The sequence below is a fragment of the Pipra filicauda genome, unplaced genomic scaffold, assembly GCF_003945595.2.
Source record: "Pipra filicauda isolate LSUMZ 115617 unplaced genomic scaffold, ASM394559v2 scaffold781_size139286_pilon, whole genome shotgun sequence".
In the NCBI taxonomy this organism is placed as follows: domain Eukaryota; kingdom Metazoa; phylum Chordata; class Aves; order Passeriformes; family Pipridae; genus Pipra; species Pipra filicauda.
Genome location: NW_024104955.1, coordinates 1 through 127,426, shown reverse-complemented (window position 1 = coordinate 127,426; position 127,426 = coordinate 1). Strand labels below are relative to the sequence as shown.

General features: G+C 66.0%; 18 protein-coding genes across 28 annotated transcripts in view; 8 read left to right on the top strand and 10 right to left on the bottom strand.

The window, feature by feature from the left end:
• KCNN1 (potassium calcium-activated channel subfamily N member 1) overlaps positions 1–1,047 on the top strand; it is a 7,284-nt gene extending 6,237 nt beyond the window's left edge. For all 5 annotated transcript variants that reach the window (XM_039389885.1, XM_027730991.2, XM_027730992.2 and 2 more), the window contains 2 exons: positions 175–244; positions 344–1,047. In XM_039389885.1, the coding sequence (XP_039245819.1) occupies positions 175–244; positions 344–613 (340 nt within the window). In that variant the 3' untranslated portion in view covers positions 614–1,047. The remainder of the gene's footprint in view (positions 1–174; positions 245–343) is intronic.
• Positions 1,048–2,314: 1,267 nt separating this feature from the next.
• On the top strand, positions 2,315–4,291 carry OCEL1 (occludin/ELL domain containing 1). The gene is made up of 5 exons (XM_039389874.1): positions 2,315–2,327; positions 2,682–2,803; positions 3,257–3,420; positions 3,542–3,668; positions 4,157–4,291. The coding sequence occupies exons 1-5, from the start codon at positions 2,315–2,317 to the stop codon at positions 4,289–4,291; spliced, it is 561 nt and encodes a 186-aa protein (XP_039245808.1).
• Positions 4,292–4,934: 643 nt separating this feature from the next.
• OCLN (occludin) lies at positions 4,935–14,377 on the top strand. Its single transcript, XM_027730994.2, has 9 exons — positions 4,935–4,981; positions 6,055–6,096; positions 6,444–7,171; positions 8,623–8,781; positions 11,238–11,398; positions 12,022–12,210; positions 12,291–12,462; positions 13,638–13,679; positions 13,791–14,377. The coding sequence occupies exons 3-9, from the start codon at positions 6,455–6,457 to the stop codon at positions 13,890–13,892; spliced, it is 1,542 nt and encodes a 513-aa protein (XP_027586795.2). The 5' UTR covers positions 4,935–4,981; positions 6,055–6,096; positions 6,444–6,454; the 3' UTR covers positions 13,893–14,377.
• A 404-nt stretch (positions 14,378–14,781) lies between these two features.
• On the bottom strand, positions 14,782–23,837 carry NR2F6 (nuclear receptor subfamily 2 group F member 6). The gene is made up of 4 exons (XM_027730999.2): positions 23,469–23,837; positions 19,153–19,247; positions 17,035–17,559; positions 14,782–16,242 (listed from the first exon to the last, which is right to left on the bottom strand). The coding sequence occupies exons 1-4, from the start codon at positions 23,714–23,716 to the stop codon at positions 15,968–15,970; spliced, it is 1,143 nt and encodes a 380-aa protein (XP_027586800.1). The 5' UTR covers positions 23,717–23,837; the 3' UTR covers positions 14,782–15,967.
• A 5,129-nt stretch (positions 23,838–28,966) lies between these two features.
• Positions 28,967–33,728, bottom strand: USHBP1 (USH1 protein network component harmonin binding protein 1). Its single transcript, XM_027730971.2, has 15 exons — positions 33,441–33,728; positions 32,892–33,266; positions 32,805–32,847; positions 32,594–32,721; positions 32,303–32,521; positions 32,137–32,232; positions 31,852–32,048; positions 31,620–31,760; positions 31,452–31,531; positions 30,827–30,962; positions 30,501–30,741; positions 30,221–30,412; positions 30,054–30,145; positions 29,775–29,897; positions 28,967–29,203 (listed from the first exon to the last, which is right to left on the bottom strand). The coding sequence occupies exons 1-15, from the start codon at positions 33,447–33,449 to the stop codon at positions 29,032–29,034; spliced, it is 2,244 nt and encodes a 747-aa protein (XP_027586772.2). The 5' UTR covers positions 33,450–33,728; the 3' UTR covers positions 28,967–29,031.
• Positions 33,729–34,710: 982 nt separating this feature from the next.
• On the top strand, positions 34,711–38,382 carry BABAM1 (BRISC and BRCA1 A complex member 1). Of its 2 annotated transcripts, none has more exons than XM_039389875.1 (9): positions 34,711–34,738; positions 35,154–35,461; positions 35,849–35,907; positions 35,985–36,105; positions 36,188–36,266; positions 36,654–36,678; positions 36,914–37,043; positions 37,414–37,500; positions 38,037–38,238. In XM_039389875.1, exons 2-9 carry the CDS (start codon positions 35,186–35,188, stop codon positions 38,148–38,150), a joined length of 891 nt encoding a protein of 296 aa, XP_039245809.1. In that variant the 5' UTR covers positions 34,711–34,738; positions 35,154–35,185; the 3' UTR covers positions 38,151–38,238. The 2 variants fall into 2 exon arrangements, with proteins under 2 accessions (XP_039245809.1, XP_027586801.1); XM_027731000.2 differs by having other exon boundaries at positions 34,716–34,738; positions 38,084–38,382.
• A 523-nt stretch (positions 38,383–38,905) lies between these two features.
• On the top strand, positions 38,906–43,461 carry ANKLE1 (ankyrin repeat and LEM domain containing 1). The gene is made up of 9 exons (XM_039389873.1): positions 38,906–38,916; positions 39,577–39,676; positions 39,808–39,862; positions 39,956–40,519; positions 40,889–41,866; positions 42,042–42,204; positions 42,317–42,476; positions 42,840–42,969; positions 43,292–43,461. The coding sequence occupies exons 1-9, from the start codon at positions 38,906–38,908 to the stop codon at positions 43,459–43,461; spliced, it is 2,331 nt and encodes a 776-aa protein (XP_039245807.1).
• Positions 43,462–43,693: 232 nt separating this feature from the next.
• ABHD8 (abhydrolase domain containing 8) lies at positions 43,694–54,454 on the bottom strand. Its single transcript, XM_027730995.2, has 5 exons — positions 54,113–54,454; positions 46,909–47,653; positions 46,042–46,212; positions 45,725–45,941; positions 43,694–45,590 (listed from the first exon to the last, which is right to left on the bottom strand). Exons 2-5 carry the CDS (start codon positions 47,643–47,645, stop codon positions 45,441–45,443), a joined length of 1,275 nt encoding a protein of 424 aa, XP_027586796.1. The 5' UTR covers positions 47,646–47,653; positions 54,113–54,454; the 3' UTR covers positions 43,694–45,440.
• Positions 54,455–55,608: 1,154 nt separating this feature from the next.
• MRPL34 (mitochondrial ribosomal protein L34) lies at positions 55,609–56,676 on the top strand. Its single transcript, XM_027731019.2, has 2 exons — positions 55,609–55,656; positions 56,250–56,676. The coding sequence occupies exons 1-2, from the start codon at positions 55,625–55,627 to the stop codon at positions 56,521–56,523; spliced, it is 306 nt and encodes a 101-aa protein (XP_027586820.2). The 5' UTR covers positions 55,609–55,624; the 3' UTR covers positions 56,524–56,676.
• A 782-nt stretch (positions 56,677–57,458) lies between these two features.
• On the top strand, positions 57,459–63,404 carry DDA1 (DET1 and DDB1 associated 1). Its single transcript, XM_039389872.1, has 5 exons — positions 57,459–57,486; positions 61,220–61,300; positions 61,726–61,777; positions 62,317–62,378; positions 63,294–63,404. The coding sequence occupies exons 1-5, from the start codon at positions 57,484–57,486 to the stop codon at positions 63,402–63,404; spliced, it is 309 nt and encodes a 102-aa protein (XP_039245806.1). The 5' UTR covers positions 57,459–57,483.
• Positions 63,405–70,552: 7,148 nt separating this feature from the next.
• Positions 70,553–83,579, bottom strand: ANO8 (anoctamin 8). 5 transcript variants are annotated; one of them, XM_027730980.2, is made up of 18 exons: positions 83,398–83,579; positions 80,687–80,797; positions 79,911–80,043; positions 79,075–79,213; positions 78,537–78,633; positions 77,975–78,091; positions 77,759–77,886; positions 77,169–77,351; positions 76,905–77,057; positions 76,101–76,227; positions 75,948–76,003; positions 75,498–75,572; positions 75,127–75,270; positions 73,927–74,580; positions 73,082–73,273; positions 72,853–72,984; positions 72,284–72,394; positions 70,553–71,805 (listed from the first exon to the last, which is right to left on the bottom strand). In XM_027730980.2, the coding sequence occupies exons 1-18, from the start codon at positions 83,495–83,497 to the stop codon at positions 71,131–71,133; spliced, it is 3,327 nt and encodes a 1,108-aa protein (XP_027586781.2). In that variant the 5' UTR covers positions 83,498–83,579; the 3' UTR covers positions 70,553–71,130. The 5 variants fall into 5 exon arrangements, with proteins under 5 accessions (XP_027586781.2, XP_039245812.1, XP_039245813.1 ...); XM_039389878.1 differs by lacking the exon at positions 83,398–83,579 and adding an exon at positions 81,162–83,083; XM_039389879.1 differs by lacking the exon at positions 83,398–83,579 and adding an exon at positions 81,162–83,082 and having other exon boundaries at positions 77,169–77,330.
• Positions 83,580–86,128: 2,549 nt separating this feature from the next.
• GTPBP3 (GTP binding protein 3, mitochondrial) lies at positions 86,129–89,381 on the top strand. Its single transcript, XM_027730973.2, has 9 exons — positions 86,129–86,166; positions 86,604–86,845; positions 87,121–87,207; positions 87,438–87,640; positions 87,738–87,810; positions 88,171–88,314; positions 88,430–88,595; positions 88,696–88,974; positions 89,062–89,381. The coding sequence occupies exons 1-9, from the start codon at positions 86,129–86,131 to the stop codon at positions 89,291–89,293; spliced, it is 1,464 nt and encodes a 487-aa protein (XP_027586774.1). The 3' UTR covers positions 89,294–89,381.
• Positions 89,382–90,506: 1,125 nt separating this feature from the next.
• On the bottom strand, positions 90,507–93,376 carry LOC113993114 (plasmalemma vesicle associated protein). Its single transcript, XM_027730998.2, has 5 exons — positions 92,999–93,376; positions 92,357–92,435; positions 91,582–92,174; positions 90,960–91,083; positions 90,507–90,870 (listed from the first exon to the last, which is right to left on the bottom strand). The coding sequence occupies exons 1-5, from the start codon at positions 93,374–93,376 to the stop codon at positions 90,791–90,793; spliced, it is 1,254 nt and encodes a 417-aa protein (XP_027586799.1). The 3' UTR covers positions 90,507–90,790.
• Positions 93,377–96,129: 2,753 nt separating this feature from the next.
• On the bottom strand, positions 96,130–98,543 carry LOC120324946 (coiled-coil domain-containing protein 177-like). The gene is made up of 5 exons (XM_039389886.1): positions 98,235–98,543; positions 97,020–97,116; positions 96,742–96,874; positions 96,481–96,561; positions 96,130–96,166 (listed from the first exon to the last, which is right to left on the bottom strand). The coding sequence occupies exons 1-5, from the start codon at positions 98,541–98,543 to the stop codon at positions 96,157–96,159; spliced, it is 630 nt and encodes a 209-aa protein (XP_039245820.1). The 3' UTR covers positions 96,130–96,156.
• Positions 98,544–98,851: 308 nt separating this feature from the next.
• Positions 98,852–100,374, bottom strand: LOC113993138 (myosin-2 heavy chain, non muscle-like). The gene is made up of 4 exons (XM_027731046.2): positions 100,051–100,374; positions 99,876–99,939; positions 99,472–99,541; positions 98,852–99,402 (listed from the first exon to the last, which is right to left on the bottom strand). Exons 1-4 carry the CDS (start codon positions 100,300–100,302, stop codon positions 99,255–99,257), a joined length of 534 nt encoding a protein of 177 aa, XP_027586847.1. The 5' UTR covers positions 100,303–100,374; the 3' UTR covers positions 98,852–99,254.
• A 5,903-nt stretch (positions 100,375–106,277) lies between these two features.
• On the bottom strand, positions 106,278–111,920 carry CILP2 (cartilage intermediate layer protein 2). The gene is made up of 9 exons (XM_027730974.2): positions 111,860–111,920; positions 110,849–110,947; positions 110,362–110,634; positions 109,932–110,114; positions 109,558–109,716; positions 109,219–109,479; positions 108,998–109,106; positions 108,764–108,921; positions 106,278–108,670 (listed from the first exon to the last, which is right to left on the bottom strand). The coding sequence occupies exons 1-9, from the start codon at positions 111,918–111,920 to the stop codon at positions 106,278–106,280; spliced, it is 3,696 nt and encodes a 1,231-aa protein (XP_027586775.2).
• Positions 111,921–112,898: 978 nt separating this feature from the next.
• On the bottom strand, positions 112,899–119,779 carry YJEFN3 (YjeF N-terminal domain containing 3). 2 transcript variants are annotated; one of them, XM_027730975.2, is made up of 6 exons: positions 119,479–119,779; positions 116,897–117,005; positions 115,027–115,137; positions 114,824–114,937; positions 114,199–114,349; positions 112,899–113,133 (listed from the first exon to the last, which is right to left on the bottom strand). In XM_027730975.2, the coding sequence occupies exons 1-6, from the start codon at positions 119,523–119,525 to the stop codon at positions 112,934–112,936; spliced, it is 732 nt and encodes a 243-aa protein (XP_027586776.1). In that variant the 5' UTR covers positions 119,526–119,779; the 3' UTR covers positions 112,899–112,933. The 2 variants fall into 2 exon arrangements, with proteins under 2 accessions (XP_027586776.1, XP_039245810.1); XM_039389876.1 differs by lacking the exon at positions 119,479–119,779 and adding an exon at positions 117,549–117,659.
• Positions 119,780–120,371: 592 nt separating this feature from the next.
• Positions 120,372–122,125, bottom strand: NDUFA13 (NADH:ubiquinone oxidoreductase subunit A13). The gene is made up of 5 exons (XM_039389877.1): positions 122,004–122,125; positions 121,827–121,905; positions 121,088–121,159; positions 120,923–120,992; positions 120,372–120,683 (listed from the first exon to the last, which is right to left on the bottom strand). The coding sequence occupies exons 1-5, from the start codon at positions 122,095–122,097 to the stop codon at positions 120,564–120,566; spliced, it is 435 nt and encodes a 144-aa protein (XP_039245811.1). The 5' UTR covers positions 122,098–122,125; the 3' UTR covers positions 120,372–120,563.
• Positions 122,126–127,426: the final 5,301 nt, after the last annotated feature.

Genomic DNA, 127,426 nt, shown 5'->3' with positions numbered 1-127,426 from the left:
GTCTGGGCCGCAGGGATGGAGGGGCAGGGGCTGTGCTCAGGGGGTTGGGATGGGGGGGGGCTGCATGCTGGGCAGTGGGGGGGCTGCATGGGGGTCTAAAGGGGCTCACGGGGGTCTGAGGAGGCTCATGGGGGGAGTCACCGAGCCTGAACAACCCCCCCTGTGTCTCCCCAGGCTGAGGAGTGTGAAGATGGAGCAGCGGAAGCTCAACGACCAGGCCAACACTCTGGTGGACCTGGCCAAGGTGAGTGATGCCAGGGGGGGTCTGGGGGGATTTGGGGGGACCCCACTGTGGGGGGATCCAGCACTGAGCCCCCCCCCGTGCCGTTGTGGTTCCCCCCAGACCCAGAACATCATGTACGACATGGTCTCGGAGCTGCAGGAGCGCCACGAGGACCTGGAGAAGCGACTGGGAGCCCTGGAGAGCAAACTGGAGGCGCTGGGGCTGAGCCTGCTGGCCCTGCCCGGGCTGGTGAGCCAGGCCCTGGGCCAGCAGCAGAGGGAGCTCCTGGGGGCTTGGCCCCCCCGGCTCTGCTCGGCCACGGCCCCCTGCACCCCCACCCGTGCCCCCCGCGCCCCTGCCGGTGCCCCCCCCGCCTCTGACAGCGGGTGAGGGGGTGGGGGGTGCTGGGGGCACCCCCGGGTGCCCTTTTACAACCCCCTCCACCCCCTTGGACGGCGGGTGATGGGGAGGGGGCTGTGGGGGCACCCCCGGGTCCTCCTCTGTCACCTCCTCCCTCTTCGGACAGCGGGTGATGGGGGGGCACCCCCAAAGTCCCTTTGCACCCCCACCATGGACAGCGGGTGACGGGGTGGGGGGGTTATGGGGGCACCCCCAAAGTCCCTTTGTCACCCCCCCACCTCCTCAGACAGTAGTTGGTAGGGAGGGGGGTGCGTGAGGGGGGGGCACAGGTCCCCCTCTGTCACCCCCCCCACCTCCTCGGACAGCGGGTGATGGGGAGGGGGGGTCTGGGGGGGCCCCTCTTATGTCTGGCCATCGTGTGGCTGATTTCAGTAGCTTTGTTCTGTAAAGCCCTGTATAAATTTCCTGCGTTCACTGTGCTGGCTTGAGGCTGGAGCCCCCCCCAGAGCCCCCCCCGCCCCCCCCGGCCGGGTGGGAGCTGAGCCCCAGCCTCCAGGAGGGCTTTTTGGGGGGGTGGGATGCAGCAACCGCTGCACTGGGGGGGCTGGAGCAGCCCTGGGAGGGGGGGCAGGGGGAGAGGGGGAGAAGCCAGGAGCCCTGAGTGTTGTGAGGGGGGGTTTGGGGGCTGACCCCCGGGTGTGGAGGGGGTGGAGGTTTGGGGACAGGGTGGGGGGACGCCTGGGGGGTCTTGCCTGGAGGGTGCGGAGCGGGGAGAGACCCCCGTGGTGAGAGCAGGGCTGAGCCCCAGCGTGGAGGATTTTGGGGGTGGGGGGGTGTCTCTGTTCCCGGCTCTGCCACGAAGTGACCTTGGCGAAGTCACGTCACCTCTCTGTGCCTCAGTTTGCCCCGTCTGTAAAATGGGGGGGGGGTGGGAGGTGGGGGGGACGCGGCACCGACCGTCGCAGAGCGCTGGGAGACTCCTGGATGCAATACCGAGCCCGGCCCCCCCCGCGGGGTGGGCGAGGACCCTCTGCCGGGACCCCCACAGCCCTGCACCCCCCCGGGGCCGGTCCTGCTCCCCCCCGCCGGGGGAGGGGGGTCGGGGGGGGCTGAGGCGCAAATTAAAGGAGCCTGAACTGGATGTATCACTCTCTGCTCGCGGCAGCGGGACCCCCCCGGCGGGGGGCGGGATGGGGTCCCGGGGGGGTGAAAGGGGGTGAAAAAGGGTGTTTTGGGGGGTCTTTGTCACTCCCCCACCCTGGGAACCTTGTGGGGGTGAATGGGGCTGGTGTGGGGCTCCAAACCCCTCGGGGGGCGGGGGGGGGCACTGAGAGGGCCGGGGGCTTGCAGCCCCCCACTAGGGCAGGTTTGGGGGGGCTCATAGCAGCAGATTGGGGTGGGTGATGGAGCATCTCGAGCCATCCGGGGGTACCCCGGCTCCCCCTCTGCAGCCCCGGGATGTGGGTGTTGGGGTCCTGCAGAAGGCGGGGGCAGGAGGGGGGGGGGCACTTTGGGGGGGGGGGGCAGGGGCCCCAGGCTGCCCACGCGGGGCCCCGTGCCACGGTTTGGGGTGGCACGAGGCTGTTAATGATTAACCAGCGGTGCCGGGCGGTGGTGGCGGTGACTGGTGGCGGTGACTGGTGGCACTGGTGGTGGCACTGGTGGTGGCAGCGGTGCCGGTGGGCGGCGGCCAAGGGACATCGCGGGGGGTCCCGGGGCCGTGTCCCCCCCATGAGACGGGCAGGTAACGTTGGTGGCGGGGGTCAGGGGCCGGACGCTGCCCTGCAGGGGCTGGCACGGGGACAGGAGGGGACACGGAGCGTCTGGGAGTGACCCAGCGGCTGCTGGACTCGAGGGGGCCCAGAGGGGTCCCTGCTCCTGGGTGCTGGGAGCACCAGTGGGTGCTTTCCATCCCAGTCCAGGCTGGGGGGGACTGGGACGGCGGTTCATGCCCCAGAGGTGACACCCCCGGACACGGTTGTGTCCCCCGTGGGAGCGACGGGGACTGCGGGGGAAGCTGAGACGCGGAGGAGGGGCCGGGGACACCGGGACCGGGGGGCTCCCTCCCGTCCCCCTCATCCCGGGGCTTCTCCTCCAGCGGGACCCAGCCCGGAGCTGCGGGAGCGAAGCCGGATGCACCCGGGGCACCCCCGTCACCCCAAAACCGCCGGGAGCCGCTGGCCGAGCCCCCCCGCCCCGCCGGGACACCGGGACCACCCGGTACGGAGCGGGGGCGGGGGGCTGAGCCCCCGGGCTGGGCTGGGGGCGTTGGACCCCCTCTAAGTCCTGCCCTGGGGGCGTTGGGGCGGCTGGGGCTGACGACCACCCCTCGGTGACCGCAGCATCCTCCTGCCCCCCCGCCCCCTCGGGTCTCATGTCCCTCGTGTCGCTGGCAGTGGGGGGGGGACTGCCAGTCTTGGGGGGCTGTGTCACGGCCCCCCCTCGCTGCTGTCTCTGCTCTCACCCTCCTCTTCCTCCCGGCGCTGCTCCACCCGGCCCGCAGCCTCCCGTCCCTCCACGTGTGGCGGGGCGAGGTGACCTGGAAGCCCCGGGAGGTCCCCGGGGGTCCCGCGGTCACCGGGAGCGGGGGCAGCCCCGGGTGGTCCCCGCCCTGCCCCCCGGCTCGGCGGCGCTGCCACCTCACCCCTCACACCCTCCCCTTGCGTCCCGAAGCCGCCGCCAGCCCGTGCCAGGTGTGTCACCTTCGAGGACGAGGTGGTGCCACCGCGGGGACCCCCGGGGAGGGCCCGTCCTGCCGGGGAGCAGGAGAAGCGGGGGGACAGGTCTGTCGCCCCCCGACTGTCACCCCGACCGCGTGCCGTCCCCGACTACGTGGTGTAAGTGGCCCGTTGGCGACGGGGGTGGTCACGGGGGTGTCACGGACCCCCCCCCGGTACCCAACCACGAGAGTTCTGGTGGTGAGGGCAGCACCTGAGCCCCGTGGTTTTGGGGGGGCAGGAGGTACCCGGCGATCCTGAGCCCCCGGCAGCGGGAGGGCTACAAGGGCGTCTTCCAGGACCAGCTGGCGGAATACGTGGATCTGCACCGGGAGCTCCGCGCCACACGTCACCCCCCGGGCGGGACGGTGGGTCCCTGGGTGGGCACGGGGCACCGTCCTGTGATGGTGCTGAGGATGGGATGTGATGGGGATGAGCTGGGCGTTCTCTGCAGGGATTAGGGGTGAGCCGGGGGGGGGCTGCAGAGGGTGTTGGGAGGACGGGAGGAGACACGTGGACCCCCAGGCTCCGCTGGCACCAGCAGCGCCCGAAGGCAGCTCCTGGAAAATTAATGAGCGTTGGAATTTCTTGGCTGCGCCCTGGGGGAGGGTTTTGCCGCAGGTCTTGGAAGCGCTGGAGGTGCCGGAGGAATTCTGGGTGCCCCCGAGCCCTCCGGATTTGTCACCTCCAGCCACCTCATTAGGGCTGAACCCCCCGCGGGGCTCCGGGACGTGACCCACAACCGCTGTGAGTTTGTGAGGAGGAGGGGGGTGAGCAGCGGGAGGGCTCAGGATTTGTTCTGGGGAGCGGGGGGGGGGTGTGCCCTGGGCATCACAAGACCCCGGTGCCTTGGCAGGGCTATTCCCGGCAGGATTCAGCCTGGCTGGAGAAGCAGCGGCGCTGTGAGTACCTGAGGAAGAAGCTGACGCACCTCAAGGCGCGGATCCAGGAGTACAATCGTGTCACCCACCCCAGCGCCGGTGGCTCCTGAGCCTGTGCCCGGGCCTGGGCACCTCCCCCCCCCCCGAGGCACCCCAGGGGATGGGGAGGGGGTGGCGATGCCGCGGGGATCACCCAGTACCCACCAGGGATCACCCGGTACCCACCGACCCATCGCACCCACGCGAAAGGGGAGGAAACCCACCGGCTCCTCATTCTGGAGGTCCTCGTGGAGCCTCGTGGCCCCGGGACCCCCGAGCGCTGGGTGGGTCCTGCCCGTCCCCAGGCCCCGGCTGTGCCCCCACCTCATCCCTGGGAATCGGGGAGCTCCTCACTCCCCTCCCCGGGCAGGGGATGCAGCTGCTGAAGTGGCTTTAATTCAGTAACCGGGTTTAAGAAACGTGGTGGTGTTTTGGTTTTGGGTTTTTTTTAGGAACGGGGGGTGTCTCAAGGTTTTTTTGCGGGCGTCTTAACGCGCATCCCGGGGCACCCACCGTGTCCGGGGGCAGCGGGTGCCCCCGTCCCACCGCAGCGCCCTCGGGACCCTCAGCACGGGGCACAATTTCGCCGCCCCCCGATTTCACCCCCAATTTCACCGCCCCCCCCAAGGCGGATCCCGGTGCTCCCATCCCACCCCTCCCGGGGGCGGGACCCGGGGCCGGTCCCGCAGCGCTGCCGCCGCCGCCTCCCGCCGCTCCCGGCTGCCATTTTAAGGTGAACAAAGCGGAGGAGGCGGCGGCAGGTGAGTGGCTCCGCGGCCACGGGACTCCCCCCTCGGTACCGGCCCCGGTACCGGCCGCGGCCCCGCGGGGCGAGCGGGCTCCCGGGGCGGGAGGGCGCACGGGGGGTCCCCGCGCCCCGCCGCGCACGGGGGGGTTCGTCCTTCCCCGCCGCCCCACCTGCACCGGGGTCCCCGCCGGGCTTCCCTCCGGTACGGGCGTCCCCACCGGCACCGAAATCCCCTCCGGTGCCACCGGGTTCCCCACCGGGGCTCGCGCCGGTACCGACCACCGAACTCCACGCCGGTACCGGGGTCTCACCGGGGACCCCCGCGGGACCGGCCGCCGAGGTCCCCACCGGCACCGGGCTCCCCACCGGGGTCCCCACCGGGTTCCCCACCGGTACCGGGGCTCCCAAAGCCGAGAGGCCGCTGCTCCTCCCGGGGGGTCGCGCTGCCCGCCCGGTGCCCCCTCAGCGGGGAAGGGACCCCCGGACCCCCCTCCCGTGTCCTCCCCGCCGGCCCCGGGGGGCGTCGCGCTCCGGTTCCCGCTCCGGGAGCCGGAGACCCCCCGGTCCAGCTCGAGGGGGGGGTCCCCGCAGCTGCCGGGTCCCGGTGGCCGCTCGGACCCTCAGGAGGGTGGGGGGATCAGCTCGGGGGTGAATCCGACCGCGATCGGGAGGTTCGGGGGTTTGTGGGACGGGGGGTGTTGGGACACTCGAAGTGGGGAGGGGTTGGCTCGGGCAGCCCCAAATCCCCGGGGGCACCACTGGGGCCCAGTGCTCACCCTTGCCGCTGGTCAGGGGTCCTCCCAACCCCCCCACCCACCACGGGGGTCTGATCCTGCCGCTGAGCTCCGCCAGAATGGGGGCCCGGGTTGGATTTCCCACAGGGCTTCAGGTTTCCCCTGATTCAGGTGCTGCTCCCTGCTCCGGGCTGGGGTCTCTGCACCGCGTGGGGGGGTCCCCACATCGATTTCGAGAACCCCCCCCAAATTTTTACGCACCGATTCGCCACTTTCCTGGGGGCTGTCGCTCACGTGCCCCGCGTTGTTATTATTATTATTATTATTATTATTTTCCTCTTTAATCCTTCAGATCTGCTTACGGCGGCACCCTCGGGGCGGGGGCGGGCCCCGGGTAAGCGCTTTGCTGCTTTCAGGAGAATTTAAACAATCCCCGGTTCCTCGGGCCGCGGTGGGGGGGGGTCTGGGAGGCCGGGGGGGGGTTTTGGGGTCCCCGGCGTGGGCCGGGGCGTGACGGGCCGGGCGCCGCCGGTGACTCACTGTGCCCGTGCCTCAGTTTCCCCGCGCTGACTCTGGTGCCGCGGCGTTGGGCGGGTGTTGACGGTGCTGGTGACGGGACTGGGGGGGGGACGGGACCAAAGTCCCCACGGGGCGGTGGAAACGCGGCGGTTCCGCCTCGCGCCGATGCCGGCACCTCCTGGCGCTCGACCGGCTCCGACTCTCCGTCCGTGTCCCCCCCAGGCTCCGCCACCATGTTCAGCAAGAAGTCCTACGACAGCCCCACGATGGGTTACGGCCCCCCCACAGGCTACGGCCCCCCCACGGGCTACGGGGCCCCCACGGGCGATTACGGCTACGACTACGGGGCCCGCTCGCCGCCGCCGGGCTCCTACTACATCGAGGACGTGCCGCAGCACTTCTACAAGTGGTCGTCGCCGCCGGGCGTGGTGAGGATCCTGGAGGCCGCGGTCATCCTGCTCTGCATCGCCATCTTCGCCTGCGTGGCCTCCACCCTGGCCTGGGAGTACGGCTACGGCTTCGGGGGGCTCTACGGCAACGGCCTGGGGGGTTACTACGGCTCCGGCTACTACGGCAGCGGGCTGAGCTACGGGTACGGCTACGGGGGGTACTACGGCGGCGTCACCAACCCGCGGGCGGCCAACGGCTTCATGATCGCCATGGCCGTGCTCTGCTTCCTGGCCCAGCTGGGGCTCTTCGTGGCCGGCGTCAGCAAGTCCAGCAGCACCCGCTCGCGCCGCTTCTACCTGGTGGTGCTGGTGGTGAGCGCGGTGCTGGCCCTGGCCATGCTCATCGCCTCCATCGTCTACGTCGTGGGCGTCAACCCCCAGGCGCAGATGACGGGCAGCTACTACTACAACCCCCTGCTGACCATGTGCAGCCAGATCTACAGCGGCAGCACCTACCTCAACCAGTACCTGTACCACTACTGCACCGTGGACCCCCAGGAGGTGAGGGCAGGGACCCCTTCGGGCTGCGTCCCACGGGGTGTGGAGCTGGGGAGGGTGAGGGTGGGTGACCACGTGTCCTGCCCTCAGTCCCCGTCCTGCCCTCGGCGTTTTCCCTCTGTCTTTAATGAGTTTGGGGTGATCCGGGGCTGCGGGAGGAACTGGGATGATCTGGGGGTGTAGCGGCAACCGGGGCAAGTGATCCAGGGCTGCAGGAGGAGTTGGGATGAGCTGAGGATGTGGGGGGGAACCAGGATGAGCTGGGACTCTGGGAGGAATTGGGGTGATCCAGGGCTGTGGGAGAAATCAGGGTGATCCCGGGCTTTGGGAGGAATCGGGGTGTCCTGGGGTTGTGGGAGGGACTGGGGTGATCCAGGGCTGTGGAAAGAACCAGGATTATCTGGGACTGTGGGAGGAATGGGGTGATCCAGGGCTGTGGGAAGAAACAGGATGAGCTGGGACTGCAGGAGGAGTCGGGGTGATCCAGGGATGTGGGAGGAATTGGGCTGAGCAGGGGCTGTGGGAAGAACCAGGATTATCTGGGGCTGTGGGAGGAATTGGGATGATCCAGGGCTGTGAGAGGATCCAGGATGAACTGGGACTGTAGGGGTGATCCAGGGCTGTGGGAAGGGCTGGGGCACCCCAGGGGTGCGGGAGGACGCGGGGTGATCCATCTGCCTGCGCCGGGAGTTTCGGGGAGGGGACGGGACGGGCTCTCGGCCCGACACAGACCCAGTTTCTGGACCTTTGTTCTCCCCGGCTGTAAAAGTGTTGGAGCAGGGCCGGGACTCTGCGGGGCTGGGAAGGGTCAGGGTGCCAGCTGGGCACTGCTGGTGCCACCAGCCCGGCTCGGGACCCCGAGGGGTCCGTGGGGCAGCCAGAGCCCTCAGCCCCCGTGCCCAGCCCCGTCCCCAGCCCCGGGGCTCCAGCTGGTGGCCCATGTGCTGGACCGGTGCTGCCGGTTCCCATCCGGCCGTGCCGGCCGTGCCACATTCCTGAGCCCGGCCCCGGCTGCTCCTGCTCCCTGCCAAGGCCAAGCAGGGCCTGCTCCATCCCGGTTTCCGTGTGGCTGCAGGGCTCTGGCTCACGGCAGCCCTTTGGGATGCCTGGTGTGGGAGCTGGCGCGTGGCTGAGCCGGCGCTGGGGTCGGGGTGCTGCAGGGAGGTGCTGGAGGCTGCCAGCTCCACGCTGCTTCCCAAATCCCAAACTTGTCCTGTCCCCGTGGGAAAACAAACCACCCTCCATTGCTTACCCTGGCCCCTAAATCTCTGGAACCCCTGAAGGGCTCCATCCCGGGCTGGGGGGACCCTGCCCCTCTCCCCCCGCCCTGGTGGGAGTCCAACATCAGGAGGATTTGGGGATGAAGGGAGCAATTCCCGCTCGTCCCAGGGAGGTGCAGGGTACCCAGCCCCTGTGACCCCTGCCCTGAGAGCCCCCTCCCTCCTCCCCTCCAGGCTGTGGCCATCGTCTGCGGGTTCCTCATCGTCATCCTCCTCTGCCTCATCTGCTTCTTCGCTCACAAGACGAGGAGCAAGATCTGGAAATACGGAAAACCAAACATCTACTGGGACAAGGTGCCGGTGGCCCAGGAGGGTCCCAACGTGGAGGAGTGGGTGAGTCTGAGGTGGGCTGGGGGTCCTGAGGGGGGGGGGAATCCCTGTGAGCTTCCTCCCTGCCTGCCCTGTGCCGGACATTCCCAAGGCAGGGGTGGGTCGGGATGTGCCGGGGTGAGCGCAGGGAGGGTGTGGGGACCCCAGGTCTGTTTGGGGACCCCTCCCCTTGCCCAGCCTGGCACCCCAGAGCCCAGTCCCGGTGTGTTTGCACACCCCGTTGTCACACCCGCCGTGTCCCTCCCTGTCACCCCGTGTTTTCCCAGCCTTTGCCATTCCCTGACACCACCGAGCTTTTCCCGGCGTGCAAAAACTGGGCGGGCTGGTCTGGAGCTCGCTGAAAGGCAAACAGGGCGGGACCTGACGGGCTGGGGGCCAGGGGCTCCCTGCTGGAGTGTTGGCCGGGTCCTGGCCCCTTCGCTGGCCACGGGACAGTGCCCAAAACAGCAGCCAGGGGACACTGCCAGGGGACACTGCCCGGGGACCTGCCTGGCCACACCGCGCGGTTTCGGTCTGGGCAATGATTAACTCGGCTCTGCGGGGATGTGCCAGCAGGAAGCCGAGGGATTTACAGCTCCCCTGAGCCTCGTCCCCGCGAGGGGGATGGTGGGGACCCCCCCCGGTGCTGGTCCCAGCCTGGCCCGGGGATGTGCCACGTCCTGCCCCGGCTCTGCAGCTCCCTGAGCCTGGGCAGGGTTCAGGAATGCCCGCAGCATCCCGCAGGGAAGGAGGATTGGGAATGTGCAGAGCATGGCTTTGGGGGTGCTGCTGTGCTCTGGGTGAGGAGGGGCTGCCCAGGTTCCCCCCGGGGGTTCCCTCCCTGTCCCTGTCCCCATCCTGTCCTCATCCCCATCCTTCAGTGCAGACCTGGAGTTCTCCAGCCCTGGAAATCTGGGCTGTGCTCTGTGTGTCCCTCCACCTCACTCCATGTGTCCCCCCACACCTTGTTCCATGTGTCCCCTTGTGTCCCCCCGTGTCCCCACACCTTGCTTCTCGTGTGCCCCCATGTTGTGCTCCATGTCTGGGTCCCCCCATGTCTTTCTCTCCGTCCCTCATGTCCCCACTCCTCTCTCCTGTCCCCACTCCTCTCTCCCATGTCCCCACTCCTCTCTCCCATGTCCCCACTCCTCTCTCCCATGTCCCCACTCCTCTCTCCCATGTCCCCACTCCTCTCTCCCTGTCCCCACTCCTCTCTCCCATGTTCCCAAGCCTCACCCTCGCCTGCAAGTCCAATATTTATTTTTCATTTCGCAGCAATCCCTTTGTTGGGGTTTTATTTATTTGGTTAAAGTCCCTCCCTTGCAAAGCATTTCCTGCCCCTCTGGGACACAGGGCCCCACTCCCCGGGGTCCCCTGGGGGGGTCCTTCTTGGCTTGGTGACGCCGTGGGGTCACCCTCAGGTGACACCCCCCCTCGGCTGGGGAGGTTTCAGGGTGTGATTCCCTCCTGGGACGTCCTGTTCCCGTTTTATGGGACCGAGATAACGGGGTGACCTTCGAGCGGGCGGGAGCCACCGCGGCCACCCCGCTGCCGTCCCGGCGTGGCCCGGGGACACGGCTGTCCCCACGCCGCTGGCCCTGTCACCTGGCGGCCCCCAATTAGCCGTGGCTTCGTTAGTGGGGGGGAAGGTGCCGTCGGAAGCGGCGTGACCGGCCGGATGTCCCCAGGGCCCCCCTCCCGGCAGGGACCGGCTTCCGGCACAAACAGCCCACAAAGGCCAGGAAGGAAGCAGGAGGGGGGACAGACGGACACCCCGCGTCCTCCTGGAGGAGCCCCGGCCGTGCCAGGGGGGCGATGGGGGTCCAGGGTGGGGAAGTGCTGGATGAGGGGCCAGGAACGCCCCCAAAGCCCGGGAGGTGTCACCCTGGGGGTGTCAGAGCCCCCCGAGCTGTGTCCGTCTGTTCTTGTCCCCCAGTGGGACCCCCCTCTGCCCTACGGGGGCTCTGGGGTCTGTGGGTCCTTGTCCAGCCTCCCCCTCCCCAGATGCTGTGTTGCCCACCCAGGGGGCCTCCCCTCGTTCCTTTTTCCCCCATAGCCACGTGGGACACCCCAGTGCAGCTCTGCCGGGGCTCATTCCTGGATTCTGGGGGGGGTTTGGGGTTCTGACTGCCCTGTGTCCCCACTGGTCCCGGGACTGCCCCCTGACAAGGTCCTGCAACCATTGGTGGGGTTTGGGGGGTCCCTGGGAGTTTGGGGGTTCCCAGGGAATGTCAGTCCTTTGTCACCCTGGGTCTGCCCCTCAAAAAGCTCCTGCAGCAGCTGGTGGGGTTTTAGGGGTCCCTGGGGAGTTTGGGGGCCCTGAGGGGACCAACAACCCCTCACCATCATTGACCTGCCGCAGGATTTGCTGCACAGGACAGACACTGGTGTCCCCTTTGTCCCCACCGTGCCCTGCTGGGGGGGCTGGGCAGTGTCCCCCCCTCGAGCCCGGACCCCCCTGACCCCCGTCCCCGCTGCAGGTGAAGAACGTGACGGACGGGGCCAGTGCCCAGGACGAGACGGCCACTCTGGCCTACTCGGAGAAGCCCACGAGCCCCATCACCGCCCCCCCCTACAGCCCCCCCTCCTACAGCCCCCCCCCGAACGGCTTCTACCCCTCGGGCACCTACAGCACCCGCGGGTGAGTGTGGGCAGGGCCGGGGGGGGCGGGTGTTTGTCCCCTCTGTGACACCCCTGGGACCCCGCAGGGACCCCCAGAGATCAGGGAGGGGGGTCTGGGGGGTACTTCCCCTCTGTGACACCCCCGTGTGTCCTGCAGGGACCCCCCTAGAGTGGGAGACAAGGGAGGGGGGGGTCTGGGGGGTACATCCCCTCGGTGACACCCCCGTGTGTCCTGCAGGGACCCCCCCAGAGCGGGAGCCCATGGAGGGTGCAGGGAGGGGGTCTGGGCATCCACCCCCTCGGTGACACCCCCGTGTCCCTGCAGGGACCCCCCGGAGCGGGAGCTGAGGGAGGGTGTGGGAGGGGGGTCTGAGTGTTTGTCCCCTCAAGTGTTTGTCCCCCCGCTCCCCCAGAGCGGGAGCCAAGGGAGGGGGGTCTAGGGGGTACATCCCCTCTGTGACACCCCTGAGCCCCTACAGTGAGCCCCTGGAGCAGGAGCCAAGGGAGGGTGCAGGGAGGGGGTCTGGGTGTTTGTCCCCTCTGTGACACCCCCATGTCCCTGCAGTGACCCCCTGGAGCAGGAGCCAAGGGAAGGGGGTCTGGGTGTCCATCCCCTCCATGACCCCGCTGTGTCCCCCGCAGGGACCCCCCGGAGCAGGAGCCGAGCCCCGCGGAGGGGAAGGGGCGGGAGCAGCCCCCCAACCCCAAGCCCCCCACGCGCCGCGGGCGCCGGCGCCGCCGGAACCCGGAGCTGGACGAGTCCCAGTACGAGACCGATTACACCACGGCCGTGGAGTCCGGGGACGAGCGGGACCCCGACCAGTGGGCCAGGTGAGCTGGGGACCCCCCGGAGCACCCCCCGGAGCTGGAGCCGCCCCTGGGGGACTCACTGTGCCCCCCACCCCCCCCAGCCTGTACCCCCCCATCTCCTCGGACGCCACGCGGCAGAGGTACAAGCAGGAGTTCGACTCGGACCTGAGGCGCTACAAGGAGCTCTGTGCCCACATGGACGCCGTCAACGACCGCCTGGGCCAGCTCGGGAAGCAGCTGGACAGTGTCCCCGAGGACAGCCCCCAGTACCAGGTGGGAGCCGTGGCAGCGCTGGCACACGGTGGGGGGTGGGAAGGGGTGGGGGGGGAGCCTTGGGAATGGTGCAGGGCAGCAGGGGTGGGTGTTGGGGGGGGTATGGGATGCTGGAGGGTGTTGGGGATGGATGTTGAGGAGCTGGGATGGGTGTGTGGGGGGGTATGGGATGCTAGAGGGTGTTGGGGATGGATGCTGAGGAGCTGGGATGGGTGTGTGGGGGGTGTGGGATGCTGGAAAGCATTGGGGATGGATGCTGGGTATCTGGGATGGGTGTTGTGGAGGGTATGGGATGCTGGAGGGTGTTGGGGATGATGTTGAGGAGCTGGGATGGGTGTGGGGGGGTATGGAATGCTGGAGGGTGTTGGGGATGGATGTTGAGGAGCTGGGATGGGTGTGTGGGGGGTGTGAAATGCTGGAGGGTGTTGGGGATGATGTTGAGGAGCTGGGATGGGTGTTGTGGAGGGTATGGGATGCTGGAGAGCGTTGGGGATGATGTTGAGGAGCTGGGATGGGTGCTCAGGAGGTCCCGGGATGCTGCAGGGCGCTGGGGATGGGTTTTTGTGGAGCTTCTGGGACGCTGTGTGGCATCAGAGAATGGATGTCATGGGGAATTCGGGAGGCTTCAGGATGCTGGGGATGGATGTTGTGGGGCCTTGGGAGGCCACGGGGCACAGGGATGGGTGTGGGGGATCCAGAGCATTGCAGGGCAGGGGGGATGATTTTTGCAGAGGATCTGGGATGCTGCAGGATACTGGGATGGGTGCTGAGGAGCTGGGATGCTGCAGGGTACTGGGATGGGTGCTGAGGCTCTGGGATGCTGCAGGGTACTGGGATGGGTGCTGAGGAGCTGGGATGCTGCAGGGTGCTGGGATGGGTGCTGAGGAGCTGGGATGCTGCAGGGTACTGGGATGGGTGCTGAGGAGCTGGGATGGATGCTTTGGAGCTCTGGGATGCTGCAGGGCACCAGGGGTGGATGTCAGGGAGCCTTGGGATGCCTCCGGGCGCTGGGGGCGGATGCTGGGGAGGATCTGGGATGGATGCTGTGGAACCTCAGGGTGCTGCAGGACACCAGGGACAGCACATGGCAGCACTTCTACCCCCCTGGGGTGCTCCCCAAGCTGTGCCCCCCCTGTGCCCCCCCTGTGACCCCCCTCCTGCCCTTCCCTCCGCAGGACCTGGCCGAGGAGTACAACAGGCTCAAGGACCAGAAGAGGGTGAGTCGGGGAGGTGGGGGGTGACACGGCTGTGTGGGGGGGGTTTACCTGCCTCCCTGTGCGCCCCCCCGTGCCCCCCACCCCCGATGCCAGCGCCCTGCTGCCTTTCAGAGCCCCGACTACCAGAGCAAGAAGCTGGAGACCAAAACCCTGCGCAACAAACTCTTCCACATCAAGCGGATGGTGAGCGACTACGACAAGGTCCGGGGGTGACCTGAGCCCCCCCCACGGAAAGAGGGGCACGGGGGGTCGGCCCTCTGCTCCCCCCCACCCCCTCTGCAAAGACTTTGGGGCATTTTGTGCCTTTTGTTGTACTAAAATCCCCCCAAAACCGCCCCGGTGCCAAGGCTGGGGGGCTGGAGGCAGCTGCTGGTGTGACCCCCCCCCCAGTGTCCCCCCCACCCTGTGAGTGCCCCCCCCAGTGCCTTCCCATCCTGTGGGGCCCCTCCCACTCCTGTAAGTATGTTTTTTTGGGGGGGTCTGCACCCCCCTGGGTGCCTTCACAGGGGTTGGGGTACCAACCCATGGTGGGGGGCAGAGAACGCCTTGGTCTCGGGCCCCCCAGGGGTTTGGGGGGGGGGAAGAACCCCTTTGGGGACCCCCCCCCGGTGATATTTTATAAGGAACTCTTTGAAACTGTGTAATATTTCAATTATTTTTTTTTTTTAAATAAATGAAGTGTATCTATTGATTTTAAATTGGGGTCAGTGTGAAAGGGGCTTGGGGGGGCACAGGGGGAGAGTGACGGGGGGGGGGAGTCCCCCAAACCACCCCCCCACCTTGAAAGGGGGACCCCAATCCCCTCCCAAAAGCCCCAATCCCAACCCCTGTGCTGACTCCTCCCCTCCCTCCTGCTGATCCAGCTCTGCCTCACCAGGATTTATTCCCAAGGGATCCTCCCCCCCCCCCCATGTTAAATACCATCACCCAGGAACCCCCCCCAAATCCCCAGATTACCCATAAAACATCCAATTTTAGGGATTTTATAGGGGTTCCATATTTTTGGGGGGCAGGGATCACATCCCCCCACTTGGCTCCATCCCCCCGGGGTGGGTGATGAGCCCCCCCCCCCAAATCCCTGCTCACACCAGACCCCCAGGGCTGTAAGAAACATCTTTTATTGACTTAACTCATTTGTTTAGTATCATTGAACAAGGATTATATTTTCAGTGAATCAACCTAAATGCCAAATCCCGGCTAATCCTGACGCCGTCTGTCACACCGAGGGGGGGGACCCCTCTCTGATCCCTCCTGGCTGGCTCTGCCCACCCCCCCCTGCTTCCATGTGCCCCCTCCAGCCCTGGGGACCCCCCCCCCCCCAGCATCACCCCTTTCCAGCCTGATTTTGGTCCCCCAAAATCTCCTTTCTCGCCCAAATGTGGCTTAAAAAAACCCCCAGGGAGGCACAGGACCGTGGGGAGGGGGCTGCTGGCACCCCCGCTGTGGGGAGGGGGGGGGGTGCTGGGTTTGGCCTGAGGGGGGGAAAAGCAGGAATGAGCCCAGGGGGAAGGGCTGGGTGCTGTTCACACCCCAAAAAACCCCCCCAGCCCCTCCTGCGCCCCCCATTCTGTCCCCGTGTCCTCCCGGTGCCCCCTCATGCCGGAGATGCTTCAGTGGGAGGTGGGACCAGCCCCAAAACGGGGCTGCTCCAAGCTCAGCACATCAGTCCTCGAGGCTGGATCCGGCCTGCTGGGCACAAAGGGGCTCTAAAATGACCCTTTTTTCCACGATTCCCAGGATTGGAGCGGGGGGGGGGACAGAGCCAGGGGTCCCAGCCTGGCTGGTCCCATCTCCCACCTCCTTCCTGCCTGAGCCTTCCGACACCTGAAATCCGGATTTGGAGGAGCGAAGGGGGTGGGATCCCCCTTCCCTGGGGCTCCACCACAGAGGCAGAGGGAGGGACCAGCCCCGGGGGTGCTCCGAGGTCCCTTGGGATGCTCCGAGTTCCACAGGGGGGAGAGGAACCAGCCCTGGGGATGCTCCAAAGTCCCTGGGGGGGGGGAACCGGGGGGGGGCCGGGAAGCTCCGCGGGGTCCAGAACAGTCCGGTGTCCAACGGCGGCGACACGGAGAGTACCTTCGGATTCAGGGGGACAACGCCACGCCCCCGCTGCTTTTTGGGGACACCACCGTGACCCCACAGCTCCTGCGGGGAGCAGGGCCCCCTCCTGTGGCAGACAGAGCTCTGGGGCCGAGGGCCAGCACAGTTCCACCCCAGGGACGCCGCGGGAACGAATCCGCGTCCGGCTGCCGGGGGCGATCCCGGGACGTCCCCCCCGCGCTCCGTCCCTACTGCCCCGTCCCGTAGGGCCAGTTGAAGGTGCTCCCGGACAGCAGCATGTCCCTGATTAGCGTCTCGATGGGCGTCTTGCCCACGAGCCTCATGAAGAAGAGCTGGGAGATGAGGGCGGCGGGCACGGCCCGGAGCGCCGGCAGCCGCAGGAGCAGCCGCCCGAAGCGCTGCGGCTGCGACGGGTACTGGGAGCGCACGTACTCGGTCAGGGCCACCTGCGCCTTCTCCTGCAGCCCCTCCACGTGCGCCGGGTCCGACAGCCCGCAGGCGTCTGCAAGACAACGGGGGAGCACCGGTCGGACACACCCCCGGACACCCCCGGGGAGCCCCCAGCCCCGAATTCCCGCCTCGTGGACGCGCCCACCAGCAAGGACTGGGAAAGTCCTGGGAAGGACAAGGGAAAACCCTCACGGTTTTCCAGGGGGTATTCGCATTCCTGCAGGGAACGCTCGTCCCTGCACCCACATGGGCACGCCGGGATGACCAAAACCACGGCGGTGAAGTGCCAGGGAACGAGGACCCTCTGCCACCTCCGGATGCTCCCCGGACCCCAACGCCGCTGCTGCAGCGTGGGATGGGCACGGAGGGACCGAGGGATGGGGCTCCCCAAGGTCCCCCTCCATTTCCCTGAGGGTATCTGTGTTCCTACAGATCTGTTCTGTTCCCACCACCCCGGGGAGGCTCATCCCTGTATCCAGAGAAACCCAGGATGCAACACACCACAGGGGGAAAGTACCAGGGAACAGGACCCGGGTGCTCCCTGGACCCCAAAACCACCTCTGTGGCACGGGAAGAGCATGGATGGACCAAGGGACGAGGCTCCCACCTCCCTGTTTTCCAGGGGGTATTTGCACTCCTGCAGATCCCACTCCCATCACCCTGGGAAGCTCATCCCTGCATCCCGACGGACACGCTGGGACGCTACAATGCCAGGTGAGGAGGGCCCTCTGCCCTCTCCAGACACTCCCCAGACCCCAAACCCCCAGGAAAACAGCAGACACCCCCTCCCTGGTCGCTCCCACCCCCGGCCCGGCCCAAACCCCCCCCGGCACCGCCGCCGTACCGGGCGTGAAGAGCGCGATGGCTTTGAGGCAGCTGTACTCGGCCGAGTCCACCTGGAGCCGGTTGAGCTTCTCCACCTGGTCCTGGAAGATGCGGATCTGGTCCATGAAGGAGACGACGCGGTCGGCGGACATGGGCGAGGCGTGGAAGCCGGCGGCCGCCAGCAGCGGGGCCATGTGGAGCGGCAGCGCCGACTGCGCCGCGTTCAGCACGAACAGCTCGCTCCAGCTGAGCCGCAGCAGCGCCACTTGGTCGGACACGGGCAGCTCCGGGAAGAAGGGGATGTTGCGGGCCCACTCCACGGTGCTGAAGAGCAGGCGGGCGGCCAGCTCGCAGATGTTGTCGATGCCCATCACGCTGCCCTGCTGCGCGTACTGGGAGCCGTAGCGGGCGGCCGGGTAGGGCTCAGCCCGCAGCAGCTGCGAGATGAGCTCCGACACCGGCTGCCCGTTGAAGTATTCCCCGCTGGGGATGGTGTTGGGGCTGGTGCTGGAGTGGCTCGGGGGGATCCGGCCCCGCTGCACGGCTGCGGGACGAGAGGAGCCGTGGGGGGGTCCTGCCGGATAAACTCATCCCGCTCCCGGCGTTCCCGGTGCCCACGGGAAGGGTGGGGAAGGATGGGGGTGCTCCCACCGCCCACCCACCACCCCCACAGCCTGCCACGGGGATGTCCCCACCATTCACCCCGACATCCCTGGCATCCCCATATCCTGCCACAAGGATGCTCCCACCATCCTGACATCCCCAGCATTCCCATATCCTACCACAAGGATGCTCCCACCATCCTGACACCCCAGCATTCCCATATCCTACCACAAGGATGCTCCCACCACCTGCCCAGCATTCCCAGCATCCTCACCATTCCCATATCCTACCACAAGGATGCTCCCACCACCTGTCCAGCATCCCCAGCATCCCCAGCAGAGCCTTATCCTGCCACAAGGATGCTCCCACCATCCTCACATCCCCAGCAGGGCCATATCCTACCACAAGGATGCTCCTGCCAGCCATCCAGCATTCCCAGCATCCCCAGCATTCCCACATCCTACCACAAGGATGCTCCCATCGCCTGCCCAGCGTTCCCAGCACAGCCCTATCCTGCCACAAGGACGCTCCCACCATCCTGACATCCCCAGCAGGGCCATATCCTGCCACGGGGATGCTCCCACCGCCCCCCCAGCATCCCACCCCCCCCCAGCAGAGCCACGTCCTGCCATCCCAAGGGACGAGGAGCAGCTCTGAGGCGCCCGAGGGGAGGGAGGTGGCGCGAGCCACGCTCGTCCATTTAATATCCCGGCGATCCATCAGCTCCCACCAGCACCCACGGCCCCGGCCACGCCAGGCTGGGTGCCCAGCTGGCACCACAGCCCCCCCACGCCGGCTGCAGTCGCTGCCCGGGGTCATGGCATGGCAGGAATCATTTATTCCCACACAAAACGTCCCCCCTGGAAGCGCCGTTGCCCCGGAGCTCCCGCTCCTAATTGCAGGCAGGAAGAGCCATTTTTCGGCTCCCCCCACCCCCATTAGTGCCCAGTATTTGCTCAATCCCTGGTAATTAATTTATGGGCTGTTCGTGAGGCACTTAAATGAGAGCTCTAAATCATGCTAAGTGGCAATAATGCCATCCCAACTCCTCTGGAAAAGAGGGAATTACTGTCCTGCTTCCAGCATCCGTCCCCTCTTCCTCCCTGTGTCAATGCCACCTGCCACGGAGCAGCCACAGCACCTCCATCCCCATCCTGGCACAGCCCCAGCCCCAGGGATTGGGGATTCTGGGGGGATAAACCGGAGTTTTTTTGGGATCATCCTGGATGCAGAAGCATTTGGGGTTCTCACCCCCCCCCCCAGGTGAGGGGGAGCGGGAGGAAAGCAGGCTGTGGGATTTGCTGGGATCCAGGAGCCCATCCCAGCAGGTGATCCCTGCTCCAGGCGTGTCCCCTTGTCAGCCCGAGGCTTTTCCAAACAAACACACGGGGGAGGGGGGAGTGAGGAGAGGAGGGAAAACCAAAAACCACCAAAAAAAGGGGCCGATGGGGTGGGGGGGGTTTGTTGGAAACAGGGATATCCCAGGGAGTCCCAGGCCACGCTGGGAAGTGCCCCCACCCCTCGTCCCCATTACCTTCCTTCCTCATTCCCACTCGGAAGCACTTCTTGAGGCGGCAGTACTGGCATTGGTTGCGGTGGTGCTGGTCGATCTGGCAGTCCCGGTTGGATCTGCGGGAAGCATCAGGAGCAGGTGAGGGGCCAGGAAGGGGTGAGCCCCCCCAAGGGGTCCCTGAGCCCCCCCCCGAGCTCTTTCACCACCCCCTTCCCACTGGCCTCGGTCACAGCCCTTCCCTCCGTGCTCTGATCCTATGGGAACAACCATTTCCTACATTCTCCTCCAGATCCTGCTGCCGGCGCTGCCCGGGGCTCTTGGGAGGCTGGGAAGACCCCCCCGGGCTCCAGTCCCTGGGGACACGTAGGGCCGGGGAGGGTGTCCCATGGCAGCAGCTCCCTGCCTGCCCACCAGACACGCCAGGAATTTCAAGGAATTCCAACTATTTCCTACGGGGCTGGGGCGGTGCTGAGCCCACGAGCCCCCAGAGGAGGGGGACAGAGGGATGTTCCCCCTCCCCAAATCCCCTGGGAGCCTGGAAGGGGGTCATGCCCACCCCTGGCACAGGGATCCATCCCCGAGCACGGCATTCCAGGCAACAGCAGCCATCCCCCGGAGCAACTGCTGAGCTCTGCTCCTGCAGGGAATAATTCCATGCCCAACGGAATAATTCCATCCCCAAACGGAATTATTATCAGCATCCAACCCCCCCCCAGCCCCCATTCCAAGGGGAGACGCCGATTCTCACATCCCAGCCCAGCAGCGAACAGAGAGGAGGGGGGGGAGAGGGGTGGGAGCAGGGAATCTGGGATAAATTAAAGCGGATAAAGCAGGAGGCAGGGCCGGGAATCGCTCGGCCCTGCCCGGGAATCCTGACACGAATCTCCTCAATCCCTACACGGCTCCAGAGGCGAGGCAGGCAGGGATTCCCACGGCGCTCCAACCGGAATTAATTCATCCCGAACATCACCGCTGCGCTCCGGAACGTGCTCCCGATGAAAACTTGTGCCGGCGGAGGAGCGATAACTAATCAAGGCGGCGGGTGACAACTTCATCTCCGGCTGCCGGGATCCAGCGCCGGGAGGATCCGCCCGCCCGCCCCCCTCCCCGGCCCCAGGGCGCCGGGAAAACCTCCCAGAAGCCACCTCAGCGCCTTCCCAGAGGACAAACCCGCCGGGATGACCCTCTGCTGAGGCCTGGGGGGGCCACCGGGAAAAGCCCCCCCACCCCCCAAAAAAAAAAAATCATTTTGGCTCCCCTCCAAGTGAATTAATCACCACGGCCTCGGGGCGCCTGGAAAACCCTGCCAGGAATCATCCCAGTCCCTTTCCAGAGGGCGAACCCGCCCGGCTGACCCTCATCGTGGCCTCGGGGCACCGGGAAAACCCCCCCCAAAAATAACGTTGGCTGCCTTCAAATGAATCAAGTCGGTCGGTTGACCCTCACCGTGACCTCGAGGCACCAGGAAAACCCCCCCAGAATCATTTCAGGTCCTTTCCAAGGGACAAAACCACCCGGCTGACCATCCCCACGGCCTTGGGGCACCGGGAAAGGCCCCAAAAATCATCTCAGGTCCTTTCCAGTGGACAAAACTGCCTGTCTGACCCTCACTGCGGCCTCAGGGCACCAGGAAAAGCCCCCCCAAAACCATTTTGGCTCCCTTCAAATGAATAAACTCGCCTGGTTGACCCTCACCACGGCCTTGGGGTGCCAGGAAAACCCCCCCAGAAATCATCTCAGCTCCCTTGAAGTGAATAAACTCATCTGGTTGACCCTCACTGCGGCCTTGGGGAATGAGGAAAACCCCCCCAAAATCATCTCAGATCCTTTCCAACGGACAAATCCACCTGGCTGCCCCTCACCACGGCCTCAAGGCGCCGGGAAAACCTCCCAAAAATCATCTCAGCTCCTGCCAGCAGCCCCTAACAAGGTTTTCAGTGGACAAACTGGCCTGGCTGCCCCTCACTGCGGCCTCGGGGCACCAGGAAAACCCCCCAAAATCACCTCGGCTCCTTTCCAATGGACAAACCCACCCGGCTGGAACCCTGACACGAGTCTCCCCGATTCCCACACGGCTCCAGGGGCGAGACAGTCAGGGATTTCCACTGGGAAACCCCCCTAAAAACCGTCTTGGCTCCCTCCCAGTGCAGAAACCCACCTGGCTGCCCCTCACCGCGCCCTCGGGGCACCGGGAAAACCTCCCCAAAACCACCTCAGCAGCTCCTAACGAGTTTTCCAATGGAAAAGGCAGCAGCGACCTGGGAAACTTCGAGGCTACAAAAGGCGTCGACTGTGCTAATTATGTAATTAGAGCGGGTAATTATTTAGTGCAAGAACTAAACTGAATCCAACTCACTTTTAATATTCAAATTAGCGCCATCGGGGCTCGGTGCCGCTTTTGACTCCGGAACAAAGCGGATGCCGGGGCTGCCGGGGGAGCTTTGTTCCCGGCCCCTCCGACACTTCACTCCCCACTTGGAAAACCAACAGTTCCTCTGTTGCTCCAAATCACTTCCCAGCACAAAAAGAGGAAAAAAAAAAAAACAACAAACCCCAAACATCACAAGTGGGAGCCCAGACCCCGGGCGGGGACGAGGGCGGGATAAAATCCCGGGGGATCCGAGCCCCGTCACCCCGGCAATCTGGGATGCAGCGTCCGTCCGTCTCCCAGGGAGCCGCTTCGGCCTTCCCTTTGTTCCAGGAAGCTGGAATTTCTCAAAAGCCATCTGTATTCCCCATCTTCAAATCATTAATCCCGAGCCGAGCGGATCCCGCCGCTCCGGAGGGGAAACTGAGGCAGGGCCGGGGCGACGCCTCCGCGCGCGGCGCGGCCACGGGGCGGGAGACGGGACACGCTCGGGGCCGTGGGGACACGGGAAGCGGCCCCTGCCCCACGCTGCCAGCCCGGGGGGCCCCACGCCACGGCCACGAGCTGCCTGGCTGACGTCAGCCGGGACCGGAGCCGGGAGCTGCCGGGAGCTGCCGGGAGCGGAGCCGCCGCGCACGGGGGAGGACGAATCTAGGCCGCCCAAACGGGAGCAAAGCGGCTCCCAGACAATTCCCTTCCCTTCCCTCGAAGCATCCGACCCCTTCCCTGGGCATGCAGAGAGCGGGGTGTGGAGATGGGGTGCCCCACGGATGAGGGATGCCCATGGATGGGGTGTCAGTGCCATCCTCGCAGCGCTCCCACTGGTTTGGAAAACGCCGCTGGAAGCGCTCGGATCCAGCCCCTATGGAGGTATTTCCCTCCCTGGGAGCAGCCTGACATGGGGGGTCTCCCCTCCAAGCACCAGCCAAGCCCCATCCTTGTTCCGAGCCCGAGAAACTCCGGAGTTATTGGCAGCTCCCAACTTGCCAGGGGTCATCTCCCGGTCCTGCTGGTGGGCCTGGATCCACGGCAGCGCTCGGGGGGCTGGCAGAGCCCCTCACCCGGGTATCCCAGCGGGTCCCTATTCCCGGCCCCCCAGCGGATCCGTGCCCGGGCTCCCGGCACCTCCGGCCGGCTCGGTCCTGCCGCGCTGCGCGGGGGCAGCGGCCGTGACCGGAGTGACTCACGGGCACAATTAATGCCGGAGCAGCGGCGGGTGAGGATGACGAGGATCCGGACACCGGCTGTGCCCGAGGGCCCCGGGAACAGGGAACGCAGCACACGCATCCCGGGGGCCGGGGGGCTGCTGGGGTGGGGTGCAGGGCATGGAGGGATCCCAGTGCTGTACTGGGGGGACACTGAGATGTACTGGGGGGGATCTCTGTGCTGTACTGGGGGATCCCTGTCTGTACTGGAAGGGACCCCTGTGCTGCTCTGGTGGATCCCTCTGCCATACTGGGGGACACTGTGCCGTACTGGAGGGGATCCCTGTGCTACACCAGAGACCCCCGTGCTACACCGGGGGGCCACTGTGCTGTACTGGGGGGGCCATCTGTGCTTTCCTGGGAGAACCCTCGTGCTGCACCAGGAGACGCCTGTGCTCTGCCGGGAGACGCCAGGGCTGTACCGAGGGGGAACCTCTGTGCTGCTCCGGGGACCCCCGAGCCGTGCCGGGCACCCTGTGCTGCACCGTGGGCCACCGATCGTGCCGGAGGACCCCCTACCCGGTACCGGGGCCCCCCGTCCGGCCACACCGGTGCCCCCGTTCCTGCTGCAGCGAGGCCACCACGCAGCCACAGCAGGGCCAGCGCAGAGGCCACTGCAGAGCCACACCAGTGACCCGCACCGGTGCCACCGGGGACCACCCTCCGACCCGCCACCGCGCCGCTGCCCTACCCCAGGAAGGGGGGTGGTGGTGGTGGGGACACCCCCCCCCCCAGGCGCCCCCCAAGACCCCCCCCCCCGGTACCTGCAGGTGTAGCTGAGGTTCCTGCGGATGCTGCGCTTGAAGAAGCTCTTGCAGCCCTCGCAGGTGAAGACCCCGTAGTGCTTCCCGCTGGACTTGTCCCCGCACACCACGCAGTCCACGGCGGCCCCGGCCCGCTCCTCCTCGCCGTGCTCCGCGTCGCTGCCGCCGCCCGCGGGGGACGCCGCCTCCTCCCCGCCGCCGCCGCCGCCGCCGTTGGGCTCTCCCCATCCGCCGGCCACCATGGCCATGGCTCCGCGGGGCTCGGCACCGGCCGCGGGGCTCAGCGCCGGCCCCGCCGCCGCATCGAGCGGAGCCGCCCCGGTGGTGCCTCCCGCAAACGAGTTCGGCAAGTTTTTTTTTTTTTTTTCGGCCGAGCGGCGGCCGGTTTGGGATTTTCACGGCTGTGAAATTTTTTTTTTTTGCTTTTTTTTTTTTTTTTTTTTTTTTTTTTTTGTTTTGTCCTTGGTTGGTTTTTAAAACCCGCCCCCTCCCCCCCCCTCCCCTCCCCGTTTAGCCCTCCCCTATCGCCGGGATCCCTTTCGCCCAGGGATTCGTTTTTCCCAGCGATTCCTCCCCCTCCTCCTCCCCGCCCCGGTTAACGGGGGGGCCCCGCGGAAACTTTGCGGCGGCGGGCGCGGGGCGCGGCGCATCCCCCCGCGGGGACCGGCCGCATGCGGGGGCCGCTCCCGCCCCCGGTGGCTCCTCCGCTCCGCGGCACCGGCTGGAAGGAGGAGGAGGAGAGGAGGAGGCGAGGAGAGGAGGAGGAGGGAGGGGGCGGCGCTGCCCCGGCCCGCCCTCGCCCCCCCGGGCCCCGCCGCCGCACGCAGCCCGGTCCCGGTGCGGGTGCGGGTGCGGCGGGACCGGCTCCGCCGAGCCCCGGGGCTCTCCCCGCCTCCCGTGAAAGAGCAAAGTTCAGCCGCTGCCGCGGTGGCCGCCCTGGATGCTCCTCCCCGTCCTCCTCCCCTTCCGCTCCCGGGTCCTGCCCCGGTCCCGGCCCCGCCGCCGCACCGGGCCGCCCCCGCCGCCCCCCGCACCCCGCGGGGCCCCGCAGCCCCGGGCGGGGCGGCGACCGGCGCCCCGGGCCCGTGGTACCGGCGGTACCGGCGGTGGCAGAGCCGGGCACGGCCCCGGTGCGGGGCCGTGGTGATGGAGCGGGAGGTTTAGCCACCGGAGGTGGCGGGATGTGGCCCCTCCCGGTCCCCCGCTGCATTTTGGGGACCAGAGCCCTCGGCTGGCACCGGGAGAGCTCGGCACCTCCCGCTGCACCGAGAGCCCGGAATTGTGGTGGGAGGCTGGCATTGGAACAGGAGCCCAGCATGGCACCAGGATCCCAGCATCAAACTGGGAGCCTGGTGTTGTACTGGGAGCCTGGCACTGTCACAGGAGCCCGGTGTGGCACCGGGATCCCAGCACAGAACTGGGAGTCCGGCATCGCTCTGGGAGCCCCACGTTGGACCAGGAGCCCAGCACGGCACTGGGAGCTCCACATCCTACTGGGAGCCCAGTGTGACACTGGGAGCTCCACATGTTACTGGGAGCCCAGCGTGGCACTGGGATTCCAGCGTGGCACCGAGAGCCCGGCATGCAGGGCCACCTGGGCTGCGGCGTCGTGGCACAGTGCGATGCCGTCGGGGGCCGCCGGGATGCTGGGAAGCTGGGAAGCAATTCCCCACTACTCCTGGCTGGGAAGCAATTCCCCACTACTCCTGGCTGGGAAGCAATTCCCCACTACTCCTGGCTGGGAAGCAATTCCCCACTACTCCTGGCCCGTGGCCAAGCCGTCGGCATCGTCAATCCCCTCCTCTCGCCGACAGCCCCAGCGGGACCTTTAATTACCGAGGCTGCGGCTCGAGTGGGGCCTCGGGGTGATCCCGGGGGTCCCTCAGGAGCCACCAGCCCTGGGAGGGAGCAAAAGGGTCGGACGTGGCCGGGGCCCGACTCCCGCGGCCCCATAAAGCCCGTCTGCAATGTGGTTAATCCAGTCGGACCCGTAGGAGCCGGCCAGGGGCGGGCGGTGGGTGCTGGGTGCTCCTCGCCCGCCTGCTGCCGCCCTGGAAATCATTAACCGGGGGATAAACCCTGTGGAAAGGTGCCTGACCCCGGAGCAGCCCCCGCCACCGCCCTGCCGCCGCCTTTCACCCGGGGCCAAACTCCCCTCCCGGCCGTGCCACGGCGGCCCCGGTGAATCCCGGCACCTGCTCGCCTTGACTTCCAGGGGCAAAGTCCGGCGGGCAGGGCGCGGGGATGGGGTGGGGTGGACCGGGTGCCCCCTCGCACCTCTGACCCCCCGGTGTCCCCACGGGGCGCTCCACCTCACGGTGAGGATGCTGGTGCCGTGTGGCGTGGCTGGGAATGCCCACACCGCCTGGAACCGGCGCTGCCAGGACCTTCCTGCCAGTGTCCTTGGCATTCCCAACCCACGTGCCAGGGCTGAGGTTAAGGGAAGGGCAAAGCAAGGCCCTGAGCCTGGAGCTGGGGTGCAGCGGGGGGGTGTGTGTGACATGGCCATAAACAAAACAACCCCCCCTGTTTCTCCTGCCTTTAGGGGTCTCTGCTCACCAGGTACCCACTGATATGGTGCCCTGAAAGGCCCCGATGCCCCAGGGCTGCCGTGGCCATGGAATAACACCCAACAGAGCCAGCTGGGAACGGGGCCTGGCTGGGGGGGGGGGTCTGAGGGCGGGCAGGGGGGTCACCCCCACCTGCAGCCAGCCCCGCTTCTCCTTTCTCTTCTGTCAGGCCGTGATTTATGGCCCTTTCCCTGCCGCTCCCCCGCCCCCTCCTCGCCCCCTGCAAAAAATAATAATCCAGGAACAAAGGAGGAAATTGGATCTTGTCCCCCGCGCGGCTCCCGGCCCCGCGCTGGGAGCCGGTTTGTTTTGACGTCGGTGTCCAGTTGGCGAAGGCGTTTGATCTCCGGAGGAATTCCTCCTTCCTCGCGCTGCTCCGCTGCCTCCGCCGCACAAAAGGGCCCCCGGGAGCCGCCGGCGCGTTTCGTGCCGCCCCGGCGCCCCCGGGAAGGGTCCGGCACCGGCGGAGGCCTCGCCGAGGTTTCCGGAGTCGCGGCGGTTGGACCCGGCTCCGGCGTGGGCACGGGGGGCAGCGCTGACCCCCCCTGCTCCCCACGGCCCGTGGGCAGGGGGATGGCAGAGGAGTTCTTGCCAAAATGTGCGGGGCAGGGCTGGGTTTGCGGCTGTGCCGACGGAGAGCCGGGTGCCGGTGGCACTGGGGAGCCGGGTGCCAGCACCGAGGGAGAGGTGGGAACCAGCAGCACCGGAGAGCCTGGTGCCATCCCTGATGGAGAGGTGGGAACCAGCAGCACTGGAGAGCCTGGTGCCATCCCGGATGGAGAGGTGGGAACCAGCAGGACCAGAGATTCTGGTGCCATCCCGGATGGAGAGGTGGGAACCAGCAGCACTGCGGAGCCGGATGCCAACACCAGCACCAGCTTGGCCCCAAATCCCCTCATGCCAGTTATGCCCACTCTGGGCTGTGGGGTGGCCATTCCCTCTCCCAGGCCCATGTGGGGGCTGCCAGCGGCGGTGCTTCCCGGGGGCTTGGATAGATACCACCCCGTCCCTCTGTCTGTCCCCCCCCGAGCCCCAGCATAGCCCCACATGGGGATTTGGGGTCAATTCCCTGATTTTCAGCCCTTGTTCAGGCCCTGCTCTGCTCCCACCCCCGTGAGGGTGCAAACCTTGGGTGGGGATCACTGCACACAGGGGCTCTCACCCCCCCATGCCCCCCATGTCACCCCATGGAGAGGAGGTTGCACCCCCCCCCAATGCCATGGATTTGCCCCCAGCCCTGTGGAGAGGTTGGGGGTGACCCGACCCCCCTCCTGCTCCACAGAGGGGAAACTGAGGCAGGGAGTGGGACAGAACATCAGCGGGCATGTGGAACCCCGGCCTGGCCCCAGGGTCAGCAGGACGTGGCAGGGGGGACCCTCTGGGCAGGGTGGGGGCGGTGGCAGGTCCCACCTGCCCTCCCCCTCCTGCCGGCACCCAGGGTCGAGGCCGCCCCGGCTGCCCCGGCCTTTCATGCGGCTCTCGGTGGAGCCTGACCCCGCACAAAGCCCCCGGGAGCCCATTTGAATCTGAAAAGGGGTCTGAGCGCGGAGCCCTGACCTTCAACCTGCGGGTCAGCCCCTCCACACCACCGGCCCCGGCCCACGGGACCCCCCCACCAGCCACAGTCCCCCCCGGGGCCGTGCCCAGGGCAGGCAGGGGCTGGGAGCGGGGGGCACAGGCAGGGGCTGGGAGCGGGGGGCACAGGCAGGGACTGGGAGCGGGGGGCACAGGCAGGGACTGGGAGCAGGGGGCACAGGCAGGGACTGGGAGCGGGGGGCACAGGCAGCCCCTGGCTCCGGTATCCGGGTCTGGGCACCCACCCCCTGTGCTGGGCACCAATCAGGGCTCTGCTGCTCCCATTTTGTGCCGGGGCAGCTCCCTGGGGAAGGTGTCCTTTGATCCAGCCCTGCTGCCTCTGGGGACAAGGAGGTGACCCCATTTCAGAGAGCGGAGACGTGGCGGGGGTGGAGGGCACAGGCAGCTCGGGGGCATGAACTGCATCCCTGCTCCCTGAGTCCCTGCAGCCCTGAATCCCTAAATCCCTCCCTCATTGCATCCCCACATCCCTGCATCCCCATATCCCTGCATCCCTGAATCCCTGCATCCCCACAGTTCTGCAACCCTGAATCCCTGCATCCCTGAATCCCTACATCCCCTGAATCCCTATATCCCCTGCATCCCTGAATCCCTACATCCCCTGCATCCCTGCATCCCCACAGCTCTGCATCCCTGAATCCCTACATCCCCTGCATCCCTGCATCCCCACAGCTCTGCATCCCTGCATAATTGCACCGCTGTGTCCCTGCGTCCCCGAATCCCTGCATCCCTCTCCCAGCGCTCTCCATCACCACAGCTCCAGATGTTGATCCACGGAGCCTTGAACTCCGCTGCAGGATCTCTCCAGGGCGATCCAGGCCTCACTGGAGCCCATTCCAGCTCCGTGCCTCAGTTTCCCTCCACCCCTCAGTGCATCCAAGCCCTGCCCTGTCCCCACTCATCCCCCCCCAAGCCCCACGCTCAGCCCTGCTCCCACCATCCATGTGCTCCCACCATCCATGTGCTCCCACCATCCATGCGCTCCCTCGTGCGGGGATGGGGGGGCTCAGGATGGTGGGCTGAGCCCCCCCCCAGTCCCCTCGGCAGCCCCCCGGCCCAGCCCGCTCCCGGAGCCCCCCGTGCAGGGCCGGGCTGCCCCCGGCGCGGGGTCAGCGCTCCTCTTCCTCCTGAATATGGATGGGCCCCGCGCCACGGCCACTGCCGTCACCTTTGATCCCGCGCCAGGGACAACCAAATGGCTTCATCTGCGCCGGGAGACAGCGGGGGGGGCGCGGGGGGGACGCCCTTTGTTCCCGGCCCCCCTGGGACGAGCCGAGCCGGGGGTCCCCCAGCTGAGCCCCGCCCGAGCTCAAAACCCCCCCAACGCCAAACCACGAGCGTCCACCGTTTATTACGGCGGGGGTACAGCGGGGAGGGGGCTCCGGGGGGGGGGGTCTCTAGATGCAGGTCTCGCTGCCGGCCGGGCCCTGCTCCAGGGAGTGCAGCCTGCGGGCCAGCGCCTGCTCCCGCCGGGAATGTTGCCTGCGCAGGGCTCCTGCCTGCGCCTCCAGGCGCCGCGCCTGGGCCGCCTGCTTGCGCCGGGCACCGCGGTACGCCAGGGCCAGGGCGCTGAGGGGCACGCTCAGCACCCGCCCGGGCACTGGGCATATGGGGGGCACGGGGGACAGGGGGGGCAGGGGAGATATGGGGGACAGAGGGGACACCGGGCACGTGAAGGACACAGGGGGGCATGAGGGATATGGGGGACATGGGGGATGTGGGGACCCAGGGGATTTAGGACAACCAGGGATCATGGGGACCGAGGGGAACCAGGGGACACATGTGATGCCAGGGACCCAGGGCACTCAGGGGATCCAGGGGACACAGGGTGTCCGGGGGATTGAGAAGATCCAGGGGATTCAGGGGACCCAAGGGACACGGGGGATCCAGGACAGCCAGAGTGTCCAGGGGACACAGGGCACCCAGGGGATGAAGGGATGGAGGGAACACAGGGCACCCAGGAGACCAAGGGGATCCAGGGGCCGTAGGGGACACAAGGGACTGAGGGGACAGAAGACACCCAGGGGATCCAGAGGACCAAGGGGACTCAGGGAATCCGGGGCACCCAAGGGACACAGGGCACCCAGGAGATGCTGCACCCCACGCCCACCCAGCAGAGACGTGGGTGCCCCCTGCCCACCTGTGCGCCTGGAACAGATCCGAGGTGACGGTGACACTCTGTGCCTGCTGCGCTCGGCTGGCAGCACTGCCCTGCTCCAGGGACAGCACCAGCTCCTGTGCCCGGGCACGCAGCTCCTCCGTCCTGGGGACACGCGCGTGGCAGCCGGTCCTGCACCGAGCCTGGTGCCCACGCAGTGCCCATCCCGGCACAATTCCCAGCGCGATTCCCAGTGTGGCCCCATGCCCAGCCCCTCACAGTGGCCACCCCGGCACCGCTCACACCATCGAGGTCTCTCACCTGGCCGAGGTGCGGAGCAGCTCTTCCCTCATCCTCTCCGGATCCGGAGGGTTCCGCGGAGCCGCCGCTCCGCCCCGGCCAATCTGGGCATCCTGCAGAGGTCGGGTGTGGGTCCCATCCCTGGGGAGACCCCCAGCCCCGGGGAGGGAGCTCCGAGCCATCCTTACCCCCTCGCTGCTGCTGGAGCTGCTGGAGCTGCTGGGGGGGCGGCGGGTGCCCCCCTCCCGCTCCCACTGCAGGTGCTGGAGCACGAGGCGCAGGGCAGCCTCCCGTGGGCCCTGCCCGGCCAGCAGCACCTCCAGGCCCCGCTTCTCCCTCTCCGCCAGCTGCAGCCGCGTCCTCAGCTCAGCCATGGCCTCCTGGCACGGCAGCGGCGTCACCACCCTCTGGCTCCACTCCCACGTGGAGGGATCCGGGCGTCGGGCCCCTCAACCCCAAATCCCTCACCTTGAGCATGGCCAGGTCCTGCAGCAGCTCCGCCTTCTCGGGCCGCCTCCAGCCCGGCAGCAGCATCCTGGCGTCCTGCAGTGCCCTCTCGGCCCGGGCCCGGGCGTCCTGGCCGTGCCGGGTCACCCCGGGGGGGGCCGGGGCGTCCAGCAGGGACCCCTCCACGGCCGCCTGCTCGGCGCGCAGCCGGCGGATGTGCTCCCGCAGGGCCCCCTCCTCCATCCCCCGGGGCGCCGCAGTGCTGTGGGATAGGGATGTGCCTGGGGTGGGCACGGGGGTACCCCGGGGACGGCCGAACACCGTGCCCCCCGCCCTCCTCCGGGTACCTCTGTGCCCCGGGGGAGCTGCTGGCCCCGCTCTCCTCCTGCCCGTCCGGCTCCGCTGGGCCCGGGAGCTGCGGCCCCTCCGTGGCCGTGGGGCTGGACCCCTGTGCGTGCCCTGGGCTCGGCTCGCTCGCGGCTCCTGGGCACGGGACAGGCAGTGTGCGGGCAGGTGCCCCTCTGCAGGGCATCCTCCCTCCCCAGCATCCTCCCTGCAGCCCCCCAGCATCCTCCCTGCACCCCTCCAGTGCCCCTCCTTGGAGCAGTGTTCCCACCCAGCCCTCCTGCATGGTCCCAAATCCCCACACACGCCTCGTGCATCCCTTCAGCCTCCTCGCTGGTCACTCCCCAGTGTCCCCTCAGAATCCTCCCCAGGACCACCAGCATCGTCCTGGTAACTCCCCAGTATCCTCCCCAGCATCCTCCCCAGCAGCACCAGTATCCTCCCAGCATCCCTCCCGATAACTCCCCAGTATCCCCTTAACATCCTCCCCGCATCCCCTCTGGCACTCCCAGTATCCCCTCAGTGTCTTCCCCAGCACACCCAATATCCCCCCATCATCCTCCCTGACAACTCCCCAGCACCCCCCAGCACCTCCAACCCCCCGGAGCCCCCCGAGCTGTCACTCACCCCCACGGGCACCGTCCTCCCGTCCCACCTTTGCCTGCAGCAGGTCCAGGAGGGCGGCATAAGCGCCCCCGCAGCGCTCGCTGCGGGACGAGGGGCTCAGTGTGGCTGTCCCCATCCTGCCACCCATGCTGGTGCCATCCCCTCCCCTCCCGTGCCCTCCCATGCCACCTGCAGCGCAGGGCCAGGCGCAGGGCGGTGCTGCGGGACTCGTGCTGTCCCAGCTCCATGCTCAGCCTTTCTGCCTCGCTCTTGCACTCCTGCAGCGCGGCCGCCAGCTCCCGGTTCACCTCCTGCAGCCGCCCCAGGCACCTGGGCACGGCCGGCACCATGGTCAGGCCGTGCCAGACCTCGGCTGCCCCACTGGGGAGGGCCCGGCAGCCCCGGGGATGGGGGGTCTCACCCCTGCAGCTGCTGCAGCCGCTCCTCCTGCTCCCGGCTGGCACCCGCCGAGGGCTGGGGGGACAGGGGGCTGTGGGGCTGAGAACTGAGGGGCTGCATCCCGTGGGGCTGGATCCTGAGGGGCTGCACCCCGTGGGGCTGGATCCCTTGGGGCTGCACCCCGTGGGGCTGAGCACTGTCCCCGCACTGGGGCAGATCCTGTGGAGGGAACAGGCAGAGCCCAGCACCGGGGCAGGATCCCACCCACCAACCCCCCCCCACCATGGCCCGGCCCCCCCGCACTCACCTGGTGCAGCCTCAGGGGGCTGCTGACCCCGGGGGCGTCACTTCCAGAGCCCCCCAGCTCCTCCAGGCTGGACAGAGCATCCTGCAGGTCCCTCACCTGTGCCAGGCACCGGGCTGAGCCCTGGGGTCGCACCCGGTGCCCCCCGCGCGGTGCCCCCCGCACCCACCTTGCCCTGCAGGCGGTCCCGCTCCCCCCGCAGCGCCCGCAGCGCGGCCGTGGCCTGTCCCAGCTCCTCGTCCCGGCGCCCCACGGCCGCCCGGAGCGCCGCGTTCCTCGCCAGCGCCGCCGCCACCTCCGCCGGCACCTCCTCGCCCGCCGCCACCGCCGGGCACCGCCGGGTCACCCGCCCGGCCCAGCCCGGAGCCCGGCTCAGCTCCTCCAGGCTCTGGGGGTGCAGAGACGGTCAGTGGGTGCCCACCCCCTCGGCATCGGGGCCGGGGGTGCCGGCGAGCCCCACCTTGGCCGCTCGCGCCCACTCCTCGCCGGGCAGGGGCTGTGCCGGCGGCCGCCGGTGCCGGGAGAAGACGGCGCGTTCCAGGGAGCTCACGGCGTGCTGGAGGTCGGCGAAGAGGTCGGGGCTGTGGGCTGGGGGCGGGGGGCACAGCGGGGGTCAGGGGTGGCACGGCGTGGGGTGAGGTGGCACAGCGCGCACGGCACTGAGCACTCACCTTCCTGCCCGGTGCCGGTGCCGTCGAGGTGCCGCGGCGTGGGGCTGGCAGAGGGCGGGCTGGCGGTGCCCTCCCAGCCCTCCTCGCCCTCCCTGCGGGGCAATGAAGGGCAGAGATGAAGGGGGGCCATGTGGTGGCAGCCCCCGGTGCCCCCCGGTGCCAATGCCGGTGCCGGTACCTGCCGGGGCGGCGCTGGAGCCGCTCTGCCCGTTGGTGCAGCCGGGCCACGGTGGCCAGGAGCCCGGCGATGCGCTCCTCGTAGCACAGGATGTCCTCGGCGTCACCCACCATGTCCTCCTCATCGCCAGCCTCAGCCTCCTCTTCCTCATCATCCTCACCCCCTTCTTCATCCTCCTCCTCCTCCTCGCCGGGTGGGAGCTGGGGGGGCCGCAGGGACCAGGGGGGTGTGTCCGTCCCCCGGCCAGCACCGGGGCCGGAGGGGGTGGCACCCACCGGGGTTTCCTGGGATGGGGATGAGTTTTGGCCACCAGCCCATTGGTCTCCGGGCCTGGAGTTCCACCCCAGAGCCCGGCACCAGGCCTGTGGCCGGGGGGTGCCCGAGGGCGGCACGAGGAGCCCCCCGGCCCTGTGGGATCAACCCCGGGAAGTGCCCAGCACACCCCACAGCCCACTTGCCTTCTCCATCCTGGGCACTTCCTGCCCCGCGTCTGCCAGTGCTCCCAGTGCGTCCCAGTTCCACACCAGTGCTCCCAGTACGTCCCAGTTCCACACCAGGGGTCCCAGTGCGTCCCAGTTCCCCTCCGAGGGTCTCAGCACATCCTGATTCCACACCCAGGATCCTGGTACGTCCCAGTCCCACCCTGGGGCTCCGTCACGTCCCAGTTCCACACCGGTGCTCCCAGTACGTCCCAGTTCCACCCTGGGGTTCCAGCACGTCCCGATCCCACGGCCAAGGCTCCGACACCTTCCGGCACGTTCCGGCTGCGCCTCCGGCCGCTGCCCTTGGCCTTCCCCTGTCCTTGTTCCTGCCGAGATTTCCTCTTCCCTGCAGCCTCCTCCACTTAACCCCCGCGCTGCCCCGTGCGGGGGTGAGGGCAGAGCTGGTTCAGGGTGCTCTGCCCCCCAACACTGCCCCCTCCCCACTCTGCCCCCCACCAGCCCCTCCCGGTCCCCCGTGCGCTCCCAGGCAGGAGGATGCTCCCAGCTTCATGCCCTGGAGCATCCCTGGAATTTGGGGGGGGCACCCTGAAACTTTGGGGGTGTGCAGGAGAATTTGGGGTGCTGGGAGGCACTGGGGGGGGGGCTGGGGGTGTAGGGCCAAGAGGGAGCCAGGCCAGGGGTGTTGTGGGCAGTGGGAGGGGTGGAGGATGGTTTTGGGGTGCAAAGAGGGGCTGTGGGGGTGTTTGGGGTGCAGGGGGGGAGGATGGGGATTTGGGGTGCAGAGGGAGGGTGTGGGGGTGCAGGAGGGTGTGCATGAGGCTTTGGGGTGCAGGGCGTGGCTCGTGGGGGCGCACATGGATATTTGGGGTGCACAGGCGTGCACAGGGACATTTGGGGTGCAGGGAGTGGTGCAGAGGGGCGCACAGGATATGTGGGGTGCAGGAGGCAGTTGATGGAGATGCACAGGATATCTGGGGTGCAGAGGAGTGCACGTGGATATTTGGGGTGCAGGGGGCAGTCGAGGGGGGTGCAGATGGATTTTGGGGTGTGCGTGGGTGCTCATGGTCATTCGTGGAGCGGGGCGCACACGGCTGCCTGGGATGCAGGGGGGTGCACGTGGGTATTTGAGGTTCAGGGGGTCGGGACGGTGCGGGGGGTCGCGGGGGTCCCGTCCCTGGGCCCCCCCCGGTGCCCTTCGGACCTATCGGAACTACAACTCCCGGCAGCCCCCGCGCGGCGCCGCTTCCGCCGGGACGGGGCGGGGCCGGAGCGCGTGAGCGCGGGGAGGGGGCGCGGGGGGCGCGGGAGCGACGGTGCGGGGGCAGGGGGGGCACCGGGGGGGCGAGGGGCCACGATGGGGGGGTACATGGGCGGGGGGGGCGTGGGCAAGGGGTTCTCAGAGCGGGGGGGGGCGTGGGAAGGGAGCACACGGAAGGGGGGTGCGTGGGGCAGGGGGTGCGTGGATAAGGGGGGCGTGGGGCGGGGGGCGCGCGGAGCGGGGGTGCGCGGGGAAGGGGTTACACGGGGCGAGGGGTGTGCGGGGCAGGGGGCGGGTGGGCAGAGGGGCACGGGATGGGGCGTGCGTGGGGCAGGGGGCGTGGGGGGGTGCCGGGGCAGGGGGTCCGCGGGGTTGGGGGGTGCGTGGGCAGGGGGTGCGTGGGCAGGGGGTGCCCAGGACCGGGGGCCGGGGCGTTGCGGGGTCCCAGCCGCACCGTGACCCCCCTCCAGCCCCCCGTGATCGCCGTCGGATCCCCGCGGGGATGGACACGTCGGAGCCGGGCAGCGCGGCCGAGGAGGATGAGGAGAAGGCGCCCGAGCCGCGGCCCCGGACCCGCTCGAACCCCGAGGGCGCCGAGGACCGGGCGCTGAGCGCCCAGGCCAGCGTGGGCAACCGCAGCGAGGGCGAGGGCGAGGCCGCCAGCGCCGACCACAGCCCGCAGGGCACCGCCGGCCCCGACGGCACCGCCTGGCCCGGCCCCGCCGCGCCCACCGAGGTGCAGGTGAAGACCCCCCGCGTGAACTGCCCCGAGAAGGTGGTGAGTGGCTGCCGGGGGGGTGCTGGGGGAATACTGGGGGATTATCGGGTAAGATGCTGGGGGGATGCTGGGGAGTTGTCAGGGAGGGTGCTGGGGGGATAGTGGGGAGTTATCAGAGGATCTTGGGGGATACCGAGGATGTTGTGGGGATACTGGGAAGATGCTGGAGGGATACTGGTGATGCTGGGGGGATACTGGGGAATTAACAGGGAGGATGCTGGGGATCCCCCCAGCATTCCACTGAGGAATTACCAGGGCAGATGCTGAAGGGATGCATCAGGTGGGTGTGGGGATAGGGGGGGATGCAGGAGGGCTGAGCAGGGGTCAGCCCTGACCCCGGGGTGAGGGGCTGGGGGGGGGGCTCAGCTGTGTCTCCCTCTCCCACAGATCATCTGCCTGGACCTGGCCGAGGAGATGGCAGTGCCCAAACTGGAGTCCTTCAACGGGTGAGTGGTGGGGGCTGCTCGGAGGGCGCCGGGGGGGGGCTGCTGGGCCCCGCTGAGCCCCTCTCCCCCCGTGGCAGGTCCAAGACCAACGCGCTGAACATCTCCCAGAAGATGATCGAGATGTTCGTGAGGACCAAGCACAAGATCGACAAGTGCCACGAGTTCGCGCTGGTGGTGGTGAACAACGACGCCACGTGGGTGAGAGGGGGACAGGGACGGGGAAAGGGACGGGGCTGGGGACAGGCACAGCTCCGTGCACCCCTCACCCGGCTCCTCTCAGCTCTCGGGGTTCACCTCGGACCCCCGCGAGGTTTGCAGCTGCCTCTACGACCTGGAGACCGTCGTCTGCAAGTCCTTCAGTATCCGCCCGCCTGTGGGGCTGGGACGGGGGTCCCTTGGGTGCTAGTGGGGTCCCTTGGGTGCAAACAGGGTCCTTTGAGCATCTGCAGGGACCCTCGAGGCTCCTCCCTGGCATCCCGAGCATCTGGAGGCTGGAGGGGGTCAAATGGAGCTGTTGAGGCCCCCCAAGGCAGAGGGGTAACACCAGACCCTCCCCACCCACCAGACCCTCATTTAGTGATGTTTTCTCCCCATTTCCAGTGCCCAGTGACATCACCTCCCTCTGAGGGGGCTGCCTGGGTGTCCTGGTGCCAGCCTGGGGTTGGGATGTCCCTGGGGCCTGGGATGTGCCCAGGGGTGGGCAGGGGGGGTCCCTGTGCCAAGCTTGGTCCTTAACTGGGGTGCAGATCTGGAAGGACTCTTCAACCTGATGTGAGTACGTCTGGGGGGGCTCGGGGGTGTGGGAGGGGGGGTCAGTGGGTGCTGGGGCAGTCTGGGGGTGCTGGGTGGGGGGCTCAGAGCTCCCACCTGGCTGCAGATTTCCCACTTTACACCCCGAGCCTTTAACCCGAAGGGCTCCTGGGGGTGGGCGCTGCTCCCCTGGGACGGACCCTGAGCTGGGGGTGCCGTGGGGGTCCCTGATCCACCTCCCCCTCCCCTGGCACAGCCAGCAGAAGATCGAGCTGCCGGTGACAGAGAACGTGCAGACCATCCCCCCGCCCTACGTGGTCCGGACCATCCTGGTGTTCGGGCGCCCCGGGTGCCAGCCCCAGTTCTCCATGTCCGAGCACATGAAGGTGAGTCCTGCGGCACCACCTGGGGACAGGGAGGGACTGGGGAGTGACCGGAAGCTGAACATGGGCCAGGAAAGCCAGTGGCATCCTGGCCTGGATCAGGAACAGTGTGGCAGCAGGAGCAGGGCAGTGATTCTGCCCCTGGACTGGGCACTGGCGAGGCCACACCTCGAGTGCTGTGCCCAGTTCTGGCCCCTCAGTTCAGGAAGGACATTGAGGGGCTGGAGAGTGTCCAAAGAAGGGCAACGAGGTTGGGGAAGGCACTGGAGCACTTTTCCAACCTCGTTGATCCTCTGAGTGCCCCCTGTGTCCCCTCTGGGGACCTCGGTGGCTCCAGGGTTGTCCCTGGAAAAGCTCCCTGGTTCCCTTGCAGAAGATGCTGCAGTGCCCCTACTTCTTCTTCGACGTGGTTTACATCCACAACGGCCTGGAGGAGAAGGAGGAGGAGACGAGCTGGAAGGTACAGCGGGCAGGGGGGATTTCCTGGGAGACCCTGGGCTCAGCAGGAGCTCTGTGCTCTTGGGAGGGATTGCTCCCTCACCCTGAGTAAGGAATTCTCCGTGTCAGAAAGGTGCCAGCCAGAACTGGGTCACACCGGGGAGGGGGGAGCCCAGCCTACCCCCCACCCTTTCCTTGGGGCTGGTAATGCTGAAAAACGAGGAGGCAGGGAGGGAAGAACGACCCTGAATTCCTGAGGGAGCTCTTTGAGGCCAGTCCATGGCCTGGGGAGGGGTTTGAGGGGGCTCTTTGGGGCCAGTCCCTGGGCCTGGGGAGGGGTTTGAGGGGGCTCTTTGGGGCCAGTCCCTGGGCCTGGGGAGGGGTTTGAGGGGGCTCTTTGAGGCCACCCCCAGGCCTGGTGGTGCTTCAGAGGAGACTACCCTGTAAAAAGTAGGATAAAACTCAGGACAGTGCAGAACAAGCCCATTCCCGGGGGGATCCCAGCGGGGTTCCCTGACCCTTGTTGGAGGGGAAACCGCCAAGGTCTCCCCGTGGCAGGGCCGCCCCCTGCCCGCCCTTCCAGCCCCTCCCGTGGCCTCCCCCAGGAGATGTACGGCTTCTTCAGCAGCCTGGACACCAAGGGCACCAACTACAAGTACGAGGTGCCGCTGACGGGGCCGGCGGTGGAGCTGCACAACTGCATGGCCAAGCTGCTGGCACACCCCCTGCAGCGCCCCTTCCAGAGCCACGCGGCCTACGGGCTGCTCGAGGAGGACGAGCCCCCCGAGGTCGAGGCCACCGTCTGAGCCCCCCGGGGGGGAGGGTGGGGGTGGCTGGGGAGGGGGTGTCGTGGCGGCTCCTGCGGGGGTTTTGTTGGGACGGGGAAAGAGAGGTGTTGGCCTGACTGGTGGTGTCGTGGTGCTGCTGCGGGGTCTGGGCTCGGGGTGGGGGTTGGGGGACCGGGGTCACCCCTCCCGGCCCTGTGTGGGCGCTGCTGGGGAAGGGTTTGGGGAGGTGCTGGGTAGAGTTGGTGAGGAGTTCTGGGAGGCACTGGGCGGTGCTCGTTCAGGGCACTGGGAGCACTGGTGCAGGCACTGGGAGCACTGGGAAGCACTGAGAGGCACTGGTGCAGTCACTGGGAGGCACTGGGAGCACTGGTGCAGTCACTGGGAGCACTGGGAGCACTGGTGCAGTCACTGGGAGCACTGGGAGCACTGGTGCAGTCACTGGGAGCACTGGGAGATACCGGCGCCGGCCACTGGGGGGCGCTGAGGTTCAGGGGGCGGGGGCACGGAGCGCTTTGGCTCCGCCTCCCTGGTTATACGTCACTGGTAGGAGGTGGGTGTGGCCGCCCTCGGCCGGCTCCCATTGGCTCCTCGCCAGCCAATGAGCGGCGGCGCGGGGGGTTTGAACGTGCGCGGGGCGGGATGAGCGGAACGTAAGGGGGGGACACCGGGGGGGCACTGGGGAATACCGGGATACCGGGATACCGGGAGGGGGACACGGATCCAGGGGGGACACCGGGGAATACCGGGATACGGGGGGGGACACCGTGGAATACCGGGATACCGGGGGGACACTGGGATCCAGAGGGAATACCGGGACGGGGGGGACACGGGGGGATACCGGGACCGATACTGGGATCGGGGGTGGCACGGGGGGCCACCGGGACCGGAGTGGGAACACCGGGACCAAGGTGCACACACTGGGGCCGGGAGGGGACACCGGGACCGGGGGGTGACACCTGGACAAGGGGAACGCACCGGGACAGGGGGGATACCGGGACAGGGGGGATACCGAGACAGGGGGGATACCGGGACGGGGGGGATACCGGGACGGGGGGGACACCGGGACGGGGGGGACACCGGGACGGGGGGGATACCGGGACGGGGGGGATACCGGGACAGGGGGGAGTGCTGCACCACGGGGGGGACCCCAACACCGGGGACCTGCCGGCGCCACGCAGGGTCCCCCCCCCGATGGTGCTGGAGCCCCGCTGCGGGGTGGTGGCACTTGTGTGACCCCCGGGGGGGGCCGTGACCTTCCTTGACCTGCGGCCCGGGCTGGGGGTGACCCCGCTCCCGATCCCACACTCCAGGCGTTCCCGGGAGCTGACGCCGCTCCACGAGGCCGCGGCCCGGGGGTGCCGCCGGTGCCTCGGGCTCCTCCTGCGGGAACGGGGGCACCTGCGGGACCAGGTGAGCGGGGACAGGGACAGCCCCGGGCACGGGGACAGCACCCACGGGACCCTCCTCGTCGGTGGGGTGGGGGAGCTGTGTCACCCCGTGGTGGCCCTGGCGGCAGTGACAGCGATGGCCCCTCCCCGCAGGATGGAAAACAGGCCGTGGATGTGGTGCTGGAGCAGGGCTGGCCCCTCGTGGAGGGTGAGGTCCCCTGGGTGCCCCCTTGGCTGGGCTTGGGGGTCCCACCCAGCCCCCCAGTTTGGGCTGGGCACTGATTCCCGTCCCTGTCCCCAGCCCCGGGGGGGTGCAGGAGGGCCCTGTCCTTCCTGACCGAGGATGACTCCGATGGCAGCGTCTCCCCTGGGTTCCCTGAGGACAATTCCGAGGCCGGACCCCTCAGCAGCACCCGCAGGTCCCTCCTGGAGGAGCAGGAGCTGGGGGGCCACTGTGTCCCCTCGCTGTGGCAGGGCCGTGCCCCAGAGCCCCCGGCCCTCCCCCCATGGCTCCAGGGGGACCCCAGGGGCTCTGCTGTCCCCCCCCAGCCCCTGGCCTCCAGCACACTGCTCTGGGACAGGGACGAGCTCCAGGAGGGACCCCCGAGCTGGCCTGGGGGGGGAAGGACGGGACCTCCCCCCTGGGCTCCCCCCCAGCCCAGTGTTGGGGACATCCGTGTCCCCTGCCCCCAGTTTGGCCCCGGTGGGTCCCTGAGGGACCCTCAGTGCTGCAGCAGGACCCTGGGGGGACACAGAGCCCCCCTGCCCTGCCGTGGCCTGAGCAGCTGCTCCGAGTTGTCCCCGAGCCCTGGTGACAGTGACATCCCTCAGCATCGCCCCGGTGTCCCCTGGGGAGGGGTGGGGGGTGCTGCCCCCAAAGTGGGGGGGGTGGTGCCCAAGGTGGGAGTTGGGGGGTGGGACCCCGGCAGCCCTGGGGACCCTGACAGCCCTGGGGACAGCAGCAGCCCTGGGGACAGCAGCAGTGCCACCGAGTGCTTTGTCACTGCCCTGGGGACCCTGGAGCCCAGCGAGGCCGGGGGGGGCCGGGGGGCTCAGCCCCGCTGTTCCCCCCCGCCCCGGGCAGCCGGGGGGCTGGGAGGGGGTGCAGCCCCCTCCCCAACGGGAGCTGCCCCCCGGGAGCTGCCCCCTGCCAGCCCCCCCCGCGCGGAGCGGGCTCAGGGTGGGGGTTTCTGGGGGGGCTCCGGGGCAGCCCCTCGCTCTGGGGGGGGCCCAGGCGCGGGTGATGTGGGGGAACTGCTTGCCCGGCTCCAGGGCTGCAGCCTCCGGGGGTCCCCGCCCTGCACCCCGCGGTCCCCTCACAGCCCGGCGGGTGTCACCGCTGGGGATGTCACCCCCCGGGACCAGGAGCCCCCCGGGCACCGCCACATCACCCCCAGGACCAGGAGCCGCCTCCGGGCGGTGGCAGAGCGGCTCAACTCCTCCTCCTCCTCCTCTTCCTCCTCCCTCTTCAACGGGACGCTGCCGATGCCCCGGAGACCCCCCAGGATCAGATCCCCCCGGGGGGTCCCCAGGGACCCTGCCACCCCCCCGGGACACTGTGTCACCCCGCGGGACGAGGATGTGTCCGGGGAGGGCGGAGAGGGGACAGACTCTTTGGAAGACACTCAGATCCTGCCCGGAGCCCTCAGTTCACCCCCGGGGGGGTTCGGCAGCTCCCCCGGCTCCAGCCCCACGGTCCTACTGTGCCCTGGGGACCCCGCCACCCCCCCGCATCCCCCATCAGGCCCTCGGGGCTCCCCCCACCCCGGGGTGCTGGAGGGTGGCTCTGGGTGGCACTGCCACTCGCCCTCGGGGACGCCCCAGTTCCAGTGGCCCCACGGGAGCTCCAGGCGCCTTCTGGCCCCACAAGCATCCAGCAGTGCCGGGGGGGACCTGGGCACCCCATCTGTGCCACTGTCACCCCCCGGCTGTGGCCCCCACTGCTCCGGGGGGCGTCGAGAGGATGAGGGGCAGGGACTGTCACCCCCCGAGTGTCACAGTCCCGGCACAGGGGCCACCCCCAGCCCCGAGGACGCCCCGGGCCGGGATGGCCGAGTGTCCCCGGTGTCCCCGGGGCCCCTCTCGGACCAAAGTCTGCGGCGGCGGCTGCGGGAGCTGGGGGAGGACGCGGGACCCGTCACCGACCTCACCCGGGGGCTCTACCGGCGGCGGCTGCGGGAGCTGGGCACGGGGCACGGCAGGGAGCCGGGGGGTGAGTCTGGGCATCCCATCCTGGGGGACCCACCCCGGGGTTCCCATCCGGCCTGGCAGCTCCCCGTGGGGGTGGGGGTTGGGGGCTGTGGTGATGGGCACGGGGGGCTGCGCTGAGCCCATGGTTACAGCCACGAGGCTCACGGTGGTCCCCAATGCTGGCACGGCCCCCCCAGGGCACAGCCCGGAGCTGGTGGCTGCGCTGAGGACCGGCCACATCCCCGACTGTGCCCAGGACGAGCTGGCGCTGGCGCGGCAGTTCGAGCGTCCCGACCGCGGCCGGCGCTGGCGGGAAGGGCTGCTCAAGTCCAGCTTCAACTACCTCCTCCTCGACCCCAGGTAGGGCCAGGGCGCCGTGCCCGCCGTTCCCTGTGCCAGCAGGGCCCGAGGGAGGACTGGCTGTGTTGCCCTGCGAGGCATCGAGGCTCTGAGGTGGGGTTTGCACCCCCAGGACCACCCGGGACCTGCCCCAGCGCTGCCCCCACCTGAGCCCCGCCCAGCGCTTCCAGACCTTCGTCAGCGCCGTGTTCTACGTGGGCAAGGGCACCCGGGCCAGGCCCTACTGCCACCTGGCCGAGGCTCTGGGCCAGCACCGGGCAGGGACACGGCGGGTGGGGAGGGCTGGGGGTCGGGGGAGGTGGGCGTGGGGGGCTGGGGGCTGTGGGGATGGGCATGGGGGGCACAAGGCTGTGGGGAGGGGTGTGAGGGCTGCACTGGGGGGGCTGAGTGCTGTGGGCATGGCCACGGGGCTTCCATGGGGGCTTGAGGCTGTGAGGATGGGCACAGGGGGCTGGGGACCACGGTGAGGGATGTGGGGGGGCTGCACTGGGGGCTTGAGGCATGGCTGTGGTGATGGGCATAAAGGGGGGCCTTGGGGCCACGGTGATGGGCACAGGGGGCTGGGGACCATGGGTGTGGACACGAGGGCTGTGCTGGGCACTGGTGGCCCCGCTGACGGTCCCCGCTGTCCCCAGGGCTGCCCCAAGGTGCGGCGCATCCTGGAGATCTGGGAGAGCGGACACGGCGTCGTCTCCGTGCTCTGCTTCCAGAACAGGGTCCCGGCAGAGGCCTACACGAGGGAGGGCTGCATGGTGGAGGCGCTGGGTGAGCGGGGGGGGGATCCTGGGGCTGCCCCGACCCCCAGCACAGCCCCTCTGCCACCCCTGCAGGAGCCGGGGGCTGCAGGGGGGTCATGGAGGGGGTGCAGCCCACCCTGGGGACTTTGGGATTCCCAGTTCCCAGGGCAGGGTCTGGCACAGCCCCCAGCCCCCCATTTCCAGTGGGAGAAGCTGCCTGGGGGTGGGTGATGGTGGGGGGGTGCGGGGCTACCTCTGTCCTCACAGGGCTGTGGGTGCTGGTGGGGAGCAGGGGGCCGGGTCCGTGGGTGCTGACCCTGCCCCCGTGGGTGCTGTCCCCCTCCCCACAGGCCTGCAGACCCTCACCAACCAGCGCAAGGGGCACTGCTACGGCGTGGCCGCGGGCTGGGCGCCCGAGCGGCGCCGGCGCCTGGGGGTGCACATGTTGTACCGGGCCATGAGCATCTTCCTGGCCGAGGGCGAGCGGCAGCTCCGGCCCGGGGACATCCCGGGGAGGTGACAGTGCTCGGGGGGGAGGGGAGGGGGGCAGCTTTTATGTCGTGACTGCTGCGAAGGTTTGTTTCTGTTTTTCTATTTCCCCGGCCGGGTGATCAATAAATCGCTGCGGGGCTGGGTTTGCCTGAAGAATTCCCAGTTGTGGGAGACTCCTGGCTTCGCATCCCTGCTCCGCCGTGCACGGGGACAAGGAGAAGGACCCCCCGCCCCGTCCCCAGCAGGCAGTCGGACACGGCTGGGCTGTAGCACGGCTTTACTGGGTGGAATGGCACTAACGCGGCGGCGGCGGCGGGTTCCGTGTGCGTTTGCCTCGGCTTTAGCACAAGCGATGTGGGGACAGAGCCCGTGGGGGACAGAGCTGGCAGAGCTGCGACCCCCGGCTGGCCGGGGAGGGGGGGCACGGCGGGGGCAGAGCCGTGTCTGGGGGGACGTTTGGTGGCGTTTCTGGGCACCCTCTGCAGCCCCGGGGTGTGCTGGGGGGTCTCTCCCTGGGCAGGATGGGGTGGGAGGGGGCAGAGGGAGATGATCTGAACCCAGGGGGCTTAAAATTCTCATTATGAGACAGCAGTGGGAAGGGCAGGCACTGGCAGAGGGGGCGCAGGGGACACGTCACTCGGGGTCTGGTGGACCCTTCCTCTTCCACATCCCTCATTTTGGGGACAAGGGTGGGCTCAGCCCCGGGGAAGGTGCTTTGCAGGGTGATCCCAGCTCTGGTGGGAGCAGCCCTGCCCAGGAGGACCCCCCTGAGCCCCCCGGGGGTGCCTCGGTGCGGTGCCAGCCCCGTTCAGGGCACGGGGGCCGGGTGGGATGGGGGCTGAGGTCGAGGTTTCCGTGGGACTCGTTTCTTTGGTTTAGATGGGGGGAGTGAGGGGCAAACAAAGCAGGAGTGGGGCGGGTGAGGCTGGGCCTGCCCTCGGGAGCAGCATCCTCCCGGTTTTCCAGGAGCCCAGGGAAGCTGAGATGGCACTTCCCGGGTATCTCCTCCGCCCTGCCCAGCTCCCGGCAGCGGGATGGGAAGCACAGGGGTGGGAGGCGATGGGTTATGTACAGAACAGTGTCAGTGATGGTGTCTGTTGGGATCAGGTGGTCCTGGTCTCCTTCCTCACTCCCGTGTTGCTCCGAGCCCCTGCGGATCCATGCGGGAGCCGTCGGGAGGGACACAGCGGCCACGGGACAGGGTATTGCTGCTCCCCCGGCGCTCGGGGGACAGGGGTGATCCCAGGGGGACTTTGTGGTGAGTCCCGGAGCCGAGGAGGAGCTGGGGAAGGTGGGTGGCTCGGGACGGGGGTGGGGGGGGCTCCGGGGGGGCTGCGGCAGCGGGAGGGGGAGCGGGGGCTCTGCGGAAGCGCTGCGGGACCTGAAGAGATGGAGGGGGGACCGCGGGGGGGGGACGTGGGAGAGCTCAGGCTCGGCCCTGCCACAGCCAGGCCGGTCCCACCACGGTCCTGGCCGTGCCCACGGAGGCAGGACACCTCCTCATCCTCTGTGCAGGAGCTGCTGCCATCCACGAGGAGCCCCTCGAAGCCGGGACGTGGCTGTCCCATCCTCCCGGGTGGCTCGAGAGGCAAATCCCGCTGCTGAGGCCGAAGAGCCTTTGGCTTCCCCTTTAAAGCAATCCCAGCTCAGGTCCTCCGGCCCTCCTGGAGCCCCTGCGAGTCCTCCCCGTTCTGCCGCGGGTGGGACCAGTCCCCGGAGGTGTCGCTGCGTGAGGAAAATAACACTACAAAGGAACAGGATGAAGACGCTCCGGCGCCGTCCCCGCGGGGTTGGGGACCAGGTCTGCCGTGTTCCCGCTGCCGGCCCTGCACTCCCTGCCCTGGGGGAGCCTCCCTGCTCCCCCTCCAACCTCCGGCACGGCCGGGAAACCAAACGGGCTGCGCTCCCGACGAGGGCAGCCCCCGGAGCCCCTCCGCTCTCACAAACCCCTCTGCGCTCCGAAACATCTCTCCCATGGGAGCAGCCCGGTCTCCGTGTCCCGCTGCCTTATTTCTTCTCCCCGTGCCCGTCCCCAGCTGGCGTCTCGGGCTCCCACAGGACGAACTCGTGGAGCAGCGTGTTCACCGTCTCGGGGCACTCCATCATCACCATGTGGCTGCCCTCGTCGATCACCTTCAGGAAGGCGATCAGCAGGATCTGCGGGAGGGGGGGTGGTGGCACAGGGTCAGCGCTGGGAGGAGTCCCCCGGGCGATCCGCCCCCGGCCCCACTCACAGGATCGACACAAAAAGACCTCTGAGGCCGAGCGCAGCCTCTCACCCCGCCCCGTACCTCGGCCATCCTCTGGTCCTCCTCCACCGGGACGAACTTGTCGTGCATGCCGTGGACCAGGAGCACGGGCACGGCCAGCTCGGCGTGGTACACCTCGTCCCCCTCGGGCCAGTACTGCCCGCTCATCATGGCCCGCAGCACGAAGGACGAGACGTTGAAGGCGTTGCCTTCCTTCAGCAGCTGCTTCTCTTTGGCACCTTGGCGGGCAAAGCCGGCCCTGCGGGAGGGAGCCGGGGGTCAGCCCGGCCTCGGGGGCACGGGGGGAAGGACGAGGCGTCCCTGCCCCAGCCCTCCCCCTCACCAGCGTGGCCACTCACTTGAGGAAGCTCCAGGCCAGGCAGGGGGACAGGCAGTGCAGGACGCACGTGGGCATGTTGAAGATGGAGCACAGGCTGGGCTCCAGTGCCGTGGGGCCCCCGCCGTTGATCATGATCACCTTATGGACCAGGTCTGGGTACTCGTGGGCGAGGAAGGTGCAGAAGGACACCCTGGGGGGACAGACAGACATGGGGACCACGCCCTGACCCCCGCGGTGGGGAGGCCCCGGCACAGGTTGCCCAGAGAAGCTGTGGCTGCCCCAGCCTTGGCAGTGTCCAAGGCCAGGCTGGACGGGGCTTGGAGCGACCTGGGCTGGTGGAAGGTGTCCCTGCCCATGGCAGGGGGGTGGGACTGGGTGGGCTTTAAGGTCCCTTCCCACCAAAACCATTCCAGGATTCTGTGATTCCCAGGGATCCGTGCCTGCACCCCTTTGTTCTCCCCCTTTCTGGGGCGGGGGACACAAACCCCCCAGCAGAGGGGCTGAGCTGGGGCTCTCACTCCTGCCCAGAGCAGAGCAGGGCGCTGGAACCCACTTGGGTGCCCGCCAGCCTGACCCAGCCTTGTCCTGGTCTAATCCTGCCCGTCTCCAAGCCGGCTCCAGCTCCCTCTCCTCCCAGGCACTGCTTAGTGTCTGTCTAATTGACTTTCTTGGGCTTACCCTATTTATAGGCCGTGCTCCGCCAGCTTCCCCACCGGAGGCCAGGCTCTGGGATTAGCTGGGCCCAGGGACACCCCCCAGGAGGATGTAGGAGATCAGAACCGAGGGATAAACCCAGAACAGGAACCCCCACGCCCCCGAGGCGCGGGATCTGTCGGAGGGGACGGGGGACGGGGGGGTGGATCCATCCCTTCTCCAGGCCCCTTACCCATAGGAATGTCCTATCAGGATGTTCCTCTTCTTGGCGTAGCGCTTGAACACGGCCCTCATGTCCTCGGCCAGGGCGTAGAAGGTGTAGGCGGCGGCGATCTGGGGGGCTGAGCTGCAGCCGTGCCCCGCCAGGTCCGGGGCCACCACCTCGTAGCCCAGCTTGGTAAAGAAGTCCAGCTGCTCCTTCCAGATGTCCAGGGAGCCGCCCACGCCGTGGATGAAGAACAGCACCACGTCGCCGTGCGTCCCCTTGCAGCTCGTGATCCGCTTCCTGCAGTCGATGTTCACCACCTTCTTGGGCTTGCGCTTGCGGCGCTTCCCGGGCGCCGCGTCCCGGGCGCCGCATCCCGGCGTCCCCGCCGGAGCCTGGCCGGCCGCCTCGGACAGCTCCAGCTCCACGGTGCCGCCGGGCTCGGCCGCGCCACCGGGGCAGGGCAGGATCTCGGAGCGCACGGCGTCGCCCAGGTTCTCGATCACCAGCTGCCCGTTGCGGTACAGGGTGATCCGGCGCTTGCAGTGAACCAGCCCCCGCTCCGGCGCCCCGGGCTGCGCCTCCTCGGGCTCCTCCGGGGCCGGCCGGGCGGGAACGCTGTGCCTGACCCGCAGGATCCGCCCCGGCTTCACCTCCACGAAGCTGTAGCCGTCGCTGGACTCAACGCTGTCCAGCGGCCCCACGGCGTTGGTGGTTTTGCCCATGAGGCAGCACAGGAGCCCATCGGTGATGCTGTTCAGCATTATGCTCCCTGCAGAGAGGGGAAAAGGGGGGTCAGGCGGCGGCTCCAGCGCCCAGAGGGGTCCTGGCTGGGGCTCAGGGGAGCAGGGACAGCCCTGTCCCCTCTCCTTCGCTGCCGGCCCCGGGAAGAGCCGTGGTGGCACAGGATGGGGACGCCTTTGGGGTGATGGTGATGCTCCCCAAAATCACAGCCCTGCTCAGCCTCCTGCGCGTGGGCTGAGGGGTCAGATCCCACAGGGATCCGGCATTCCCTGTCCCGCTCTGTCCGGGCCATGGCCCTGGCACCCAGCAGCCCCCGTCACGCAATCGCAGCCCCCCGAGGAGGGATCTGCTCTGACCGAGGGGAGAAACACGGAGAGAAAAGCCTGTTTGAGGCAGAAAACTCTCTTTTTAGCACCAAATATGGAGCGAAGGGAAGAGTCAGCGCTGGGGATGCATTATTTATACCAATTAAATATATATATACACACGTCTCGAGCCTGAACCACCGATCCAGCAGCGAGGTGGGAATGACAGCAACAGGAGACGAAGGATTTAATTAAAACCACTCCACAAACCACAGCAAGAGAAGGAGGGGGGGGGAACCCCCTCCCACATCCCCACGTGGGCTGGGGGGGATGTGACACTGCCCTTGGTGTCCCCAGGGCTCATTCCTTGGCTTTGGGAGAGGCTGTGGATGGGGGGACCACCGAGCCTGGGGAGGGGGGAGGCTGGTGGCACCGGGGACACTGATGCCAGGCCTGGAGCCCGGCGGTGCCAGAGGGGCTGGAAGGTCCCTGGATGGCAGCCGGGAGGGTGTTAATTATTGATGAGGCAAAACACGGTGAATTATTGATGCCAGCGGGCAGAGAAGCGGAGCGGGCGCCGCGCAAAGGGCTGGGCCTGCAGGAGGGGGCACGGGGCGCCCACTGCCACCCCCCTGGAGGAGGAGAAGCGTGTTCCCAGCCGGGAATTTAATGGGTAAATCCCAGTGATCCTTCAGGAGCAGCCCCTCAGCTCCCCCGAGCAGCCTGACAGGGTTACAAGCACCGGGCTGGCAGATCATGCCAAGGAAAACCAGGCTGGGGGCAGGCTGGGAGTGCAGGGGTCCCTCTCCGTAGATTTTAACACTCATTCCAGCTGGGAACGCCAACGCCAGACCCTCCTCAGTGACCCCCACAGACCCAAACACACCCAGGGACTGGACAGGCTCCCGGGTGCTCCAGCCCCAGCACGACCCCCTGCTCGAGGGTTTTCCCAGGAAAACCAGCCTGTTTGCTCCAGGCAGGCCATGCTGGTGACAGTTCCCTTGGCAAGGCCAGGGTGGTTTATCCAGGGAGTGCTGCCAGCCCTGGGAACAGCAGCCAGTGTTTGATTCTCACCCAGCTCTGCCGGGCACAGTGTCCTGACTCCCACACACCCCACCAGGATCGGGTCCTGGATGTAGGGATTGGGAATGAGCAGAGCTGGGCCTGGGGGCTCCTTCTCCTTTGGGGCTCCCCTGGCACTGGGCAGGGCAGGCCCAGCTCTCTGTGGGATCAATAACCTCTTTGTGGATACAAACCCATCCGGGCAGGATCCGGCTGCCCCCAGGTGCTCCAGGGATGGACCCATCCAAGCTGCTGAGCTTGAAGGTCTCGGAGCCCTGGGAAGGAGAAGCCAAATCCAGAGCCGGCTGGCAGAAGTTGTGCTTCCAGTTGGGAGCTGGGCCCAAGGAACTGGCACCAGCCTGGCTGGAGCCCCAGCTGGAGGATGCCCGGCTGCCCTTGCACTGCCCGTGCTCCGTGCCAGCCTTGGGAGGCTCTTGGGCCCTGAACTCTGAGCTGGGAACGCTGAACAGAGGGATGGGATGGGCAGAAAACAGGCAGACGGGAACTGAGGCAGCCCCTGAGCCCCTGCATCCCGCACAGCTCCAGGTATCAGCCCATGGAGCCGGGATGTGATCCCGCCTCTGATTCCCACAAAGCCTGTCCTGGCACTGAGCCCCCACTCCACAAGGTCCCGGGGATGTCGGTGTGGATTATAACCAGGAGCCCTGGCCAGCCCGCCCCGACATTGATTAACTCCTCGGGATTAACTCAATTAGTCCCTCCTGTTCATTCCCAGAATTGATCTGCTGGAAGGCTCTGGCAGCGAGGAGCTCTGCAGGCACATCCAGGGGCTCAGGCTCCGGCCTTGGAGCTGCCCCCCGGCATCCCTGGCGCTGGGCAGGAGCCTGGATCCCTCTGCCAGAGGGGGATCCCACTCCAAGGGGGGTATCCGAAGGGGGATCCCACTCCAAGGGGGGTATCCGAAGGGGGATCCCACTCCAAGGGGGGTATCCGAAGGGGGATCCCACTCCAAGGGGGGTATCCACTTGGATACACCCAGGCTGGAGATCACGGTCCGGGATGTGGCCCTCCCTGACGTGTATCTGAGCAAACAAATCACGGAATCGTGGAATCGTTAGGGTGGGAAAAGCCCCCTGAGATGATGGAATCCAACCATTCAGCAGCACCACTGAGCCGTGTCCCCGAGTGCCACATCCACACACGCCTTCCCAACACTTCCAGGGACAACACGGAGCACATCCCGGCCGGGGGCGTTCGTGGGAACGGGAGGGACGGGAGGTAAAGCGGCTCCGTGTCGGGCCTTGTTTTGGGGCTGGGAAGCAAAAGATTCCCGTCTCCCACCTCCCACACACCTCCTCGAACCCGGCGCTCCGTCTGCCGCCGAGCAGGCAGCCAGAAACATCCAGGGATGTTCCCTGGGCGAGATGAAAGGGGCTGGAAATGAAAGCAGATGGATGCGAGGAACTTTGCAAGGATGGGGGTAACCATGGCGACGAGCTGCTTCCCCCCCAGCCCGGCTCCCTCCATCGCCGCTCCCGGCTGGGAGCGGGATTTCGGCACCGGTTACATAAGGCCAGGCACAACAATGAGTCAGGCACGGCGGGATCCTGCCCTGGGATCCGTCCCATCCCTGTCCCGAGGGCTTGGGAAGGCGGTGGCATCGCCCCGAGGCCGTACCCGCATCGTGGTCCCCCCCCAAAATAAATCCCACCTGCCCCCAGGAAAGCGCTCCCAGCAGAGCTGGGATGTCCGAGGGATGCTGGGGAAGGATCCCGGGATTCAGCCCCAGCCCTAGTCCCGGGGCATCCGTGTGGAGTTCCCTGGCTGGGAGGAATAACCTGGCTGGGGGAAAAACAACTTCCTGACCTACTTTGGGGCTGCAGAGCCTCGGCTTTGGTACCACGGGGAGGGACCGTGGCACGGCCGGGAAACGTGGCATGAGATGGGATGTGGCAGCCAGGAGGGAGGAGAGGCTGAGGGGGGAACGTGACAGGCAGGGACACGGGGCTGGCACAGGGATGGGGTATGGCACAGGGATGTGGGGATGGCACAGGGATGTGGGGATGGCACAGGGATGTGGGGATGGCACGGGGATAGGGGATGGCACAGGGATGTGGGGATGGCACATGGCACAGGGGATGGAGGATGGCACAGGGGATGGGGGATGGCACATGGCACAGGGATGGGGATGGCACAGGGATGTGGGGCTGGCACAGGGATGGGGGATGTGGGGATGGCACAGGGATGTGGGGATGGCACAGGGATGTGGGGATGGCACGGGGATAGGGGATGGCACAGGGATGTGGGGATGGCACGGGGATAGGGGATGGCACAGGGGATGGAGGATGGCACAGGGGATGGGGGATGGCACAGGGATGTGGGGATGGCACAGGGATGTGGGGATGGCACAGGGATGTGGGGCTGGCACAGGGATGGGGGATGGCACAGGGATGTGGGGCTGGCACAGGGATGGGGGATGGCACAGGGATGGGGGATGGCACGGGGGACATGGGAGTGACACAGAATCCATGGAGCTGACACAGGAATGTGGGGTGACACAGGGTCCATGGGAATGACATGGGGGACACGGGAGTGACACAGAGGGACATGGGAATGAATGGGAGTCACACAGGAAACATGGGAATGACACAGAGTCCATGGGAATGACACAGAGTCCATGGGAATGACACGGGGGACATGGGAATGACACAGGGGAACATGGGAATGACACAGGGGGACATGACAAGGGGACATGGGTCCATGGGAATGACACAGAGTCCATGGGAATGACACGGGGGACATGGGAATGACACAGGGGGACATGGGAATGACACAGGGGGACATGGGAGTGACACAGGAGATGTGGGAATGACACAGAGTCCGTGGGGCTGGCACAGGAGCATCCAAGGGGTCCCTGGGGGTCCCTGGGGTGACACAGGGCATGTGGAGCTAATCCTGAGCCCATGGGGCTGTCACAGGGCACCCGGGGCTGACACTGAGCCTGTGGGGCTGGCCCTGAGCCCCTGGTGTGGTGTATCAGGGCAGTGCCCACACCTGTGCCACCACACCGTGGTCACACAGCCACACCAGGATGGACCAGCCAAGCTGGCTCTTCCATTGCCATTCCAGCAGGGAAGAGTCACCCTGCCCCAAAGAGCCCCGTGCTCCTGCCTCCCTGGGCCCTGCCCCTGCACAGACCACTGAGGACAGCCAATATCCCAAACATCCAGGGGGCTGGGAGTGACCAGAATCTCCTCCTCCTCCTCCTCGGGGAGACCACTCACCCCTGCCAAGAGAAGTCCTGGGAAACATTTCATCCCAATAAACAAACCAAGAGCAACGTTTCCCACAGGGACAGTGGGAGTTGGTGCCGGAACCCACGGCCTTGAACGTCCCCCAAATCCCCTCAGCACCCCCATCCCCTCCCAGCCCAGAGCTCTGCATCCTCTCAGGGAGCAGCAGGGACTTGGAATCTGCTGATTCCTTGCAGATCCTCGGAGGGGAAGCTCCGGAGAGGAGCAGGAGCTGTGCTGCAGCCCCAATCCCACCTGCCAGAACAATTTGTTGGGCTCTAATCCCTTCCCCCCCGGGGGCTCCCGGGCATTAATGATGACACACGACCCTCCTGAGGAATGGGCAAACGTTATCCTGCTCTTCCCACCCTCTCCCAGTCCTTCCCTCTCGGCAAAGTGCAGAAACTGCAGCACCAAATGCATCAGAGCAGGTTTGTTTAAGCGCCAGGCGCAGAGAAATGCAAGAAAATCTTTAGGCTGCCTGATCTCAGCCCTGGGAAGTAAAATTCCCCCTGGAAAAAAAACCAGGAAAACCCACTTCAGCTGGATTTATTCTTCCACGCCAGGCTTCCCTGTCCGGATATAATTAGAGGAGTGTTACCAGGGGTAAGGAGTCGGGAAGGGTGTAGCTGGGGGACAAACAGCCAGCCATGAAAATCCTCAGGGATGCAGCTGGAGAGGGGGATGGACTGGGATGGACCGGTCCCGGGACTGCACCGCGGATCCCAGGGGACGTGGATAAATTGTGTTCAGGCAGGGAATGGCTTGTGAGGGAAAGGAGAGAGTCCGTGAGGGACAGGGAAGGGAAAGGGGAGCGGGGAAAGGGGAGCATCCAGTAGGGAAACAGGAGCATCCATAAGGCAAAGGGAAGGGAAAGGGAAGCATCCCTGAGGCACAGAGCAGGGAAAGGGAAGCAGGGAAAAGAGAGCATCCATAAGGAACAGGGCAGGAAAAAGGGAATATCCGTAAGGCAAAGGGAAGGGAAAGGGGAGCATCCATACGGCACAGGGCTGGGAAAGGGGAGCAGGGAAAGGGGACATCCCCAAGGCACAGGGCTGGGAAAGGGGAAGGGGACATCCCCAAGGCACAGGGCTGGGAAAGGGGAGCAGGGGAAGGGGACATCCCCAAGGCACAGGGCTGGGAAAGGGGAGCAGGGGAAGGGGACATCCCCAAGGCACAGCACCGGCCGCCTTCTCCCCCCGCTCCCTTTCGGAAGGACGAAGACCTTGAGACACAAAAGATTCCGCACCGCGCAGCGGAGTAACCTGTGCCTGACCTCCTGTGCCACCTAAATCCCGCCTGGATTTCCGCGGGGATCGCTCCAGCTCCCGCCGCAGAGCCGCAGCGGAGCCGGCTGGATCCCTCCGGCAGCGGGCTGGGAGGAACCATGGAAGGAGGCTCGGGAAGGAGGCTCGGGAAGGAGGCTCGGGAAGGAGGCACTGGAGGCAGCCAAGCGCGGGCAGGTGCCCCCTCGCTCCCCAGCCGAAATTCCGGGCGGATTTGACACGCACGCAGCGACAGCGGGGCCTCGGGCAGAGCCAGCAATCCTTCAGTGCCATTGCATCACGGGGGGAGCCGTTCCTTAAGTTTGATTTCCAGGATTAACCCCCCGCTCCAGCCGCGCCGAACGGAACCAGGTTATTAAAGCACGAGCGGTGCTGTGGCTCCTCTCTCTCCCTCCCCGCAATCCAGTGGAGCTGCCAGCTCCCTGCAATCCGAGCGCCTCTCAGATCCCTTCCCGTTGGAAAAAAATCCCCCATTTTTTGGCCATTTTGCTCCCCCTCCCCCAGCAGAGCCCCTTCCTCCCCCCACTCCCCGTCAGGACGTGCCCTCCACCACCACAGAGAGGGAGAAGGGGCCGCTCACCTCATTTATCGCCGAGGGTTGTCGGAGGTCGAGGAGGCGAATAAAAGGTTTAAATCCCGCAGGAGGCCGAAGGAGAGGGAGAGGAGGCGATGCCCGAGGCGGTGGGAGCAGGACGCCGGCGCCGCTCGGCTGTGCAGCTCCTCTAAACCCTCTAAATCCAATTTTTTGGGGGCCGCCTGGAGGGCGGGATGGAGCGATCCCTTCAGCTCCGCTCACCTGCTTCCCACCGAAACCTCTCCTTCCATCTTTCCCCCCCCAGCAGCTTCATGGCCGGGGCTCGGGGGCTTTGGGGGGCTGTTTGTCCTTGGAGGCTGTAGCCATGGAAAGCCCCTGAAATCCCTCCTAAGGAGGAGGGACCCGCGTGTGACGGACACGGGGATCTGCCAGTCACATCCCTGCCTGGCACAGCCCCGGGGGGGACCGACAGGGATGGGGGAGAGGGATGGAGGGGCTGCACGGGGATGGGGGGACAGGGATGGGGGAGCTGGAGAGGAATGGGGGGGTTGGAGTGGGTTGGGGGGCCAGGAATGGGGGGCTAGACAAGGATGGGGGCTGGATAGGGATGGGAGGGCTGGGAGTCGCTCCGAGATTTGGCTCTTCCAGTGGGATGAGGGACAGAGGTCCCTTTTTAGCTTGTTTTCCGAACATTCTGGTGTTTGTGGTTTCCCAGAGGCCACGAGTGTGTCGGTGCCATGGGCACGGCAGGGCCATGAGTGTGTCGGGGCTCAGCACCGGCGTCTGAGCACCAAAAGCCCCTTGGGCTGTGAGAGGAGGACACACATGAGATTAGGGATGGTTTTTGGTTTGTTTTCACATTTTGGGATGGCTGAGCCGCATTCCCTCACCCTGACAGGCCGATTTCTGCCAGGACACAAAGTCCAGCAGGGGAAAAGCCCAGAGCTGTGCCTGCTCTTGGGATACAGCTGGGATCGGTCCAGAAAAGCAATCACAGAATCTCAGAATGGTTTGGGTTGGAAGGGACCTTAAAGTCCATCCAGTGCCACTGCCTGCCATGGGCAGGGACACCTTCCACTAGCCCAGGTTGCTCCAAGCCCCATCCAACCTGGCTTTGGACACTTCCAGGGATGGGGCAGCCACAGCTTCTCTGGGCAACCTGTGCCAGGCCCTCCCCACCCTCACAGGGAAGAATTCCTTCCCAGTATCCCATTCGACCCTGCCCTCTGCCAGTGGGAAGCCATTCCCTGTGTCCTGTCCCTCCTTGTCCCAAGTCCCTCTCCAGCTCTCCAGGAGCCCCTTTAGGCACTGGAAGGGTCTCTCCGGTGCCTGTGTATTGCGCTGCATGTAGTGACAGTGTTGGGGACAACAAGGGGGGACAACCAGGGGGTCGATGTGCCGCGGTGGCGACCAGGCCGCGGTGGGGCCGTTGCCATGGAAACAGCGGGGTGAGCTCCCAGGGACCACAACCCCCGTCAGCCCTTGCGGGGGCGCCGGCTGCGATTGGCCGGCAGGAAGGAGCCAATGGGCAGCGGCGTTGTTGGCGGGCGGGGCGCGATGGCGGCGCTGGGCCCGGTGTGGGGCCGCAGGTACCGACGGTGCCGCTGCCCGGGGGGACAACGGGGGGTGAAACCCTCGGGAGAGCGGCGGGACAGCGAGGGGAGGGCAGGCCGGGGCGGCGGGAGGGGTGCGGGGGGTCAGGGCTGATGGAGAGCGGCTGAGGGAGCTGGGGAAGGGGCTGGAGCAGCAGGAGCGGCTGAGGGAGCTGGGGGGGCTCAGCCTGGAGAAAAGGAGGCTCAGGGGGGACCTTCTGGCTCTGCAAGTCCCTGACAGGAGGGGGTAGCTGGGGGGGGTCGGGCTCTGCTCCCAGGGAACAAGGGACAGGAGGAGAGGGAACGGCCTCCAGCTGTGCCAAGAGAGGGTCAGGTGGGACATTGTGGGAATTCCCTCATGGAAAAGGGATGTAAAGCACTGGGAAACACCGCCCGGGGTCGTCATCCCTGGGGGTGTCCATAAAACACGCGGATGTGGCCCTTGGGGACAGGGTTGGTGGTGACCTTGGCGGTGCTGGGTTCGACGAATACCAACGTCCTTTCCAGCCGTAGCGACTCCACGGTTCTATCCCGTTATTCCCCAGCTCTACCCCTCCTCACTCTTTTATCTTCCTCCCTTTTCCTCCCAGGTTTTCCCTGCTCCAGCGCGCCCTCCCCTGCCCCTTCCCGCTCCTTCCGAACTCCCCGGAGCTCCTCCCCGGCCACCCCCCCACCCTCTGCCGCCTGCCGGGGGCTCCCTGGAGGTTCCAGCAGCTCCGCGGCAAAGCCCGAGGGAACGAGTACCAGCCCAACAACAGGAAGCGCAAGAAGACGCACGGCTGGATCCGGAGGATCAGCACCCCCGGCGGCATCGCCGTCATCCTGCGCCGGATGCTCAAGGGCAGGAAGTCGCTGAGCCACTGAGGGACGGCCCCGAACCCGCCGGGAGTTCGGGATGGTCCGGCTGAGCCCAGGGCTTGGTGCCCGGGGGTTGTTCCTGGGCTTTGGCCAGGCCTTAAACTGTAAATTTAAATTGCTTCTTAAAGTGTACATTTAAGTTGTTTCTCGAGTTGTAAATTGTGGCTGGTTTCGCTCGTGTTTGTCCTGGGATTTCGTGGTTGTCCTGGGATAAACACCCAGAGTGTGGTTGAGCCTCTCTCCTCGGTTCCCTGCACTAATTATGGTGGAAAACTTAACGGGGAGAGGGAATCTGGGGTCACAGCTGCTGGGGAAGGATGCTCTGGAAGGATGGAAGGATTCAGAGGGACGGTGGGAATGGAATTAAGGAGGGAATTTGGGTTTAGTTCACACTGCACCTCTACCCTTTTCTGCTCCGGCCCCCTGAGCTGCTCCAGGCTCAGGGTCCTGGCTCTCAGCAGCAGCTCCGGGGTGGGGATGGGATTAGGTTGGACATTAGGAAGAAGTTCTTGGCATTAGGCCTTGGAAAGGGCTGCTCAGGGACATGGTGGAGTCACCGTCCTTGGGGGGGTTTGAGGAGAGACTGGATGTGGCACCTGGTGACAAAGTGGTGTTGGGTCATGGGTTGGACTGGATGATCTCGGAGGCCTTTTCCAACCTGTTTGATTCTGTGATTCTCATTAACGCCGCTAATGAGCAGCGCCCTCATTAAGGGGTTGAACGACCCCCCCGAACTACGACTCCCATCACGCCCCGCGGCGCCACATCCGGGTCCCTCCAGCGGCGCACCCCACCCTTCCGCTCGGGCACTTCCTGCCTCAACCGAACCCCGACGCGCCATGATTGACGGGCGCGGTCTCCAATAGGAGCGCGCGGCGCAGAGGCGGGGACCAATAGGGGCGCGCGGGGCGGGCGGTGGCGGCAGTGGGCGGGCCCGGGCGGCTCCTCCCGGCGGCGGCGGCGAAGATGGTACGTGAGACCCCCCGCCCCGAGCGCGGCCCCGGCCCCGCCACCGCCACCCGGGGGGCCCCGCCACCGGCCCCGCGCCACCGCACGGCCCCGCGCCGCCGCGCCCAGGGGCTGCGCCCGCCTCCGGGCCTGCGGGGCCCGCGGCCGCCCGGGCCGCGGCGGGGGCGGTGGAGCTGAGGGGCCTGGGGGTGGGAACGGGGGGTGTGAGGGGGGTTTGGGGGGACTGAGGGGGTTGGGAAGAGCTGAGGGGATTGGGGGGGTTGAGGGGTGTGCGGGAGTCTCGCCCTCAGGGGCGGGGGTGCGGGGGTTTGTACGTTCTTAAGGATTTGGGGGGGCGGTGGGGCTGAGGGGGTTTGGGGGGGGCTGAGGGGATTTGGGGGGGCTGAGGGGATTTGGGGGGGGCTGAGGGGGTGTGGGGGTGTTCCCTGCCATAGGGATGGGGGTGAGGAGGTTGTATATTCTTAAGAATTAGTGGAGGCTGAGGAGTTAGGGGTTTTTGGGGTCTGAGGAGGCTTGGGGGGGCTCTGAAGGGGTTTGGGGGGGCTGTGGGCCTGTGTGGCGGTCCCGTCCTTAGGGATTGGGGTGTGGGGGTTGTACATCCTTAAGGATTTGCAGAGGTTCTTAAGGATTTGAGGTCTGAGGGGTTTGGGGGGGTTTAGGGGTTCCCACCCTTTGGGGCGGGGGCTGTAGGTCCTTAAGGGTTGAGGGGTTTGGGGGAGTTTTTGGGGCTCCCACCCTCAGGGTTGAGGGGTGTGGAGGTTGTGCATTATTAAGGGTTGTGAGGTGGGGGGCTAAGGGAGGGCTGGGGCACCCCAGGCTGGGGGGGGGTTCCCCCCTTCTGATCTTTTTGGGGGAGGCACTTTGGGGTACAGGCTGTTCCCCACCATGGCTGGGGGGGGCCCCTGAGCCCCAGAATGATCCCCTGGGAGGGGGGTTGGAGGAGGTGTCCCCATGGGCTCTCTGTGCAGGTGTCCCAGTGTCCCCATAGTCTCCATGCCCAGGTGTCCCCACGTCCCTATGTCCAGATGTCCCTTTGTCCCCATGTCCAGATATCCCCATGTCCCTGTGTCCCTATGCCCAGGTGTCTCCATGTCCCTGTGTCCAGATATCCCCATGTCCAGATATCCCCATGTCCGTGTGTCCCTGTGTCCCTATGCCCAGGTGTTCCTGTGTCCCCATGTCCCTGTGTCCCCGTGTCCGTGTGTCCCCATGTCCCTGTGTCCCCATGTCCCTGTGTCCCCGTGTCCGTGTGTCCCCATGTCCCTGTGTCCCCATGTCCCGTGTCCGTGTGTCCCCCTGCCCAGGAGTGCCCCTGCTGCCAGCTCAGCCATGGATTCCCAGCCCATGTCCATGGATTTCCTCTCCCGCTGTGTCCCATCCCGTGGGACAGAGCCCTGTCTGTGTGTCCCCCTCTTCCCAGTTCCTTCCCAAACCTGAGACCACGGCCCAGAGATTTGGGGTTTTTTTTCCCCCATTTTCCTGCTTTTAGTCAAGGCCTGGCACCTTCCAGGAAGCTGAGGGACACGGGACACTTCCCAAATCTCAGGGGAGCCAGAGTTCCATAACTTTGTTGTTGGTTTTTTGGGGTTCTGCCTTTCCCCAGAGGGTGGCTGCTCCCTTTGGATCCTGGTTTTCCCCTCCTGGAGGGTTGGCTGGGGTGGGTTTTCCCTGGTTTGGATCCTGGTTTTCCCCTCCTGGAGGGTTGACTGGGGTGGGTTTTCCTGGTTTTCCCCTCCTGGAGGGTTGGCTGGGGTGGGTTTTCCTGGTTTTCCCCTCCTGCAGGATTGACTGGGGTGGGTTTTCCTGGTTTTCCCTCCTGCAGGATTGACTGGGGTGGGTTTTCCTGGTTTTCCCCTCCTGCAGGATTGACTGGGGTGGGTTTTCCTGGTTTTCCCTCCTGGAGGGTTGGCTGGGGTGGGTTTTCCCTGGTTTGGATCCTGGTTTTCCCCTCCTGCAGGATTGACTGGGGTGGGTTTTCCTGGTTTTCCCTCCTGGAGGGTTGGCTGGGGTGGGTTTTCCTGGTTTTCCCCTCCTGCAGGATTGACTGGGGTGGGTTTTCCTGGTTTTCCCCTCCTGGAGGGTTGGCTGGGGTGGGTTTTCCTGGTTTTCCCCTCCTGCAGGATTGACTGGGGTGGGTTTTCCTGGTTTTCCCCTCTCGCAGGATTGACTGGGGTGGGTTTTCCTGGTTTTTCCCTCCCGGAGGGTTGGCTGGGGTGGGTTTTCCTGGTTTGGATCCTGGTTTTCCCCTCCCGCAGGGTTGGCTGGGGTGGGTTTTCCCTGGTTTGGATTCTGGTTTTCCCCTCCTGCAGGATTGGCTGGGGTGGGTTTTCCTGGTTTTCCTCTCCTGGAGGGTTGGCTGGGGTGGGTTTTCCTGGTTTTCCCTCCCGGAGGGTTGGCTGGGGTGGGTTTTCCTGGTTTTCCCCTCCTGCAGGATTGACTGGGGTGGGTTTTCCTGGTTTTCCCTCCCGGAGGGTTGGCTGGGGTGGGTTTTCCTGGTTAACCAGTGGCACAGGGGACTTTCCCCCGTGTGACACTGTCCCCGTGCCCTGGGTGTGTAAACACAGCCCTGAGCCCCGGGCTGTTGGTTTGGGATCGTTGCACTCAGGGATTGACCGGGGCTCAGGATCCAGGGATACAACTCCAGGCAGTTCCAGGCCTTTGCCCTGCTCTCCCAGGGCTGAAACGGGGCCTTCTGCAGCAGGGTTGGTTCAGGAGGGTGGGTTAGTGCCCCGGGAAATAATAGGAATTAATATAAAAATAATCGGAATGAATTTAAAAATAATCGGAATGAATTTAAAAATAATCGGAATTAATTTTAAAATAATCGGAATTAATTTAAAAATAATCGGAATTAATATAAAACAATTATAATTAATATTAAAATAGGAATTAATATAAAAATAGGAGATAATTTAAAAATAATTGGAATTAATATAAAAATAATCGGAATTAATATAAAACAATTATAGTTAATATAAAAATAGGAATTAATATAAAAATAATCGGAATTAATATAAAAGTAGGAGTTCATATAAAATAATAGGAATTAATATAAAAATAGGAATCAATATAAAAATAATATGAATTAATATAAAAATAGGAATCAATATAAAAATAATATGAATTAATATAAAATAGGAATTAATATAAAAATAATATGAATTAATATAAAAATAGGAATTAATATAAAAATAATATGAATTAATATAAAAATAGGAATTAATATAAAAATAATATGAATTAATATAAAAATGGGAATTAATATAATAATAATAGGAATTAATATAAAAATAGGGATTAATATAAAATAATAGGAGTTAATATTAAAGGATAGGAGTTAATATAAAAATAACAGGAATTAATATAAAATAATAAAGGAGTTAATATAAAAGGATAGGAGTTAGTATAAAATAATAGGAATCAATATAAAAAAATAGGAAATAGTATTTTATATAATACACGATATCATAATACAGAATATGTAATACATAATTACAACTTATTATATAAGGTAGAATATGTGATATGTTATTATATCATATATAAAGAAGAACTGGTTTGTTGTGCCCAAACACCTCTAATGAGCAGCTTTTGGAACTCAGTTCCTGAGTGTTGGGGTTGGTTTGCCTGGCCCAGGGAATTTGGGGTGGGTTCCACGGGATCCCAGAGCAGCCCTCAGTTCCTCCTGGGAACATCCCTCCTTTCTCCTCACCTGTTTTTTTGGTGTTTCCAGGCAGATTTTTTGAAGGGGTTACCAGTCTACAACAAAAGCAACTTCAGCAGGTTCCATGCGGACTCCGTGTGCAAAGCATCCGTGAGTGCTCCCAGAAATCCCAGGACTGGGGGGAAAGGGGGGGAAATGAAGGGAGAAAGGGATTGAAATGAGGGTGGAGGGGCTGGGCTTGGCAAGGAAAACCTCCCGTGGAGCTTCCCCACGGCTCTGGGGCTGCATCTGGGAGTAAATCCCTGAATTCCAGGGCTTGTGTCCTGAAAAATGGATAAAAATGGGCTGGGTGGAATCACAAGTTATGTCCATTATGTTGTATATTATTATAGATTTATACAGAGAGAATATTATTATGTTAGAGAACTTTATATAGTATATAATAAGTATTTATATGATGTGTTATTAGAGAATTACACAGAGAATTTCTAGCCCGTTATGTGGACATTTCAGGTTTGGGTTAAAAAAAAAAAGAAATCCCCTTTTTTACTGTCTTTGCTCTAATTCTGCTACAGAACAGACGCCCATCAGTTTATCTGCCCACGAGAGAATTTCCCTCTGAACAAAGTGAGTGTTAAAATCTCATTTTTTAAATGACTTCATGCTGGTCTGATATTAAAAAAATCACGTGTATAATCTCCTTTATTTGAAACTTAAGTGGTTTAAAGTGGTTTGAGAGTTAAAATGGTTTGAGAGTTAAAATGTTTGAGGGTTAAAATGTTTGAGGGTTAAAATGTTTGAGGGTTAAAATGTTTGAGGGTTAAAATGGTTTGAGGGTTAAAATGTTTGAGGGTTAAAATGTTTGAGGGTTAAAATGTTTGAGGGTTAAAATGTTTGAGGGTTAAAATGTTTGAGGGTTAAAATGTTTGAGGGTTAAAATGTTTGAGGGTTAAAATGTTTGAGGGTTAAAATGTTTGAGGGTTAAAATGTTTGAGGGTTAAAATGTTTGAGGGTTAAAATGTTTGAGGGTTAAAATGTTTGAGGGTTAAAATGTTTGAGGCCTAAAATGTTTGAGGCCTAAAATGTTTGAGGCCTAAAATGGTTTGAGACTTGTCTTTAAAATGACCCTGGTGTGTTTTTCTCCCTTTTTGTGTTTTTTTTTTTAGTCATAGTAACAGAAAAGACAAATATCCTCTTGCGTTATTTACACCAGCAGTGGGACAAAAAGGTACCTTTTTGAGGCTTTAATATTCGTGTTTTGGCTTGATTGGGGCTTAATTGGGCTGAAGAGTCATCAAAATATTGAGGGTTAGTTAAACTAAAGTGGGAACAGCTCAGCAAAGGGGGTGTGAGCAGGTTCTGGCTCTGCCCAGCACTTGGAAATGGAAGAAAAACCTGATTTGTTTTGGAATGTAAAGGGCATAAAAAAGCTCAGTTAACTCCAGGTTTAGCCTGGAATTTGGGAATGCCCAGTTCCATGGTGGAACCATCCCCCTGGTGTGACCAGGGGGCAGGACAGAGGGTGAGGAAAACACGGAGAGAGGGGAAATTAGAAGGAATGGGGAGGCTGAAAAGGAAATGTCTGTGTGTGACAAGGATTTGGGAGGTTTGGGAAGCTCAGGGATTTGGGAGGTTTATGAGGTTCAGGTGCCTCATTCCCGGTGGGATGCAGGGCCTGGGGGGGCTCACGGGGATCCCTCATTCCTGGTGGGATGCAGGTGGGATGCAGGGCCTGGGGGGGCTCACGGGGGTCCTTCATTCCTGGTGGGATGCAGGGCCTGGGGGGGCTCACAGGGGTCCCTCATTCCTGATGGGATGCAGGTGGGATGCAGGGCCTGGGGGGTCTCATGGGGATCCCTCATTCCTGGTAGGATGCAGGGCCTGGGGGGTCTCATGGGGATCCCTCAATCCCAGTGGGATGCAGGTGGGATGCAGGGCCTGGGGGGCTCACGGGGGTCCCTCATTCCCAGCGGGATGCAGGTGGGATGCAGGGCTCGGGGTGGGGGAGCCTTCACGGGGGTCCTTCATTCTTGACTTGGGATGCAGGGCATGGGGGGGGCCTCACGTGGCGTACCTCAATCCCACCGGATGCCGGTGGGATGCAGGGCCTGGGGGGGCTAACGGGGGTCCCTCTGTCCACCAGAATGCGGCGAAGAAGCGCGACCAGGAGCAGGTGGAGATCGAGGGGGAGAACTCGGCGCCTCCGCGGAAAATCGCTCGGAAAGACAGCCAGAGACTGACGAGCGGAAAATAGCGAGGACGGGATCTCAACTTCAGCTAATTCCAGCGCTTCACGCTCTTCTAAAAGTGTGTAAATTGGCCACATCTCCCACCCCATTTGTTCCCACCATCCCAACGGCCAGCAGCAACAAAACAATTAGGACTAGCAAGGGAGACAAGCTATTTAGTTTGGGTTTTTTCTTCCCATCCTCCTCCTCATCCTCCTAAAGTTGGTTTTTTTTTTTTTTGTTGTTTTTTTTTTTATTTATGCCCCCCGAGCTCGCGGAGCAGCGGTGGGACCGGGCAGCCCACGCAGTAGAACCTTAGTCCCTCCTTCCCAAAAAACACCACGCGGTCACTTTGGAGTGGATGGGTGGGATCTGCCCCCTGCGACCTCCCGGGGCTGTCCCTTCGCCGCTGCCGTATTCCAAGGGGTTCACTGCTCCGGGTGTTCCCCATCCAGCCATAAGAGTGGGGCCGATTTTTTTTAGTTTTCCCCTCAAATATTCCAAACCAGCCCCGGGTGCCGCTGAGGGGGGTGTTGATGGGAGCAGATTCCTTGGCAGCTCCATCCCGGCCGTGTCTCCGGGGCTGGCCCACGAGCCTCCTCCCGTGGCGCTGCAGGAGTTGCAGTGGAAGGTGTGTTGCTTTTGTGGCTCTCAAATTCCGACCTTCTCCCGGGCTGGAATGGCCTGATCCCTGTGATTTCTCCTGGGCTGGAATAAAAGGATCCTCCCATCCCGCTCCGGCCACGTGTCCCGGCAGAGGCCGAGGGGATGGAGGGGGGTTGGCACCGCTGGATCTGCTCCGGGAGCACCTCGGCACCTCCGGCTGCTTCCCTGCCTCGTCCCTCGGCTCTGGAGAGTGGTACAGCGGCTTTTCCTGCCGGGAATGCAGGACTTGGAGTGGATCAAACGTGAGCTTCCATGGTCTGTGCTGACCACCGACCCCTTCGGACTGTGACAGTTCAGTGCCTGTCGCCTGTAACCCTTCCCTGGCTCCGAGAGGAGCCGAAACGGAGACCTGTCACTCATCCGGGTGGATCCAGAGGTCCAGGACTCGTGGAAAGGAGCATCGTCACCGGGAGGGGACAGGAAAGGAGTAGCTTAGTCCCGATGTCTTGTGTGCTTTGCCCCGAGGAGCTGATCCCCGCCGTGGTCGCTGAAGTTGTGGCGTTCGTAGCTGTGTTTTTCCTCGTCGACAAACCCCCGACACCAGGGAACCACACGGATGTTTTCCCAGAGATCCTGGAGAGAGCCTGGCTCCGAGGGGCTTTGAGGGTTCCTGCTGGCCCTGTCCCCCCCCACCCCTGCCCGTCCCAGGGGTGCCACACGTCCCCTCCGGGGGCGCAGGGACGCCGGCCCCGGCGGCGAGTCGGAAGCAGAACCTTAGGAAGAGCAGGATGCTGGAATTTTAAACGTCCCTTTAGGCACCGGCTTTGTGAATGAGTTGGACACGGAGTAGTTTAGCACCTCGTACCTGCCTCAGAAAACGTCCCCTTCCTGCTGTGGCGGCCCCTTCCCACCCCCTGGAGCCACCTGGGACGCGCCGGGCCGAAGATCCAGAGGGGAGATCCAGAGGGCCATTCCCGGGGTCTCCGCGGGGGGAAGAGGATTCCTGCCGGAGCTCCCGCCCTCCGGACGCGCCGTGAGACGCCGGGATGATCCAGAGCCGGATGTGAGGAGTCCTTGGAGGAGCTCCAAGGCCCCGAGGGAGGGCAGGAGGAGGCGGCTGGAGCCGGAGCGTGCGCAGGGCCGGGGCTGTTCCGCGCTGTATCCGGGCTGCGCCGGCGGCCCCGCCACCTACCATTAAAGAGTTGGCAGTTCCTTCCTGGCCTAAACCCCCGTTGTGTCCCCTCTGTGTCCTTGAGAAGCGGGCTGGGAGCCTCGGGAATGTCGCAGGTGGTTTGAGCAGGTGAAAGTTGCCTTTTCCAGGTGGTTTGGGAGCGATGGAGAAACAGGGAACGAATGACCCCAGGGCCAGAGTGGTTTGGGGTTTCTGGTGCACGAACAGGAGGGGTTTGGGATCCCTGCAGTCTGTCCTCCTCCCAGCCATGGATTTGGGATCCCTGCAGTCTGTCCTCCTCCTATCCATGGATTTGGGATCCCTGCAGTCTGTCCTCCTCCCAGCCATGGATTTGGGATCCCTGCAGTCTGTCCTCCTCCCAGCCATGGATTTGGGATCCCTGCAGTCTGTCCTCCTCCCAGCCATGGATTTGGGATCCCTGCAGTCTGTCCTCCTCCTATCCATGGATTTGGGATCCCTGCAGTCTGTCCTCCTCCCAGCCATGGATTTGGGATCCCCGCAGTCTGTCCTCAACCCTTTCATGAATTTGTGGTTCTCATCCCATCCCTGGATTTGGGATCCCCCTGGTCTGTCCTCATCCCAGCCATGGATTCCATGAATTTGTGATTCCCAGTCTGTCCTCATCCCATCCCAGAATTTGGGATCCCTGCAGTCTGTCCTCATCCTTGCCATGGATTTTATGGATTTGTGATTCCCAGTCTGTCCTCATCCTATCCCTGCGTTTGGGATCCCTGCAGCCTGTCCTTATCCCATCCATGGATTTGGGATCCCTGCAGCCTGTCCTCATTCCATCTATGATTTGGGATCCCCACAGCCTGTCCTTATCCCATCTATGATTTGGGATCCCTGCAATCTGTCCTCATTCCATCCATGGATTTGGGATCCCTGCAATCTGTCCTCATTCCATCCATGGATTTGGGATCCCTGCAGCCTGTCCTCCTCCCATCCATGGATTTGGGATCCCCACAGCCTGTCCTCCTCCCATCCATGGATTTGGGATCCCCACAGCCTGTCCTCCTCCACCCTCTCTGCACCCAGCACTCGCTCCCTTCCTCCTCCTCCAGCTCATTCCAGGTTTTTTTCCTGGCCCCCCAGCGCTGCCCTCTCCCCCCCTGCCCTCTGATCCTGTATTCCCATGGTGAGTGTCTCGGCTTGGAATGTTCCGTGGAAGATCTTTGCCTAACTGTGACTTCCTGGTGCCTTAGTGCATTGAAACAACGAAAAACCCTTAAAAAAACCCACCAAACCTGGGATTTTTGCCCACCTCGTTTGTACAATTCCCGGCTCCTCCGACTTCTCCTCCTGTTCCCGGGATCTCGTGACCCTCCGGGGGTTTTCTATGTCTGCACAGTGGGATTTTTATTGTTTCTGTTACCAATTGTTTACTAAAATCTGGCTTTTTTAATGAAAACTCGAGCTACTTGTCCGAGGTGGGGAATTTTGGGGTATTTTGGTTGGATTGTGCGTCTCTTCTCAGAACTCGGCGCGTGGAGGGAGGGTGAGTCCGTGCAGGAGCAGCTCCTCCCGCCCCGTGGGAGCCACTGGATGTGTTTTGGGGGCATTTAGAACATTAAAAAGTTGGGAAATGCCTTTTCCTGCCGCCGGGATGTCGGGTGACTCCTTGACTCGGTTCTTGGTCCCGTCTGGGCCCTGCTGGTTCCTGGGGGAGGAGCAGCAAGGGAAGGTCCCCGTGGAAGAGTCAGGGATGGGGAATGTGGAGGGGAAGGATGGATTTCAGGTGGATCCACAGGGAGCTGGGGCCAGGACGTGCCGTTGGAGTTGGTGGCTGACCCTTGGCTGGGTTTGGTTTGTCGGTGTCTCCTCCTGGTGTCCTTGGGAGCTTTTCCTGAGGGACCTCCCGGGGTCCTTCCCAACCCCAAAACACCGGGATGTGCCCACGCAGGGGGGTCCCTTCCAGCTCAGGGTATTCCATCATTCCCTGACTCACTGGGAGGCAAATTTTGAAATATTAGTCTGATTTTTTTCCTGGATAACTGGGACAGGTTTGACTTCAAAGCTTTATTTTCTGGGGAGTTTGACACTGGCCTTAAGGCAAAGACTAAGGAGCCTTGGGATTTTTTTCCCAACCCTGCAGCTCTGTCCCCACTTATATTTCCAGTCTTTTTTTTTTTTTTACTAATAAAACTAATTTATTTTCCTGCATTAACGACATCCCAGCAGCCAAGGGATTGTGGGACAGCGTGTCCAGAGGGATTCCAGCTGGTCCCTCCCAGGTTTTGTCCTATATATTGTATTTTTTTGGATGTATAAGAACGGGGGAATCCTTTCCCTTAAGGAGGAGAGGGTTGTGTTTATTTGGGAGCAGCTGCCAGGAGAGGGGGTTGGATCGTGGCTCTGGTGAAGCCCATCAGGGAAAAAACATTGGAATGTTGGAAAGACCAAACCTGGGCTCAGGGAGGAACATCTTGGAGCGAGGGGATGAAATCCAACCTCCCAGAGTCTCCACGATCCCCTTTCAAAGGCAGAACTTTCCGGGTGTGTCCCCAGATAGTAGGAACTGATCTCCCTGTTCCCAGCAACCCCCTGTTTCTCCAGTATGAGGAGGAATTGGGTGGGTTTAGGGATTGACAAAGGTCCTCTTGGTGGCCCCGACGCTCCCAGAGGTGGCTTTTAACCTCTGCAGAATTCCCAGTTCTGCTGAAGGGACGGGAGTGTTCGGCTGGTGAGGCTGGAAATCCCGGCCCTGTGTCAGAGCAGGGGTGTTTCCACGTGGGAGAGGGGCTGCACGAGGTTTCCCACAGCTTTTCCACAGCTTTTCCACAGCTTTTCCCCATGCTCCTGTTCTCCTTCCCCTCGGGATGGGACCCCTGCTCTCTCCAGCCCCGCAGGGATGTGAATCCCGCTGGGAGCTGCCTCCTGCAGCACGAGGATGGGGATCTGTGCTCTTGGGCCTTCCCATTTCCTCGTTTTCCTGGCTGAAGGAAACTTTATTTGGCACCTTTCACTCCCCCCCCATCCCTGAACGGCTCATCCCGGGATCTCCTGCATCCTGCAGCACCAGATCCCGGGATTCTGCTCCAGACACGCCCAGGGCTGGTGGGGTTTGGAGGTCTGGGGTGGTCTGGGGGGGCAAAGGCTCTTCCCTGCTTTGGTCAAGGCCGAGTCCAGGAGGGTGGGAAGGGGCTGGGGGGGAGCAGGAGGAGCTGCTCCCGATGGATTTGGGGTGACTGATCCCCCTGGAAGGGGCTGGGGGGGAGCAGGAGGAGCTGCTCCTGATGGATTTGGGGTGACTGATCCCCCTGGAAGGGGCTGGGCTGAGTCACCCCTGGGCTGGGCTGGGCTCCTGCCCATTCCCAGACACATCCATTAATCAGCTCAGTTTAATTAACCACCTTCCTTGGGTGTTTCCAGTCCCCCACGTCCCGGGTGGGTGTCCAGGAGCAGCTCCAGGAGGCTCCACCATCCCCAAGTGCCAGATTTTTCCGGATTTTTCCGTTTGCAGCATCAAGATCCGGAGTCTCTTCCTTCCACCCTCTCTTGGCGACTTCACTCCTCTGTTTTTAGCACAAACCTCGTCTCGTGGGGCTGGAAAAGGTGGGTTTTCCCTGGGGGGGGTGCCCGTGAATCCCCCGTCAGCCGGGTTGGAATTGTCGTGGCCATTGGAATTTTTTCTTTTTTCTTTTTTCTTTTTTTTTTTTTTTTTTTGGTGTTTCTTTTTAAACTCTTCCATGTTTGATACTGTGTATAATAAATTTGCAGAATTTAGAGCATCAGAACTTGCTTTATTCTTCCTCTGCTCGATCCCGGCGTGGTTGGGGCTTGTCCTTGGAGCTTTATCCTGAAGGGTGTCCGTGGTGTCCCCACCTGCCTTTTCCAGGGATCCTCATCCCCTGAGCACCGTGCAAGCCACACTAATTACAACAATAACGATATAATAACGTGCTGATGGTAATTATAACGACACCCCAACGCCTCGGGCTTGTTGAAATAGATTTTTATTGCATTTCTGCAGGTTTTACAAAAATATGACAAAATAAATTAAAAAGAAATAAATAACCCCCTTCCTTTCCTTTGAATTCCTACAGAAATCCAACGCAAAGGAAAACAGAACGGAACGAAACAAAACAAAAAAAGACCAACCAACCGTCCCAATCCTTCCCTCCCCTGCACAGCCGCTGCCCCCGGAGCCACATTCCAGCCAGGGAGATACTTTGGAGAGGGAAATGGTTCCGAGTGCCCCGGGCGGGGGGTCCGGGCTGCGGCAGGGCCCTGCCCTCCCCTCCGGGAGGGAGGGACGGAGCCGGGATGGGTTCCCTCGGGAGGGAAACGGGATCGGTGTCATTCCCTTGAAGCCCAGCGGGTGTTTTTTGGGAGCGGCAGAGCAAGAAAACTCGATGGAATGGAGGGAGGGAGGGAGGGAGGGAGGGAGAGCGGCCCGACCCCTCCCTGCTCTCGGGGAGCTTTGGGCCCCAGTGCTCCCAGTGCTCCCAGTGCTCCCTTTTCCCGGGCTTCGCCCCAGAATCTCCCTCCTCCTCCTCTCCCTGCGTCCCCCACGTGAGGGAGGGTGAGGAGGGCCCGGAGCCCTCCTGGCCCCCCATTCCAGGCACAGCAAAGCTCCGGGGTGTCCCCAGCTCCCAGGGGGGAGCCCTTTTCCCTGGAAAACATCTCCCTGCGCTGTTCCCTCGGCAGCGGAGCAGCAGGCGGAGCCTCGGCCCTCTCCTGCCCTTATTGCTGTATAAAATGGCTTCTTTAGACCCCCCAAAACTGAAATTTCCATGAATTCTGGAAAGAGGCGGCGGGGAAAATCCAACCTGACGTTTTCTGCAGCCCAGGCCTGGGGGATTTTTTTTTTTTGGGGGGGGTGGTGGAGGGAGAAGGGGGGCTCAGCCCCCCCGCCTGGGCCAGGCACAGTGAAGGGGTGACCCCCGGCAGCCCCCTCCCCTTTCCCCGGCTCCCTTTGGGAATGTGGGCGGCTGCGGGCGGAGCGGAGCTGGTGGCGAGGGCCGGGGGGGAGTGACAGGGCTGGGTGTCCCCACCCGGGTCACCTGCGAGGTGCCACCACCCCGGCCCGGCCCCGAAAGCGAAGCAGAGCCGCAGCAAAGCAGGAAGGGGGAGCTGAGACCCCCCCTCCCAGCACGGACAAGGCTCGGGAAGCTCCAAGTCCAGACCCGGCGACGCAAATCCCGCAAAACCTTCCCCCGGCGGCGGCGAAGCGGCTCCCACCCCCCTCCCCGTCCCAGCCCCTTCCTTCTCCCGGGCTCCGGCGCGACCTCCGCGTGTGCGAGCGCCTTATTGCGAAATAATTCCAGGGAATACGAAACTGGAGATGGGAAGGGCCCGTCCCGGCTCACGTTGCAGTCCCGGGGGTCGCGGCCGGTGCCAACCCCCGGCTGAAGGAGGAGAAAGTCACCGGCGTCGGGGTTTGGTTGGGTTTTAGTGCAAGAAACGCTGCCCGTGCGGGGGGGGCCGGGTGGCTGCTGCTCGTCCCGCTCCATCCCGCGGCAGGAAAAGGTCCCGGTGCTGGGAAGGATCCGGGGCGGAGGCGGCGGGAGCGGGACGGAGCAGGGCACGGTGCCATGGCCGGAGGGCAGGGGGTGTAGGCACGGCTGAATCGGGCTCCTCTGGCCGCCGATCCCGGGAATCCCGACCCTCCCGGCGGGCGGCCCCGGAGGGTCCGGGAGCGGCGCGGAGCCACACCGGGATAACTCCCACCCGCGGGCACGGAAAGCCGCCGGGACGCTCCATCCACGCCGCCGCTCAGGAATCCTCGGTGCGGGGTCCGGGGTGGCAGCGGGTCCCGGCGGAGGGGCCGGGGGGGCACGAGGGGACGCAGCAGAGGGGGCCGGGGCAGAGCGAGGGGCTGGCGGCCGGTGGGCTCGGCCCGGCCCCGAGCGGGGGGGCGGCCAGGGGGGGCGAGAGGCTGCCGATGGCCACGGCTGCCCGGAGGAGCGAGCGGGCGGCCCCCCGCGCTCCCGGCCCCCCGAAAGCCCCGGTTAGAGCCTATAACCGCCGCTCTCCTCCTCCGCCCGGCTCTCCGGCTCCTCCCGGCCCCCCTCCTCCGCAGCCCCGTTGAGGTGGGACTTGCTGGGCACCGAGCGCTCGGGGTCCGCCGAGGGGCCGGGCCGGGGCTGGGGCGATGCCCCGGCCGTGCCGCCGTTGCCCGCGGCCCCTTCGGACTTGCCGAAGTTGAAGAGCTTGCCGGGGTTGAATGGCTTGGTGGGGGACTGGACCTTCTCGGTGCCCGCGTCCCGCTTAGTCTCCGGGGATTTGAGGAACTTGAAGCTGAGGAATCCGGGCAGCTTGTTCTCGCTGCCCGTGGGCGACTGCGGGGACCTGGCGGTGGCCGTGCCGCCGGCGCCGGCCCCCCCCGACAGGAACTTGCCCTGCAGGGGGATGATCTGCTTCAGCTTCATCACGTTGTTGGTGGCCAGGAGGGAGCTGGGGCGCTTGGGCTTGTCGGAGCCGTGCGAGGAGCCCCCGGAGCCCTTCCCTTTGCTCTGGCTCTTCTCGTGGGCCGGGTCCTGCCCGGCGGCCTCGGGCTTGGCCTCATCCCGGCTGGATTCGCGCTCCTTCCGCGCCTGGTACTCGGCGTGGCGCTGCCGCTCCTCCTCCTCCCGCTTGCGCCGCTGCTGCTGCTGGAAGTGGTGCTGCGCCTGCCGCTCGTGCTTCTGCCGACGGGAGCGCGTCAGCCCCGGGGCGGCCACCGGGACACGCCGGGGAGCCCTCCCACCCCAGGAGTGCCTCGGGGAGCCCACCAGGTCCGGGGACACCCCGGGAACCCACAAGGTCCAGGGACACCCTGGGGAGCAGCCCACCCATCCCTGGAAACACCTCGGGGAACCCACTGGCCCTGGAAACACCCTGGGGAGTCCACGAGGTCCAGGGACACCTCAGGGGTCCCACCAGGTCCAGGGACACCTCAGGGGTCCCACCAGGTCCGGGGACACCTCAGGGGTCCCACCAGGTCTGGGGACACCTCAGGGGTCCCACCAGGTCCGGGGACACCTCAGGGGTCCCCCCGGACCTGGTGACACCTCGCAGAGCCCAGTGGCCTCAGGGACACCTTGGGGACCCCCCTGGCCCTGGGTTCAGGGGTCCCAGCCCCGTGCCCAGCCCCGAGCAGGGTCCCATCCCAGCCCCACCCACCTTGAAGGCCTCGCGCCGCTGGTATTCCAGCTTGGCCATCTCCTCGGCCACCCAGGCGGGAATGTCGGGAATGGCCACCTGGATGATGTACTTCAGGAACAGGGCGAAGTGCTGTGGGGGCACACGGATCTGGCTGAGCTCCCCTGGCACTGCCACCCCCTCCAAAATCCCGTGGGGAACGGGGAGACCCTACAATAACAGCAGGGGGGGATTCCAGACCCCACCCCTTGTTTGGCAGCACGAGCTGCCTGCAGGGAACATGTCCAGGGATGTGCACGTGTGGGATGGACACGTCGGGGGGGTGGGTTTCCAGGGATTTGCCTGCCCAGGGATGTGACTATCCAGGCATGTGCATGGCACAGGCGGGATGGGCCTGTGTGGGATGAACATGCCCAGGGATGTTCATGTCCAGGGATGTTCATGTCCAGGGATGTTCATGTCCACATATGCGAGTAGAGAGGAAGGGAAGGGAAGATCTGTGGGATCCCCGGGCCATGACCACACCCTGGCACCGCCCGGGGAGACCCTACACAAACCCCCGGCCGTGAATCCCGGCGCCAATTCCGTACCTCCAGCACCACCACGGAGATGATGGCTCCCTCGGGGCTGAGCCACGGGAAGAGCCTCTGGAGCTGCCCACACTGGGCGATCAGGTAACAGTTGACCACGATGGCCAGGACGCCCATGGCCTCCATCACCTTCTGCAAGAGCGGCGGTGCCCAGGGTGAGCCCCCGGGGGCTGAGCCCCCCTCGGAGCCCCCCCGGAGCCCCTCAGAGCCCCCCAGCCCCTCAGCCCACCTGCCACTGGCCGATGCTCTCGACGCGCTGGCCGAAGGGTCTCTGCAGCCCCGTGCAGAGCTTGAAGGCGTCGCTGCGGATCTCGATGACGTTGTTGACCAGGGCACACATGGCGGCCAGGGGGAAGGCCGAGGAGAACAGCACCACGTACCCGAACTGGATGAACATCTCCTGGTAGTCCTGGAAGGTGTCCTGGGGACAAGAGCTCCAAGGTCATCGAGTCCCCCCTGTGCTCCATCCCCAGCTTGTCACCCAGCCCAGAGCACTGAGGGCCACGGCCAGGCCTTCCTCGGACACCTCCAGGGGTGGGGACTCCAAACCTCCCTGGGCAGCCCCTGCCAATGCCTGAGCACCCTTTCCAGGAAGGAATATTTCCCCGAATCCAACCTGACCCTCCCCTGGCACAGCTTGAGGCCATTCCCTCTCATCATGTCCCTTGTTCCCTGGGAACAGAGCCCGACTCCCCCCTGCTCCCCGGGAGTCAGGGAGTTGGACAGAGTGAGAAGGTCCCCCCTGAGCCTCCTTTTCTCCAGGCTGAGCCCCCCCAGCTCCCTCAGCTGCTCCTCATACAATTGACTCTCCAGCCCCTTCCCCAGCTCTGTTCCCTTCCCTGGACACTCTCCAGCCCCTCAGTGTCTCTCTTGTCATGAAGGGGCTCAAAACTGACCCCAGGACTCAAGGTGAGGCCTTGAGTGCCCTGGTCCTGTGGCCACACTGATTTTGACCCAAGCCAGGTGCCCTTGTCCTCCTGCCCACCTGGGCACACCTTGGCCCATGGGCAGTTGCCCCCTCAGGTCCTTCCCTGCCCGGGCAGAGGGGATTTGGGGCTCCCCCTGGGGGCTCACCTCGTACTTCTTCATGCAGCTCTCCACCTCCGCCTGCGTCAGCTGCGTGGAGTAATCCTCCTCGGGCGGGTCGATCCACGACGCCCGGTTGCGCCTCCGCCCTTCCTCCTCCCCGTCCTCCTCCTCCCGCCTCCTCCGGCCGGCCCGCGGCACCACCGCCGGCTCCGCCGCCCTCGCCGGGCTCCCCGGGGGCCCTTCGGCCTCGTCGTCGTCCTCGCAGAGCTCGAAGACGGCGGCGGGGTCCATGCCCTTCTCCACCATGGTGGGACTGCCCTCCTCGAGGAAAGGCTCGTCCTCGGCGCCGCCGGGCTCCCCGCGCCGCTCCGCCCGCTCCACGAAGCTCACCTTCTTCAGCTTCAGCCCGCAGTCCAGCGCGCTCTCCTCCTCCGAGTCCGACTCCCGCCGCTCCTCCTCCTCCTCCTCCTCCTCCGGGACCCCGCAGCCGCCGTTCAGACACTTCTTCTCGCCGCGGGGCCCCTCCGGGGGGCGCGGGGGGTGGCGGCGGGGGGCGAGCAGGCAGAGCAGGCTGTGGGCGAGCTGCCGCAGGCTGCGCAGGTTCAGGTCCCCGCGGCGCAGCCGCTGGTACAGGTGGGGCTGGGACACCTCCCGCACGTTCTGCAGGAACTGCCGCGTGATGAGCAGCGTGGCCAGCATCTGTTGGGGACGCGGCTGTCACCCGGGGCAGGAGGAGGAGGGGGGGGGCGGCATCCCCGTCGCCTGCCCCTCCCCGCGGGGTCCCTGCTCCTGCCTGTCCTCCCCGTCCCTGCAGGGTCCCCGCTCCTCTGCGGTCCCTCCTCTTCCCTGTCGTCCCCTCGGCGTCCCCGCTCCTCCTGTGGGGTGCCTGCTCCTCCCTCTTGTCCCCACGGGGTCTCTGCTCCTCCCTGTCCTCCCCGCGGGGTCCCCACTCCTCCTGTGGGGTCCCTGCTCCTCCCTGTTGTCCCCGCGGTGTCCCTGCTCATCCCGGGGGGGGGTCCCTGCTCCTCCCCGCGGCCGTGCAGCCAGAGCAGGACACCCAAAACCCGGTGTCCCCTCTCCTGTGACCGCCCCGTCGGTGACAACGGATGGGGTGGGACCTCAGCAGTGCCACCGCCAGCTGCGGCACGGCCGGGGATGGGGACACCGGTGTCCCTCCCGGGGCCGGGGGGGGGTCCCGGGGTGGGATGCAAGGGGGATGCCCCGCCCCTCCCTCCCCGCTCCTACTTTGGATACTCCCAGTCTCCAGCAAAAGCTCAGGAGGCCCTTAAGGAAGATGAGAGAGAGGTGGAGGTGGAGGAGGATGAAGGGGAGAAGAGCCTCTTTGAGCTGCCGCACGAGGCTTTGGGAGAGAGAGAAGATGAGCAGGAGCTGCGGAAGGGACAGAAGAACAGACAGACACAGACAGAGAGACGCCGTGAGCGGGACCGGGGACCCCCGGGGGGCGGAGCAGCCGCAGGGACCGTGGTGGGAGCACGGGGGGGACACCCCGGGAGGGCACGGGGGGACAGTGGCGGGGGGCGGGGTCGAGGACATCCGTCTGTCCGTCCGGGCGGTGCCGGGGGGGGCTCGGGCCGGCCCCGGGCACGGCCCCTCACCTCCTTCAGCCGTTCCATGTCTTTGAGGTAGAAACCGATGTAGAAAAGACTCAGGTAGGAATTTACAAACTGAAACTGCGGGAGAAGGGAGGGGGGTGAGTGTGTGTAGGGGGGCACCGGCACCCCTCGGTCCCCTCTGTGTCCCCAGTGCCACCAGAACCCTTCCAGCCCCCTCTGTCCTTCCCCCCCGAGGTTTGTGGGTCCCCTCCAGACCCCTCTGTACCCCCCAGCACCATCGGGACCCCTCCAGTCACCCCTGTCCCCCACAGGACCCTTACAGGCCCCTCTGGGGCTGCTGGGACCCCTCTGTCCCCCTCGGGGACCCTCCCATTCCCTCTGTCACCCCACGGAGCCACTGGGACCCCTCCAGTCCCCCCAGTCCCCTCTGTCCCCCACCAAGGGCTGCTGGGACCCCTCCAGTCCCCCCGTGCCCCCCCGTGCCCCCCTCACCAGGACGATTTTGATGATGAGGTGTTTCTCGTAGGCGCTCTGCAGCCGGTAGTTCTCTGCAAAGCACAAAGGGGGAGGTTCAGGGGGGGCTCAGGGGGGTGGTCCCAGCTCCCAGCCCTGCCTGGAGCCCCCCCCCCGGGCCCCCCCACGCACCCATGTCATTGAGCCAGTAGGCCACCTTCTTGTACAGCTCGTCACAGGCGGTGACAATGACGGCCAGGATGATCTTGGGCAGGAAACGGATGATCCGGGGCAGCTCCTGGATGCTCAGCACGAACTCCTGTGGGGTCGGGGGCAGGGGCAGGGATGGGACAGGGGCAGGGATGGGACAGGGACAGGGATGGGACAGGGTCAGGGATGGGACAGGGACAGGGGCAGGGATGGGACAGGGACAGGGGCAGGGGTGGGACAGGGGCAGGGATGGGATGGGGGCAGGAACAGGATAAGGGGCAAGGAAAGGGATGGGGACAGGGGCAGGGACAGGGACAGGGGCAAGGAAAGGGATGGGACAGGGACAGGGATGGGACAGGGTCAGGGATGGGACAGGGACAGGGGCAGGGATGGGACAGGGACAGGGGCAGGGGTGGGACAGGGGCAGGGATGGGATGGGGGCAGGAACAGGATAAGGGGCAAGGAAAGGGATGGGGACAGGGGCAGGGACAGGGACAGGGGCAAGGAAAGGGATGGGGAGGGGGACAAGGTGGGAGGCAGGGACAGGATCAGAGTCAGGATTAGGGTCAGGGATGGAGACAGGGAGGGAGACAAGGACAGAGTCAGGATCAAGGACAGGAACAAGGTGGGGTTGAGGGACAGGGACACAACCAGGGTCATGGTCAGGGTCAGGGGTGGGGACAGGGGCAGGATCAGGGTCGAGTTTAGGAGCAGGGACACAGCGAGGACAGGGACAGGGTCACCACGGAGCAGGGGCAGCCCGGCAGGGGCGGGACAAGGACCCACCTGGAGCTGGAAGCAGCCGAGCATGAGGAGGAAGACGAGGGTGAGGCAGGCGAGGCAGACGGGCAGGCTGACCAGGCACTGGAAGAGCAGCCGCTTCCAGGGGGGGTAATAAAACTCCTCAGCGCTGGTCACGGGGCTGATCCTCTTAATGCCCTAATTGGGGGGGGGGGCACAACGAGCTGTGACCCCCCCTTCCCTCTGGGACCCCAGTGCTGGTGGGAACCCTGGGGAACCCCCCAGGGAAGGGGCTCCCCCTCCCCTCACCCTGAACTGGGGCCGGGGCTCCTCGATGGACTCGGGGGGGGTGTCCAGGGTCCCCCACTTGTAGGCGAACTCGGCCCCCCGGCGCTTCCACTCCTCCAGGAACAGGGTGGCCCAGATGACGTTGAAGATGGCAAAGACCACGCAGGAGATGTCCTGGCTGGTCTGAGGGATGGAGGGAACCAACTGCACCGGGGTTGGTCCCCTCTCGTCCCCGGTATCCCCCCCAGCCCAGCCCTGGGGAACCTCAGGGTGCTCCCCCTGCCCACCCCACCCCCCTGGGCTCGGCAGCCCCCCCAGCTCAGCAGCAACACCAGGACTGAAGGACTGTGGGGAAAATCTGGAGTGAGGAGGGATGGAAACCCACAGGGAGGGATGGAAACCCACAAGGAGGAATGGAAACCCACAGGGAGGGATGGAAACCCACAAGGAGGGATGGAAACCCACAGGGAGGGATGGAAACCCACAGGGAGGGATGGAAACCCACATGGAGAGATGGAAACCCACAGGGAGGGGGTCAAAACCCCCGAGGAAGGGTGAAACCCCTGCCGTGACCCCCCCCAGGAACCGACCCCATCTCCTGCCCCCCTCACCTGGTCGCTCTCGGTGAAGCTGTAGAGGATGGAGCCGAAGACGGCGGGATACACCATGGCCGAGGTGTAGAAGCCCAGCCAGGCGAAGTACATGGCGATTTTCACCCCAAAATAGTCACAGATGTCATCTGGGGAGGGGAGGGGGACACACGAGGGGGGTGTGAGCGGGGCTGGGACTCCCAGACCCCTCTTTTGTGACCCCCCCCGATGTCTCACCGAGGGGCTGGGCCTCGCACACCGCCTGCACCCAGGACTTCATCAGCCGCTTGAGGATCCTCTGCTCGTGCAGCGGGAAAACCTGCTGGATGACCCCCCGGGCCGCCAGCTCCGGGACTGCGCCGGGGACACGGCGTCAGGGGCAGCAGGGACACTGCCAGTCCACCCCCCCGGCCCCCCCTGGGACCCCACACAGCCCTGGAGGCGTTGGGGTTGGGGCAGGGACAATGGGGTGACCGTGGCAGGTCAGGGCTCTGTGCCCACCGTGTGCCCCCCGCCCTGCTGGCACACGGGCACGGGGAGGGGGACACGGGAGGATCCTTGGTGGGCTGGTGGCCACTGGGGCCTCCATGGCACAGCCCCGTGGGCAGGGGGAGCGTGGCAGTGGGGGGAGACTGCTGTGCCGTTCTGGTGCCACGCAGTGCCATGGAAGTGCCACAGAAGTGCCATGGAAGTGCCATGGAAATGCCATGGAAGTGCCATGGAAGTGCCCTCTGGTGCCATAGAAGTGCCATGCAGTGCCATGGAGGTGCCCTGTGGGGCCCTGCCGTGCCGTACTCACTGATGGGCTGTCCCTCGAGGAAGTGGATGTTGTGCAGGGCCTCTCCCTGCTTGGCCCGCAGGTTCTCCAGCCAGTACCTGATGATGTTTTGCCGTTCCTGCGGCACCACGGAGGCTTCAGATCCCGGGGATGGTCCCGATCCCTGTCCCTGTCCTGGCCCCTCCCCGTCCCGCCTTGTCCCCAGCTCAGGGGATGGCTGGGTCAGTCTGCAGCTGGGATGGGGCTCCCTAATTCCCTGGGGAGGGGGAGAGGACCTGCCTTCCCTGCCCCATGTCCCTGCATCCCCATATCCCTGCATTCCTACATCCCCAAATCCCTGCATCCCTGCCCCGTATCCCCACACCCCTGTATCCCTGCACCCCTGTATCCTTGCCCAGCACCCCTGCATCCCTGCTCAACATCCCCAGACCCCTGTATCCCCACCTCCTCGCCCCACATCCCTGTACCCCTGCCAAGAATCCCTGTATCCCCACATCCCTGCATTCCCATATCCCTGCCCGGCACCCCTCGTATCCCGCCCCGTGCCCACGTGTCCCACCTGAGAGGTGAAGAAGTAGAGCTCGTTCTCGATGTTCTCGTAGATGTAATCCTCCTCGCACGAGAAGCTCCTCATCCCGCCCCCAAACTCCGCCTTCACCGGCTTCCGCAGCCCGATCTCGTCCGCCCCGCGCAGCAAACTGGGGACAGGGACACGGCTGGGACACGGCTGGGACATGACTGGGGACAGGGACACGGCTGGGACACGGCTGGGACATGACTGGGGACAGGGACACGGCTGGGACACGGCTGGGACATGGCTGGGACATGGCTGGGACATGGCTGGGACACGGCTGGGACATGGCTGGGACATGACTGGGACATGACTGGGACACGGCTGGGACACGGCTGGGACATGGCTGGGACATGACTGGGACATGGCTGGGACATGGCTGGGACATGGCTGGGACATGGCTGGGACACAGCTGGGACACGACTGGGACATGACTGGGGACATGGCTGGGACATGACCCAGGGGGCATTGCTGGGGGGACGTAGCTGAGGGGCCGGGGATGGGGGGACATGGCTGGGACATGGCTGGGACACGGATGGGAGACGGATGGGACATGTCCAGGGGGACACGGATGGGACACAGCCAGAGTGACGCGGCTGGGGGGACGTGCCAGGGGGGACACGGCTGGGGGGACTTGGCTGGGACATAGATGGGACATGGCTGAGGGGACATGGATGGGACAGGGCCAGAGGGACACGGCTGGGGGGACATGGCTGGGACATAGCTGGGCCATGGCTAGGACATGGCTGGGACACGGATGGGACATGACCAAGGGGACACATCTGGGACACGGCTGAGGGGCCAGGGGGGCACGGGGAGCCCACCTCTCGTAGGTGGCGGTGACGAAGAAGGCGTAGACCCGCGTGTGCTTGTGGTGCCGGACCTGCACGATGAGCTCGGGGATGCCCAGGCGGATGTGGTTCAGCAGCCACAGCAGAGTGTGGTCGTCCGTGGTGTCTGTGTGGGGACTGTCAGCACGGGCCATGGCCCACAGCCCTCCCCAGGGCCCCATCCTGGGCCCCATCCCAATCCCCGCCCCTCCAGATACCCCCCGTCCCTCCCCATGTCCCTCCCTCATCCCGGTCTCCCATCACTCCGTAAGTCCTCAATGGCTTCCCACATCCCCCGTCTCTCCCCACGGCCCCCATCACTTCCCACATTCCCATCCCAGTCCCCATCCTGATTTCCATCCTTTCCCACATCCCCCACCCCCCCCCCATGTCCCCATCCTGCTCCCCATTCCTGCTCATCCCCCCATCATTCCCTGTGTCTCCCCAACAACCCCTTTGCTCTCCACATCCCCCGTCCATCTCCACATCCCACATCCCTCCCCACGCTCCCATCCCTCTCCATGTCCCTCATCCCTCCCCACGCTCCCATCCCTCTCCATGTCCCTCATCCCTCCCCACGCTCCCATCCCTCTCCATGTCCCTCATCCGTCCCCACATTCTCACCCCTGCCCAGCTTCCCCGTCCCTCCCCACATCCCACAGCCCTCCCCGTGTTCCCTGTCCCCATCCCTCCCCACATCCCACACCCCCCACCCCTGCTGCCCCCCCCGGGTGCTCCAGGTATCCCGGGTTCCCCGGGCACGTCCCTACCCGGGAAGGTCATGAGCACGTCGCAGTTCTCCGTGGGCACCGTCTTCATCCAGGCCTTGTGGGACATGATGTAACGCCCGGCCTGGAGCAGCCGCTTCCCGAAGAGTTTATCTGCCGGGGGGAGGGAAGGGATGAGCAGCCGCGGGATCCTGTGGGGTATCCCCCCACACGCACATCCCTGGGAACCAGATCCCAATCCCCGAGGAGTCACGGGGCGGGGGCGGGGACCCCCGGCTTGTCCCCGGCTGTCCCCGGCGCGGCCGCGGCCGGAGGTCACGGCCCCGCTCCCGGTGACGCTGCCCCGGGCTCAGGTTTCTCCTTCGGCGGCTGCGGGTGCCCAAAACAGCCCCGGGTGCCCAAAAACAGCCCCGACAGCTGCCGGGGAGGAGCCGCCAGCATGTCCTGGCACCCCCGGGGTGCCGGTGCCGCGGGACGTCCCGGGGTGCCCCCCTGCAGCCCCCCCAAAAGCGCTCACCTCTGCCCGCAGCCCCTCGGCGGGGCCGGGATCCGGCAGGGCCGCGGCTCCGAGAGATGGAAAACCGCAGGAAAAATGGGGATGTCGAAAAAGCAGCTGGTCTCCATGGAAACCCGGGGAGGCCCCGCGCCGCCGCGGGGAGGTGGGATGGGGACGGTCCCCACAGTCCCCGGCGGGTGCCAGCACCGGGACACGGCCCCTGTCCCACTGTGGGGTGGCCCCCGAGCCCAGTGTCCCCATCGCACCTCCTGGGGCGGATGGGGACAAGGGACATCCCAAAATCCTGCCCCGGGATGGTAGGATGGGGCTTCCAACGGTGCTGGGGTCCCGCAGGACCCCGTTTCTCCCAGGCCAGCCCCCTCCCTGCCTCAGCGTCCCCTCCTCAGCCAGCGCTGCCCAGGGGATGTCACGGCCTCTCCAACTGCCCCAGGGCTGGGAAGGTCCCCGGGTTCGGGAAAAACAGGAAATGCCGAACCTGTTCCGGCAGCTTGTTCCAGGGAACGCACCCCAACTGCGGGCACCCCAACTGCGGGCACCTCCTGACCCGCCAGCCCCCCCGGGCTGAGACCTCCCAAACTCATCGCCTGAGCTGCCGGGCTCTGAAAGGCCGCCCTGTCCCGGCTCTGTGGGTGGGAGTTGGGGACAGAGCCAGGCTGCCATGCCAGGCTGCCACCCCCGGAGGGGGACTGGTCTGGCACCCTGGGCATGGCCGTGTCCTGCCCTGCGCTGCCGGGGTGCTGGGTGGGCACAGGGTGCTGGGCTGCTGAGGTACCAGTGTGCCAGGGTGCTGGGGTGCTGTGGTGCCGGGGTCCTGAGATACCAGGGTGTTGGGGTGCTGGGCTACCAGGGTACCAGGGTGCTGAGGAGCCTGAGCACTGGAGTGCTGTGTCCCGGGGTGCTGTGTCCCCTGGTGCCAGGCGGGCACAGAGCACCGGTGGCCGTGGCAGCGCTCCCCGGGTGACGCCGGCGGGCTGAGCTCACCACCCTGAATTATTTATGTCCCGCCGGGAGTGGTGGCACCCGGCACGGGTGGCAGCTCTGGGCACCGCGGGGGCCCGGCCCTGGGCACGGCCACGCCGGCACACGCGTGGGCAACCGGGGCGATGCCCGGCGGGCACCCACCCCGAGGGCTCGGGTGCAGGTGCAGGGGGGGTTTCCCTGCCCAAGGTCATGGGAAAAGAGGGGTCCCCAGCGCCTCTCCTGCCCCCCCACCCAGGCTGGGCTTGGGGGGTGACCCACCTTCGTCCCACTCCGGCCACGGCTCCCTCAGGCCCCGCTGCCCCCCCAGCACGCGGGCTCCGCGGGGACGGGGCACGGTGTCCCGGCCAGCGCCGCCCCACCGTGCCCCCCCGGGTGTCCCCGCCGGTCCCCGCGGCCCCCCGTGTCCCGGCCCGCCGGCGGTGCCGCTCACCTTGGCTCCCGGGATAAGGTCACCGGAGCTGCAGCGTGGCGGGTTCGGGCACGGCCCCGCCGCCGAGCGGAGCCCGCGGCCGCCGGGCACGGAGCGTTCGGGGGAGCGGCCGCGTCCCGGGGGGGGGCACGAAGTGGGTCACCCACCCCCAGGCGGGAGTCCCGCTCGGTGACACAGCGGGCATCAGGCCCTGCCCGCCCTCCCCCAGCCCGACCCCGCCACGCGGACCCCCGACCAGGGGGTGTCACCTGGCCCAGCGCCACGCGGGGGGGGACCCCAATGACGGCTTGGGGACCCCCAATCCAAAGCCTCCGCCCTGCACCACCCCTCTGCCCTGGGGGTACGAAGCTGGTCGGGGGGGGGGACACCGGCCTGTCCGGGGTGGGTGGGGGAGCAAAAAGACCTTCCTGGGGTGGGGGGTGACACGGGGGGTGCACGGACGCGGTGCTGGGGTGGTCACCGGTGCGTGGGGGACACGGAGCTGCACGTGGAGCCCATCCCGGGGGGCACGGAGCTGTCCCGGGGGGACACACGCGCACAGCAGCCATCCCCAGAGAACCGCAGACCCCCCCGCTCCGGCGCGGGACCCCCGGGGGTGGCACACGGAGCCGTCCCGGGGGGATGCTCAGAGCCCCGCCGGGAGCACCGGCCCCCCTCCGCCGTCCCGGAGAGCCGCATCCCGGCCGACATCCGCATCGAGCCGCAGGGAGCTGCCCCCCCCGCCCCCCCCGTCCCCCCCGCGTCCCTCCCGCCGCCGCCCGCAGCCCCCACCCCCCCTCTGTCCCCCCCAGTCCGCCCCGGTCTCTCCGCCCGGTTCCCCCGTACCCAGGACGCCGGTGGGGGCCGCCGGTTCCGTTCGCTCCTCCCCGGCCGGGGCCCGCCGGGGCCGGTCGCCGTCCTGCGCTGCGGCCGCCGGCTCGGGCATGGTGCGGGGCTCGGCGGCGGCGGGGGCCGGTGCATTGGGGCCGCCGGGGCCGCCGGGGCCGCCGGTGCCGCCGCCGGTGCCGCCGGTGCCGGGCGGGAGGAGGGACAAAGGCGGCGGAGCGGAGCCCGAGAGCTCCCGGCCCCTTTAATGCTCTGGTTGGCCGCCGTCTCCCCAGCGCCGGTCGCACCGGCCACGCGTGTCCGGCCGCGCCCCGTGGGGGGGTCGTGGGGGGAGCGGGGGGGCGGCTCAGCCCATTCGGAGGAGCGTCGTGGCCCCCCGGTGTCCCCCCCCCCACTCGGGGTTACCCCGTGTCCCCCCAGCATCCCCCCACCCACCTCGGGGTTACCCCACATCCCCTGCATCTGTCCCCCCCCTCAATCCCCCCCTGCACCCCCAAACCCCCCCTTACCCTGCCTGTCCATGGGGCTGCCCCGTAGCCCCCCCCAGTGCCCTCCCCCGTCCCGGCACCACGCCCGGGTGCGGCGGCTCCCAGCGAGGGGGGGCCGGTAACCCGAGCGGGGTGTGCGATGTCCCCCTGACATTTCGGGTGACCCCCCCCCTCCCCCAGTCCGCTCCCACACACACTCGTGGGGGACCCCCCGCAGCCCCCCCCGCAGGGCTGGAGGGTCCTGCCCACCCAGTGCACCCTGTGAGCCCCCCTGGCACTGTGGGCATTGGGGTGGGGGGCACCCCTGTGCCAGGTCCCTCTGAAGCCCCCCCCCGAGCTCCCCCCGTGGCTATTTTGGGGCAGGGGCTGGGTGCCAGGGCGGCTGGTTGGTGCCACCAGGAGCTGTCCCCCCCACTGGGATCTCAGCTGGAGCGGGGGGGGGGACAGTTTCAGCTGGGGGGGGACAGGCTGGGGTGTCTCCAGGCCTGGCCACTGTCCCTATTTTGGGAAAGGGGGGGGGCACAGGAAAAGCTGGGCACAAGGGTGGGGAGGGGGCCCCGAGGCCTTGCAGGGCTGTGCATCCAAATGACTCTGAACCCCCCCCCGGGAGAATCCCTGATCCCACCCCTCATCCCTGGCCCATGGAGCATGGGGATTTGGGGGGGTCCACAGGGATTTAGCAGAGGGGGGAGCATTGATGGTCTCCGGTATCCTGGGAATTCCAGCATCCTGGCCGGCATCCCTGCCTGCATCCCTGGCAGTGTTCCTGTCTGAATCCCTGGTTGAATTCCTGCCTGTTTCCCTGTCTGAATCCCAACCTGCATCTCTGCCTGCATCCTGGCCAATATCTCTGCCTGTATCCCTGCCTGTATCCCTGCCTGTATCCCAGCCTGTATCCCTGTTTGTATCCCTGTCTGTATCCCTGTTTGTATCCCAGCCTGTATCCCTGCCTGTATCCCTGCCTGTATCCCAGCCTTTCAGGCCACGCCGCTGTTGCTCCTCCCCGCTCCAGCGCCTTTGTCTGCACGACCACCCCCCTCCCCGGCCCCCCGCGCTCCCCCCCCCCCGAAACCCACTGCAAACCGACCCGAGATTTTGGGGACCGGGAATGGGGGGGACCCCCAGAGCAAGGGGATCACCCGGTCCTGGCTGCCCCGACCCCAACCCCTGGGCCCCCCCCAAACTTGGGTCCCGGCTGGGGGGCTGGATGGGGACAGGGATGGGGGGCCAAATGGGGTGTAGGATGGGGGGCGGGATGGGCTGGGATGGGATGCAGGATAGGATGTGGGATGAGGAGCGGGATGCAGGCAGGGATGCAGGCAGGGATGGGGTGCGGGCTGAGGAGCGGGATGCAGGCAGGGATGCAGGCAGGGATGCAGGCAGGGATGGGGTGCGGGCTGAGGAGCGGACACAGCCGTGACGCTGCTCGGGAATCATTTCTCTGGTTCACGGAGCGCTGCGGGCGCGGGCGGTTGGGGGGGGGGTCCCTCCCGCCGCACGCGAGGGGCCTGTTTGTGGGGACCCCCCACCCCGCAACCCAGGGGTCAGTCCCGACCCCCCCGCGGGGATGAGACCCCCCCCCCCGGATGGAGCAGGGGTTCCCCGGGGGATGAGCAGCTCCGGCTTGGCTCGGTGCGGAGCCGGGGCTCAGCCCCTCGGGGTGCGGGGGGTGCCAAGCGCAGGGACCCCCTCTAGGGTGGGCAGGGGTCCCCCAAAACCTCCAGGTGCTCCAGAACAGCTTGTGTCGGGGTGGGGGCAAAGGGACCTCCCCCGACAGGCACGGGGACACCAGTGGGTGCAGAGGAAAGGGACGGACGGGGCAGGGGTGGGCTCCGCCATGGCGGGGGGGGGTCACCCCAATTCTCGGGACACGGGCACCCCCACAGCTCAGGGTCGTGCGGAGCTGGGGGTTATTTTTAGGGTACAGCCGTGGCAAGGGGGGGGGTGGGTGGGTTCCAGCCCAGCATCCCCCCGGGAGCAGGGTGAGGACAGAGGGGGACGGCCCATGGGGGGCTGCGGGCGGGGACCCCCGGGCAGGGCCGCGCCCCGCGCCGGGCGGAACCGCCCGGGCCCCGCGGCTTCAGGCGGCGCAGCGCCATGGCCGCTTCCGGCCAATCAGAAACGCGACCGCAGCACTAAACCCGCCCTCCTGCGAGCGCTGACCAATGGGAATAGGCGAGGTGGGCGGGGCGAGGCGCCCGCGCTGAGGCCGGCGCGGGGTGAGGGCAGCGTGAGCCGCGCTCATGGCGCTGCCCAGGGCGCTGAGGGCGGCGGGGGGCAGGTGGGGGCACCCCGGGGCTAAACGGGGGGGTCCCGGGGAGGGGGCGAATACCCTGCGGGGGGAGGGACACTTTGGGGAGGGGGCGCACGGGAAGGGGTGTGCGTGGGGGTAGGGCTGCCCTGGTGTGGAGGGGGGTGCAGGGGGAGGGGGGTACCTGGGGAGGGGGTTCACGGGGAGGGGGAGTACAAGGGGAGAGGATGCTTTTGGGGAGGGGATGCATCTGAGGAGGGGGAGTACCCGGGGAGGGGGTGCCCCTGGGGAGAGGGTTCACCCAGGGAAGGGGTGCCCTTTGTGTGGGGGTGACCCTGGGGAGGGAGTGACTCTGGGGAGGGGGTGCACGGGCGGGGGTCCTTTGGGGTGGCTGAGGGGGGCTGCGCACCCCCTGCACCCTCTGTGCCCCTCCGGGGGTGTGGATAAGGACCCCCCGCCCTTCCCAGGTGGGCGCGGTGCCTCAGCTCCTCGGCGGGGGTGGGGGGGGACACCATCTTCGCCCTGTCCTCGGCCCCCGGGCGCTGCGGGGTCGCCGTTATCCGCGCCAGCGGCCCGGGCAGCCGGGGGGCCCTGCAGACCCTCACCGGGACCCCCAAGCTGCCCCCGCCCCGCGTCCTGGCCCTGCGGCGCATCCGCGACCCCGACACCGCCGAGACCCTCGACCGCGGGCTCGTCGTCTGGTTCCCAGGTGGGGTGGGTGGGCTGGGGCTCGGGAGGGGTCTTCGGGGCTTGGTTGGGGGGGTCTCGGTGACTGCCACAGCCCCCTCGCCTGGGGGGACCCCTCGGGGGTGGCCCTGGGTCACCGCTGGCCCCTCTGCACTGATCCTGTAGAGCTGCTACTGGGGGGTCCCTCCTGAGCCCCCCCGAGCTCCTATGGGGTCGAAATGTGCCTGTTCCCACGGGAAGGATGTGCCGGGTCCGGGGGGCTCAGCTGGTGCCCACCCAGGCCGTGTGTCCCCGCAGGACCCCGGAGCTTCACCGGGGAGGACTGTGCTGAGCTGCACGTGCACGGGGGGCCTGCTGTGGTCAGCGGGGTGCTGCGGGCACTGGGTGAGCCATCCTTGGCCCTGCATCCCTCCTGCCCCTCTCCCGTCACATCCTGCCCCTCTCCCATCAGATCCTGCCCCTCAGGGTGCTGAGGGTGCTGGATGAGCCTCCCCCCATCCTTCCTACCCCCTTCCCCTTGTATCCTGCCCCTCGGGGTGCTGGGTGAGCCCCCCGCACCCCTCTTTCCCCCCCCTCGGGGTGCTGTGGGCGGGGGCTCACGGGGGGGCTCTCAGGGCGCCTCCCGGGGCTCCGTCCCGCCGATCCCGGGGAGTTCACGCTCCGAGCGTTCCGCCGGGGGAAGCTGGATCTGACGGCGGCCGAGGGCCTGGGGGACCTGATCCGGGCGGAGACGGAGGCGCAGCGGCGGCAGGCGCTGAGGCAGATGGAGGGCGAGCTGGGCCAGCTCTACCAGCGCTGGAGCGACACCCTCACCCAGGTCAGGGCCGCCCCGGCCTCGGCTCCGGCCGCTGGTCCCTCCTCTGCGGCCCGGGGACACAGCGGGGTGTCCCCCTGACCCCCCTCCCGCCTCCCAGGCGCTCGCCCACCTCGAAGCCTACATCGACTTCAGCGAGGACGACAACGTGGAGGAGGAGGTTTTGTCCCGAGGTGAGGGGGGGGTGCTGGGGCTGGGGGGGTGCTGGGACACCCTGTCCCCACTGTCCCCCCCCTGCCACGTCCCCTGTGCCCGCAGTGACTGGGGGGGGTGCTGGGACACCCTGTCCCCGCTGTCCCCCCCTGCCACATCCCCTGTGCCCGCAGTGACTGGGGGGGGTGCTGGGACACCCTGTCCCCGCTGTCCCCCCCCTGCCACGTCCCCTGTGCCCGCAGTGGTTGGGGGGGGTGCTGGGACACCCCATCCCCGCTGTCCCCCCCCTGCCACGTCCCCTGTGCCCGCAGTGGTTGGGGGGGGTGCTGGGACACCCCATCCCTGCTGTCCCCCCCCCGCCATGTCCCCTGTGCCCGCAGTGGATGGCGCCGTGCGGGCGCTGGAGCGGGAGATCGGGGCCCACCTGCGGGACGGGCGCCGGGGGGAGCTGCTGCGGGGGGGGGTCCGCGCCGTCATCGCCGGGCCCCCCAACGTGGGCAAGAGCAGCCTCCTCAACCTGCTGTGTGAGTGAGGGGGGCACGGGCTGGGGGCAGGGGGGCCGCTCCCGGCTGGGAAGGGGCTCCCCAGATTCAGCCGGGAATCACCCCCCGCGTGCCGGGTGTGTGTGTCCCCCCCCAGGCCAGCGCCCGGCCGCCATCGTGTCACCGGTGGCGGGGACGACGCGGGACGTGGTGGAGGTGGCCCTGGACATCGGGGGGTACCCGCTGGTGCTCAGCGACACGGCCGGGCTGCGCGAGACCACCGACCTGGTGGAGCGGGAGGGGGTCGCCCGCGCGCGGGACCGGTGAGGCCGGGGGGGCTGCACTGGGGAGGTCACTGACCACCGTGGGCCGGCTGGGAGGGGGCGGTTGGTGGCCCCCTGCCTTACCCCCTGTCCCCCCCAGGCTGTGCCAGGCCGACCTGGTGCTGGCCGTGCTGGATGCCAGCGCGGTGCCCCCCGAGCCGGCGGGGCTGGGGGCTGCGCTGGGGGCCCTGCAGCCCCCCCCCGGCACCCCCTGCGTCCTGGTGCTCAACAAAGCCGACCTGCTGCGGGGGGACGGGGGTCCCCTGCGCCACGGCTGCGCCCAGAGACCCCCCCTGCCCCCCACCACCCTCCTCTCCTGCAAGACGGGCGAGGGGCTCGAACAACTCCTGGAGCTGCTGGCGCGGGAGCTGGCGCGGCTGTGAGTGCTCAGTGCAGGCATGGTGGGGCCACCAACACCCGTCCCGGCTCCGGGGGTGCTCCAGGCTGGCTTCTCGCCCTTTCCCAGGTGCGGGGACCCCCTGTGCGGCTCTCCCAGCCTGACCCAGAGCCGGCACAGCCGGCACCTGGGGGGCTGCGCGGCGGCGCTGGCGCGGTTCGGGCGGGAGCGCCCGCGGGACCTGGCGCTGGCGGCCGAGCAGCTGCGGCTGGCGCGGCGGGAGCTGGGCCGGATCACCGGCCACGTGGGCGCCGAGGACGTCCTGGACATCATCTTCAGGGATTTCTGCGTGGGGAAGTGAGGGATGCGCCGGGGGGTCCCCCCTCGCCGCGCCGGGGGCCGCGGGCAGGGAGCGCCGGCTCCCTGTGCCGGGATTAAACCGTGGTGCCTTCGGTGGCTCTGGTGTCTGTCCCCTCCCTCCTTCCCAGGCTGAGCTCCTGTGTTTTCCTGGCTCGGGGGGGGGAGCGTGTCCCGAGCCCCAGACATGGGAAAAAACCACTGGGAGAGGCCCCGTTTCCTGGCCAGGAGGACAAACAAGGAGCTGGAGCGGCTGGAAGGGAAAAGCCACCCCGGGCGTCCCCCTTGGGGTGTCCCCCTCCCCACCACGGCATGTGAGGGGCTCAGCATCCTGGTGGGTCCATCCCTGTGCCCCAAGTGCGCTCCCAGCCCCAGGGATGCAGCGTGGGGGGCTTGGGACCCCTGGGATACAACCCCAAGCCATGGGATAAAGCCCAAGCCATAGGAGACGTGGGATCACCCCCAGCCCTTGCACCCACTTGGCAGCTGTGGGCTCTGCCACCCCACGGGTGGGTGCTCCATGGGGACCACTCACTCTGCCACCCCCCAGCTGGGACTCCCAGGCTCTGGAAGCTTCTGGGGCTCCGAGATTATTTATAGTGAAGCTCCAGGAAATCCTCTGGCAGTGAGAGAGTCCCCCCAGACCCCCGGCTGAGCTGTGTGGGGGCAGCTGGGACAGCAAGGGACCCCCTCTGTGACCCTGATCCCATCCCACCCTGGCACCAGCACTTCCAAGGGCTGGGCAGGGATGGGGGCACCCGGTGACATCCCCATCCCGGGGGTGGGGGGGGCAACAGGAGCACGTGGCCACCGTTATCCCGGGATGGATGTGGCTCGGGGGGCCCGAGTGGGACCTGGGGGACACGGATGTGACCTGGGGATGGGAGAGGGGTCGGGAAGGGGATGGGGGCCGAGCGGGAGCCCTACGTGCCGCCGAGGTGCTGGCAGGGCTTGCCTGGCGTGCGGGCAGCCCGGCGAGGCAGGAAAAGCTCTTTCCACAGGAAGGAGCGGGAAGCGCGGCCGTAAATCCCGGAGTGACGGGCGGTGATTAATCACCGCGCTCCGAGGGGGCTCGGCGGCCAAGGACGCCCCGGGCCCTCGCCCTCCGGCACTTCCCACCCCGCAGGGACCCCGCGTGAAGCCGGGACTGGATGTTCCTGCTCCCCATCCCGGCCGTGGCCTCCGCGCCCTCCACGGAGAATCCAAGCACACGTGCGGCGAGTTGTGCCGGCGCTCAGGGCCGGCGGAATTCCAGCCAAGCTCAGGGATACATGTTGAGAGGGACACACGGGGGGGCTCGGGGAGGGGGGGGATGAGGGGAGGGTGGTCCTGGCTGCTGGCTCCCGGTCGGGGTTTGCCGTCCGTGCTGTGGGAAGCACCTCCTGGGCTTGTCCTGGAGCACCTCGTCGGAGCGTCCCGTGCGCTGCTCGGCCCTTACCCTCCGTGGAGGGGGCAGGGTCAGCACCCCCTGCCTGGGGGGGGGTCCTGTGCCAGGCCCCCCTCACCCGGAGTTCTTCAGGGTGGCCGTGTGCTGCTCGAACATCTTCAGCATCCGCTGCAGCTCCTCCATGTTCGCCTTGCCTGGAGGGGGGGGAGTGGAGCTGAGCCCGGCCGGGCACCCGGGGGGCTCCCAGCCCCACACAGAGGCCCCCCCAAGGCCAAGGACTCACCTATGTTGCCGAAGACCCCCTGGTTCTTCAGATAATCCGCGTAGTAGCCCGTGCTGGGGAAGGGCCCCGAGCGCCCGGTGCCCCCCGGCCCCCGCGAGCCGGGCACGTCGAAGAAGGGGTTCATCTGTGGGGGAGAGGGGGCACCGGCGGGGGGGCAACGGTCAGCACTGGTCAGTGGTGTCAGCACCGGTCAGTGGTGTCAGCACTGGTCAGTGGTGCCAGCACTGGCACTGGTTGGCACCGGTCAGTGGTGGCACCGCTCAGGGCCAGGCACTGGTCAGTGGTGGCACCGCCCAGCAGGGAAAAACCACGTGCAAAGAAAACCCTCGGGTGAGGATAAAACCCATGAGTGAGGATAAAACCCACAGTGGAGGATAAAACCCACGGTGGAGGATAAAACCCTTGGGTGAGGATAAAACCCACAGTGAGGATAAAACCCACGGTAAGGATAAAACCCACGTTCAAGGTGCACTTGCAGAGGTGCCTGTGCCAGACGAGCCGCACGTGCCCAACCCAGCAGTGCCACCCTGATGCCGTCTCCCGCCCATTCCCATGTGTCCCCGGTGTGCCCGTGGGGTGTCCCCGTGCCCCCCCGTGCCCCCTCACACCCCCAGCCCCTCACCTGGGTGCCCATACAGAAGTTGAGCTGCTTCTGCAGCGACTCCGCCTGCGCCGCCGCCTCCCTCCTCTTGTCCTCCAGCTCCTTGGCCTGCCGCTCCTTGTCCTCCTGCAGCCTCTTCCTCTCCTCCTGCCCGTCCCTCACCTGCTTCTCCACGGCCTGGAGGCGCTGCCGGAGCTCCTGCAGCTGCCTGCTGGAGCCGAGGCGACACTGCTCCACGCTCACCTCGCAGGTGCTCCTCCTGACGTACATGGTGTCCCGGTCCTGCTGCCAGCGGAACAGCCCCTCGGCGTCCTCCCGGAGCTGCTGCAGCTTGTTCTCGGCCTCGCTGCAGCGGTACTGCTTCACCAGGCCCGCCACCCGCTGCAGGTTCTCGTTGATGTCGTTCTTCAGGGTCCTGCTCTCGTGTCTCAGCAGCTCCAGCTCGGTTTTGGTGAAGTCCCAGCTGGTCCTGTTGGTCCTCAGGTCCTCCTGGCACCTCTCGTGCTCCTGGCTGGTTTTGGCCAGCGTGGTTTGCGTTTTCTGGTAGTTTTCCTGCAGCTCCTTCTTGGACAAGGTGATCTGGTCCAGCTGCCTCTGCAGCTGCAGCTTGTCGGCTGCGCGGGGAGCGGGGACGGGGTGGGTGTCCCCCAGTGCCACCCCCTGTCCCAGCGTGACACCCCTGCCTGCAGCAGGGATGGGGAAGGGCTTCCCCTGCCCGGGTCCCTGGGGGGTGCTGGGGGTCCCCAGGAGGGTGGGAAGGCGATACCTGGGATTTGGGGACGGGGGTCTCTCTTACCGTTGCACGAGGTGTTGATGAGGCTGGTGGTAATTTGGCACTCGGCCAACTTCATCTTGATGTACATGAACTCCTGCAGCTGAGGGGGGGGAGGAAGAGGAGGAAGAGGAGGGTCAGAGCATCCTGCAAGGACCCCCCCCACACACACCCCGGCATCAGCTCGTGGGCACTGGGAGAGCACCGGGGGCTGGGGAGGAGGAAGAGGAGGAAAAGGATGGGAGGGGGGTCAGAGCATCCCACAAAGACATCCCTGAGGTATCACCTCATCCCTCTGGACACTGGTGAGAGCATCGGGGACGGGACAGGGACAGGGACAGGGACAGGGACAGGGACAGGGACAGGGAGAGGAGGGGGGGTCAGAGCATCAGGGACCCCCTGGCAGCACATCGTGGGCGCTGTGAGAGCACCGGAGGCTTAAGAGGATGACGATGATGACAATGAGGAGGAGGAGGAGGAGGGGGACTGTGGGATTGGAACCCCCGTGGCCAACCCCTCTCCAGGACACCGGGGCTGAGACCCCCGGGGCTGGGCGGGGGGGGCACATCAGCATCCCCACCCGGCTCTGCCCCCGGCCCCTCTCCCCCAGTCCTGTCACGACGAGGTCCCAGCACCCACGGGCGCATCCCCCTGCCCTGCCCTCACCTGGGGGAGGTTGTTGGTGCTCTGGGTGCTGTTACACTTGTCCAGCTCCCGCTGGACCTTGGAGACGAGGCCCTGCAGCTTGTCCTTGTCCTTGAGGGTGGCGTTGAGGGCGCGGGTGAGGTTCATGTTCCTGGTGCCCAGGGTGATGATCTTGTTGTAGCGGTCCTGCAGCTGCTCCTCCAGCAGCCGGAGGTGGGTGTCGGTGCCCGCCTGCGCGTTCCCGTACACCATGAACAGCACCAGCCCCAGGATGATGAGGAACTGGATGAGGGAGGTGAAGAGGAAGATGTACTTCATGTAAAACCCGCAGTCCCGCTTGGCCATCGGCTCCTTGGCCTCCAGACCGAACTTGGCCATGGCGAAGCTGCCCTTCTCCATCCCGCCGGCGCTGTGAGAGCCCCACCCCGCGGGACCCCCTTTGAGCGGGGCCGGCCGGGGGGCGGGGCCGGCCCCGACGCCGTGTTTATATCCCTGGATTTAATGTTTCCTTCTGCTGGGCTCCTTCCTGCCGTGCCGGATGCCTCGGACCCGCCGGGTTATCACGGTGCAGCTTCTGTTGGCGGCGGGACTATTGTTCCTGGATGGGGGGGGGAAGGCTGGGACCCTCCTCCCCCTGCCCCGTGCTGGTGCCCGGCGCTCTCCCAGGAGTGTCTCCCATCCCAAAATAACCCCCTAACACTGAGAATTCCGGGGAATGAGCCCCCGGGGCCAGGCAGGGTGGGCTGTGTCCGCTGGTGGGGTGATGGAGGGGATCCCACTGTCTGCACCGGGCACCCCAGGGTGGTCCTGGCACCCCACCCTGGCGGTGGGACGGTGGCACGTGTGTGCCCACCGGGTGGGTGGCACTCAGGGGTGATGCTCCACGTCCCTTGCGGGGATGGGGAAGGGTGTGGTCAGGTCCTGGCTGGCGGGTGGGGTGGCACCAGGCTCGGTGGGTGATGTGGGGCCATGGGGTGAGCCCCGAGCTCGGGGACGGGCTGGGGACATGGAGGGGGCTCAGTGCAGGGACAAGGGGTGACATCAGGTGCGGGCAGCACCACGGGGTGGCTGGGGAGGGACAGGGGATGCTGCCCCTTTGCCCCTCATGGCCAGTGACCACAGACACGCTCTGGGGGTGTCCGGGTCCTGACCACGGCCATTGTCACCCTGTCCCCGCCCCGTGGGAGCCCTGGGCTGCAGGCCCAGCTCCCCCAGCTCTGGGGGTGCCAGACCCCCCCCCCGGCCATTGTCATCCCGTCCCCATCCCGCGGGAGCTGCCGTGGAGGGTCCGGCTGTGCCCGGGACCCCCCCCATCCCCGCAGGATGCCCAGCCCGGGCCGGGGGGGCTGCGGGGGGGCCGAGGTGTGGGGCCCCGCCGGGCGCTGACCCCGAGCCGTTGGCTGTTTCCTGCCCTCTGGCTGCGCCGCGTTCCCTGGGGACCGGGAAGTGTCTGCGATGGCCGGGATGGTGTCGCTCCCGAATCCATTCTCAGCTACTGCCGTTTCCTTCCTGAGCCGCAAATAACGCTGAGTCACCCCCGGGCCCCCCCGGCCCCCCCGGCCCTGCCATGGGGACACTGCCGGACCCCCATCCCCGCCTGGCAGGGACCCCTCAGGCCCGTGGCTCTGCCCTTGGGATGCTCCCTCTGAGAGCCCATTCCCATTCCCTGCAGCCTCCCGGGGTCACCAGGGATCCCGATGGGGATCTGGCCCCCCCAGACCCCACCTCTGTCCCAATCCCCCAATTAAGCCCCCAATTAGCCCCCCACTGTAATTAGTTCTTCCCATGCCGATGGTTGGACCATGGGAATGTTGTTCCCAATTCCCCTTCCCATCTTAAATCTCTGCTGGGCCGGGGGGGCTCCGCTCCGGGACCACTGGATTTGGGGTGTGGGAATGGGGTTTGTCCCCCCACCCCATCCCAGAGAACCCCATCCTGGCTGGAAGTGCCTCACCAGGACACTTTCACCTGGGAAGTCCCTGCCAGCCCCTTCTCCATCCCCTCCCGAGTTGGGGCAGTGGGGGCACGGGGGGGTCCCCCCACGGGCAGTGGGGAGGGCAGGGCAGATCCTGCCTGCCCTTTGCACAGGATACTGCGGCAGGAAAATCCAGCTTTCCTGGAAACCTTCAAAGTGGATCTGAGGGTGCTGGGAAGTGAGAGCAAAGCAGCAGCAGCAGCTCCTGGTCCTTGTCCTCCCGCCCCTGCCTTGGCTCAGTGTCCCCCCAAGCACCCCGGGGAGTTTTGGGGTCCCTGGCAGAGCCGGGTCCTGCCCTGGGCAGGTGGTGGGAGAGGCTGGAGAAAACCCTGGAGTGAGAAGTCCCCTTTGGGGGGGACGGTTGGGTTTGGGGACACACGGTTGGATTTGGGGGGCCAACTGGGCTTGGGGGGGCCAGTTGGGCTCTTGGGAAGAGGGGGACAGCGGGGCTGGTGGCACAGGGAGACATCCTGGAGAGCAGCACAGCCTTTATTGCCCAAACACCTTCCCAGTGGTCCCAGTTTCTGGAGTGTTAACGCCCAGAGCTGATCCCAGAGCAGCTCCGAGCAGCCAGGGGGGAAACTGTCCCCGGGATGAGCTCAAACTGCCCGAGGGCTGGAGAAGGGACCCCTCTGTCCTGCTGCCAGGCTGCTGAGCTGGGACTGGGACACGGCAGGGTCGGGACACGCGGCGGCATCGGGACAGGAGACAGGATCGAGACACGGTGGGAGCAGGACACAGCAGGATTGGGATACACGATGGAACTGGGACATGGTGGGATCGGGACACAGCAGGATTGGGATACACGATGGAATTGGGACATGGTGGGATTGGGACACAGCAGGATTGGGATACACGATGGAATTGGGACATGATGGGATTGGGACACAGCAGGATTGGGATACACGATGGAATTGGGACATGGTGGGATTGGGACACAGCAGGATTGGGATACACGATGGAATTGGGACACGCAGTAGGATCAGAACACATGGTGGGATCAGGACACACGGCAGGATTGGGACACAGTGGGATTGGGACACATGGTGGGATCAGGACTCACGGTGGGATTGGGACACGTGTCCCACCAGCACCATTCCAGCATCCCCAGCTCCGGAGCCGGGGCTGAGCCCCTCCCGGCCCCACAGTGGTGGGACTGGGAATGCTGGGCTTAGTGGGGAGGGGCCCGGGGGGCTGCGGGGCTTCAACCTTTCCTGCAAAAGAGGAGGGACAGGGAGTGAGTCCCCACACGGCACCGGGTGCCGCTCCCCGGGGGACACCGGTGGCAATGGCACATGTGGCTGTGCCAGTGAAACCCCCCAGCCCCGGGCTGTGCCCCCTCCCCGAACTGTGTCCCCTCCCTGGGCTGTGTCCCCTCCCTGATCTGTGTCCCCTCCCGGGCTGTGCCCCCTCCCCGGGCTGTGCTCCCTCCCCGGGCTGTGCCCCCTCCCCGGATGTCCTCCCTCCCCGGGCTGTCCCCCCTGCCCGGGTTGTCCCCTCTACCCTCCCCGTGTCCCCACAGCGGTACCGGGACGGGGGGCACCTTCTCCCGGTCGGTCGGTCCCTCCCGCGCCGCCGCAGCGCCTCGAGCTCCGCCGCGTAATCCCGTCTGCGGGGAGAGCGGAGCCGCGTGTGGGGGTCCCCCTGTGCCGGGGTGGGGGGCCGGGGGTCCCCACGGGGAGGGAGGGACAGGGCAGGGTGTCACAGGGGCTGGGTGGGGGGTGGCTGGTTTTGGGGGGGGGTGGATTCTCTGGGGGTGCCCGCGCCGTGGAGGGGGACAAGGACCTACAGGGTGTCCTGGAGCTCTCTCTGGCGGCCCTCGCAGCGCTCCCCGCGCTCCCGCAGCGCCCGCTGCTGCTCCAGCGCCTCCTCCAGCCGCCGCCGCAGCCCCCGCGCCAGCTCCGCGCCCCGCGCCACCTCCTCTGGGGGACAGCGGCGACAGCGGGGTCACCCCAAGCCCCGACACCCCAAAATCACAGTGCCCTCCCCCGTCGGGCATCGCCCCAAACCCGGCTGGGGGGGCCCCGGGTGGGCTCCTCGTGCGGGGTGACGGAGGACAGAGCTCACCTTGCAGGGCCGCCTTGTCCCCGGCCAGCTCCGCCCGCTCGCGCCGCAGGGCCACCACCTCGTCCCCCAGCGCGGTGACATTGGCCTCCAGCCTGGCCTGGGGGCAGGGGACACGTGGGGACGGCGCTGGGCAGTGTCCCCCCAGCTCTTTGCCCTCCTCCTCCTCCTCACTGACACCCCCTGTCCCCAGGCTGTCCCCAGGCTCCTGCTGGCCTCGGGGCCCATCTTATTCCTCCAAGGGGTAGGGACATGTATTTCATGGATCTGGGGGAAATCCCTCTTCCCTGAAGGGATGGCCCAGGCTGAGTGTGGGGAGGGTGCAGGAGCCCCAGGGCTGTCACAGACCCTCAGGTCACCCATGTCCCCAAGCTGCTCCAGGTGACCTTACATCCCCCTGTCCCCTTCCTCGAAGGGCCGAGGACATGGATTTGGGGAAAACCCCTCTTCCCCAGAGGGATGCTCAGCCTGGCGAGGCTGTGGGTTGTCACAGGAGCCCCAGGTCACCCGAGTGTGCCACGGGTGCCGTCCCTGGTGCCAGGGGGGGGACGTGGCTACCCAGGAGCCAGCACAGCCCTGCCCCGCTCCCGGCGCCAGCCCTGGGAAGCAGCAGCATTTTTCCAGCCTCTCAGGGCCATTGTTCAGCCGGATGAGCCCGAGAGGGGCGGCGGGACCCGGCTCTTCCTCCGGGCTGCGGCCGCGGCGCTGGGGCCGGGCCCTTTCCCAGCTGGAGCCACAGCTAAAAATACCTGGGAGGGGAGAACTGGGAGCCCAACGCCCGCTCCGGCCTCCGCTGCTGCTTCGGGATGGGGTAATTACACGTGTGGAGCAGCCTGGGCACGGCCAGGAATAGCCGGGAAGAGCTGACCCCGGCGGGGGGGCGGCAGGACGGAGCCACACCAGGGCACCGGGGGCACCCAGGGCTCCCTTTCTGGGGGGTCCGTGCAGGAACGTGCCCGTGCACCCCCAGCTCGTCATCCCAGTCACCCGCAGCATCCTTCCTGGGGCTGCTGGAGCTTCCCACGAGCCCGGCCGGAATTCCCCCAGGGATGAAGCATCACCCTGATCCAGCTGGGTGGGGGCTCCCCATGAGGAGGGAGGGGACAGGGCAGGGTGGTGGAGGGACAAGGGGTGTTACCCCCGTCCCCGTCCCGCGAGTCAAAGGTCCCCCAGACTCCCCCCTTGTCCCCATCCCTCCCCCCCAACCCCGGCACCTACCGCCCGCTCCCGGCAGTTCGCCAGGCTGGCATTGCCCTTCCTGCCGTCCCCGCGCGCCCGGGCCAGCTCCCTGCGCAGCGCCCGCTCCTCCCGCTCCAGCCGCGCTCGCTCCCGCTCCAGCTCCACCACGCGCTCCCCCAGCTCCCGGCTCTCGTTGGCCGCCCGCTCCCGGCACCCCCGCAGCTTGCCCACGGCCTCGGAGCGCCACACCATCACCGCCACCGCCACCGTCACCGCCGCCACCAGCACCAGCAGCGCCGCGCACAGCGCCAGCACCTTCAGCGTGGCCCTGGGCACCGCGGGGTCCATGCCCGGGGGGGACGCGGGGCCGCTCCGGCGGCGCCTGCCCGGGGCTGTGCCGGTGCCGCTCCCCGCGGGGCCGTAATTGCCGCGCGTGGGTTTTTTTTTTCCCACCGAACGCCGCCTCGGGCTGCGGTTTGGTCGCAGGTCACGGCCCAGAATAGACTCTGTTTGTGCTGGAAGAGGGGACGAGGCTCCGTCCCAGCTGCAGGGACGAGCTGGGACGTGCCCGGGGGGCCGGTGGGACGCCGAGGTTCCCGTCTGCCCCCGCCGGGTCGGGCTCTGGATCCCCGAGAAACGCAGCAGCAACAAAACGCTGGATTTGCACAGGTTTTATTGGAAGGCGGTTAAAAAGTGCTAAACTGTGGAGTAACCGTGGATCCTCGGCTCAGGGCAGGTCTCTGTCCCCTCCAGCCCGTGTCCCGTCCCCTCCCTCGCCCTGGGAGCAGCCCCCGGTGGCTGGACAGGAATCATCACCCCGGGATGTCCCCACGGGGGATTTGGCCAGAGCCGGTGGTGCCAGGGCAGGGCTGAGCAGGGGACAGGGCTGAGCAGGGGACAGGGCTGAGCAGGGGACAGGGCTGAGCAGGGGATGGGGCTGAGGGGGCTCCCTGAGCCCACTCCCACCCCCAGACCCCACCAGGCTGCCTGGGGACGGTCCCTCCTCCCCCCACACCAGGGGACAGGGAATCACCAGGCCCCTGTTCCCGCTGCTCCGGGTCACTTTCGGAGGAGTAACCCAAGGAGGAGGAGGAAAAAGAGGAAAGGCAGGAGGCCAGAGGGCTTGTCCCCGTTCCCAGAGGTCTGCTGGCTCCTCGTGTCCTGGAGCTGCTCCTGCAGGGCCTGGTTCTGCTGCTGGAGCTCCTCCCTGTCGGGGATGGGGACAGTGGGTGGCAGAGCAGGGGGCTGGGGGGGGTGAGGGGGGCGGGGGGCTCACCTGCGGCTCTGCTCCTGCTCCAGCTGCTCCTGCTGCCGGGAAACCTCCGTCCTGAGCTCCTTGTTCTCCTCTGAGGGGAGGGGACAGCAGGGGGGTCAGGGCACAGGGGGCAGGGTGGCCCAGGGGATGGGGAGCAGGATGGCACCGGGGACTGTGACCAGGGTGACCTGGGGGTGAGGATTGGGGTGTCCTGGGGGATGGGGATGAGGGTAGGCCAGAGGGTGTGGATCAGTGTCCCAGGGCATGAAGGTGACCCAGGAATGGGGACCAGGGGGCCCCAGGGCACAAGGGATCAGGCTGTACCAGGGCACAAGGGATCAGGCTGTACCAGGGGACAAGGACCAGGACACGGGGGTCAGGGTGTCCCAGGGGCTGCTGCTGCCCCCTCCCCACGCAGGACTCACCCTCCAGCCGGGTCACTTCAGCCAGCGCCTGCTTCAGCTCCGAGGCTTTCCCCTCCAGCACTCCCTGAGCAGGGGCAGAGGGAACGGCTGGAGAGCCCGGCTCAGGATCCCCCCTCACCAGCCAGTTCGGGGGTCCCGGGTCACCCTCACCCCCCACCGGCACCCCAACACCCACCAGCTCCTCCCTGCAGCCGTCCCGCTGCTCGCGGGCCTCCACGAGGGACCGATTGGTGACATCCAGCTCCTCCTCCAGCCGTGCCAGCCCCTCCGAGGCACCCCCGGCCCCCGCGCAGCCCCCGGCCGAGCGGCACAGCACGGTGGGCACCGTCACCGCCACCACCACCACGGCCACCCCCAGGGCCGCGGCCGCCACCGCCTTCCAGGGGCGCCGGGCCGGGGGCGGGGGGTGCGGCCGGGAGATCTCCATCCTGCCCCGTCCCGGAGCCGCCAAGGGAGACCTTGAGCTTTACCCCAAAATCGAGCGGTTTCGGTTTCCCCACCAGCGGGACTTTTTCCAGGAAATCACGTGCTTCCCGACCCCGCCGCACCGCGAGGGGTGACCCCGGGCTGGTTCTGCGGCACCGGGGCTGCTCCGGGCACCGGGGGGACCCCAAATCCGTGTCCCGGGAAGGGGGGCACGGCTGGGGGGGGTGTGGGTGCCGGTGCCACCCCACGGAGCTGCCGGGAGGGGATGACATGCCCCGCAGAGCAGGGTATCCCTTGGGGTGGGCGGGAAGGGGGACTGGGGGGTGTAAATAGGGGGGATGGGGTTTGGGGGATTAGGGGCGCGGGGCACTCAGGGAAAGGGGTGCCTGAGTTGTGGGGGATTAGGGGTACACGGGGTATGGGGGATTGGAGGGATGGGGTAATAGGGGGTATGGGCTACCTGGGATGGGGGGGATTAGGGGTACAGGGTACTCGGGGTATGGGATGTCTGGGGTATGGGGGGGTACCTGGAGTCTGGGGTGTCTGGGATAGGAGGAATAGGGGGCACGGGGTACCTGGGATAGGTATTGGGATATGGGGCAGTGAGGGTCCGGGGTACTTGGGGTGTGGGGCACCTGGAATGTGGGGTGTTTGGATTATGGAGAATTAGGGGTATGGGGTACCTGGAGTTTGGGGTGCCTGGGATATGGGGGATTAGGGGTACAGGGCACTTGGGATGTGGGGTACATGGAGTGTGAGGGATTAGGGATATGGGGCACCCAGAGAATGGGGGGTCTCGGGTACAGGGGATTAGGGGCAGAGGGTACCCGGGGTATGAGGGATTGGGGTGCTCAGGATATGGGACATCTGGGTCCAGAGGAATTGGGGTATAGAGATGGGATACCTGGGGGAGAAACCAGCTGGGATTTGGGGGTGCCTGGGCTGGGGGTCACCTCGGGTGTGGCCTGAGCGGGGTGACACAGATCCCAGAGCGCGGGCACGGGGCCCTGGCACGGGCAGCCCCATCCCGGGGATGCTCCGGGCTCATCCCGGCGCTCCGAGCCAGCGGCCACCTCCTCACCTTCCCCCCCCTCCCGGCGGCTCCCGAAATAGCTGCTCCACTTTTAGCAGTTTTTATTCTCCTGCTTCATGTGATAGAAAAAAGCGATGCCTGCGAAATGAGAAACACACCAAATATTTACCAAACTTCCAGGGTTTTTTTTCTTTTTTTTTTTTTTTTTTTTTTTTTTTTTTTTTTTTCATTCTTCTTTTCTCTTTTTTTGAGGCGGATTTTCGACATCTGGGGAATGAAAAGGCTCTGGCAGGTTCGGTGAACTGTCAGCGAAAAGGCTTTAAAGATGTTGTTATTATTATTTATGGGCTGGAGCCCGAGGGAGGAACCGGGGCCAAAGGGTTCAAAAATAGCTTAAAAAGCTGGGAAGGGATGTTTTTTCCAGAGCCGGCTCGTTTCGAATGGCAATATTGAGGTGCAAAGGGTTCGAAAAATATATTGAAAAACCAACTGGGAGAGGAATGTGCAGCAGCAAGGGCTGTCCCGCAGCCGGCGCACTGGAGCGCGGTCGTTCCCGTGGCATCGGGATCGCTTCGGAAAACAAGTGTTAGCGCTCCGGGCAGCCCCTCTCCTGCTTCCCGCCGCTCCCCCCGCCCAGATCCCCGCTCCTGCCGGCCCCTTTCCCGGGGGACACGCGGTGATTCCCCCCGGCGGCCCCGCTCCGGGAGCGGTTTGGGGTCCCGCGTTCCCCCTCTGTCCGTGTTTGGGGCCGGTGTTTTTTCCTGCTCCGGCAGGTTGTCCAGAGGGAATGCCGGGAGCGGAGCAGCGCCTCTTGGCCAGACGGCCTGGAATTCGGCAGCTGGATCGCGGCAGAGACGGGGAGCTGGCACCTCCCGTGTCCCCCCGTGACTGGAGGCACGGGGATGCTCCCAGTGCCCGGGGATGCTCCCGTTTGGGGTCCCTGGGGATGCTCTGGGTGCCCGGGGATGCTCCCATTTGGGTTGCCCAGGGATGCCTGAGTTTGGGATCCCCGGGAATGTTTCAGTTTGGGGTCCCTGGGGACGCTCTGGATACCTGGGGAAGCTCTGCTTTGGGGTCCCCAGGGATGCTCTGGTTTGGGGTTCCTGGGGATTCTCTGGATACCGGGCGATGTTCTGGTTTGGGGTCTCCTGGGATGTCCCATTTTAGGCCCCCTGGGGATGCTCTGGATCCCCAGGAATGTTCTGTTTTGGGGTCCCTTGGGACGCTCTGGATCTCCAGGGATGCTCCACTTCGGGGTCCCCAGGGATTCTCTGGTTTTGGGTCCCCGGGGATGCTCCTGTTCTGGATGGGGGATGGAGGAGCCCCCTCTGCACCCCCAGAGCTGGAACCCTGGGCAGGATGAGGCCCCTGAGCAGGAGCTGCTGCGCTGGATGAGGAGCAGAACAGGGAAGGGACTCACGGGGGCACATTTTGGGGGTCGGCAGCTCCACCCCCCCTGCTCAGCCCCCACCCCGTGGCTTGGTCCTGGGAGATGGGGGGGTACAGCCCCCCCGGACCCCTCGGAGGGGCTGAGAGGGGGGTCCCGGGCTGGCTCAGCTCCTCTGCTTCTCCCTTTCATCCCCTGCCTGCGCCTGATCCCTCTCAGCCTGAAACGTGGGTTTTTCTCCTATTTTGGGTCGGCTTTTCAGCTGCTTCCTTTTATTATTTTAATTTAGGCACTGTCATTATATTTTCCATTATTTCAAAGAAAAAAAAAAAAAAGAAAGAAAGAAAGAAAGGGAAGCAGGCAGCAGCTTCCCAAGGTGCTTTCCAGCTCCGAGCAGCTTTTGTTCCCGGCCAGAGCCAGGACGTGCTCGAGGGGCACAGCGTGGTGGAACCCCCTTTCCTTGGATCCTGTCTCCCTGGGGGGCTGGGGGGGGAGTTTGGGGGATGCAGGGATGCTGTTGGAGGGGGGGAATATCCAAGCAGGAGCCCCCTCCCCGCCGTGGGGGCTGATGTGCCGGCACATCATCTTCCCGCTGCCGTTGGGCTCCGGCCATCCCTAATTGCCGGGGCGGGCCGGGAGCTGCCGGCTCTGGGCTCCCGTTCCCTTCCCTGCTCTGCTATTCCCTCTTGGCCGGGGGCCGGGGGGTAACAAGAAGCAGCTGAGCCGCCCCCACCTGCCTTTCCCATCGGCGCAGGGATCCTGGTGCTCGCCGTGTCCCCTCGCCCGCATCCCGCGCTCCCGCCACCCCGGAGCTCTCCCGGCATTTCCATCCCTGTTCCTGCCTCCAGGGCAGCGTCGGAGCTGGATGGACCCCCCCACACACACACATCTCGGTCACCTCAAGATCCACAACACCCCATGGGTGCTGGGGGGCTCCCAAGGGGATCCTTGCTCCGTTCCCAGTCTCCCGTGGCAGAGCAGACCCAGGAGCTTCCCCCACTCCAAGGAGCCGAGAAACCCCAAACGTGACCTTTCTGACCCCAAGGTGGTTGTGCTCCAGAAATCCCCGCCGGGTTCTCCATCCCACAGCAGGAGGGTCCAGGGTGGGGTCTCCATGGGGTTCCCCCCCCGGGTATCCCACTCTGGAGCTGCTGTGGGTCCCACAGATCCACGTGCCGGCCGTTTCTGCGCAGGATTAGGGAATTAGAGGCCGAAGTATCCCAGCTGGCAGCCAGGGATGCTCAGCATGGCCTGGAAGCCAGGAGGGACCTGGGAGTTGTTTGGCACACAGGTGGGGTGTGGGCCTGCCTGGTGGGGGGGATCAGCATCAGGGGGCTCCTTATCCAGAGCCTGGAAGGTGCAGGACCCTCAGGAGTGGGGATGAGAGTCCCACACCCAGGGGGAGCAGCAGGAGGGGTTTGGCTGCAGCCCCCGGCCCAGCCCCTGACCCCGGGCGGGTTTCCAGCCCTCGGGAATGTGGGGCTGGGCTGGACACCCAGCACGGACCTCCCGCAGCCCCGGCACATCCCAGCCCTGTGCCCCCATCCCTGCTCCGTGCCCCCGGGGCTGAGGGGAGTCCCTGCTATACCCCCCGTCCCCATCCCAGAGCCTGGAGTACCCCAGGGCACGGCTGGCACCGGGATGGGATCCGGGGGGTCCCACCAGCCCCTTCTCCTGCTGCTTTTCTGCCCTTTCCCCCCCGATCTCCTTCCCGGCTCCATAAATAGCAGCGGGAGCCGCTTCCATCTGCCCTGCCCGCGCGGCCGCCTGCTCCGAGCCAAGCAGATGGTGGAAAACAACCCTGCCCGCTGGCATTCCCCCGGATCCCGGCCCCCCCGGCCCCCCCGGCCCCTCGGCTGCTGCCAGCGGTGTCCGTGGGGGAGCATCCCTCGGATATCCCTGTGGAAGGGGACGTGGATCCCTGCGGGGCAACTCCCGGCACCCGGGGACAGGCAGCATCCAGGGAAAAGCAGCATCCAGGGAAAAACAGCATCCAGGGATAAATAGAACCCAGGATAAGCAGCATCCAGGGATTAGAAGCAGTCAGGGACAGGGAGCATCCAGGGACAGGCAGCATCCAGGGACAGGCAGCATCCAAGGATATGCAGCATCCAGGGAAAAGCAGCGCCCAGGATCAGGCTGCACCCAGGTTTTGGGCGGGAGTGGGACCCCCAGGATGGAATCTCTGCATTCCAGGTGCCTCCTCCCTGGCTGTGCCGAGGCGCCGCCCGCCCGACGTGCCGGCATCCGGCTGCGGTGGGTTCCGATCCCGGTGGGATGGGGAGGGAGAGGGGCTGGGATTTGGCTGCTGATTTGGCAAAAGCCCCCCGACAGCCCTCCCCTCCACCCCACCCCCCCCCGGGGGCCTCGTGTCCCCTTTGATCTCTCGAGCGGCCGCATCCAGGGAAAGGGTGAAAAAATGCCGCGCTGGGGCCAAAGCGGGTTGTAAAAGGGAAATGTTGTCCCGGGTTTGGCCCCATAAACGCCGCCTGTTCCATTACAGCATCCGCCGGAGCCGCGGGTGGGAGGGGGCGCGGGGGGGGGGACCCACGAAACCCACCGCGAGCCTTGAGGGGGACAGACAGACATCAGCTGGATGGACACCCCCTGCCCCTTGCCCTGGCTTGGGTCACCCAGGAGGTACCCGGCTCCTGCACTGGGCACATCCCTGTGCCGGGGGGGGGCCCTGGGGCTGGATGGGGCCCCCCCTTCCCCGGCTGCCACGTCCCCCGGCCGCGGGGAGCTGGCACGGGGCCCCCCGCGCCTCCGCCAGCCCGGCTGAACCGGCCCCAAGGCAAACAGGAGCCGCGGGGACGGTGCTACCGAACAGGGGCAGGGTTTGGGGAGGAGGGAAAAGCACCGAGGAGGGAGGGGGACACACGTGTCTGCCCCCCCCCATCCCCCCCGAGAAGCCCAGCAGCCAGGCGGGTGTACACACAACTCTATATTTCGTAATAAATAATGTACAAACCTGCCCCCCGTGCCGCGGGGTCACCGAGGGTGCCGGGGGGGGGGGCTGGCACCGCGGCTGGAGGGCTGGCACCACAGGGAGGGCATCTTACCCCCATGATCCCGGCGTTTTCCCCCCTCCAAGCCCCCCGATTCCCTGTGGGACTCAGGGATGGGATGGGCGCTCCCAGCTCCCGGCACCCTCAGCCCTGGCGCGGGCACACGGGAGCTCCCCGGGGCGGGGACCCCCTTCCCATCCCAGCCCCGTCCCCTCGTTACTTCCACCCCCTCTTTTATTCCTTTTATTTAAATACCCCGTGGGGCCGCGGCCCCGCTGTCCCGGGGCTGAGCACCAAGAGCTGCCCCGCGCGGGGCCGGGCCGGGGGCAGCGGCAGCACCGGGGGGGGCTGGCCAGGCCGGCGGGGGTCCGCTGACACCCCCTCCCCACGCCCCGGCGGTCCCGTGCCCCGGGAGGGTCCCGCTCCGCGTGTCCCCGGCGCGTCCCCCCCTCCCACCCCCGGTCGTTATAAATGAGCGCGGGTAAAAAGCGACGGAGAAAGGGAGGGCGGAGCCGAGCCGGGGAGGGGGCGCGGGGGGCCCGCGGCGCTCAGGGCCGGCCCCGGATCCGGCCCGGCCTCCGGGGGCTGCTGGGGGTCCGGCGGGTGGGCGTGGGGCCCGGGGCCCGGGCGCCGGAGGCGAAGTCCATCACCTCGGGGGGGGCGCGGCGCAGCTCGCCGGCCCCCATCTCCCGCCGGATCTCGGCCAGCGCCTCGGCCGGGGCCGTCAGCAGGCGCTGGAAGAAGCTCTCCCGGCCCGGCGGCCGCTCCTGGCACGCGAAGGTGACGGCCGTGCCCGCGCCCGCCCGCATCTCCCGCGAGAAGCCGTCGGAGGTGCCGTCGAAGCAGCGGCCGATGGCGATCTCCTTGGCCAGGCGCGGGTTCTGGTCCGTCACCGTGTAGATGCCGTAGTTGTGGCCCAGCGGGTCCAGCGGGGCCAGCATGGCGAAGGCGCCGGTGTGGTTGTTGTCGGCCGGCGGCGGGTGCCGGCTCAGGTACTCGCTCAGGAGCCCGTTCACGGCCGTGCGGCGGCAGCTGCCCTGGGGCACGACGGACACCAGGGTGCGGTCGGCCAGGCTCTGGTCGAAGAGCATCCCGCTGCACTTGAACTCCACGCAGGCCGCCGAGGTGCCGTCCAGCGCCAGGTCCCGCACGCTGCGCGCGTCCCGCAGCCCGTAGAGCTGCCCCCGCGTGCGGGGGTGGGTCCCCCCCGCGTTCCGAGACCTCACCATGTACTCCTGCGGCCCCTCGATCCGCACCTTGATGTAGCAGGCCCTGAACTCCTGGGGGTTGGGCCACCACGACAGGTAGTCCCCGGTCCAGGAGGTCAGGTCGCTCTCCCTGAAGGGCACCACGTTGTACTCGTACTTCTCCACCTCCACGCGGTAGAAGCGCAGGTGGTTGGCGCTGGCCGGCGCCCGCTCGCACTCCTCCAGGCTGCGGTACGAGTAGATGGGGCCGTTGCTCTCGTCGACGTTGTTGGGGTCGGGCTTGGCCACGTTGATCTGGAAGGCCGTCTTCTTCAGGTCGGGGTCGTCGTGGTCCGAGCGGCGGTAGCCCAGCTTGCCCAGGTAGGGCTGGGACACCCCAACGGCGCTGGGGTTGAGCTTGGGGCTGGAGGCCACGGCTTCCAACTCCTCCCCACCCAGCGTGGCGGTGACGTAGGCCGAGTAGGCGTCGGGGCGCTGGCCGTCGCAGAAGGCGGGCAGGCAGGCGCCGTTGGGGCCCGTCACCACGCTGTCGAAGCGGCCCCAGGCGCGGGGGTTGGAGGGGTAGCCGGGCTGGGGCTCCAGGTTGATGAGGCTGATGACCACCCCCTCCAGCTGCTCGTAGGCGTTGAACTTCTCGTTGCTGTAGGCCCTGACCTTGACGAAGCAGCGGCGATCCTCCGGCACGTCCAGGTTGAAGAGGCGCCGCTCCCGGATCTCCAGGTTCCCCACCAGGAAGGTCCTCTCCTCCCTCTTCCGCCGGCTGCCCGCGGCGGGGCGGAGGATCCCCTCCTCCTCCCACAGGCCGGTCTCGGGGTTCAAGGACCACAACTTCATCTTCTGCAGGTGCTCCGGCATCCAGACCTGCCCCGTGTCCATCCGCACCTGCACCGGTCCCGTCTGCAGCGCCGTGCCGCTCTCCCCTTCCCGGAAATCCACGGAGAACATGCCGTAGGTGCGCAGGGGGACGATCTCGCCCTCGGCGTCGGCGAAGCTGAGGTCGCTGGAGGCGGCGCTGGCCGTCGCCACGTCCCTGGGGTCCAGGAAGGTGACGCTGGCTCTGACCGTGCCGTTGAAAACCTCCCCGGAGGGGCGCAGGAAGGCGCCGGCGGGAAGGACGAGCTCCCCGATGGGCTCCCGGCCGCTCGCCTCGCCCAGCGGGATGGCATTGCCCCGGCTGCCGTCCAGATCCACCGGCTCCTTCTTCCGCAGCACCTTCACCTCCTGGTAGACGCTGCCCCCGCGGGGGTCGAAGGGCAGGACCTTGACGGCGTCCAGGAACCGCTGCTGCCGGTCCACGAAACGAGCCACCAGGCGCCGCGTGTCCGGCGGCACCTCGATGGTGAAGGAGCCCTTGTAGCCGGTGAATCCCACCTTCCTGCCGCCCAGGAAGATCTGCCCGAAGCGCAGGGGCTCCCCGGTGTCGGCCGCCGTCACCCGGCCCTGCACCAGCACGCGGGGCTGGGCGCAGGGCCCGCAGCCGCACTCGGCCACCACCTTGATGGGCAGCAGGGAGCCGGCGCAGGGGATCTCCCGCAGCTCCATCCTGCGCACCCCGCAGCAGTGCCCCGGGGCCCCCCCGCAGCCCGAGGGGTCGCCGGGGCCGCCGGGGCACGGGGAGGGCGGGCACCGGCCCACGTTGTAGTGGCGGGAGCCGGCGGCGTCCCGGGGGCACTCGCTGGGCAGCTCCACCAGGCTCGGCTCCGGCTCCGAGCGGCAGCTCTGCTGGCCCTGGGCTGGGGGCACGGAGGGGGCAGGGTTAGTGGGGTCAGGGCGTGCTCCCCGCCCCGGGGGAACGCTGCGGTCAGCGAGGCCCTCCCCGTTCTCACCCAGCAAGGTGAGCTGTGCCGGTGCCGAGCGGATGGCGCCCGCCTCGGAGCTGGCCTTGCAGTGGTAGGTGCCGGCCTGCTCCAGTGCCAGCCCCCGCAGTGCCAGGCGCCCGCTGGGCTGCTGCCCCTTCCTCTCCAGCAGCGTCCCGTTGTGGTACCTGCGGGCACGGGGACGGGCTCAGCGGGGACGCGCCCGGCGCTGCCCTCCCCTGCCACCCCCCCGTCCCGCCTCACCAGTGGTACTTCTTGGGCACGGGGGTGCCCGAGGCTTTGCAGCAGAAGGTCACGTCCTGCCCGGCCTCCCGGACCTGCGCCCTGGGGTGCAGCACCATGTAGGGCTTCTCTGCCGGGGGGGGAGGCGAAACGAGCCATGGGCACCCCTGGATCGCCCCCCGCACCCTTTGGGGTGACCCCTCGAGGGGTGCACTGCCCCCCACCCCCCCCGCCGTGCTCACCCAGCCTCCGCAGCCTCAGGAGCACCGGGGCCACACCGGAGCCGTTGGAGGTGACGGGTGCCAGCGCCGGGGCGAAGCCCTCGTGGTGGGCGCTGATGTTGGCACTACCCTGGCACAGCCCCGCGGTGACGGCGAAGCGCCCGTGGGCGTCACTGCGGCCCAGCAGCGCGGGCGGGGACCCCTCCAGGTAGATCCTGGCGTCCGGCAGCGCCGCCCCGGTGCCCGTGAGGACGGTGCCCTGCAGCGTGAGCCCGGGGCAGGCTGCGGGGGGCACGGAGCTCAGACCCCCGGGGCCGGCGGGCACCGGGGAGGGGGTCCCCACGTCCCCGAGGGCGGTACCTGGGCAGGGCGAGGGGGGACATTTCTGCACCTCGGTGGGGCGGCCGGGGCACGGCGACTTCTTGGCGGCCTCGCAGCTCCGGCGCCGGACGCGCGTCCCGGCGCTGCCGCAGCTGCGGGAACAGGGGCCCCAGGGGCCCCACTCCGTCCAGGCGGGCTCTGCGGGGGGACACCGCGTGGGAATCGGGCACCACGGGCCCCTCAGCGCCCGGCCTGGGGTGGTGAAGCACAGGGGGTCCCCAGACAGAGGTGCAGCCCCGGCTCACGTCTCCACGGGACCCCTCACTCCGGCAGAGCCGGAGGTGGTGTCACCGGGGGACGAGCAGCACCCGGGGGGCAGGTGGGTGCCGACAGGGGGGTTTTGGGGTCCCTACCTGGGCAGGGCCCGGCGCTGCAGGGCCGGCGCTCCACGGCTTTGCCCTTGCACTTGACCTCCTTGAGCGCGGCCGCGGGGCGGGCGCTGAGGCAGCGGCGGGCGCGGGTCTGGGTGCCGCTGCTGCCGCAGGCCCGGCGCGAGCAGGGGCTCCACGAGGACCAGTGGGACCAGTAGATGTGCTCTGGGGAGGGGCACAGGCCTTAACTGGGGACCCGCCAGCAGCACCCGAGGGGTGGCTGCTCCGGGGGACCCGCAGCTCCCAGTGGGAGGGGGAGCAGGGGGGTGATGAGCAAGGGGAGGGCACAGTGATGGTTGTGGACCCCCTGTGAGGTGCCAGTGGGGTCTGGGGAGGTGGGACACAGGTGGGACACAGGTGGGACGCAGGTGGGATGCAGGGGGGATGCAGGGGGGATGCAGGGGGGACTCACCCAGCGGGCAGAGGAAGCGGATGTGGTAGTTGGAGCAGGTCTTGCCCGGGGGCTGCTCCTTGTTGATGCAGCGAAAGCCCCTCTTGGGGCTGGCGTGCACCACCTCGCCCACCTCCTCGGGCAGCTCCCACTCGGTGGTCCGGGCCTGGATGGCCACGGGCCGCTCGCAGACGCGGCCCCGGTAGTAGAAGCGAATGGCCTCCAGGCTCTCGTGGTCCCCGTCCCCCCCGGGGTGGTCGATGTTGAACCAGGACGTCCACTCGGCACCTTTACCTGGGATGGAGCCGGCCCTGAGTGCCCCCTGCCCCCCCTGGGGTGACACCCGGGGACATCCTGGGGACGTGGGGATGGAGGGATGTGGTGTGGGAATGTTGGGGAGCAGAAGGGAGTTTGGGGGTCCCATGGGGTGGGTGGCACAGGGTGGGCGTTGCCTCCTGTGGCACTGGGGGGGACCCGGTGTCTGCTGGGGGCTCAGGGACAGCCGTACCTGCCGTGTCCAGGTCCAGCTCTGCCGGGTTGGGCGCGGCTTTCCAGGGCTTTCCTGCCATTCCGCTCTTCCCGGGCTCCGAGTCGTTCTCCAGGGGCTCTGGGGGGTGCAAAGGGTGGGAGAACCCCTGGCCAGGGCACCCCATTCCAGGGGCACACAGAGGGTCCCTGGCTGAGCCATGGGCACCAAAGCAAAGCCGTGTCCCAGCGGGGATGGGGACCCTGAGCCCCCCAGTCCCCTACGGTCATCCAGGAAGGGGGTTTGGGGTGGGATTTGTCAGCTCCACAGGGTGTCACGGCTGGTGACACCATCCAGGGTGGCCGAGGAGGGGCCACAGCCTCCTGGCAGCCAGGGATGAACCCAGGGGTGTCCATGGAAAACGCTGCCTGGGATCTCCCGGCTGTCCCAGGATGAGCTCGTCCCCAGGGGGGATGTGGGACAAGGACACGACCCCCGGTGCCCACACTCCACCCACCAGGGCACGAACTCGGTGTCACACCGAGCCAGCTGGGCCTTCCTGGGGCTCAGCCATGCAGCGCCAGAGCCAGCAGGGCTGGGGGGGACACGGTGTGGGACATGTCCCCACCCCTCCAGTGCCACGGCCCAGGGGAGGACAAAACCCCCTGAGCACCACCGAGGTGTCAGATGCCAGAGGGACCATCCAGCTGTGACCATCCAGCTGTGACCATCCAGCTGTGACCACCCAACTGTGACTACCCAGCTGTGACCATCCCAGCTGTCACCACCACCCTGGCACACGCCTGGCCCCGGCACACACCACCAGTCCCAGTACACACCACCAGTCCCGGCACACATCACCAGTCCCGGCACACACCACCAGTCCCAGCACACACCACCAGTCCCGGCACACACCACCAGTCCCGGCACACCTCCGGCGAGCACTCGCCCCATCCCATCCCCACCCCCATCCCCACCCTGCCCCTCTCTGCCGTCTCCAGCCCCCAGGACTGTGGTCCCCGTGCCACGGCCGGGTGGCAGAGCCGCCCTTACCTGTGGCCCCGGCCCCGTGCAGGGCGGCGAGCGCCAGCAGTGCCAGCGCCAGCTCCCCCATGGCTGCTCCGGCCGGCACTGGGAGCGGGAACGGCTCCGCGGGGCTTTATAGGAGGCCTGTCCCCCTCGCTCCTGGCACACGGGGCCGGAGCCGTGTCCAAGTGGGAAGCGGGAAGGAGCCCTCCCCGAGCCGGCCGTGCCGCCGCTCCAGCCCGGGAAACTTGAGGGCTTGTTTTTGCAAAGCTGCTAAAATTGGATGCACTTGGGAATGCGGAGGGAGGGAAGGGGAAGAGGCGAGAGCGAGCCCGGCCTCGGCGCTGCCGCGGTCGGGGATGAGCTGGGGGTGCCAGCGCTGCCCTGGCACCGCTGCCGGTGGGGGGGGGGGTCTCGGTGCTCGGTGGGCGCTGCCCCGGCACCGCTGCCGTGCCCTGGGAGCGCCGAGAGAGCCCAGGGTGGGGTTTGCACCGGGCACGGCTCCCCAGTGCCCCTCTGGGGTTTCGGGATGCAAAACACCCCTTGTGACGGGGGCTGGCGGCGTGGGGAACCCCCCCCCCCCGGCCCCAGGTCACCCCCAGCCCCCTCCCTCGGCCCGGAAATCCCGGCGCATTCCCTGCATTCTCCGGAGCTCCGGCTGCGCTGAGCCCCCCGAGGGGGAGGCAGCTCCAGGGGCTGCACTGGGGTCACGAACACTCTCCCTGCTGGGGCGGGGGGGGGGGACAGTCCCCAGAGGTGGCTCGTCACTGGTAATGACCACTCCGTGGAGGGGGGGCTGCTCCAGCGACCCTTTCCCGGTGTTTTTTGGGAGATTCAGGCTACAGGGGGATGTGGCAGCACCAGAGACCCCACAGCCACCCACGGGGCCCCCCCGGCTGCCCGTGTCCCCACAGGGGAGGTCACGCCAGGCCCGTGCCCAGGAACAGTTCCCAGAGGACACATGGGGGGGTCGAGCCGAGTCCCCGAGTGTGGAACCGAGTCCCGGCACAATCCCCCAACCCCACCGGGACGGCACCGTCCCCTCGCCCTGACCCCACACAGGCCCTGAGGAGGAGCCACCAAGCACTTTATTTGGGGGGCTCACAGGGCCACCACGCACTCGGTGCCGGGGTACTCGGGGGGGTTGAGCTCGAACTTCTTCTGGACGTCGTAGGGCAGGAACCGCCCGGCCACGAAGTGCCGGCGGCCCAGGAAGCGCCGGGCACACTCCTTGGGGGCTGCCAGGGACACCAGGACGTCGGGGCTGATCCCGCCGCTGCCCCCGGACTCCGCGTCCCACCCTGCGGACACACGGAGAGGGGGTGACCACGGGGTCACTTCCCACCCTGTGGGGACACGGGGAGGACTCGGGGGCACTCCAGGGGTCACTTCTCACCCTGTGGGGACACGGGGAGGGCCTGGGGGCACCCCAGGGGTCACTTCCCACCCTGTGGGGACACGGGGAGGGCTCGGGGGCACCTCAGGGGTCACTTCCCACCCTGTGGGGACACGGGGAGGGCTCGGGGGCACCCCAGGGGTCACTTCCCACCCTGTGGGGACACGGGGAGGGAGTGACCCCAGGGGACCTGCCCTATCCCCACCCACCCAGGGAGGAGGTGCCCCCAGGGGACACGTCCCACCCTGAGAAGAGGAGACAGGGAGAGGGGCTCAGGGGTGACCCCAGGGGACATTTCCCACCCTGCGGGGATGGGGAGAAGGGGTGAGCCCAAGGGACGTGCCCACACAGTGGAGATACAGAGAGGGGGTTCAAGCTCGACACGTCCCACTGTGGAAACACAGAGAGAGGTTCAGGGAGCCACCCCCCCCAAAACCACCTCCCACCCTGTGGGGACACAGAGAGGGGCTCAGGGGTGACCCCAGGGGTCGAGGCGCTGCCGGCGGGGGGTGGGGAGGGCACGGGGAGGATGAGGAGCGTGTTCCCCCTGCGGCACCGCCCCCGGCCTGGCTCCGCGCGGGGTTTTTCTTGGTGGGGATTCACCAGCGGCCGTGCCAAGGGCTCCTGTTTGCTCCCGCGGCGTGGGGGGGGACACGCCGGGGGGGTGATGTGATGACAATTCCAGGCCTGGCCACCAGACGCCCGGGTGTTTTCAAATTACATCATGTCTCAGTTCGGGGAGTTTGTTATTTACCGTGGATGCCCCGAACGCATCGAGCGGATCCGCCTCGCCCCGCGGGCGCTGCCAGGCTGGGGGGGGACCGCGGGGGGGTCCCCGGGGATGTCCCCACCCTGGGAGGGCACCGCGGGTGCCCGGGCACTGCGGTGACAACACCGGGGGGGGTGTTGAGGAATGCGAGGAGCGGCGGGTCGGGGGTCCCATCCCGAGGCGGGGGAGGGGGCTGAGCACCTGAGGGCACGTCCAGGCTGACGATGGGGATGCGGATGTGCTTGAGGGTGGCCAGGATGGCGGCGCAGGGCTCCCTCCCCTCGCCCACCTCCGCCTCGGCTCCCAGCACGGCGTCCACCACGGCGTTGTAGGCGTCGTTGATCAGCTGCACCTTTGGGAGGGGTGGGGGACACACACGGGGGGGTCCCCGCGTCACCCCCCACCCGGGGACCGGCCCCGGCCCACGCGGGGATCCCGTTTTCCCGCAGAACTGGACTCACCCAGCGGCTGCGGCCAAGAAAATCCCCCCCCCCCGAGGTGAGGAGGAGGGAGGGGGGGGCGCGGGGCAGAGCCCGGCACGCCGAGACGCGCGGCCGCGGCCAGGGCAGCGATTTTGGGTCAAATTCCTCCCGCCCCGGCCCGGAGGCTTCCAAAAACAACAGAGCCGGTGGCTGGCGGGGCCGCGGCAGCCGCCGCTGGATTTCATGGCATTCCCCGGGCTCCCAGCAGAGCCGGGACCGGGCGGGGGGGGAAGGGGAGGGAAAAAGGAGGAATAAACTCGGTGCTGTCGGGCGGGGAGTGCGGGGGCTGGGGGGCTGTGCGGGGCTGGGGCCTGGCAGGACTGAGGGGGCCGGGGGGGTCTCACCTCGGTGGGCAGGTAGGAGAGGAAGGGGATGTCCATCTTCTCACACTGCGTCGTGAAATCCCGGTACAGGGGGTCCGGGGAGCGCTTGGGGTAGAAGATGGTGGGCTCGTAGTCCTGCGGGCGGAGGGGAGGGGTCGGGCTCGGGGTCCGGCATCGCTCGGGGGTGAAGGGGAGGAGGAGGAGGAGGGGAGGGAGGTACCCACAAAGCTGCGGAGGTGCCGGGCACACACCAGCCCGATGGCCCCGTTCTGCGCCGGCCCGCACACCACCAGCACCGTGGGCTGCTTCCGGGGCAGCGAGGGCAGCGGGAACGCCTGGAGGAGACGGGGATGGCCGGTCACCACCGCCCCGGGTCACCGCGCCACCCCCAAACGGCCCCCGGGCACGGCGAGGGGGCAGGGGCGTCGGGGAGGGAGGGGTGAGGGGACCCACGCGGTGGGGATGGGGGATGGTGCCCGGGGTGGGACGGGGGTGGCACATGGAGCAGGGTGGGGATGGGGGATGGTGCCCGGGGTGGGGCGGGGGTGGCACATGGAGCAGGGTGGGGATGGGGGATGGTGCCCGGGGTGGGGCGGGGGTGGCACATGGAGCAGGGTGGGGATGGGGGATGGTGCCCGGGGTGGGACAGGGGTGGCACATGGAGCAGGGTGGGGATGGGGGATGGTGCCCGGGGCGGGACAGGGCATGGGGTGGGATGGTGACAATGCTCAGGGTGGGATGGGGGTGGCACACGTGGCAGGATGGGGATGGGATCCATGGCAGGACAGGGAATGGGATTGGATGGGGGGTGGCATCAATGGCAGGACTCGGGTGGCACCTGGGGTGGGGCAGGACAGGGCCCGAGTGGGATGAGGATGATGCCCAGGATGGGATGAGGATGGTGCCAGTGGTGGGGTGAGGGTGGTGCCTACAGCAGGATGAAGATGATGCCCCCGATGGGATGCGGATGATGCCCGTGGTGACATTCCAGCAGTGCCCACGGTGGGATCAGGAGGATGCCCACGGTGGGCTGAGGACGCTGCCCAGGCCGGGCCGGTGCCCGCGGGCCCGGGGGCTCCCCGCCAGCTGCAGGGAGGCGGCTCCGTGCTCCACATACCAGGAGCCTGCCCGGGGACGCTGTTTATGCATTGACGGATTTTTTCCTGCTCACGGAGCCTGGCTCCGGGTCCCGTCCCCCCGCCAGCGCCCGGAGCTCCCGGGCCGTGTGAGCCCGGCCCCGGCCCTGCCCCGGCCGCGCTGCCAGCGCCTCCCGGGGACGTGCCCGAGGGGACAATGCCCGGGGACCCCGGCTTGGGGGGGGATGCCGGGGCTGGGGGTTCTCCCGGAGGAAGAGGAGGATGCTCGGCCCCACGGGGAGGATGCTCAGCCCCCGAGGGGCCGGGGATGCTGCGGCACCGGGGGCAGCCCCGGGGCGGCCCCGAGAGGCTCCGACACCAAAATATTTCTGCTCCTCCTCGGGCAACCCGGTTGCCCTTGGAGAAGGGAAGGGCAGAGCCACCTCCGATGGAAAAGCTGAGGCAGCGGGCGCGGAGCTCACAAAGCTGCCCTTGATGCTGCCCCTCGGCGCTGCCCGGCTGCCTCCTCCCCCTCCTCCTCCTCCTCCTCCTTCTCCTCCTCCTCCTCACATCCAGCACGAGCACCCGGCGATCCCAGCGAGGGAGGATCACCAGGACACGGGACCCCCAGGGATCCTCCTCACCTGACCCCCCAGGACGGGCTGAGCATCCCCCCTTTCCATGGGCTGTGACTGAGCCCAATTCCCAGGGGGAATAGTGAACGGGGGGGGTTGAGGGATGCAAAGAAACCCACCAGGGAGAGGCTGAAGCCCTGGCACAGCCACAGCATCGCTGCCCACCGGGCTGTGCCACCAGCCCTGCTGTCCCTCGGTCCGGAGTGGGAGGGAGACACAGCCGGGGTGGGACAGCACAGGGGGACAGGAGGAGGGTGAGAGAGCAGCTGGCAGCAAAGCCCCCGGCCCTGGTGTGGTGTCCCCAGCCCTAAGGGGGTGTCCCCAGCCCCAGTGGGGTGTCCCCAGCCCCGGTGGGGTGTCCCCAGCCCCCCTGGCCACCTCACCTTGGTGACAGCCACAGCACAGGCGTGTCCCCAGATCTCGATGAGCTGCTGCCTCCCAAACCGATAATCCTCCAGCAGCTCCTTCTCGATGGCCTCGGCCTCTGCCTTGCTGGGGAGGGGGAGAGGGCACCAGTGAGCAGGGGGAGGAGATGGGTGCCCTCCACCGCCCACGGGAAGGATTTGGGACCCCACTCTGCCCCCAGGGCGCTGGGCAGGGGGTCTCAGGGCACCGGGCGAGCGGGTCAGGGGCTCGTAGGGCGTGGGGTGGGCACGGCCGGTGGCTCGGGGAGGGGGACGGGCTCGGCTGGCACGTCTGGGGGCCAAACCCCGCGGGTGAGGGGGGCTCGATCCGTGCGAGGCACGGCCCTGGCAGCGCCCCCGGGCTCGTGGGGCTCGGGCTGTTACATAAAAGCGAACAATGCTGCGGTTGTTCCGTCGCTGCCGAGCCGGGAGTTGGCAGGGCCGGGAGCCGCTGATGGGACAATAATTGCTCACATCTGTTGGCTTCACCTGCCCGGCTGGAACGGGCCGGCTGCGGGAGGGAGCCTGGGATCCGACCCCCGGGAGAGGCACAGGGAGGGAACCCACGGCCCTGCGGGGAGCTGGGGGGCACCAGCCCCCACCCTGCCCCCGTTTCGGGGGGCACACTCACATCTCGCTCAGTCCCAGCCATGGAGAGGGGACCTGCCACCCCCCGCCATGGGCAGGGATCATGTGGTGCTCCTGGAGCTGGAGGGGCCACGGGTTGGAATCCCTGGGTGGGGTCCCTGGGTGGGGTCCCTGGGTGGGATCCCTGGCTGCTCTGGGTGTCCTGGCAGAGCCCAGGGACCATTTGGATCGGGCATTCCCTTGTCATTCAGGCAGACCCACAGTGAGCCCTCCTCCCTGTCCCCCATTCCTGCATCCCATCCCCTGCCTGTCCTGAAAAACCTCCCAGAAAAACTTCATCCCTTTTCCCATCTCCTCCATCCCATCCCATCCCATCCCATCCCATCCCGTCCCATCCCATCCCATCCCGTCCCATCCCAGTCCCCAATCCTTTGGTGCCCTCTAGTGAGTCCCAGCCCGGTCCCAGCCCCACACGGGGGTCCGGGGGGAGAACAAGGGGGGGCCGTGGTGGTCAAAGGGAGCCGCGCTGTCCCGGTGTCCCTCCCCCGCCCAGCGGGGCCGGGGGGGCCGGGAGGGGGTCGGGGGTGGGGCCGGGCACAGCTGTGTGTGTGTTGTCCCTCTCCCAACAAAAGGCACGTGTCTGACAAAATTCCCCACGTCTGTTCCCGGGAGAACATTATCCATAATCGCTGCTGGCAGGGAAAATGCTGGGCGCCGGCCCGGGCTGGCTCCCGCTGGCCTGGCAGCGTCCCCAGGGAGGGGACACACGTCACGGGGCTCCCTGGGATCGCCGCCCACCCCGGGAGCAGCGACCCCCCCCCTCCCCGAGGGCTCCGGGGTCACCTCCAGCCCTCCCCGCTCCCCCCGGGATCTGCGGTTTGGCTTCGCTGGAATGCCGCTCCTGGAATGACGCTCCCGATCCCCCCGGAGCGCAGGGAGACCCAGCAGAGCCCAGTTCAACCCAGTCCAACCCAGTTCCCGGTGCCTCCAGGGGCTGCTGCGTGTCCGCGGCTGCTGCGGGGTTGGGGCGGGAGCGAGAGGAGCCGAGGGATGAGGGGACGAGAGGATCCCTGAGTGTCCCTTCCCGTATCCCGGTTCCAGGACGCCGCGGGCGCTGCATCCCGGATCCGTGTCCGCTGTCTGCATCCCAGCATCACATCCCCGTTCCACATCCCAGTTTTACATCCCAGTTCTGCCTCCCAGCTCCGTGTCCTCCCTCTCCCTGCATCCCAGCATCGCATCCCTCTCCCTGCATCCCAGCGTCACATCCCGGTCCCGCATCCCGCCAGCTCCGCGTCCCCCCTCTGCATCCCAACTCCACATCCCAGCCCCGTATCCCGGCTCCATCTCCAGTTCCCGCCGCTCGTTTCCTCCCCCCCGGCCCCGCTCGGCTACGGGACCCCCCCGACCCGCCCTGGGTTGCAGCGGGGGGTCCCCCGCGCACCCCCCGGGCCGGTCCCGGGATCCCCGGCGGGTCCCCCCGCTCCGCTCCCGCTGCCGGAGCATCCCCGCCGCAGCCATGGAGACCCGGGATGCGGTTTCCCTGGCAACGGAGGCTCCGTGGGTACCGACTCCCCCCCCCGCCCCCGCGGCTCCTTGGGGGGATCGTCCCGGGGGACGCGCGCGGGGACCGGGAGGGCTCGGGAGCATCACGGAGGGCAGGAGCCCACCCGGGGGGCGTCCCGGGGCTGCGGGGGGGTCCCGCCCCACCGGTGGGACCGCGGGAGCCCCCAGCAACCCCCCCGGGTCCCCACCGCGTTCTGCGGGGCTCCGGCACCGGCCACGACCCCGCGGGACCGGTCCGGGGGGAGCCGGGGGTCGGGGGACGGCGGGGGGGTCCCGGCGGCGAATCCGGTGACCTCAGGGAGAGGCACCGGCGCGGCGGGACCCCGGGACCCCCCGGAGCTCCCGGTTCTCCCCCGCGCGGCCGGGGGGAGGGGTGGGGGGCTCTCCGGAGGGACCCCCGGGCTCACCTGAGGTACCGGGGGGGCTCCCGGGGAGGGCAGGACGCGGAGCTCATGGCGGGCGGCACCGGGACGGGGACCCCCGGGGGCTGGAGCGGAGCCTCGGGTGGAGCGGGACCCTCGGGAGCAGCGCAGACCCTCGGGCGGAGCGGCGCGGACCCCCCCGGCGGGAGCGGATCCCCCGGCGGGAGCGGATCCCCCGGCGGGAGCGGATCCCTCGGGAGCAGCGCGGACCCTCCTGCCGGCCCGGCCCCCTCGGCGGGACTGGCGCGGCCCCCCCGGGGACCCCCGGCTGGAGCGGCCCCGGTGCCGCCCGGGGGGAGGCGGCTCCCGCTGCCCCCGCCCCCTCCGCGGGCATCGCTCCGGCCCCTCCCGGGAACGGGAACACCGGCCGGGATTCCCGTGATTCCCGCAGGATGCGCGCGGGGGGGGTGTGGAAGGGGGTGGGAGCAGCTGGGACCCCGCTGGGACCCCGAGAAGCCCCTTCCTTCCCACCCCTGAGCGAGGGGAACGTGTCAAAATTGTGCCGAACACCCAAATTCGGTGGGTTTTCACCCACCGTTGCTCTGGTGGGATCTACATCCATGGGATCTACATCCATGGGATCCACACCCATGGGACCCAAACCCATGGGATCCACATCCATGGGATGTGTGAGCACAGGGAGAGCTCAGAACCCCCCCGGCCCCCCCAGTGACACCGAGGCAGGGAGGGGGGACAAGGACACTGCCACTGGCTGCTTCCTCCATCCCACGTTCCCATCCTGATTCCCGGGCAGGGAAGCCCAGGAAACACCATCCCACATTCCCACCCCGATTCCTGGGCAGGGAAGCCCAGGAAACACCACGGGAGACGCCGAATTCCCGGTGGGGGACACGGGGGTGTCCAGGAACACACAGGACACGGGATCCACGTGGTTTAATAACAGGTTTAAGAACAGGCGGCACCCGGAGCCCGGGAAGTGCCGGGATGGGCAAAAACAACCCAGGAAACGCTGGAACAAGGGAAGGAGGAGCCCGGGAAGGGCCGGGATGGGGAAAACGACCCGTGAAATGTTGGAACAAGGGAAGGAGGAGCCCGGGAAGGGGCGGCTCTCAGACATAGAACTGCAGCCCGAACTTCTCGTTGTCCATCTCGGCCGAGGGCCGCAGGTAATAGAGCTCGTCCACCGTCGGGGGCACCCAGCGATCCGTGTGGAACACCGACTCGCCCACCTGGAAGGCAGGGAATGCTGGGAGAGGCGGGATCAGGGACCCTCCACCCCCCGCTCCAAGCGCTGCCAGGGGGAAGGAGCATCACTGCCTGTTCTGGGGGGGCTGCTCGGAGCCCGGGTGATCCCAGCCTTCCAGGGGGTGACACGGCGCCAAACCCACTGGAATGGCCGGTTCCCAGCCCGCGGGATCACGGAAGGGCAGCTCCCCCCCCCCCATCCTCCCTCCCAGGAGTCACAAACCTTCCAGCCGGGAACCTCCCTCATGATTTTGGCCTCCTCGTCCAGGTTCTGCCGCAGCAGCCGGAGGGTTCTGCGGGACAGGGGGAGGCTGAGCGGGGAACCGGGAGGGGACACAGCGCCCAGGGGGGGTCCCCGAGGCCTGGGAGGGTCCCCAGCCCCCCGTACCTGCGGTCAGACTCCGCCTGCAGCAGCGGCATCAGCGCGATCCGAGCCTCCAGCTCCTCGATCAGCAGCCGCCTGCGCCGGGATTGGGGGGTCAGGGGGGTCTGGGGGGGTCCCTGGGATACAAGGGGGCACTGGGGAGGGGGGGGGGCTGGGAAAGCTGGGGGGACCCCATGGCTGCAGGGGGGCACTGGGGGGATCTGGGGGAGACTGGGAAGGGTCAGGGGGGTCGCTGGGCTGCAGGGGGGCACTGAAGGGGGGCTGGGAAAGCTGGGGGGGGGTCCAGGGGAGAACTGGAGGGTGCGGGGGGGGAAGGGACGGATTGGGGGGTCCTGGGGTTCGGGGGGGCACTGGGGGGGCTGGGGAGGGGGGACTGGGGTACAGGAAAGGAGGCCGTGAAGGGTTTGGGGTCCTGGGGCACAGGGGAGGGCTGAGGGGGTCGGCGAGAATCGGGGGGGTCCCTGGGTCCCTGGGCTGCTGGGGGGCACTGGGGGGGGCTGGGAAAGCTGGTGGGGGGTGCGGGGTACAGGGAAAGGGGTCCCGGGGAGCACTGTGGGGGGTGGGTCGGGACTCCCCTGGAATGTGGGAAAAGCACATCCCGAGCAGGGACCGCAGCAGAGCCCCGGGAACGGGAAAACCCGCGGCCCCAGAGGAGGGTTTGTGTGTGCGGGGGGAACGGGGAACCCCCAGGGCTGGACGGGGAGACCCGGGGGGGGGGCTCCGGGATCCCCCCGGGCGTCACCTGCGCTCGCGGTTCCACTTGATGAGGGTGTAATAGCCCAGCAAGAGGCTCCCGACGCCGATGGCGAACAGGCTGTACCCTGGGGGTGTGGGGGGGGCGCGGTCAGAGCGGCACCGGGGCCGGGATGGGCCCCCCCGAGCGACGCCCCCCGAGCCCCGAGGGGACCCCGGCGCCCACCTGAGAGGCCCCTGCGCGGGAGGTGCCGCTTGTAGTCGATGGGGCCGTACCCGCCCGGCGGGGCCATGTCCTGCTTCACCTTCGGCGCCGCCATCGCGGCGCTTCCCTCGTGACGTCACTGCCCCGCGACTCGCCACGGGGAGCCACGTGACCCTCGTCACGTGAGGGAGGAGGAGGCGCGGCTTAAAAGGGCAACGCGCGGATTTAAAAGGGCAACGCGGAGAGTGGGGCCCGGAGCGGTGGGTTTGGGGACAGGGGGGTCCCGGCGGGGCAGGTTTGGAGCCAGGCGAGATCCAGCGCTCCTCTGGGATCGCTTTCCCACCCAACGGGCTCCAGCACTTCCTTGGGATCATCTTCACACCCAGCCGGAGCCATCATTTCTCTGGGAGCATCTTCTCACCCCATGGGCTCCATCACTTCTTCGGGATCACTTTCCCACCTGAGGGGCTTCCTTGGGAGCATCTTCCCACCCAGCAGGCTCCTTCACTTCCCTGGGAGCATCTTCCCACCCAGCAGGCTCCTTCACTTCCCTGGGAGCATCTTCCCACCCAGCAGGCTCCTTCACTTCCTTGGGAGCACCTTCTCCCACACAGGGATCCATCCTTTCTCTGTGAGCATCTTCTCACCCAATTGGATCCGTCATTTCCTTGGGAGCATCTTCTCTCCCCACGGGCTCCACCACTTCTTTGGGATCACCTTTCCACCTGATGGGAACTATCGCTTCCTTGGGATCATCTCCCACCCACGGCAGGGTTGGGATTGGCACTCGGAGCACGTCTGGCAGGAGGCTCCACGAGGACTGGGGGGGTTTCCAGCTCCACCCAGTATGACCGGTCAGTGTCCCAGTATGTCCCAGTCCCCCAAACAGCCCGGGCTGGATCCAGCACGGGCGGGAATCCCAAGTTTCTGAGGTTCCTTGGCAATCCAGCCACGAGCTGCCCACGGAATCTGGGCTGAAAAATAAAAAGGATCAGTTTTTTTTTCCCCCCTTTCACCCTGGGCTTGACCTGGAGCAGGATCCACATCCCATCTTCCCTCTCTGTTCCCAAACCGGGATTTTATCCGGAACTGGGGACAAAACCAATCTGGCAACGTTCCAGTTTGCCAGGAAATCCCGCTGTCCCCATCCCAGAGGGGAGGGATCCAACGGCCCCCTGAGCTATCCTGGGATGTTCAGATGAATTCCAAAGGGGATCCGAGTGGCGGAGCAGCAATTCCAGGTGGGAAGAAGGGCCGAGGAGGTGGTTGGGTCTCGTTTCCACACGTGCTCCGTCCACATCCCGGGATGGCACCTGGGAGGGTGTTCCCTCCACTCATTTCAATCCATGAAATTCCACAGAAATTCCAGATTTTTGTCTTCTTCTTTCCCTGTTCTCCCATCAACCTGGTTTGGTTTTTTTTTTTGGGAAGGAACCTTGGCAGAGGAAGGAGCAGATCCAAACCCGGGATGAGATGCATCCCAACCCCGAAATCCTCGGAATAAGAGGCAGATCCAAGTGTTTCTCCATTTGTTTATTGTCCTTCCAATACTGAAACCCCCCCACAATACAGTTATGGATTAATTATTGATTCCAGATCCTTCTGCTGCTGAGACTGTCAGGGTTTAGTGGGAAATTATTATCATTTATTATAATTATTATTATTATTAAATGTCAGGGTTATTGTGGGAGATTTGGAGTCACAATAAACCCAAGGGACAAACCCCCAGCCTGTGCTCCCTCCTTCCAAAAGGAGAGGGAAAAATGAGCCAAATTGGGTTTTTTTGATGAGCTCTCCCTAAATTTGCTCCATTCCACTCCCTCCTGCAGCCCAAACCCTTCATTTGCCATCCCAGACTGTACTTCAGGAATTTAATTTTTCCTCAATAAGCCAGAAAGAAGAAGTTTTAACTGGGTCTGAGAATCCAGAGGGAAATGCAGGGATCCCAAAACGATGCCAAAAACACCTGCAGAAACAAAAAAACCCACCCCCAAATGAGCTTGGATTTCTGATTATCCAAGAGTTTTCCTCACCACCACAGCGGGAATGTTCCAGGAATCCCTGGAACACAAAAATGAGTGAAGTCCCGTTTTCCACGAGCTGCAAAGGCTGAGGACACAAAGGAGGAGGTTCAACCCTCTCTGTTTCAGCGCTGAAACTGGAGAATAAATTAATTATATTTATATTTATATATATATATAAAAAAAAAAGAGAGAATGAAATCCAAGAAAAACCACACGGCTCCCAAAATTCCAACACGGGTTTCCAATGAAAATCCGGGGTTTATTTCACAAGTTGCTAAAATCTAAAGTACAACAGTCGTTTCCCGTTATTTAGTCACTGGCTTAGAAAATTCCCGTCGTCGCGACGTCGCCGAGGGAGGAGGTTTTTTTTTTATGGCTTTGCGGGAATCCCTCGATCCCTCTCCCCAGGAGAGGCGGGAGCCGGACCCCCCCCGGAACAGCTCATGCAGCGAAGCAGTGGAGGGGCGGGAAAACGGGATACGAGGCCGGATATTCCACCCGGAGGGTTTTCCGGGGCCGGATATTCCACCCGGGGCGCTCCCGGGTTTTCCGACGGAGCGCGGAGTCCAACGGGAGGTTTGTGCCGCTCCAGGAGGTGATTCCCCGACAGATCCAACAGCCCCCAGGGACTCAGGAATCCCAAAGGTGATCCAAGAGCCCTCAGGGACTCAGGAATCCCAAAGGTGATCCAACAGCCCCTTTGGAATCAGAAATCCCGAAGTCCTCAGAGATTCAGGAATCCCAAAGGGCCTCAGAGATTCAGGAATCCCAAAGGCCTCGGGGATTCAGGAATCCCAAAGGTGATCCAACAGCCCTCAGGGATTCAGGAATCCCAAAGGTGATCCAACAGCCCTCAGGGATTCAGGAATCCCAAAGGTGATCAAAGAGCCCCTTTGGATTCAGGAATCCCAAAGGCCTCAGAGATTCAGGAATCCCAAAGGGCCTCAGGGATTCAGGAATCCCAGAGGTGATCCAAGAGCCCTCAGGGATTCAGGAATTCCAGAGGTGATCCAAGAGCCCCTTTGGATTCAGGAATCCCAAAGGGCCTCAGGGATTCAGGAATCCCAAAGGATATCAAAGAGCCCCTTTGGATTCAGGAATCCCAAAGGCCTCAGGGATTCAGGAATCCCAGAGGTGATCCAAGAGCCCTCAGGGATTCAGGAATTCCAGAGGTGATCCAAGAGCCCCTTTGGATTCAGGAATCCCAAAGGGCCTCAGGGATTTAGGAATCCCAAGGGTGATCCAACAGCCCTTTTGGAATCAGAAATCCCAAAGCCCTCCGGGATTCAGGAATCCCAAAGGCAACAACAGCAGTAGGAATAAACCCAAGATTTGTTCCTAAGTTTGTGTCTAACCCCCCCTCCTCCACGATTCCCAAGGATTTCCCCTCCAGGCAGGCCCATGATGGGAATATTCCGTTTCACTGGGATTTTTTTTGTCGTGTTTTTTTTTTTCCCCCATGTTTCTGTGGGGTTTTCTTCCGGCAAAAAGGAGAACAGGAGGATGAGGAGGAGGTTTGGAAAAACTGTATTAAAGTGTTTGAACAACTATTTCAAACCTGACCGAGCCCAGTCCCACAAACACCCAACTCAACACGGGGCTCCAGCCCCGAAGGAAAAGCCTCTCTCCCGGAATTCGCACGTGGATCCACTTCAACCCTTCCCGAGATTTATCCACGATTTGGCAGAAACAAACCAAACCAACCCCCCGGACCCCCCGCGGCACTCCCGGAAAACCACGTCAGAACCGGCTGCAATCCCAACAGCCTCATTCCCTGCTGGATTTTCAGCCTCGTTCCATGTAGGATTTTCCCCTTCCCTTTAAAATAAAATCTCCCCCAACCCCCTAAAATAGTATTTTTGGGGGTTTTATTCTCAATTACACGCGAAGAAATTCGGGATCTAACACTTTTTTAAGCCTGGATGCACAAAACCTGTTTTGCTTTTTCAGTTCCAAACCTTAAAACTAAAATATCCCCGATTCTTTTAAGGCTTCTTTTAAATTCTCCACGTTGGGCTGAAATTCCCGTGTCCGAGCACTGGGCTGGTGGGATCCCAGAAAGGTTCTGACGTCGCTTTTGTAACATTTGATTTTATATTTTCTGCCCCTCTTTCACTCCCCGTTGGTTTGTTTTTTTGTTTCCCCCGAAATAATCCAAAGTTGTTCCCCAACACTGGAAAATTAATTGGGAAGTTGCCCAGGTTTTCCCCACAAAAAAAAAAAAAAAAGGTTTCTGGATTTTAATTTGAGGAGTTTTCCTTGGTTTTTTGGGTTTTTTTGGTTTTTTTTTTTGAACCAAACGAACTTTTCCAGGGGATTTAACAGCGATCAAACATCGGCATCGACGAGGAGAAAACGCAGGAATTCGTCAGAGGAGAGGGGGAAAAAAAAATCCCCGGAAACCAACCAAAAAAATTCCACACAGGGAAGGAACCGAAACTTTCCCGGAATATCAAGTGCAAAAGGCAAATGCACTCCAGTTCTCCCTCCACATTCCCAACCCAAACCAGCCTGGAATGAACAGAAACCTTCCAAAACTTCACCCCCAACTCCCCCTCCTCCCTCCATCCCCTTCTAGTTCTTCGGATCCCTTTGGAAGATTGGAATCCCACTTTGGAAAACGAGGAGGGTTTTCGAGGCTGCTCAAGAAGTTGGGAAAAAAAAATCCCTTAAATCTCGATCTTCACCCAGCAGGGAAAAGGGGGAGGGGGGGGAAAAAGGCTAAATCTCGATCTTCACCCAGCAGGGAAAAGGGGGAGGGGGGGGAAAAAGGCTGGAATTCTGTCACTGCGCCGCGGGCAGATCCGAGGGGGGGACGACCCGAAGGAATTCTTGGCTTCAAGTTTCGATCTCCCGGCGACTGCTACGAAAATAAACTCGGCTCCGACGGAACCCCCTGCCCCTCTTATATATAGATATATAGATTATATATATATATAGACTTTCCCAAATAATTCTCAGCATCATCAGCACTCCCTTCCAGCACTGATATGCAAACAACAAGGCGTAAGGCGTGGAATTCTGCCGCTTCAATTCGACTGGAAACCCGGGAGAAGCGCGAAGGAGGAGGGACGAGGAACGAAAACCAACCAAACCGGACCCGATGGGATTTTTTGGGATCAACCAAAACTTTCCCCTAAAGCTCCACCCGAAGCGGGATGGTGATGGACAGAGGAGCATGCTCGGGATGCCCTGGAAGAACTCGGAAGGGATCACAAAAGGCCCCCCCCCCCAAAACGTGCTGGGAACGGCCGGAATTCCCGGCGGGAATCACCAGAGGGAGGATCTGCCGGCGCCTCCCGCTCTCTCCCTGATTGCATGCAGCTCCTGGAATTCCTATTCTTTCGAGTAATATTCCTCCAAACAAACAACAACAACAAGAGAAACAAACAAACAAACAAACAAAAAAAAAAAAAAAAA

Coding starts and splice junctions, on each gene's coding strand:
- OCEL1 (XM_039389874.1), top strand. Junction 2,804..3,256: donor CGGGACACCGGGACCACCCG/GTACGGAGCGGG, acceptor TGCGTCCCGAAG/CCGCCGCCAGCCCGTGCCAG. Junction 3,421..3,541: donor GCCGTCCCCGACTACGTGGT/GTAAGTGGCCCG, acceptor TTGGGGGGGCAG/GAGGTACCCGGCGATCCTGA.
- OCLN (XM_027730994.2), top strand. CDS start 6,455: ATGTTCAGCAAGAAGTCCTACGACAGCCCCACGATGGGTTACGGCCCC. Junction 8,782..11,237: donor GTCCCAACGTGGAGGAGTGG/GTGAGTCTGAGG, acceptor TCCCCGCTGCAG/GTGAAGAACGTGACGGACGG. Junction 12,463..13,637: donor AGGACAGCCCCCAGTACCAG/GTGGGAGCCGTG, acceptor TTCCCTCCGCAG/GACCTGGCCGAGGAGTACAA.
- NR2F6 (XM_027730999.2), bottom strand. CDS start 23,716: ATGGCCATGGTGGCCGGCGGATGGGGAGAGCCCAACGGCGGCGGCGGC. Junction 19,248..23,468: donor AACCTCAGCTACACCTGCAG/GTACCGGGGGGG, acceptor TGCTTCCCGCAG/ATCCAACCGGGACTGCCAGA. Junction 16,243..17,034: donor CATCGCGCTCTTCACGCCCG/GTACGGCGGCGG, acceptor GTTGTCTTGCAG/ACGCCTGCGGGCTGTCGGAC.
- USHBP1 (XM_027730971.2), bottom strand. Junction 30,963..31,451: donor GGAGGACGGTGCCCGTGGGG/GTGAGTGACAGC, acceptor TCCCGTGCCCAG/GAGCCGCGAGCGAGCCGAGC. Junction 30,742..30,826: donor AGCTCCCCCGGGGCACAGAG/GTACCCGGAGGA, acceptor CCTATCCCACAG/CACTGCGGCGCCCCGGGGGA.
- BABAM1 (XM_027731000.2), top strand. CDS start 35,186: ATGGACACGTCGGAGCCGGGCAGCGCGGCCGAGGAGGATGAGGAGAAG. Junction 35,462..35,848: donor TGAACTGCCCCGAGAAGGTG/GTGAGTGGCTGC, acceptor CCTCTCCCACAG/ATCATCTGCCTGGACCTGGC. Junction 35,908..35,984: donor AAACTGGAGTCCTTCAACGG/GTGAGTGGTGGG, acceptor CCCCCGTGGCAG/GTCCAAGACCAACGCGCTGA.
- ANKLE1 (XM_039389873.1), top strand. Junction 39,677..39,807: donor GGGGGCACCTGCGGGACCAG/GTGAGCGGGGAC, acceptor CCCTCCCCGCAG/GATGGAAAACAGGCCGTGGA. Junction 42,205..42,316: donor TACCTCCTCCTCGACCCCAG/GTAGGGCCAGGG, acceptor TTGCACCCCCAG/GACCACCCGGGACCTGCCCC.
- ABHD8 (XM_027730995.2), bottom strand. CDS start 47,645: ATGCTGAACAGCATCACCGATGGGCTCCTGTGCTGCCTCATGGGCAAA. Junction 46,213..46,908: donor CTGATAGGACATTCCTATGG/GTAAGGGGCCTG, acceptor CTGTCCCCCCAG/GGTGTCCTTCTGCACCTTCC. Junction 45,942..46,041: donor CTGGCCTGGAGCTTCCTCAA/GTGAGTGGCCAC, acceptor TCCCTCCCGCAG/GGCCGGCTTTGCCCGCCAAG.
- MRPL34 (XM_027731019.2), top strand. CDS start 55,625: ATGGCGGCGCTGGGCCCGGTGTGGGGCCGCAG. Junction 55,657..56,249: donor GGCCCGGTGTGGGGCCGCAG/GTACCGACGGTG, acceptor TTTTCCTCCCAG/GTTTTCCCTGCTCCAGCGCG.
- DDA1 (XM_039389872.1), top strand. Junction 61,301..61,725: donor ACTCCGTGTGCAAAGCATCC/GTGAGTGCTCCC, acceptor ATTCTGCTACAG/AACAGACGCCCATCAGTTTA. Junction 61,778..62,316: donor AGAATTTCCCTCTGAACAAA/GTGAGTGTTAAA, acceptor TTTTTTTTTTAG/TCATAGTAACAGAAAAGACA.
- ANO8 (XM_039389878.1), bottom strand. CDS start 81,435: ATGTCCCTTGTCCCCATCCGCCCCAGGAGGTGCGATGGGGACACTGGG. Junction 80,044..80,686: donor CGTGCTCATGACCTTCCCGG/GTAGGGACGTGC, acceptor GTCCCCACACAG/ACACCACGGACGACCACACT. Junction 76,228..76,904: donor TCGGCTGCTTCCAGCTCCAG/GTGGGTCCTTGT, acceptor CCGACCCCACAG/GAGTTCGTGCTGAGCATCCA.
- GTPBP3 (XM_027730973.2), top strand. CDS start 86,129: ATGGCGCTGCCCAGGGCGCTGAGGGCGGCGGGGGGCAG. Junction 87,641..87,737: donor GGAGCGACACCCTCACCCAG/GTCAGGGCCGCC, acceptor CCCGCCTCCCAG/GCGCTCGCCCACCTCGAAGC. Junction 88,315..88,429: donor CAGCCTCCTCAACCTGCTGT/GTGAGTGAGGGG, acceptor GTCCCCCCCCAG/GCCAGCGCCCGGCCGCCATC.
- LOC113993114 (XM_027730998.2), bottom strand. CDS start 93,376: ATGGAGAAGGGCAGCTTCGCCATGGCCAAGTTCGGTCTGGAGGCCAAG. Junction 92,436..92,998: donor GCACCAACAACCTCCCCCAG/GTGAGGGCAGGG, acceptor CCCCCCCCTCAG/CTGCAGGAGTTCATGTACAT. Junction 90,871..90,959: donor GGGGGTCTTCGGCAACATAG/GTGAGTCCTTGG, acceptor CCCCCCCTCCAG/GCAAGGCGAACATGGAGGAG.
- LOC120324946 (XM_039389886.1), bottom strand. CDS start 98,543: ATGGACCCCGCGGTGCCCAGGGCCACGCTGAAGGTGCTGGCGCTGTGC. Junction 96,875..97,019: donor GGACAAGGCGGCCCTGCAAG/GTGAGCTCTGTC, acceptor GCTGTCCCCCAG/AGGAGGTGGCGCGGGGCGCG. Junction 96,562..96,741: donor AGAGAGCTCCAGGACACCCT/GTAGGTCCTTGT, acceptor CTCTCCCCGCAG/ACGGGATTACGCGGCGGAGC.
- LOC113993138 (XM_027731046.2), bottom strand. CDS start 100,302: ATGGAGATCTCCCGGCCGCACCCCCCGCCCCCGGCCCGGCGCCCCTGG. Junction 99,940..100,050: donor ACGGCTGCAGGGAGGAGCTG/GTGGGTGTTGGG, acceptor GCCCCTGCTCAG/GGAGTGCTGGAGGGGAAAGC. Junction 99,542..99,875: donor TGAAGTGACCCGGCTGGAGG/GTGAGTCCTGCG, acceptor CCCTCCCCTCAG/AGGAGAACAAGGAGCTCAGG.
- CILP2 (XM_027730974.2), bottom strand. CDS start 111,920: ATGGGGGAGCTGGCGCTGGCACTGCTGGCGCTCGCCGCCCTGCACGGG. Junction 109,480..109,557: donor TCCCCCCTCGCCCTGCCCAG/GTACCGCCCTCG, acceptor TGCCCCCCGCAG/CCTGCCCCGGGCTCACGCTG. Junction 108,922..108,997: donor GTGCCCAAGAAGTACCACTG/GTGAGGCGGGAC, acceptor CCGTGCCCGCAG/GTACCACAACGGGACGCTGC.
- YJEFN3 (XM_039389876.1), bottom strand. CDS start 117,610: ATGATCCCTGCCCATGGCGGGGGGTGGCAGGTCCCCTCTCCATGGCTG. Junction 114,938..115,026: donor CCCGGCACCTCCGCAGCTTT/GTGGGTACCTCC, acceptor CTCCGCCCGCAG/GACTACGAGCCCACCATCTT. Junction 114,350..114,823: donor TCTCCTACCTGCCCACCGAG/GTGAGACCCCCC, acceptor CCCCTCCCAAAG/GTGCAGCTGATCAACGACGC.
- NDUFA13 (XM_039389877.1), bottom strand. CDS start 122,097: ATGGCGGCGCCGAAGGTGAAGCAGGACATGGCCCCGCCGGGCGGGTAC. Junction 121,906..122,003: donor CCCGCGCAGGGGCCTCTCAG/GTGGGCGCCGGG, acceptor CCACACCCCCAG/GGTACAGCCTGTTCGCCATC. Junction 121,160..121,826: donor AAGTGGAACCGCGAGCGCAG/GTGACGCCCGGG, acceptor ATCCCGGCGCAG/GCGGCTGCTGATCGAGGAGC.